This window comes from Armigeres subalbatus, chromosome 3 (genome assembly GCF_024139115.2).
Source record: "Armigeres subalbatus isolate Guangzhou_Male chromosome 3, GZ_Asu_2, whole genome shotgun sequence".
Classification (NCBI taxonomy): Eukaryota; Metazoa; Arthropoda; class Insecta; order Diptera; family Culicidae; genus Armigeres; species Armigeres subalbatus.
In genome coordinates this window covers 126,607,601-126,751,779 of record NC_085141.1, presented here as the reverse complement: position 1 = coordinate 126,751,779, position 144,179 = coordinate 126,607,601, and positions in this window count along the sequence as shown.

Genomic DNA, 144,179 nt, shown 5'->3' with positions numbered 1-144,179 from the left:
GTGCCAGTTGGGCAGCTATTGCAGATGCGCTCCTGCGTCTTGGAATTCCTGAGTACCTGTATAAGATTCTCGGACGCTTCTTCTTCTTCTTCTTATTGGCCTTACATCCCCACACTGGGACAGAGCCGCCTCGCAGCTTAGTGTTCATTAAGCACTTCCACAGTTAGTAACAGCGAGGTTCCTAAGCCAAGTTACCATTTTTGCATTCGTATATCATGAGGCTAGCACGGTAATACTTTTCTGACCAGGGAAATCGAGACAATTTCCAATCCGAAAATTACCTAGACCGGCACCGGGAATCGAACCCAGCCACCCTCAGCATGTTCTTGCTTTGTAGCCGCGCGTCTTACCGCACGGCTACGGAGGGCCCCGGGAATCATGTCATATTATTGCATAATACCAACCGAATTACAATATATAATACTCATTATGATACACAGAAAAACCAAAAATTATTTAACGATTGAAAAATTGAATAAAATGTGGCGTATATAGCCAATATGTGACAAATAGTGCAAAAAACAGTTTTATTTTTCAAAAATTGCTCTGTCGGAACCTCTAAACTATTTTTTTAAGAATTTTGGGTTGTTCTACAGAAATGCTCGAGATCCGAAAATCATTCATATAAGGCTTGAGTCTCATGACTGTTCGAACATAGTGTTTTTTTTTGGGACACCCTACTTAGGATACACGAACCGCACTTTAAGCTGTTTCCAGAATTAAGGTGAAGGTTGATTGAGTACCAAAACAAAGCTTTGAAAGTATTGGTACAATAAAAACTATCATATACTGTAGTAGTATTGGTGTCATATTTATAAAAATCAAAGAATATTAGTAGGGTGGTTCAAAACGACCCAGCACCACCACGCTCCCTCGATTCCGCCCCACGCCCCGAGTGCCCTACAAAATCGATTTGAACAAAAACTGATTGAGCGCAAGCCGGTTCAAGTTTATATAAAAACTAGTATGGGAAACTGAACCTTTTATTACGCTGGCTAAAGTGCCTTCCCTTCAAACGCTGGCGAAACGAGAACTTGCATAGCTGAAAGCAAAATTCCAGAGACTTCACTTAACGAAAACCGCATCGCAGGAAAGATCCATTGATTTCGTAACGCAAAAATAGCATTTTATACCCCACTCACCCCCATGTCAAACTTTTTGTTTAAAGCATCTGCCCCTGGTGCGATAGATATCACAGACAAATTCTGGGTACATATTTTGTTGAATTGCACGTTTCACTGATGCCTCCTGAGAAGCCTAATTATCATGCCAAATATTCGCTCGATTAAAATCGACTCCCAACTATTGGAACGACCATTCGAAATGGATTGTCTATGGAGTTAAAGCTCTTGAATATTTCATCCAGTCATATGGTATCCCCACTCGCTAGCGCCCAATGACGGAGTGCCAGAATCAGAATAATGTTAAATTCAACCTCGCCATATCAACTGTCATACAAACCTGAAACGACTCGTGCACGGTAAGCCTCTATTCAAACCAGCCCAAACCATCGGATGACACCCAAATTATAAATCATAATCGAATGAGCGTGGCGGAGCAAAATTATTTTTTGAACCACCCTAGTTATTAGTTTGCTGCTGCCGGTGCCGTTGTTGACATTCGCTCCGCGATCAGGTTTTAATCGTTTTTTCGGGCAAAATAGCAGTTTATATTAAGTTTTCGGTTTGAACAAGTGACTGATTTCGAAAAGTGATGTTTAATTTGCATTCCATCAGCATTTCGGGCTGCTCATGTGCGGAGAAGTGAGTAAAAACTTGATTTTTTTAGTGCCCTTTGAGAAGAAGTGAAGTGCAGTGATAAACCCACCAAATCGCGAACGGCTAATAAATTGGCACGAAACTGCTGATTTATGATATTTTTCGAGCCGAAATGCATAGAACTCTTTGGATAAACATGTTCATTATCACGGGACGTGAATAATTATGCTGTGAACAGGTTAGTAAATTGAATATTAAACTTTTGTTCGATGCTGTTCGATGCATTCGAATATTGGTGGGAGAGGAGTGCGGGAGATGTAGGGTTGACCCGTAGAAGGTCCGGTGCCATATTGACTGCCATCGTGGTACTCTTCCAACTATGTCCTCAAAGAGAAAAAAATGAAGTCATTCATTGTACACACACACACTTTCAATATTCTGCAGCACACTTGAGTTCTATTTCAGGTGTTTTTTACACGAATAGGAACTCACCCGGTTATGATTTATGCGGTACACATTACCCGCGTTAAAATTGGCTTAATTTTACCGAATGTTGTACTAAAATGTGTCAGAAATAGAAAATCTATCGCTGAAAAACAGCGCACATTTTTAGACGGGAATTGATTTGTTGACCGGACTATTCAGCTATTGATAGTTCGGTAAAATTGACCAATACATGAATACATTTATTGAATAATTATTAAATAATCTGAAAACTTTTTTGGAACTGATCTATGATTGATGTTAGTAACTTTAGCTAAATAATTTTATATCATAGATTTAATGATTCAATCAAAATTTAGTTGTCTCACCTGTTTATTACATGGCTCGTTGATAATTGGGAATACACTTTGAGTTGAATAATGTCTTTTTGCTTTTTACTTATACTTCGCCAAACTAAAACTTTGGATATTCCAATTAGTACTATTCGTGCCGCACATGAACATTCTTCAAACACTCTTATCACAATTCCACCAGATTCTTTAAGAAAACCTAGACTTGCATCTAGCAGCAGGAAGTACCATTTCTGATTAGCACAAACGTTGTCAGCTGCAGCACAATCTGGACAGTTGCATGTGCCTCGAATTCACGATGCTTTATCAGGAACACACCCCACACCCAATTTCCCATCGCAACAAGGGTTTTCCCGAACGCACCTCCACACGGGTTTTGATTGGATTATTCACACGATTTACACCGTACAGTCGCCGCGCGTATCCCATAGTGACATCCCCTGGAACAATTTGACGATCATGTCCAAATAGAACAGAACAAAAACGCCACTATTTCACTATACCAACGACGACGCGTCGCGATGGAAGCACCATTCCGCCTCACAAAGTTGCAGACGAATACGATAACGAATGTATGAACGTATCGGAACGATATCACGCCGGGGCGTAGTAAAATTGTCGTTACTCTTACCGCTTTGCATCTAGAGCCGAATTCCGTCGGAGTGTAGTTAGAAGAAGATAGAGGGAAAAGCCGTCGTTTGATGCCGGCACGTTGGCACGTTTCTTCCCGCCCGGACTGAGACGAATAAAAGTATGAGAAACTTACACCGCGACGCGGGAATCTGATTCTGTTTTTTTTTCGAACCGTCACCAGTTGTTGGCAACCTTTCGTATAGGGGTATGCGGCTTGATAGGATATTGCGAAGAATAATGCGTTAACATAACATGTGTTTAAATTTGAATCAAATCACCATGAATACACATACCCAATATGGATCAAAATTATATGAGTAGGTTTCATGATTGTGCAAATGATGTGTCGGAAAACAAACTAATTGAACAAGCGATCATGACCATCGTATCCCAAGATTCGCACAGACGGAATGGCAAAATCTTTTAAAACCATTTCAGCAAACAAGTGACAAGAATAAATAAAGCTGATTACATACATGTTATCAAATGAAAACTGGTTGAGATTCTGTAGCCAATATTTGAATAGTCGCAGTCGGTGTTTGGTAAACTTGTTTTAAAAATCGACGTCAAGGATCTTTTGGTTCTGCTGGGTCGTCTATTGAATCCCACTACTACCACTACTACTACTACTACTACTGCTTAAAAAATACTATTGTATAACAGCTGATCCCAACTATTTTATTCTCATACCGTATACCCTTACTTTTACAATCTCGAATACTCACTTGTGCTAATACCGAGCGTCGTGGCGCGCGCACTCTTCCCCACTCACTGCGGCTGGTGCGCGTGAACGAGCTGCGATGGTGCGGGGGCTTCCGAAGAACACCCCCACAATTAGGACTGCGTTTGTTGGCGCGCGCCAAGCTGGAAACGATCGCGCGTTGGTGGGTTATCATTGCAGTGACCTGCCCCGGCAGGGTGTTGTTCCGTGAGGTTGTTTCGGCTGGGCGATTAACGCAAGATGATTGTTTACAGTGTTTGACAATTTTCTGGATTAAGGGACCGCCCTTGTCGCGAACTGAACACCCACACTAGGTGGCTAGGGCACTGTTTGGAAGCATTTGATTGGTTTCCAATGGAGCTACGAACATTCATTTCGATAGGGAGCAATGACCTGTTGCAATGAACCCGACGAACGGTAGCCATCACTGATTGTTTTTCTAGATAACTCTACTATGTATTTAAATTTCAAATTTTCTACTTTTTCCAAAACTCTAACTTCCATCTGGAACTTAGCTTGCCTTGAAGTTATTTTATTAAAACGCAATATATGTACATAAAAAGCTACATCATCTCCCAAATTGTACGCTACCGCACACAAAAAAAAGCGTTTATGAATTTGTGAACTAACAAGATCACGACTTAGGTAACAAAAGCCACGTTTCCGCAACAGTTTGGGAATAATTAGTGTTCCCGAATCCATGACTTAAATAACGCTGTATTTTGCTTGGCGGGAACATGTATTACAGTACGTTTTTGGCGCTACTAGCCGCTACTTCTACTGCTTGGCGTCAAAAACGTACTTTACTTCAAGTTCTTGGATCCGGATAAATTTCATTTTTTTTTAAATCTTTATTAAGGTGTTTTTTTAATCTACAGACTAAGTTCAACACCGGTAAATTTCATATTCCGCAGCCCCAACCGAGCACTAGAGCAGACAATTGATCATAAAGTTGCGACAAAACTTTCAATCCAGCTTTCCACGCTAACCATAATGGAGGGTGCTATAAAAATTGACATTAACTGCATCCCGACACTGAACTGAAATTTTATTCAAAGCAAACATAGATGTTTTTCGTGTTGTTTATTTTCTATCAACAAGGACATTAATAAATATGGGATTTTACAACTTTTAACAATCATTATTTCACATTGGTAAACTCTACTTTCTTTCAGGAATTAGAATAAGTACTATTGTAACTCTGCAACATCTATAAGCCAGTATTCATATAATAGACCTACAATCAATTACCAGAGTCGATTCTTATTCTGAGGAAAATCGCTGCGAAAGTATCGTTGCAAATCACAGAGAAATTGATAACAAACGTTTTCTTAAAAATTGAAAAAAAAATGGTTATGAATAGGTGTTTTCGTGTGTTCGTTGCATTGCATCTTAACTATGTCAGTCCATTGATCAAATACTAAACATATTGTGGACGTCAGTGATTAAGATATTCAGGTCTGAAGAATGGCAAAAGCTATGTTTTAAACAATAAACCGTATTTTTACGATGAACCTTGACAGGGTCCTTGAATGGTCACTATTTTCGGTTCTCTGGAAATTGCTCATGCTCAACCAGAATGATACCCCAGGATATTGTAGATAAAGATGTAATAGCTTATCCTTTTTATGAACTATTGTTGGCTTAGCAATTAATTACCCCGCCTCTTTCTGCTGAAAGCTTGTTTTTTCAACTCCGTTCAAGATCCTGTTTCTGAGCCATCATGAGGAATAATCAGGAAAAATATTGAACGTTACCAGACAAGTATTCTAGATTGTAGTGTTCCTGAAGAGCAGTACCTTTTGTAGTTTTTGAGAGCATTTGAAATATCAGCTAACATGTGAAAACATAACGAATGTATGGGTTCGCCATATTTAAACATTAAAAAATAAATAATAATATGAGTGCACGTGAAGTTGAACGATGTACAATGATATGGAAATGCTTATATCATCTTCCAAACTTAGACGTATATGTATATGTTTTAATAGAATTAAAGGCGAAAGTATAGATTTGATAGTTTCGTTAGGACACAGCAGGCATGATAGAAGTCGATTTGAAAGCGACCGGAGGACAATATTTGTGATGCTATAAATCTCACGGGCACGGCAAATGCTGGGTAAATAGGCCTCAATTCGCGGTCCTTAGCCTCCTACCCTGCAAATCCTATCCCTACCTCCTCTTGGCGCTGGCCGGGATACGAGCAGCTTTAGGGGAGATCGGGTAATCAACCCCGGTGGGAACTATGGTCGTATGCTGACAGGGAAGGGGTGATTTGCTCCTCTCCGGAGGTGCAAATGTGATCGAGCCTCTGTCCTCCATGTTAGGAGCGGCTCACAACAGTGTCTATTCTCCATGTTAACCATGGTCATCGTCCGAGTGCCAGTGAGGGACTCTAAACTAAACTGTGCACATCATGCTGCATCGTGTCAGCATCGAGAAGGCAGCCCCTTCAATGCGATGTAGGTAGCGCAACCCTGGTAAGGTAGCCTACCGTAGATTCTACAGCTAGGTACCAAGAAAGGCAAAAGTAAAGCAAATGGATTGATTCAACGGCAACAGACCCGGAAACGAATAAAGGACAACGATTGGAAAGTCGGATCTTGGAACGTAAGAACTTTGAATGAACCCGCACGTGTTGGGCTCATGGCTCGTGAGCTGCAGAAGGTCGGTGTGAGTGTGGCAGCCATCCAGGAAATACCGTAGCCCAGAACTGGAGAACGTGAATTCCGAACGGTGTTCCCATAGCGAATATTTCATTCAAGTACCACATCTACTATTGCGCCGGTGACAGATCAGAACGAGGAGTTGGCTTCATGGTGATCGGGAAGCAGATGAAGCGTGTTATCCGGTGGAAGCTGATAAGCGACCGCATTTGCGTGTTGAAAATGAAGAGCAAATTCTTCAACTATTGCTTGATCAACATATATGTCCCAACGAACGATAAGCCTGATGAAGTGATCCTTAATAAGGATGAGTTCTATAAGAGCCTTGATAAGGTCTACGGAGAGTGCCCAACACATGATGTAAAGATTGTCATCGGGGATGCAAATGCGCAGATCGGAAGAGAAAGTTTCTTTCGCCCTCTCATTGGTTCGGAAAGCCTTCATTCCGCTACCAACGTTAATGGTCTGCGACTTGTAACCTTATCCGCAAACACACCTGGCAACATCCGAGTGGAGACACTTGCTCACAGATAGACCACGTGCTGGTCGACGGATGACATTTCTCGGATGTTATAGATGTAAGGTCCTTCAGAGGTCCGAACATGAACTCGGATCACTAACTTGTAGTTGCAAAAAATCGGGCGCGACTCTCCTGCGTCACGAATTCACGAAACAACAGAACTACAGAACGATGCGTTTCAATATCCAACGCTTGTCAGTTGAAGGAGTTGCTGAACAGTACCACCAGAAGCTGGACGAGCGGATAGGAGATGCCACCGGATCTGGCAACGTCAACAGATTATGGGAAAATATCCACGAAGCTGTGTCTACAGCAGCTTGATGTTGATGGTTTGATGAGGAGTGCCAACGAGTGACGGACGACACAGTGCTAGGAGTCGAATGCTAGTGGCTCGTACCCGTTCCAACAGAGAGCGGCTGTGCCTGTGCCCGCCATGTGCAATGACCGAAAGGGGAATTTGCTGACAGACAAGACTATGGTGACAGCCAGGTGGAAGGAGCACTTCGAAAATTTATTGAACGGTGAAAATGAAGATGTCTTAAGGAGCAGGATGGACATAGTAGGCGACGGTCAAGCTGTGGAACCAACAACGCTGGACGAGGTTAAGAAGGCTATAAACGAGCTGAAAAACAGTAAAGCTGCTGGGAAGGACGACATCCCGGTCGAGCTTCTCAAACAAGGAAGTGCATCAATCAATCCACCATATTATCCAGAAAATATGGGAGGATGAAGCACTTCCTGCCGGATTGGATGGCCTTATATGCTCAATCTATAAGAAAGGGTACAGACTAGAGTGTGTCAATTACAGAGGGGTCACCCTTCTGAACTCGGCGAACAAAATCCTGTCGCGTATCGTGTTTAATAGACTGAGACCGCTAGAGGAGTCCTTCGTCAGTGAATACCAGGCAGGTTTTCGTGAGGGCCGATCAACGACGGATCAGATGTTTAGTCTACGGATGATCCTTGATACATTCCGGGAGCATAACTTGCAGATTCACCATCTGTTCATTGATTTCTAAGCAGCGTACGATTCAGTGAAAAGAAATGAGCTGTGGCAGATAATGTCCGAATATTGGTTGAACGCTGGATGGCTCGAAATCAAGTATTCGGATTGAAGACGAAGGGTCAACCTCGCTTGTGACCTTAGACGGATTGAAGGTGGGTGATGCACTTTCGAATTTATTGTTCAACATTGCACTCGAAGGCTCTATTAGGAGATCTGGCGTGCAGAGGAACGGCACTATCATCACACGGTCGCATATGCTCCTGGGCTTTGCGGACGACATCGGCCTTATTGGAATCGATCGCTGAGCAGTAGTGGAGGCTTTTGTCCCACTGAAGAGGGAGACGGCGAGGATAGGCTTAACCTTTAACCAAGACAAAGTACATGGTGACAGGTAGCGATAGAGGAAGACCTAGTGACGGAAACGAAATTTGCTCTATACAAAACTCTGATTCTACCAGTGGCCCTTTATGGACATGAAGCATGTACTTTCAAAGAGGCGTACCGGAGAGCTTTCGGGGTTTTCGAGCGGAAAGTGCTGCGTACAATACTCGGAGGGAAACTAGAAAATGGTGTGTGGCGAAGACGCATAAAGTATACAAAAAAAATATTGTGAATCGTATAAAATACGGCAGACTTCAGTGGGCTGGTCACTTAGAGCGATTGCCGGCTATTTCGTGGAAGGCCACGAACACGCTGACTGCACGCTGTGGAATCGGACCTGGGGACCCTGAACGTTCATGGAAACTGGAGGAACATCGCCCAACACAGACGATTATGGAGCTCTACAATACGCCAGGCATAGGTGTATCGACGCTGTAGCTAACCAGGTATCCAGGTAGGTAAATCTCACGACCTTACTTCTGCCGTATAAAGAGCAAGGAAAGAGTATCAGTTTGGAAGCTGATATCTCTCCACTTTATCATACTTTTTTGTGGTTGAACCCCACAATCAATAATTCAAGATTAAAAAAAAATTTCAAGCTTACACTAAAAATAAAATTGAAACAGAGATTGATTTGTTCCTCAAATCAGTCAGCATACGGCAACGCAGAGTATTAGTTAAAGGTTTGAACATTCTGAGCGATTTCGTTGACATAGGGTTTCTAACCCCATTCCCGGCCTAACATGCATTCGACTGCATTATTTAATTGATATTTATGACAGGAAGCAACTTTTCCTGAATTTTGTGGGCCGTGCAATACTGCAATGGGGTTCACTTCTGCTTAAAAATAGCTATTCTTGCTAAACATCTCTTGAAAAAGCTTTTATATGATTTAAATTAACGAGGTCTTCTGCTTCTTATTGGCATTACATCCCCCCACTGGGACAGAGCCGCCTCGAAGCTTAGTGTTCATTAAGCACTTCCACAGTTATTAACTGCGAGGTTTCTAAGCCAAGTTACCATTTTGCATTCGTATATCATAAGGCGAACACGATGATACTTTTATGCCCAGGAAAGTCGAGACAATTTCCAATCCGAAAATTGCCTAGACCGGCACCGGGAATCGAACCCAGCCACCCTCAGCATGGTCTTGCTTTGTAGCCGCGCGTCTTACCGCACGGCTAAGGAGGGCCCAAATTAACGAGGTGCAGCACGCATTTCAGTCATAGCGATTGTATTTCCAGCACACTTCAAACCAGTTCCCGGCCCAAGCAAAATTTTACTCAATCTCTCAACATCTTACTCTCATTCTCTCTCGGGACGGCAGAAAATGCGAAGCAAGCAAAAATATGCACGTTCTACGACAACATGGTGCCAGATAGTTTTACATATTCATAGTCATTTTTTTTGGTTGAAAAGATATATTGTTACCATTCTGGTGCGTTCACCCTATTTCTCTAGTCCAGAGCAAGAAAGCGCAGAGAGCAGAAGAGCATACTGCTGTTCAGAATAAACTCAAAGAGAGTAAACCGCTGTAATAAATATTTAAATTAGCCACTCCCAATAAACCAACCATCAAATCAATTTGTGTAAGCATTAGGTTAAGCACACTTTACACATTGAACATATGACACAATAATTAACGGAATGACAAAAGATTGGGTATGCATTGGAATAACGGGAAGTATACAGGAGAAGGGAAGGGACCGAGATTGCATGAGGAAAGGAGGGGTCTTGGGGGTTTTAGCTACTCGGCAAGATGATCATTCTTTCCCACTCCAACTGTCATAGTGAGCAGATCAAAGTTACAAAAAGTTGAGGAAAGTTATAAAAATCAGTTTGATAAAGTTAAAATCTGTGAATACGCAGCTTAGTCTTTGCTGCCTTTACAGTGCTGGATACCAAGCCCAGTAGCTCAACCCATTCCCTAAATGACCTGTCCAACCTTCTATTAGGATCCATCAGTGCTTAGCGTAGAAGTGTGATCCTTCCGCTAGCGCCGGATTTGGTTCCCGTACGGCCAATCACTCGCTTTTGCGCAGCCTTTTCCAAATCGGAAAACGCACCACGTCGTGGTGTGCAGTCATGCAGTGCATGCAGAGTACCCCGCCCGCCCAAACCATTCTACCTCGAGCATCCCGTCAATTTTTTTTGAAAATCTGAACCATTAAAAATTACAAAAAAATACCAAAGTCAAAAGGCAGTCTTGGGCGTAAGAAAGTTACTAGCTGACTTCAAAATAAAACGCAAAAGTTCACAAATCCCGAAACGCAAATTTGGGCAATTCCATACCCCTGACTACACTACATCGTATCGTAACAATTTCTGATAATAAAAATAAATTTATTATATTCGCTTATCTAAGATAAATAAAAATGAATTCAAATTCCCCTCCTGAAGATTTATCTCGAGAACGGGTTGACCGATTTGCAAAATTTCTTGGGATACGTGAGGTTTGTACATACAAAAGCTGGAAAAGGTAGAAAATCCGCGGAATATAACTTTGGGTTAGTGGTTGAGGGAAAATAATCAATAGCACGGAAGTTGATCTAGAGTGCGGTGCTGCAAATAGTTCAGTACTTAAATGACATTTGCAACACAAACACCCGGGCAAGCTGGGAATTTTTCGCCAATAGCTACCTAAAAACAAATTTTGTAAACAAAAATGTATAATCGTTTGAGTACAATAAAATATAATTGTGTATTTTAAGAGTGTATTCTTATTTGAGTGCGCGGAATTGTTTGTGTAGTTTGTATACGGGGATGTCTTTTGTGGAAATATGTATAACTGTGTGATAATATCAGGAAAACATAGATCAATAACGAACTGGTCAGAATAGCTCTGGAAGAGAGTAGTGCTTCATTTATCCGGAATCGGGTCAATTTGGTGAGATTGTTCCAATATGTTTTATATGTTTCCAAAACTATATACGCACTGGATTTAAAAATCCGGAAGTTTGTGTATGGATCTATTATCCAATTGATAATGGTAGCATAAACAGGCGGAGCTTATTGCAAGTGAAAGTGATCTCGGACTGGACGTGAGTAACCAGGCAGTCTGAAATGGGTCACTAGAGCTGCAGTAGAGCTAACACCTTTTAACTCCCGGGCTAAACCTGACTTTATTACAGACAGCTTTCTTCCATAATTCCAAAGCCGGACAGTGGGGGTTAGATTGAAGATACACAAACACACAATATATGTAAGTAACCGAAACGTCAGATGAAAAAGTAAAACCAGTAAAAGCATAAGCAGACTGAAAGCCATACCCTCAAATATACTTACAAATATAATTAACTTAAATTAATTTAAATTGTTCGTTATAAATTTAAATTGTTCGTTATAAATATTGTTTTTATTAAATCATTATTGCTTCATTATATTTATTGTATTACTAGCAGACCCGACAAACTTCGTTTCGCCTTAAGTTCGTTTATTTTCTGATTAGTTCTCGACAGAGGCGCATTTACGTTCCGAGACGTGGGTAGGACAAATAGGAAATGTCGATTTGGGTCGATTTCTAGTATTATCATTAGCTTAAATCTATTCACATTAATCCGTGAGTGTGGCCTGGACTTTGGTGCCACCGTTTTTTTTGACATACAGACATACATATTTGGGAAGGAATGAACTTGCGGTCGAACCCACGACCTCTTGCTTATAGGCTTACAGCGGTAGCAACTAGATCACTGAGTTTGTCTCCGAAATCGATGCAAATTTTGCCAATATTTCTATATCAATATGAGACAGATATGCTTGCAGCAGCAACTTATTCTGTTCTAAACATAATAAGGATTTGAAAAGATCTTTACGTACAGAATAATTACATAATTTGAGAAATTTCTATGATTTTCAGGACAAAAATTGTTTTTTTTCAAGATTGTTTAACAGTTCAACCCTTTATAACGAATCTAAACAAAAAACTGACAAGAATAACAATAAGACACATTGTTTACATGGTATTAACCTCAAATGTATATTTGTTATACATTAAACAGTTCAGAAACATTGAAAAATTTGTGGCGATATATTTGCCACTGCCTTGCAAGCGGGAAAACAGGCAACAACAAAAAAAGATTTTGAAAAATAAGGTTTTACGTAAAACAAATCGAAACAAGGCACGTTACATTTTTAGTGAAGAGTCCTAGTCGAAAAACGCGTTATAAGTGAAAATTTTGTTTTGCACTTCTGTTCCCAAGGTAAATAAACGCAATGTCGTCAAAAATCCAATAGCCAAATATACAAGAAAGGCAAGACATTTTTCACGCTAATCACGTCATAATCTAACACAGGAGATTCAAAATAATTGATACCAATGGGAAAAATATATCTTTGTCGTTTTCGTCGTTTTGCCTGTTCGTAAAAAAAAACTGTTGGGAAATTGACATTTCATTTTTTTTATGGCTCAAATTCATCTGGGATGTTACTAGATAGCAAATATAGCCACTACATGGGAAATAATATGTAGAGCTCTTGTTAATAAACAGATAAACATATAATTTCTTGGTGGCAATATACTTGACACTGCCTTATAAAGGATTAAGGATTGCTAAGAAGCATGACATACATCTTTGGATTCTTGCGATTATCGAACTTTCTTACAAGCTTCCGGTAGAAGTCATGGATCACAGAAATTTGAATAAATATTCAATGGGTTCAACCAATTTATCAGAAATGGTTATGGAACTACCGATTCAAAGCGAACATCCAAGAAATCGTATGTTTGTCTAAGAATCTTTATAGAAGCTCAGAATTCATTACGGAGCATATCTGTTTGTGGTTTTTCAGTTTTCAAAACTTGTTTCCGAGGGCTTCAGATAATCCAATTTTAACGCACTTTATTCATCATAGCTTTCAAATTGGTTCAATTAATCGCATTTGCTGATTTCAACAACTATTTTTTTTACCTTCTTCTTCATTGGCATTACATCCCCCACTGTGACATTGCCACCTCGCAGCTTAGTGTTCATTAAGCATTTTCACAGTTATTAACTGCAAGGTTTCCAAGTCAAGTTACCATTTCTGCATTTGTATAATCATGAGCTAACACGATGATACTTTTATGCCCAGGGAAGTCGAGACAATTTCCAATCCGAAAATTGTCTAGACTGGCACCGGGAATCGAACCCAGCCACCCTCAGCACGGTCTTGCTTTGTAGCCGCGCATCTTACCGCACGGCTAAGGAGGGCCCCATTTTTTTTTACCTCTGGAAAACTTTTAGATCAAAGTTATTTTCGATCATTTAGTAATCTGGTTTCGATCATTTAGGTTCATCATTTAGTCATTTCATCATCATGTCAATAACTCATTCCAGAGGCTGAATTCCAATATGTGTTCGTTGTTTACACTAGTTGCAGCAACTAAAACTAAATTATTGATATTTTGTTATTATCTATTATAAGTTACTGCAACTAGCGTTTCAACTTCGTTGGAAGTCGAATCCATAGCATGACAAAGCCTTCTAAAAGTCCAGCGTACGCCACATTTTTAAAATTAGCCTATGGAATGAGCTATTGACAAACTAAAAAAAATATCGAGCCCCGATTACTAAATAATCGAAAACATTCTTGCTTTAGACATCTTGAGCACTATCGGGATTATCAAGTGCCTAAAGTCCTAAAGAACAATTAGTACTCTATTCTTTCAGAATCCCAAAACGTACATGATTTTTAGAATGACTCTAATTAACTTTAAAATAACTATTTGAGGGGGTTAGCAGCAGAGGGGTGTAAGTGACATTTTTGTCCAAATTGAATTGACTATAGCAAAAAATACTTTGGTTCTACGCGTAGGACATGTCCTACCTGTACCACCCACTCCCGGTGCCACTGGTTCTCGAGTTATGCAGAAACTAATGCTTCATTTGTATGGAATTCAGAAGGTGGAGGGGTTTCGAACCACCAGAGAAACATATCTTCCCTTCCAAAACCTCCACATGCCAGATCTATTTGCTTGATTAATTTTCGAGTTATGAAAAAGTTGTTGTTACATTTGTATGGGAGCCCCTTTTTACAAAAGAGGGAAGGGTCTTGAATCATCTTACGAACCTTCCCCGGCTCCAAAAACCTCTGCCTACAAATTTTCATGCCGATCGGTTTAGTAGTTTCCGAGTCTATAAGGGTCAGACAGACAGAAGTTCATTTTTATGTATAAGAAATAGATATAGATATATATTCTTAGTCATTTGATTTTATTAGGTACCATCGAATCAACAGCCTAGAGCACAATGTGTTTTTGCTTATACTTTCCATTGAAATATGTTTGAAATACTGGGCTGCACCTTAGAAGTTTGTTTTTTTTATATAATGTAAGCTTTCATATAATTTAGCATTTAAAAGTTACGAGCGAAATGTACTTTATGTTTGGCAAATTTTCCTAAGCTTAGTTCTAGTGGTAGATGCTTTATCAGCCCATGAAAGGATCTATTCACTATAAATCGTTTATAAGCGCCGTAAGACAGGCAATTATAATGCGCTGCTTCTAATGAAAATCGAAATATGCTGGATAGGTACATCGGCACTGGAAGCAGTGATAAATATCTCTCCACCAAACGATGTAATCACTGAATTATTGATGCATTTTCGTGATGAGTCAACGTTACATCCAAAGCTAGTATAACCTCCCGTATCCTGCATGAATGATTTATACATTATTCGCAAATTCATGTAGCGGATATATTGCGAACTGCAACATCTGTTTGTTAAGGCTTTTTTTGCATCTTATTTATACATATTTTCAAAATCCTTGGATGTTAGTCCGCGAAATTCCGAAATAGCAGTACAAACATTGCCATTCACAAAAGTGTGACTTTTCCCCATTGTGTAATTTTGTGTAGTACCTAGTAACAATTGAATAAATGGTCATCTACATATCTCTGTTTCTGTAGAGTAAGCTCTTTGGTTTCTTTAGCAAACCGGATTCTAACTGGGCGACAAAATCTTGTAGATGATGAGCATATGTTCTGCCAGATTATTTTAGACGGACAAGGTGCAGACAAGCTTTAACACGCATTTGTATGGGAACTAAAGATGTGATGAATAGAGAGCTGCCATCAAAGTGCTTATCTTCAGTGCATTGCTTGTGGCTCGACTGGCCATAGGATCCAACGAAACTCCATCTCGAAACATCTATTGGTTTACCGTTAGAGATAGTTACTTACACTTCATCTTGAAGAACTACGAGCTGCTTAGCCGTATGCTCGAGGAGGGCTTGTTGTTCCACGTTGGCTGTTGTTTCTAAAACAGAAATGTATTGTTTGTTTGGGATACACTTTTCGCGAGTTTTCATGAGCACTGGATACGTGGGGTTTGCAGAAATCGCTCTCAATAGAAAACGATCAACGATGAAAGAAAGGCAAAAATTGTTCCGAATCATAACAAGGCATGATAACAAATTTATCAAACTTGTATACAAGCGCGAAAAAAAGAATCGGACAGGCAGCCCCTACACAGAAGTGATGATTTTAGTTTTGTTTTCGCTCATTTTGTGTTGGGGCCGCACAGATGTGTGGAACAAGTTGAAATGCATAATCAGAACCAATGCTCTCGCGTTTGGAGCTTTAAAAAATAAATTTATCATGAGGTATTGTCTCCCGAATATCTTTATCATGACAGCTTGCAAAAAAAGTCGAAAAATGACCTTTCCGCGAAAGAGCGAAGCCTTCGTGTCATTTGTAGTAGATTGCAAAAAAGTTTGGATAATTTTTCCACTCTCCAATCCGACCAAGAAGCTATTAGGGCACTGGTTCTAAATTAGGTTATTAAATTCCTGTTGTAATAGTAGTTAGTCTATCAAATTGAAAATATGCCTCAATAGTCAATGCCTCCTCAAGGATAAACTGTTTTGTAGCATGTGTTTGCCCGAAATAATGATGAAAAGAAAACGATTTCCTATGCATGGTGCCTTCTTTGGAAAAACTTGTTTACAGCACAGCTAATATTGACATGGTATTTTCTTTCGAAGTCCGTGTTTCCCGGAAGTTCTATAACAAACACCAGAATTAACTTTCTCCTTACACATTTAATTTTCTTGCAACGATCTCTGCAGTACCTACCTAGAAGTATCGCCAATTTTTATTTTTATTTGCAGCCACACACGGCTGAAGATTACAACAAAAGATGAACGTGTATCACCACTGTCCAGGGGTCTCAAGTAGCCTTGCGAACAAAGGCGTAGGATTGCCAATCCGGAGATGGCGGGCTCGATTTTCGGTCCGGTCTAGGATATTTTCGGGTTGAAAACTTTCTCGACGCCCTGGGCATAGTTTATCCATTGCAGAATACTAAGTTGAAAAGCAGGCAAAGTTCCAGTTCGAATGAAGAGCCATTGAAGAAGAAAAAAATGTATCATCACTTGGCACATTCCTTTTACCGAAAATAAAAATGTTTTAATAATCTTCTTCTTCTTCAATGGCTACATTCCATCTGGAACTTGGTCTACTATTCAACTTAGTGTTCTTATAACATTGCCTCAGTTATTATTTGATAGCTTTTCTATGACCGTCAACTGCATGATATTTCGTGTAGTCGTATGGCAAGTACAATGGATACACTTTGACTAGGGAGCCGATAATATTTCCTACCTGAAAACGTCCTAGGCCGGACCGAGAATCAAACCCGAACAATTTTGTATTATATTACTACAGCAAGTAATTGTATAAAAAGCTTACATTTGTTGTACTAAAACCTTGCAGAATTGTACATGCTAAGATTTTATACAATTTGTTTTTTTTTTATGTAAATTTTCGAATTCCCACAAAAAAATATAATACTAGATCCACACACTTAACTCATTTCACCGTATTCGGTAAATTTTACCGAAATCTCAGCAGAACTGTTCGGTAATTTATTTTACAGATTTTTTGTAACTTTTTCCATTGTTCAACTGTCAAAATCACCGAAAATCAGTAAAATTATTTACCGAACAGTTCTGCTGTTGAGATTTCGGTAAAATTTTACCGAATTTGACGATTTATTTTAAGTGTGACAATCCTCAATTCCAGATCCAGACACCGCGAAGACGAACAATCAACACACACTTTTCAATATTTTTAAAATGTTTGAACATTTCAATGGATCGAAGTGGAAAAAAATACAATCGCGGTAAAAATTATTCAAAGTTGCACATAAGCTTTCGAGATGAGAAAGTGATATAAAAACCCACTCTTCCCAGTTAAAGTCTGGTGATACAGTTGATATAGGGGGCCGTCCAGAAACCACGTGGTCATATATGGGGGGAGGGGGGGTTTGGAAAATGACCACGATAAGCCACATGGGGGGAGGGGGGGTGTTGCTCTCGAACCACGTGGTTTTTTTTACACGAAAAACTTTTGGTGAATAACAATAGCGGTGTAAAAAATACAAATCATTAAAATTTAATGATTTAATCATTAAACGCAAAGTGCATCTTTGGGCCGATGCCACGTAGCGTCTTTTCAACTCAGCATTTAAAAGACGTAGGTGTGCATCGAGAAAAACCGGTAACGCAGCGTCGGTCGCAACGCCGATGCATATCTGCGTTATTTGACCATCTTAGCCGTAGATCCTATTTCCATAAAAAATAAACGAAAAATAGGTTGCGATTCAGTCTCAATTTCCACAAAAAAAAAATTTGCCGCAGATGGTTTTTGGCATCACGCCGCCGACACTTTTGCATCAGCGGACTGCAGCTACAATTTTGAAAAATGTTCTTGTTTTTACAATAATCCAAGAAAAAATTTAAGAAAAAAACTTCAAAAGAATTTCTTGTGGATATTCAGGAAAAATCCAGTAAAGAAATTTTCCTGTAAAAACTTTTACATTACTTCATACAATCCTGATAAAGTGCTGGCATTCAGAATGAACAATTCTCTCTGAAAAATTTTGCTACAAATTGTTAATGAAAAAAAAAACAAAACATCTCCAGTGTAAGTTCCGAAAAATTTTCCTTACAACTCCGATAAAAATTCCATGAGAATTCTGTCTGAAAATTCAAAAACAGTGCAACGGCTGGCATATTAAAGCATTCAATTTATAACTGAGGAAATGCTAATAGAATATACTAAGTTGAAAAGTAGACCAACTTCCAGTTGGAATGTGGAGCCATAGAAGAAGAAGAAGAAGACTTCTACATTTTTCAAGAAAAAATCTTCTGAATTTCCAAGGGATATTAAACAGCCAATGCCACATGAAACACTTTGATATTTCCGTTAATTTTTAGTTTTTGGATATTTTTTTTCAAATTTCCATATTTTTTTTCGAAAAAAAAAATTTCCGGAATACTTTTTTATGCTCTTTGTGAATTCTATCACATTTTTTTTAATTTTCCAAGTATTTTTTTTTTCGAGGCATTATTTGAAATTTCCACAGAAGAGTCTATGGATTATCTCCAAAAGAATCTTTGGGTTTTCAAAAAATAAATCTTGCCCAAGATTTTGAATTTTTTTTTAGAGATTCTGTAAAAAAAAGTAAGCTGGAATTTTCTAATTTATACTGGAAATTCTTCGGAATTTGATGTTTATTGGAATTTTCATCGTAAATATGCATTTCGGATCCTTCTACGGATTCTTCTAGTTCTTCAAAATTTCTATCGACATTTTTCGGAACTCTTCCACAGAATTTTGGAAAAAATGTCGAAGAGATTCTCGTCAATATTCCGAAGGGTTTCCCTTGCAACTTCAGAATAATTATTATTGAAAATTCAGAAGATATTGGAATTTAAAACTAATCCAAGTAGTAAATGTAGGCAAATATTTAGGCTTAAGAAGCCTAGTTTTTTATGATATTGAACAATTGGGATAACTGATCGAAATATTTAATAATGCACCTAAATTTTCTAAATGCACAAAATTCTAGTAGTGCGTATGAAAAAGGTTATGACATAGAGAAGCTTGCATTTAAAAAATCAACATGAAATTCTTAATAAAATGCTTTTTAAATTCATAAAAGGGTCTTAGAACTAAGGAGATTCCTGCGATATGAAAAAAGTTCCAGAAAAAAAAACACTCTAATTCCTAAAACAATGTAGGTTAAAAAATAGTGTTAAATTGAATTCCAAAACAAATCTCAACCCTTCCAGGACGGATGGGTCATATATGCCCAGCGTTTTAGATTGTCTATAAAATCCCAAAAGAGAGCTAGGCCACCATTTTCTTCAGCAAAATTGTTCATCTAGATATTTGCTTTACAGAAAAAATATGGGAGCTCAAATTTGACTGACCCTGAAAACTCAGATATCTGAAACCTTGGGAAGATTTCGATTCTAAGAGCATGCAAATGAAGTTGAAATGTTTGATTCATTCTGAGCACTGAGATAAGATGGGTCATCCTGAACGTTAAGCCAGTGATGAATATTCAGGCATACGAGATGCTCAAGGTACTCCAAAACGTTCTCAAGCCCAGGATATCTACCAAATCAATCAAGACATTTGCAATGTCCTCATCATCGGTATATACCCAATCCGATGCAATAAGCATACGATCCTAGTTTCCATTAACATGAGATCCAAGAGACAAGGTACCCAAAATTATTTTGAGCCGACATCAAGTTGCACAATGACAATGAGGTTTGTTCGCTTGAATGATTAAGTAGTTTTACGACTTCCTGGACGTTTTGTATAACCTAAAGTGTCTGTAGTAGTTTCTATAAATAATAATTGAAGTCATATCAACCCAATGGACCTTCTGGGATATTATATCATACATCATTCATAAGTTGGTTAATTGGATAAATCGAATGATCCGAACTCCAAAATAATAATTGGTCTATAATACATTCATTCCTCTATGAGTCGCTTATGAAAGGACCATTGACTGAAGCATATTCGAGATTGGAAATTTATTCGAAAGAACCATCAGAGTGACCGATAAAATATTTTTAGTATGCCATCATTGGCTTCCACGAGTCGATATCAAAATAAAATTTCAATGAAGAATTACAAGTTTTGAGAGATGAGCCAGCTCTGGACTGAAAATCTCTTTAATAAAGAAAAAAATAGAAATTTTCCATAATAAAATAGGAAATTGCCAATATGAAATCAAGGTATGAGTATTAAATAAATATAAAATTCCATAAATAGTTGAAAAATTTCCACAAAACAATAATAAATTAGCACTTGTAAAAGCAAAAATTGCAATTATGGAATAAGAATTTTCCATAAAGAAATCAAAATGTTCTACAATTTCAAAAATTTTCACAAAATAAATATTTTTTTCAACAAAAAAATGATTTTTTTTCCACAAAAATCTCTATATAATAAAAATTAGATTTCCTTCCTTACGATTTAACTCGCGAACGGGTTGACCGATTTGTAAGATTTTCCAGTAATCGATCCGTTTTGGGATCCGCAAGGTTTGTATATACAAAACGTTGGTGAATTTAACGGGGAAATGTAAAAAAGTAAAAAGTAAACAATTTTGGGTCAGCTGTTGAGGAAAGCAAAACAAACGCACGGAAATTGATCTAGAGTGCGGTGCTGCAAATAGTTCAATGTGACAATTGCAACACTTGAGCAATGCTGGGTTTCTTTCACATCAATAAAGAGCAATAAAAAATAAGAAAAAAAAAAATAAAAAAGGAATTAAATTTATAAAATTCTCCATGAACTTCAAACGCTTTTAAAGAAGGGGTAATCTATGGAAAATGCTCAATTTTATTGCTTTTTTATATTCTTTAATGGAAAATTTCCTTTTGTTGAGTTGACTTAGTTGAGTCGAGTCAAGTACAAGATACTGAAGACGGCCTTACTGTTGAGGTCGAAATACGTATCTGTCAAGATTCAATTAAGTGGTGGAATTCAATGGGATTGTATAAACTCGTCTTATTTGTAATATTGATTTATTTATGGAATGTTTGTATTTTTTCCGTGAAACATTTTGATTTCTTTATGGAAAATTATTCTTTTATCTATTCTTTTATCCATGTAAAAAATCTTCATGAAAGGGTTAAATACCAAAATATAACAATAAATTCTAGAATACCAAAAGGAATCCAAAGATATTAAAGACTGTAGATCTAAAATGAAAACTTGCATTTTAAGCCAAAACTGTATAATTCAGGCAAAGGAATATAAAGGATATTGTGTTACGGTTCTGATTAGAATCATAGAATCTTGGCATAATGAAGAGAGTTTTGAGATTCTGAATAAAACTTGTATAACATTAGAAAAACCTATTAGTATTGGAAGGTAAACTAATTTGATGATTCTGAAAACAATACTGGAATTTCTTCAGGAATGCTACTCAAAAGAAACAACAGTAGGAGGTTTTATTTGCATCTCTAAGATTACATAATAACTTTGTGATTCTCTGATAAACTTTTTGTTGTAAGAGTTCAGTTCAGATTTATAGATATCCGAGTTATAGATATCCTAATACCTGATACACATTACAACATGATATCATCATCAAAATGTTCGAATTCATGAAAATTTATAATTTCTATGCTGGGTTTAGTTTGATTTTGAATCAGTTGAAATCGTCTATCTTAAAAATTGATCGGATTAACCTTATGTTTTAGTTAATTGAGTTTTTTTTTTTAATTTTTTGTACTTGAAAAAAACCACGTGGTCACAGGGGGGGGGGGGGGTGGGGGGGTCTGCCAAATGACCACGATAGACCACATGGGGGGGGGGGGGGGTTGAAAATCTTAAAAAATATGACCACGTGGTTTCTGGATGGCCCCTTAGACACAGAATATCACATAATTGCAGAACATTTTTCAAATCACGTGCCCCTCAGCATTTCTATCCAGTAGGAAGTTGATCAGGTACCAAACGAATGTGCCACGCGGTTGTCCATTTTTTGTCCCTATTTTTATCATGGAGGAATAGATTTAGCGCGTAGGACCGTGCTGTTGCATGTGGTTTATTCCGATAGTGTTGTATTGGGAAAAGACGTCATCGTTTTGTGGCATCGCAAGATGTTCGGAAATTGTCTTTTCGGTACTGGATGCGATAGGCAACGTGATACCACCAAGTGGTGCTATTACCGTTGATGGCATCATTTAGCGTAATTGTCTTCAATTAAGGTGCTCGTGGAAGAGAAAATAGTATTTTCCAAAGCCAAAAATAAATTTCTAAAAGGGGAAAAATGTGATTATTTGTTTCGTAAAAAATGGTCGCATGATGACATACATGCGTTTCAATTCAGCCAACCTTTGTTGAAACGTCTTCTTCTTCTTCTTATTGGCATTACATCCCCACACTGGGACAGAGCCACCTCGCAGCTTCTTACAGCACGGCTAAGGAGGGCACACGAAACGTCAGCATTATTAAATCTGTATTTTGTCCATCCAACAGCTAAATCAATTCTTTTAGATAAGGCATCGACCATTATTAAATACTCATTACCCAATTTGGTAACCTACGGCATCGCTGCGTCAACGGAGTCAATCTTTCTCAATAACTCAATAACAGTTGTTTGGCCAACATCCAATCAATCTGCTTGAATACAGTTCGTTGACAAATTGGTTTGCCCATTCATAAATCTCACTGGGGCCGATTTTCATTCATAAAGTAAGAACCAATACACGCACAGTATCAGCATGGCACACGATTGACTACAGTCAGTGCCGGAACTTGAAAGCCTTGTTGGCCCATATGTACGTGGACGCCCCCTCAAGCTTTCCAAATAAGCAAGCTTGTTTTCAGGTTGAAACTGCTGCCGCGGTTGTTTTAAGTGAGCTCAGCGAATATAAATAGGGTGATCAAGAAACGAAGATGGAAAGTATCAGTTAGATGTCTTGTTTTTCTCTCTTAGGAAGAAGCTAAAGAAACATCTTCTGTTGGGAATTATTATTGTTTATCAAATTCGCATGTTAGCAATGACATTGTGTTTGCTAACCCTATGATCCTTACTTTTTGGATGTATGTAATGTGATTGTGTACTTGCTTTTTGAACTTTTTTTTTAATATTGCTATGAAAAAAGTCATTTCTGTGAGAAAAAATGTTCCTCGGCGAGCCCATAAAGTTGCTTAAATATATTATTACATGAACCCTACAAGTAATTAAGCAATAAAACAGATAATTCTTGGTGCAGACGTCAACGTTTTGCACCTTTCTTGTATTTTTTTTTCACAATAGCCCCCTGAAATGAAATTCGAATTTCAATTTTTTTTTTAGTGAAAATAAAACGCTAGCCAAGCTTATCATACTAAATTGTTTTTTTTAATTCAAGAATCGAAAAAAAAGTCTAATGTTAAATAAGAATGAAAAAAAATCTCCGAAGTTTAAGTAAAGAAAATTCTTCCAACCAACAGGGCACATTGTTCGAGTGGGTGCGATATGGTTACGGTTCTCGAGTACAATCCATTTATTTTCCCCATCTGCCATTCGCAATCATAAATCTTTTTCTTACCTAATACCCATATATGCTAGACTTAGTTAACACGAAATGAAAATACTCAATCAAGTTGAAAACCGAAAAGGTCGACTAACAAAGGTGGATTATTTCACGATTCGTTCGTTAAACCTAACCTCACAAGAAGTGCACTGTATTTAACTTACGGATTGTGTGGAAAATCCAACTTCGCTAGTCTGCCGTTTCAGTTTTCAGCTTTACTAAGTACGAGATTGAGTATATGTACGTTGGAAGTGTGGAAAACATTGTAACTCAACCATAGATCATTATTTAACGGCTACGTAGTGTCATGCTATTAAAATAAGTTGTTTATTCCTCCGATTTTTCGACACGGGATTAGTGTCTATTCTTTCCCTGAAGAAGACAATAATCCCGTGTCGAAACGTCGGACGAATACAAAACTCGTTTTGATGGTATGAGACTGCATTGCCGTCAATTAATGATCTATGGTTAATCTCACAATCGGCACGACCATTGGCGTAAATAAGGAGGGGCGGGTGGGGGGATGGAGTTGGTCCTCCCCAGACCAATTTGTGGTATTTTAACCTTCCGGGACTCACATCGTTGTAAAAAGTACAACACCCTCTGTAACAGCTCGCTTGTTCTTCACAACAGAGGCGGGACTGAGTGAGTGCTCCAGGACGAAGCGAGTCCCGGAAGGTTCAAATAGAATTCCAAAATACTACATTTCCATATACCTACCACAAAAAATTTCCCCGTTCCTCATTGCATCGCATGTCTTCTTTGATCAATTTTTCGGCAAAGTTTCGAACTTGTCGTTGCAAAATGTCAAGTAATATACCATAATAGTCCAAGTACATTCTTTCAGATTTTTATTGCCAATCACTTTCATTGCCATCAATTAATTAAGTGCTACCAACATTCTGGTTTGATAATTAAACAGAGTTGAAAAACAAGATTGTTTGAGAAAATATACAATCCTATTCTGACATACAACTACGGTTAGATTTGAATGAACCTGGAACATTTTTTGACCACAATAACCAATATGTAGTCATGAATGTTTACACATATTATTGGCCCCCATACTTGTATGTTCCTAAATCCAGCCTGTTGGAGTAGTTTTGTTCAGATGTGAGAAACGTGTGGCGAGTTCTTCACAGTCAGTCATCTGTTGCGGTAGACCAAGATTATCGACGGTATACACCTCGGATAATTGGTACCGTTTGATTCCACTGACCTCGGATATCATCATCGTAACGACTCCTGTTCCAGTGATCCTCTTGTTGATACCTCCGGTCCATTCAATGTGCAAGGTCTCTACTTGTCCGCTGGCACCAAGAGCTTTGGCAATCGATGAGTGTCACCGAAGATCCGTCGTCGAGGAATGCGTAAGTCAAGACAAAATTTTCAAAACGACTTATCTGCTTTTGTAAACAATTATTCAAACGACGATTTGACGAATCTGATAGCTCTCCCACGCAAACCAACACCATCAACAGGTAGCGGAAACCTTAACCTAGCTATTGGTGGTGTTGGTTTGCGTGGGAGAGCTATCAGATTCGTCAAATCGTCGTTTGAATAATTTTCGCCGAAAATCAGCAATTTTTTGCTGAATTTAGCCGAGCTGATAGTTCAGCAATCATTTCAGCGAAATTTATTTACCGAAACATTCAGTAAACTGATCTGCTGTCATATCTGACTGGTGTTAGCTGAGTCATCAGCATTTTTCCAAAAATTGCTGAAAAATCCGCTAATTGGGCTGTCTTATAATTTGACAGCACTTTGCTGAATTAAATCAGCAAAATGCACAAATCTACTGAAATACCAGCTAATTACGTTTGTTTGTATTAGTATTTTTCTCTCATATATTAAGAAACATGGATATTTAATTTAAATTAAAAGCAGTTATTGAAGAAGGAATAACATTTTGTTGTAAATGTTTATCTCAGGTTTAATGAAAGTACAAAGTATAACCATAACTGGAAGATGCTATTCATTTGAGTAAGTGGGAAAAAAGCAAACAAAACGTCACACTCCTTATGAAACACACGCTCCCTCTACAAATGGCGATATCTTGATTATGAGGCATGACTGACTGTCTAATCTTTAAATATCCAGACAATCAGTTGTACGATGCCATCTTGGCTGAAATATGAAAATCAATATTTATAAAGTAAATCTTTACAATAGTTAGCATAGTAATCATACATTGATTCATTTGATAATATAAACTTAAAGGTTCTGATATCCTTTATTTGAGCGTTTGGTTCCACGTATCCAATTTTTTTCCATGTTGTTACTAGCACCAAATGTATGTATTCAATCGCTCTTAATTGCATGCATAGAATAAAAGAAAAACCTTCAAGCCAGTCTGCAAAGTATTTTGTTTTTCCGGATCCATCAAAAACGTCTCTCACAGCACAATAAACACACTTTTTCAAATTTTGTAAAAGGAAATTGAAGTTTCGGACGAACTTAAACCGCTGGACGCTTATTTCATCAATCCAGTGACAGAAGAAGAAGAAGAAGAAGAAATGACAGACAGTTGCGGATAAATATGCTGAATGATTAGCAATCTAACACGGTTTGCTGAATTTCAGTTAATTCCGAATCATCTGCTGATTTTCAGCAAAGACCAAAATTGCTGATTACTTTTCAGCAAAATGATTTGCTGAAATATTTTCTTCGAATTTGGTGTGTAGGCGCGGGTTGTAGCCCTAGAGCAACTACTCATCGAAGAGAAGGAGCAGCGGCGTGCTTTGGAAGCAGATTTGCGTGACCAATTCAGGCGACGGAACAAGGATTGTGAAACGCTTCAATTGCAACTGGCAGAACTTGAGAATGAAATTCAGTGTCTGCGAGGGATGGAAGAGCAGTTACAAACCCACGATGGAACTATGCCAAACCCACGATGGATACGATGGAACTCGTCTGCGGAATGAAGCGGTGTCTAATTATTGGGATTTGCACGACGAAGTGCAACAAATAATCAACCGTAATGGAAACCGGCCAGCAGATGGTGAGTGTTCTCCTCCGTTACTCCCTCTGCCGGCATCTTGGTTAGAACTAAACTTTCCTCCTCCACTTCCCCCTTCGATAGATCCTTGTTTTGTGGAAGGAGAGCGAGAAATTGTTGCTCCATTCGGAGTACAGCGGGAGGAACAACAAATCTGCCTATTCCGCATCCCTCGCTTCGAATGCGTCTCCTTACATGTCAAGAATCTATCCGCAGTTGGGTTTCCAGGCTCCAGAGAGAACTTCCGTCTTTCTGCGGGGATCCGATCGATTGGCCCTTATTTTTAAGTAATTATCAGCATTCGACGGCAACTTGCGGGTACACCGTTTCGGAGAATCTTCTACGTCTGCATCGAAGTCTCAAAGACAGCGCGAAGGATTCCAGAAACAGCTTCTTACTCCACCCGTCTACCGTACCACAAGTGTTGTCTACTCTGCAGCAACCCTATGGCAGTCCGGAGCAGATAGTCAACAACATGTTTACGAAGGTTCGGGCCTCCGAAGCCTGATCGATTGGAGACCAGTCAGATATGACAGCAGATCAGTTTACTGAATGTTTCGGTAAATAAATTTCGCTGAAATGATTGATGAACTATCAGCTCGGCTAAATTCAGCAAAAAATTGCTGATTTTCGGCGAAAAAAATTGGTGTGTACAGTTTTACTCGTTCACACTCTTGTTGCTTCAATTGAGCTCTTAAACCTGTTTCCGGTTCCCGAACTAGCTCTAGCTCGGCACTTTGTCCTTATCAGCTTCCACCACATCTTCACATTCTTCTCCGATCGTGATGCTTCCCAAGGTTTGAGGGATCGATTCCGCCTCTAGTTCTGTATCGACTTGGTCGGCACTAGCGGGTGGAGGAGCCACAATACCAACAGTGTTCAGCGGTGTAGACGATGGATGTACGCCCTGCGGGTTCCCTGGACTTGCTTCTTCCGGTTGAGTGACAGGTAGCGTTCGCGAAGGCAGGTTAGCATCCGCCTGCTGAGCCCTCGTCCGCGATCGGGTTTGGCGAATATTCCCCGAGTAGCACAGCTCACACTGATTTGGCTGCAGCAACTCAAATGTGACCAAATTTGGTTCACCTTAGCTTTCAAATTAATACAATATATGAAAAATTCCAAAATGTAATCCAATTCAATCCGTATTTATCACCATCTCTATTTTGCTCTAATTCATCTCATCAATCGCACGTCATCTCGTTTGACACCTTGTCGTTGTCATGCGATGCGATTTCTTCAGTGATGCCAGCGGTGATTAAATTAAGGGGTGTTCACTATAAAAGCTGTTGCGGCGAACACAGCCAATGATAGTTCAAACGATAATTATTTTGTAAACCTTTCCAAAATATAAAATTGAGCTAAGAATCCATTGGATATTGTTGAAGAATGATGCAAAACGGAGAAGGGTTTGAATTTGGCCGAAAGGGTCATTTGAGCGAAAGGGTCATTAGGCCGAAAGAATCATTAGGCCGAAAGGTTCATTTGACCGAAAGGGTCGTTTGGCCGAATAGGTCATTTGAAAAGTTAGAAATTATGAGTAAGAAGAGAGAGGTCTCAATTCTCATTGCTCATATCTCACTTCTCACTGTAAAGAAATTGAGAAGCGCAAAGTGAGTAGTGAGATGTCTCACTACTCACTTCCCGCTTCTCACTTTTTACAGCGAGAAGTGCTAAATGAGGAGTGAGAAATAAGACTCACTTCTTACTCCTCATTCATCACTTCTCGCTGTAAAAATTGAGAAGCGCAAAGTGATTAGTAAGACGTCTTGCTACTCACTTTGCGCTCCTCTTTTTTAACAGTGAGAAGTAAGACGTCTTTCTTCTTACTTCTAATTTCTCACTTTTCAAATGACCTTTTCGGCCAAATGACCCTTTCGGCTAAATGACCATTTCGGTCAAACGACCCTTTCGACCAAATGCCCCTTCGGCCTAATTACCCTTTCGGCCTAATGACCCTTTCGGTCAAATGACAACGGGGTGCTAAAGCTGAAGTTGGCCAAAGGCGTGAAGATCTTCAGATTCGCAGATGATGTCATCCTAACGATAATCGCTGGAAGAGGTAGAAATGCTGGTGGCGGAGACGACCGACGCAGTTAAAAACTGGATAAATGGAGTCAAGCTGCAGCTTGCTCACCACAAAACAGAATCGATGCAACCATGTCGACTATTCCTGTGAGGAGGCGGCTGAGATGATCACTGCGCTTGCAAGGATCATGCCGAACGTCGGCTGTCCGGAACGGCAGCAGTAGGCGTCTTCTGGTGACTGTATCATCTTCGATACTAAGGTACGGAGTTCCAGCCTGGGGAGCTGTGCTCAAGACGAAATGTAACCGGAGTAAGTTGAATAGCGTGTTTCGTCTAATGACCATCTGACTAACAAGTACTAGTTATCAACGAGTACTAATTATTCAGCTTCAAGATCCCGAGAACTAATAAAAATCATACAATGATCGGTCTGGCTGCTATATATTCACCGTTAATTTGTTAGTTCTTTAAAATGAAATAAAGAAAGAAAAATCTCTGGGAAATGTAATAAGCTATATGTTTCTTTAGAAATAATTTTTTAAACTTGTCATATATTTAAGTCTTTTTCATGTGTACAGATTAGAGATTTTTAAATTTTGGGCTTCCGACCTTTTATACATTCGACCTTTTGTCCCATAGACCTTTTGTCCCGTCGACCTTTCGTCTATTCGTCATTTTGTCCGTAAACCTTTTGTCCTTCAACCTTTTGTCTTTCGACATTGTGTCCCAAAGCCCTCTGAGCGGTGTGCATGCGAGATTTGATATAAAACGCTTAATGCAAAGAATGTCACAACTTTTTATTTTGGGTGAACAATTGAAAAACGAGCTTAGTGATGGCTGTCTTTCAGTTCTGTTCTGACAAATAGGGTAAAATGCCCAATAGTGGACCCCCTTGTAGCGAAATTTTGCTCTTCCTGTCATACGGCTTAGAAGTTTTCAAAATATTAACTCTGCTTGATATCTAACAACAAGCTCTGCATCCCCTCTTCACGATACATTCATAAAACACCCAAATACACGACGTTATTCGTTGAAATTAACATTTTAAAGTCTAACTGAATTCACCCTATAGTAGACCCCCTGGGGGTCCATAATAGGAAATTGCTTCCCTATAGTCGACACTTCATTTGATTTTCATGTCCCGTTTCGGGACGTTCTTCTTCCCTATTATGGACCCCCCAAAATATTCCTATAATGAGCACTCTCGTGTTTATTTTTTATAGAATTGTGAAAAATCATCTAATTTGACTTTCCATAGCATTTCCAACGCATGTAATCAAATCATAGGACTGTAAGGTAGGTTCTTCCGATAGAGTTTCATAGCGAAATGTTGACATTGTGCAGTAATAATGCAAAATGGCTGGAGGGTCCACTATTGGTTGAGGGTCCACTATTGGTCACTTTACCTTACATAATTATTCCATGTGCAATGTTCTACTATCCTCCTGTTGGCGATAATCATAGACTAGTAGTTATTTTCTGTTTTCGAGAGGCTCGAGGACAAATATCGACTCCTATCCCGTATCAGTACTAGCCAGGCGCATGACGTTATCATTTATTTAGAAACAAGTCTATATTACTCGATAGCCGCCTATACCAATCGCCTTCCCAGCATTTCTGTAAGCATTTTTCCCCGATAACACCACGCACTTTGGTTCACATCACTTTGCGGCACTTCCTATTCCTTCAGGCGTATCCCTCACGGGGACGCGTTCTTTCCAGGATGGAAATTAATCTCTTTGGAAAACAGTCGTGCATCCAGCATATAGTAGAGCAGACGGCTTGGCACTGTGCGGTGGAAGGAAGGAATTGAAATAAAACAAAATTGATCTACCCTAATGTAAATTCGAATTTCAAACGTTTCGTGGTATATGCGCGAATAGCTAATACGCTTTCAGGTAAAGCAGGGCACAAACAAATTGTAGGATCTAAGGAACACCGGGGCAAGGCGAAAAGTAAACGATGGCAGGGAGTATTTTTACCAGTTACAATCTTCTGGGAATGACAGTCAGAAGGTGCGTTTAGGGGAGTAGTTTGTTAAAATAAATCATTCGTCATTCGGTCATTTCGGATTCAAATTAAAGCTTCCGTTTTAAATTTTACCCCGGTGTACTTTATATGTGAATAAACCGACAGCACTCGTAGCAACGGAATATACATCTATCGAGGTATTTTCCTGTTTCTGAGGAAACTTTCCCGGTACCGGCACGACCTCGTTGCCCATCCGTTACTGTTGTTATTGTCGTAGCCATCCATCCAGCATTGAAGCCAGCCACCCACGAATTCAAATTAAGCCCACGAGTCGCGCGAACTCGGCTCTCCACTGTTGCAGTGGTTGGTGCAGTGAAGTGCGCTCTTGTTGTGCCTCCCTCACCTACATATGTTTGTACAAATGAACGAACATAGTTCGAGTCTAATCTAATGGGAAAATTGATTCACTGTGCGGGTGTGGGTAAACACGATTGTTGTTGCAGCATTTTCCCTTGTGTGTGGGAATGGTCGATTGATTTCTGCTAATTCAAATTGACCAATTAGTGAGCGGTGTTCTAGGGGTATGATCGAGGGATTTTGAAAGGACCAGAAAATGTACTTATGATATGCATATTTTTACTTATCTCTCAATATCTTAGAATAGGAATTTTATGAAGCTTGAATAGTTTTAATTCCAAGGGATAAAATCATATGACATTATCAAAACTTATTTTGTGTAGAAATAAGTGGGCCAAATATAGAAGCGGAAAACCTGATCATATTATAATTTTGCCATTTTTATGTGAAAACTGACTATTTTTTTATTGATTCCTCAATAACTTTAACATGTGTTAAGATAGATCGAAGTAATCTTCTAGACAAATAATGCACAACTTTCTAGAATAAACCATAATGCTAAAACTAACTCGTTACCAAACCGTTATTCGAATATCTTGTCTTCAGAAAAGATATTCCAATTCACATTCTCTATAACATTGCAGAGGACAACCACTGGTTTTGTTCATCTGTATATTTGTTTTATTCCATACACCCAACCGGCGGTTGATAGATTTTCTAACAATTTTGTATAAAAATCTACCAACACCTGTATAAGAATTGGGCATATGCGAAATTGTTAGATTCTTATACAAAAAATGTAAGAAAAGCTTACAATATTGTTAGATTCTTATACAATATTTGTATAAGAATCTAGCAATTTCGCATATGCCCAGTTCTTATACAGGTTTTGGTAGATTCTTATACATAATTGTTAGAAAATCTAACAACCGCCGGTTGGGTGTACCATTCTTCAAGGTGGATAGATCATTAATGAACTATTATCAAAAGGAAGCCCAAGAATTATCCTTCAACTCTTCTGAAGACACCATATCTCTAAAATGTAGTCTTCATGTTGAATACTAAAAAACACTAAGGGTATGCGATAACACACTTTTTCCTAACGAAACGAAACGAAACGAAATTTAAAATGTCTATTTTGATTCGGATCGAAACGAAACGAAATAAAGATTTCTTTCAATATTTCGAAACGATACGAAATTAAGGTTCATTTAATTCGAAATTTTTCGAAACGAAACGAAATTTTATTTTTTTTCCGCGGAATTTTTATTAAATTGTTTTTACATTATGAACGCAATTCTGATTTCACTTTTTCGAAGTCGAATAACTGTTTTGCGACCAAAAGAGTCACAATAACAGAAAAGGAAATCTGTGATAAATCGCCTCATTCTCGCTGCATACACCATTGGCGATAAGACAATACCCCAGCATTTGTGCCGCTTTCAAAGAAATTCATTGTGGAACGTGTGTTCCCGAATTTGATCAATTTTATATCAGTTTTAAATCAGTAAGTATATAAAAATGAAGAAATTATGGGATTTTTCATATACGGATTCAAATTCTGTTAAAAAACCTTATTCCACTTAAGAATTATGCAATTATGCTGAAGCATTCTTCATATTGTTTTGTCAGCATAGACTAAGTACTGACTTAGTCAAAATTAGAAAATGAATGCTTAGATTTATTTTTTTATTTAATGGGATAATCAATTATGTATCCACATCTGCCAGGCGTATATAGAGAATTGATAATACTAGAATAACATTTGAAAGAGTGTATCAGCCAAAATGTATTCCTTCTTATTCTTCGTCTACATATATAGCATACATTTGCTCACTAGAAGAATCCTGTGCACCTTTCTAAAATGTTTGAAGATATGTATTTCCGAATGAATTTAACAGACCCATAGTCTTATATACAATCAGCTCGACAAACTGAGCTATAAGCAAAAGACAAATTTATTTAGTTTAGGGTTGGTACAATGGTAGAGATATGCTTTATGACAAGTAAGAGATATGTGGAATAATCTAGAGCAAGCCAAAAATATTGCCTTTTTTCCACATCAACATGTTATATGGATTTGTTTTAGTTTTGACTGCTAATCCGATTTCTCAAGGACTTCCGAAACCGGTTACAAGAGGTCAGTAGAAAAAAGAGAAAAACAAAAATATAATATTTAACAAGTTATTTGACAATCATGGATTTTGATTATCAACATTGTGTGAATCGGATTATTTAAAATTTTAGCTATTACATATTAGGGCCACCGAGGGATTTCCGGAGCCATAATGTTTGATAGCAGTGACTATTCGCGAAATGTAGAACTTATTGAAGCAGTGCAGCATACATTTAAGCGTTTTTGTATAGAAAATTCTATTACCCTTATGAACCATATCAGAGAAGAATAAGTCGCATGCAGATCACATCATTAACTCGGCGCGTCCTTGATGTGTCTACGCTTCATCGACTTGTACATGGATCTATTCACTGGAGGATTTTTATGGAGCTTTCGCAATTCAAAGAATTATCCGAAACTAGCAGCTTTGCTAAGCTTTAAAACTTTATTGTATTGTGGTCCGATTATTGGGTAACCTTGTAGAACACTATACGATATATGAGATAAATAAATAACTTAATTAACTAAAAAAAAGGACAATTCACACTCAAATTCATTGGTTTGAATTTATTCAGCTTTTTTAAGTGGACATCTTTGAAAGGTTACATTCATAATAAACCGATTGACAAAATTTAGAAGTGCCTTTTGTTCTTATATCCGGAAGTAGTGGTATGGATTTTTGTGTAATTTATAGTTCAGGTAAATTTCCTGGTTTTTGTTTTTTTTTTTCATTTCTTCTTATTGTAATCAAATGTATATTGGTCCTGAGGTGGACGGCAATTCCAACAATTGAACAACCCACTGCATAGTTCAATTTTATCAACACAAATATGTACAGGAAGTGACTTCAAACTATCGACAGACACAGTCCTGAGTTAAATTTTTAAATTAAACTATCGACAGACACAGTCTTAAGTTAAATTTTAATTCATTTATTTCAAATTGTCAAATTGTTGTTAAATTTTCCCATTTTTATAATCAGAAGAGGGGCTCCAAATCATGGTTTCGCCAAGGGCGCTAGCAGTCCACGCTACGGCTCTGCTTACATATTGTGCAAATAGTCAAAGAAGAGCTTCCCGAGCAAAGTCTGAAAACATGAGACACATTTTTATTATGACATCAAATTGAAATCATCATTTGTTTTCAAATATGAATCATCATAATTGATTACATATTTTGATCTCATTTTGCTGTTGATTTCTAAATTGTATGATCTGACATCAAACTGTGTATTTATTTTGTTATCAGAACCAATATTAAATTTAGTTTTCGATATGCTCTCATTGATAGCAGGAATAGTTTTCGATTTGATGTCACAGTACGATTTTTCTGTTATACATTTTGTTATTTTATACGTTAAAACGACCAAAAAGATATCAAATTAAGTAATCATATTCGGCGATTTCACAACCCAAGTAACATTTTAAGTTTTATTCCACTCTTGGAATGGTTTTCAAGATCAAATAATAAGAACTAACAATAAAACTCATAACTACACGACAACCTTCTGATGACCACTATAAGAGTAAAATATGGCCAAGTGGCCCTCTCTAGATAACCACTATAAACCTCTTATAAGAGTATTTGAAAAACCCTTTTTGAACCACCCGCAAAAAAGGGAATTTGGCTGCGGCAGCTGTCAAAAATTTTGCTTTAAAAAGGGAAAAAAATATTGCGGGAAATAATAACAAAATGGACTGATGATGAAATTCATGATGAGGATGTCAACAAAATAATATTTATCAGGTTTGTTTTTCAATATACTTTCTTTGAAATAAGCTGCACTTTCTATTTTAAGGTTAAAGCTTGGTTAAAATAAGACTGTATACCACCCGCCGTCAAAATAATGTAGTTTAGCGCTTTAAATTGAAAATAACTAAAACATCAACATCGTAAATATACATCTAATCTGTTAATGTTTCACCTAATTCCAATTATTTAGCAAGAAAAGTGTTCTACGCGATGAAAATATCATTTATTTATGGATTTCAGCGATAAATTTCACTGACCTGAAAATACTTCTCCTTCTCCAATATGGCCATCATGCATTCCGAGCAGAAAAATGTTGCTCTTATTTTACACCGTTATAAACTCTTTGCAATGCAAATATTCTTATTGGGGTTATTCATTTGACCACATTACGACTAAAAATTGTGGCTTTGATCGAGCTTTGAAAATATGGCTTAATAAGCTCTTCAGCACAACCGTAGAGTTGCTCATAAGATCAATCGGAATTTGACGTTTGAAGCTTTTCCAGCTGATTTATGAGTGGTTTATTGATAGCAATAAGAGCGCCAATAAAACTGAAAAGTAGTCATGGTGGTTGCTGTCATAAAACCACTATAAGAATTAAATAAATCCAACAAGCATAGAAATTGTTACTTGGGAACATCAAAACGAGTTATCGTTTTGCTCTCAAGCTTTGCTCGGGTTATTGGCTTGATTAACTGTACAGTGTACACATCGTAGTTGCTAATCATGATTGGCCGAGAAACAGCAAATATGCACAGCTCACCAATTAAATAATATTCTTGGGATACAAAAAAGTTATTCTTATTGTATACTTGCTTCGGTGTTTCCAATTCATGACTAATAATGATGCTGGTCACGTGCTTATAGTCAATTTAGGATTAGGAGAGGGAAATTAGTTTAACACTCATTGTTATAAGAGACCAAGGAATGCTCTGCATCTCCGTGAGCGCTACGGGAAAGGAATCGTTGGTTAGTTGAGAAGATATTATTATTATTTATTCAGACTAAGGCCGAAGTGGCCTGTGCGGTATATAACAGTCTTCTCCATTCGGCTCGGTCCATGGCTACACGTCACCAACCACGCAGTCTACGGAGGGTCCGCAAGTCATCTTCCACCTGATCGATCCACCTTGCCCGCTGCGCACCTCGCCTTCTTGTGCCCGTCGGATCGAGAACCATTTTCACCGGGTTACTGTCCGCCATTCTGGCTACGTGGCCGGCCCACCGCAGTCGTCCGATTTTCGCGGTGTGAACGATGGTTCTCCCTGCAACTCGTGGTTCATTCGCCTCCTCTACGTACCGTCCACCATCTGCACCCCACCATAGATGGTACGCAGCACTTTCCTTTCGAAAACTTTCTTGTGAAACCCCTTGATGAGCGACAAAACATGTATTACGAAATTATGTTGAAAACAAAAAGACGAAAACTGTTGCAAATCAACTCAACGCAAGATTAATGTGTTTCGTTTAATAATCTTCTACAACACGATCGATCTCGCACTACATAATTTTGTGCTCTTCGATGCAGACATTAGTTTTATCACTTTACGTTCTTCCACACTAGTTGGCGTGATCAGCACCAACACGATCGATTGCACACTGGTTAAACAAATTTCTGCTACGCGAGGTAGATTTTTTTAACTTCGCGTTCTCCCGGACTAGCTGCCGTCCCATGACCAGTATCCACATGATTGTTTCCGCATTCATATAGAAGAAAACTACATACGAGTTTGTCGACTAAGAATGAGGTTAAGTAGTAAGCGTTAATAGGAATATTGTGTAACCTACAGTTTTGAAAACATCTTTACGATTATGTTCAGCGGCGCAGCCAAAATTTTTGATAATATAAAGTATGGTTTAAGTTTAAATTTGTTTCGAAATTCCGCGGAATTCCGTTAAATTTCGTTAGAAGCTACTTTTTTCTAGCGAATTTTTTGTAATTTTACGAAATGAAACGAAATCAAGAAATCAGATTTCGCCATGCTCAAATTCCGCGAAATTACGCGGAATTTCGTTTCGAACCACCTGAAACGAAATTTTTCGAAATACCGCATATGCTTAAAAAACACACGTTTTGAGGGCTTTTGAACCAACGGTCTACCTTCTATGTTCCATAACGGTCTATATCGAGGCAAATAAGATATTCAAGGATGTCCGAAATAGAAGTATGCGCCGGTCCGAAAACTCCAGAAATCTGTTGACCGACCGAGCAGCGGTGGCTACTAGGTGGAAGGATCACTTTGAGTTATTGTTGAATGGACAATCGTACAGAGAGGGCACAAACACAATCAGGATTGAGGATGATGGAGAAGCAGTGGCGCCACCAATGCTAGACAAAGAGAGAAAGGATGTTCGAGAGCTAAAGAACGAAAAAAATTACCAATTGATTGAAATGATTTGGGAGGGGGAAGAAATGCCTTTGAGCTGACTTGATGGTCTCATATGTCCTATCTACAAGAAAGAACACAGAGTTCATTGTGCTGTTTATTGCGGCATAACACTCCTCAATACCGCCTACAAGGTTATCTCCCGAATTCGGTTCTCGTTAAGACCGTCCACTTCGGACCAGATGTTTACTCTGCGACAAATTCTTGACAAATTCCGGAATTACAACTTACGGACTTATCATCCGTTTGTAGATTTTAATGCAGCGTACGACTAAGTGAAACGGAACGAACTGTGGCATATAATGCCAGAACATGGCTTTCCGGTAAAATTTATTAGGCTAATTCGTGCGATGCTGGATGGATCCAAATGGTCCGTCAGAATATCTGGTGAGGCGTTGGATTCGTTCGTCACGTTCGATGGATTAAAGCAGGGCGATGCGCTCTCTAATCTGCTGTTCAACATTGCTCTGAAAGGTGCAATACGAAGATCTGATGTGCAATACGAAGATCTGATGGGCAAAGAATCGGAACCATCATCAACCATCAAGTTTTACACGCTCCTTGGTTTAGCGGATGACATCGACATCATTGGTGTAGATCGCAGAACAGTGGAAGAGGCTTTTGTGCCTTTTAAACTGTAACGGAGAGGTTTAGGGATTTTTAAACCGTTCTTGGTTTTCCGGTCGACTGACTCCACTTAAGCGCCAAGCAAGGCGACCTAGATCCCTTGCTTGTGAAGCAGCAAGTTAAGTTACCCGGTGAGACTCAGGGCGAGTCCTTCAAAAATAACCCTGAAAACATCAAGAACGGACCGATCAAATCACCCGCAACTTCTTATACTTAATAAGATGAAATTCTGTAAATTAATTAATATCCAATCAATCACTCTTCTCTCTGTTGTAAGACAATTCAGATTCAGTATTCGTTTGAAAATTATATTTCGCCTTCTCCTAGCTTCATACTTGCATGCAAGTTCTGTTTGCCTCTTTTCCAAAGGTAAGACTGGGTTCTCCGCAGCCCCTGACTCAGTCGGCATATAGCAAAAACAACGGCCTGACTGTTTTTTTCTAACTTCGGTTCTATTAACAAGTATGCGTATCTTATACACTAGATCTGACCTTGTTTACGTGGTTTCGGCTCGAGCTCAGGTGCGATGTTCAGCGACGGTGGTAGTGGTGTAAGATGTTGACGACGACGGTGGTTGTGATGATTGACTCGGTGTTGACGACGTTTGGGTATTCGTGTGGCACTACACGACTATCTTCGGTGACGATGCTGTCAGTGGTGCCGGTCTTGGCTACGACGGTGCTGTCCCACGCTATTCGAGCAGTTGTAGCTTTGCACGAATAGGTGACTTCCTCAAGGCCAACAAGATGGAAAGGTGACTGGCAATTGGCTTCCAGTGACGATTTCCGGGAGTTGTGAATCTTCTTCCTGGCTCGTAGGTGCGTTGGTAGTTCACTGGCCGAACGACGAGACATACGCGTACAAGCCGCCAAGCTGCGGGATCCACCCCGAGGAGCCGATGCATTCGGATCCTCTAGCGACCTATACTCCGGTTCTTGGGACAGGCAGGAACCCCTTCGCGTGAAGTCAGTGTCAGTTCCTGAGCCTCGAGCAGCCACGTCTCAAACTTGCGGATTTACAAAAATAGTTTCTCTCGCAAACGATTTGGAAATACTTGTTTCCATGCACTTGGGCCTTAATACTTTCTATTTCACAATCTTAATTTTCCGATATAGAGTAATGTTGAACGCCTGCCTGCACTTAATTTGAAATACTTCCACTTCAAAGAACTACGCCCTCTTCATTTGCCGTTCAACTCGGAATAGAGCTATTGATTGGATTTGCTATTCTTTACTGTTTTTACAAATCTTAATATAAAAGATTTGATCCAAAATGTCTTGTCATCCCAACCGCCTTTTTATTCAACGGCGAGTGACTTAAAAGTTGCTCGTGATAAGATATGCATCTACTTATATACATTGACAACTAGAGGCGCTACCGATACGAAAGAGATATTCAAAACTTATTGCTTCCGTTTTGCAAGACGATGTGAATCGACTTTTCATGACGAAAAGTGAGTCAATCTACCTGTATTTAATAAGATACGGTTTAACTCTTGTAACCATGTTACAAAACGTTTGACTGAAAGAATATGACTGATCATAAACTCTGTCAAAACTAAGTACCTGGTGGCTGGCAGAGAACGGGGCGGTCTCGTTGGTCCCGAGGTGGAAATGGGTGGGATGTGATTAGAGGTTGTCGACGAATTCATATATCTTGGAACACTTGTTACATGCGATAATGGTGTTAACCGCGAGTGGAAAGATGTGTTGCGGCTGCAAGTAGGACTTTTAACGGTTTGGAAGAGGACGCCAGCGCTGGGGTTGACCCCGCACTGTGTGCAATCGAGGAAGATGCGCCTGCAGCCACAGTGGTGGGCCCCTATACAAATGCCGGACAAAACCTAATATGTTGCTCGAATCTTTCACCAAAGAGTAATATTGGGATCTTAAATTCATGTTGAGGTTAGAATTGTTAGAATTGTCAAATTTCCTTTTTCCATACACATATGTTCGGGAGACGCTTTACAGCATTAACTTCAACTAGCCACCAAAAATTTAATTTACAAGCTACGATCATCAAATTTGGAAACAGTTCTTGCTTAACTTTTCAAAAGGACCTAAGTAACATTTTTATCATTAATTAATTTGAGTACTGCAATCAAAAGTTTTTCAACACGGAGTGTATGACCATCATATGTATAGCTAAGTTGGTGCCCTATGAAATCCTTTGGAATCTGCTTTAGATTTGTTTTTAATTTGATTCAATTTATTTTTTTCTGGAATTTCCTTGGGAATTTCCAACAAAATTATTCAAAATTTAAATTTCACGAAAAACTGTTCGTAATTTCAACGGAATTTTTTTTCAACATTTTAATGAAATTTTTTAATGGAAATTATTTCCATTGGTCATAAGAACTACTCCGGAAATTTCGAGGTAAATAGTCCAAAAAGGGGCAGGGTCATTTGGCTGAAAGCCATTCGAGGGAAATCCATTTGGCTGAATATTACGTTAAGCCATAGCCGAAATAATTGTTTGGCAGAAAAGGTTATTATATGGTAAACGGTTTGGCCCAATCTATCTATCTATATATATAAAACTCAATGTTTGTATGTTTGTATGTATGTTTGTATGTATGTTTGTATGTATGTTCCAGCATAACTTCTGAACCCATTGACCGATTTCAACCAAATTTGGAACACACATTCTTTATCTTAAGGAGACGACGATAGGGTGGCTAGGCATGCTCTTTGGAAAAGGGGGAGGGTGTGAGGGGCGGGGTTTTGCTTAGTTTGTCGATCAACTCAATGTAACTTCTGAACCCCTTGCCCGATTTCAACCAAATTTGGAACACACATTCTTTATCTTAACGCGACGACGGTAGGGGGTTACGCATGCTCTTTGGAAAAAGGGGAGGGTGTGGGGGGAGGGTTTATTGCTTAGTCATCGATCAACTCAATGTAACTTCTGAACCCCTTGGCCGATTTCAACAAAATTTGGAACACACATCCTTTATCTTAAGGAGACGACGATAGAGGAGTTAGGGATAACCTTTGGAAAAGGGGGAGGTTGTGGGGAAAGGGGTATTGCTTAGTTATCGACCAACTCAGTGTAACTTCTGAACCCCTTGGCCGATTTCTACCAAATTTGGAACACACATTCTTTATGTTAAGGAGACGACGATAGAGGTGTTAGGGCTAACCTTTTAAAAGGGGGAGGGTGTGGGGGAGGGGTATTGTTCAGTTATCAATCAGCTCAGTGTAACTTCTGAACCCCTTGGCCGATTTCAACCAAATTTGGAACGCAAATTCGTTATCTTAAGGAGACGACTATATGAGGATAAGGGATGCTCTTTGGAAAAAAAGGAAGAGTGTGGGGGGAGGGGTATTGCTGAGTTATCGATCAACTCAGTGTAAGTTTTCAATCCCTTGCCCGATTTCAACCAAATTTGGAGCACACATTCTTTATCTTAAGGAGACGACGATAGAGGTGTTAGGGATAATCCTTGGAAAAGGGGGAGGGTGTGGGGGAGGGGTATTGCTTTATTAGCTATCAACTTAGTGTAACTTCTGAAACTCTTGGCCGATTTCAACCAAATTTGGAACACAAATTCGTTACCTTAAGAAGACGACGACTGGTTAGGGATGCTCTTTGGAAAAGGGAGAGGGTGTGGGGGAGGGGTATTGCTTAGTTATCGATCTATTCAGTGTAAGTCTTGAACCCTACGACCGATTTGAACCAAATTTGTATCAAATATTTTCTGTCCTAAGGAAGCGATTTTAGTGGACGTGGGTAGATCATCTCTCGGCTCTCCTTAGCCGTGCGGTAATATGCGGAAATTGTCTCGACTTCCTTGGGCATAAAAGTATCATCGTGTTAGCCTCATGATATACGAATGCAAAAATGGTAACTTGGCTTAGAAACCTCGCAGTTAATAACTGTGGAAGTGCTTAATGAACACTAAGCTGCGAGGCGGCTCTGTCACAGTGTGGGGATGTAATGCCAATAAGAAGAAGAAGGGTAGACCATTTTAAAAGAGGGAGGGTGTGCGAGAGGGGTATTGTTTAGTTATCGTCTAATTCATCATAACATCTGAACCCATATTCTCTGTCTAAAGAAGACTATAATACTTCCCGATATACATATCCCAGAATATGAGATTTCGCTGAAAATGACATATCCTTGAATGAAGCAGGTCATTAATATAACACTCTTCGGCCAAAGGTCATTCGACATGAAGGGCATTTGGGATAATTATGAACAGCATCAGAAAAATCATGCATAGAAATTATATTATTGTTATTGTTACCCTTCATCGGAATAATGGTTTGCCCAGTGAAAAGCAATGATTAATGTGTTTTCTTCTGGATAGTAGATGTAAATGCTTCTTCAAAAGTAGGAATTTGCCCGGGATAATGCAATGGAGGGTGTGATCCCTTCTTTAAAAATATGCTTTCGCCCGGAATAAGGCATCGGTGGATGTTTTTCCTTCTTTAGGAATAAACGTTAACCTGAAATAAGGCTATGCAAACTCACGATCCCTTCTTCAAAATCAGTCAATGTTTCCAAAAGCCTTCTTTTAATCAAATGATGAAGTATCAATAAGTAAACACAATTACCCTGTTGACCAATTGATTTTATCATTTTCCGATTGTAAAAAAAAATCTGCGAACCAAACTGGCAATTCCGAGCGCCGGGTACATAAAGCTAGTATGTTATATAGCCAAAAATCCCGTTGGGCAAATGTTGTAGAAAATGCCCTTTCTGAGAAAACGAGTATAATGGCGAAAGGACCAGTTTGGTCATATGTTTATTTTGGGAAAATTACATTTTCAGTCAAATGGCCCATTCTGCCAGAGAACTATTCTGGCCAAACGACATTTTTGGTCAAATGACGCGTTCGAAGTTCGAGTTCGAGGATATCGAGTTTCGAGATGTGTATTAAGCGTATTATTTTCGTATTAAGCCGCAAAAAAGGCGCGAGATCCGTGTTTGTACATTGTGTGGTCGGTGAGTAAATAAAAGTGAATGAAATAAGTGCGCAATCGTACATTTTACAGGTAGCAAGCAGAATATTTGCGGAATCCGAGTTTGTGGTTGTGTGTGTTTTCGAGATGTATGCAGAACGATCCCGCGATCATCCAAAATTTGTTTTGCGTTGTGCGGCCGGTAAATTAATAAATCAGTACTTGTGTCTGTGTGCTTTTGAAAAGTACACTGACAGTAATTGAACAGCTCGAATAAATTGTTGTCAAACTTGAAAATAAAATTCCTGTTTCACTTGAAACTAAAGTGGGTTTCCACACTATTCAAAGTGTTTGCCCCATCGCATCCAAATGTTTCAACATTTAGAAATGCTATACACAATCGTATTTGGATTGAATTTTGTTATACTTTCATTTAAAGTGAACTATACATCAATTTGCCCTACTGGTTTGTTACAGTGGGTTTGAAGAGGTGATAAACAATAGAGAAAGATTGCCGCGGTCGTTACTGTCGAATCATTTTTTACTGGCGACGATAGCTCAATGTCAAACGAAGGAAAAATCAGTACGTTTTGACAGTTGTGTACCAACATGTTTTGAAACGAGAACAAAGAGGGCCGCAGTGACAATCTTTCTCTATGGTCTATTACATCTATTGTTTGAAGTGAGAAACACTTTTAATTGAGTTGTTAAAAGTTTCGACAGTAAAACGTTGAGAAAAGATTTATAAAAGCAAAATAGCGAATGATACAATTTTGAACTGCGCAAGTTGCAGCGAGGAAAACTCTTTTGTAAAGTACGAATTTCTTGTTTATATTTTTACATTGCCTAACTGTAAGTACAAATTGAAGTTTTCCCTTTGTTTTAGAGTCTCGTGTTGAGCCAAACCACACATCCGAAATCATCGGAATCCTAACGATCCACAACTTAGCCACAGTAAAGCAGCAGGAGGACAACACAACTACACTTTTTCCAAAGGTATTTTACATGTCGATGAAAAAAAGTGTTGTTAATAATAAATCATTCACATTTGTAGCCATTCGAAGAGTTGACCTCGTTGATCCAAGCGCAAATTCTTGGAAACGAAAAGGCGGCAACAACTTCGCTGAACTCTGAGGGTGGAAATAGGTAACAGGTAAATTATTTTCGCACTTCCATATAAAGGTAAAGTACATTTTTTGATATCAATCAATAAAATTGCTGCTTGGTCACATTTTATTTCATTGTCGTTTTTTCTTTTCAAAATCAAACCATCTGAAGTTCGAATTGTTTAATATGTGAACAAACAATTTTCTAATTCGATTTTTACGCAATGCATTTCATCATAATTGTAGTATGCAGTACAGAATTTTGTTCCAATTCCCGAATTAAACTTCAAAGTTACCACAATCCGGGGGAACATTGATCATTTTTTATTGTTTTGTAAGTCCGTAAGTGAAATCATTGCTTTTTTTCATATTTTTTTTTTAAAAGGAGTGCTGCTATATGTAGAATGAATAAAGCTGTAGTTCTTGATTATTTGATAATTATAAACTTGTCTTCGTCGAGATTTTTGATTTTCAATTCGTGGTAACTTTGATCATTAAACGATTCAGCATTTATCTATAAAACAAGCGTCTGTAAACGTTTTAAGGTAGGCAATTATTGTCGGTATTCTTTACACTGAGGTGCATCCATTGTTTCGAGAAAGGCCGCTAGTGGAAACGATCTGGGTTTGCAACAATAAAAATCAAAATTTTAAACAAAAAAATTGGATCAACAAAGAAATTAAGATTACTTATCACACAATTTCAACAATATTGGCCAAATGGCATTTTCGACTAAATGACCTATTCGGTCAAACAAACTTTTTCGTAAAAATTACTAGTTAGGTCAAAGAAAAATGTCATTTTCAGCTAAACAAAATTTTCCGCCGATTAATATGACTATTTTTGTTGTTCGTTCAACGAAAATTATTATTTTCATACTATTTTCTTTAGAGCAATTTACGTCATTTCATATGACATTAATTTTTCTTCACAAATTATACATACATATTTAATTGCATCCCCAGACTGATCCAATTCTTCGCGCATATGGTCATTCCGAAGTACTGCAATTGCAATGGTAACAACCGCAGCGGGTTCACATTATTCATTTTTTCGCCTTCGCAAACGGCTAGCCAAGAGGACACGACCTTGGCTACGTTATTTGTTTCGCTCCTCATTCGGCTAACAACCGACACAACAGCGAAACGATTAGCGCACTCCCAAGAAGGACTTGTGTAAGTACTCCGGTGCGAGCGGAAAATCGCTTTGCAGCCGAGACCTAAGAAAGCCAACCAACCAGAAGAAATCTCACTCTTTCCAATAAATTAATCATTGATTAATAAATCATTTAGATTTATGACTCTGGGGCACACTCGCGTACGTTTTTCGCCTCTCAATATTTTTATTTCAATAAAAATCGAAATGACAGGTAAATTTATAAATAATTACATAGTTCCAGCACACGCGTGCGGATTTTGTTCACTGCTGCTGCTGCGGTTGTGTCCGGGCTTGATGCCAGAGTATGGAACCCGAAGAAATGTGAACCCACTTCGGGTTCGATGGTTGGCTGATGCAACTGGTATGTACATAGGTAACTGGCGATGCAACTTGGGATGATAGATGCGCTCTGACAGGCTGGACATATAGGAGGAATTCCGCATATCCAAGCTCATAGCCAAAATAGTTTTGACAGATTAAAAACTTACTAAGCTTACTAATTTCCACTCCGGGGGCTTATACCCGGAATATAGGCAATTAATTATATATTATTTGATTATTTGATGTCCAGATGTTTCATTCGTTGGTGTGATCTGGGTTTCTCCGCGATACTATTACATGGAACATTATCTTCCATAATAAGGAATGGAATGCTACCCACATCCAATTCTTTCAAGAATTTCACAAGCCATATTCTGTTACAGCTGTGCAAAGTGCTAAAGGTTCTGCTTCTGATGTTGACAAACTGACCTCTTCGTTGACCATGAAACTAAGCTTCTAAATTTTTCAAAAGCGTATCCTGAAACCGACTTTCGATCATGTCGCTCTCGGCACCAGGTGGGCATATTCGACTTCCACGGGACTCCTCAACAGCGTATGCACCAGACGAATCTAATTCAGATGGTGCTCAATCCACCTATTCCAGGCAGGAAAATTCGCCGCGTTTCGTCGAATACACACGAACGGTCTCCACGATAGAGCCCAGGCCCAGGAAACAAAAGGTTATAGAATTCTACGGAGCACCTCCCAAGATTGTGCCTTGCGTGAGCTGATTTGAAGTTTGTATGGTGGTTTCAGCCTCCCTATTTGTTTCGTCCAGATAATTAAATAAACTTTTATAAAATTTTCGGCTGATTTATATATTGGGAGTTTAGTACATTTAGGAATTCATTGATTACCATGAAAATCATACGCATGCTATCAAAGTCAGTGGTGTAGTAATAATCGCGTCGCAATTGTTCGGTCACGTTTCTTTGGAGGAAGCAAATCGGTAATGATCCGCACAAAAAATAACCGTTTACAGGTCGTTGCAATCTCTACACTGAATGAATAGTTCCGCCAGTTATAGAATGATTTTTGCCTCATCCAAGCCCCATAACTAAAATCAGACGATTTCCAGAAAACCACCATTCGGTTAATCATATACCAAATCGAAAAAAGTTATATGATTGTCATCCACAAAAAAATGTATAATCATTCAGATGATAATCAAAACAAATGAATAAGTGGCTGAATTTCACCCAAAAATTAAACGGCTACCATCCGCTAGACGAATTGAAATCGATTAGAATGAGGAAGAAGTTTGGTATAGCTAATGAGAGTGTTTTCAATCGAAAAATCAAGAAAAAAAACTATCAAATCCCATGTTTATGTATATAAACTTTATTTTTGTGCCTTAGAGTATCGAATATCGAAGGATTGTATTATTATCAGGACGTTTTATAAAATAAAACATTCTGGAGCTCGGAACTCGGAACTTTGGAATAACACTATTTAAAGAACAAAGTGCCTGGGGCTAAAAGGCACCACTGCTAATAGAAAAATACATACTAAAACCACCATTCCTTTTAGCTCTCCCAGTGAGCGATATTTTGAAATGGAATCCATACAACCGTGGTTTGCAATTATCGGGCCACTTCCATTGATTGCCAGAAACTTCGCCAGCCTTTTGTAGGGCCGTTTAATTGGAAGATCGTTGTTGATGGTATCATCTAGGAATAGAAAATAACATTTAGTTTCCCTGGTACTTTGTTTCACTAGTCATAGCCTCATTGCAAAATAAATAAACGCACAGATCTAATCTAAATCGACAACAAGCAGGTTGGTATTATATGTACATTATACGCCGAACCGCAATTGTGAACCGCCGGAAAAGAAATCCAACAGAAAATTTACGTTGGTGACCCAATGATGCGAGCAAGCATTTTTGCAACGGTTATCTGCAATGGAAAATGTTTGCCTGTAAATATTTAGCTGTAGATAATCTTCAATAATATCGGCACAATTTAAAAAGAAACAACCAATCATTTGATGTTTTTGATGGCGTTTTCTTAAATATTTATGAAAGAAAAAAAACTAACTTGCGAAAGCTTTTTCTGATTGCTCAGCCTTTTGGCTTTCACGAATCTGAATTCTCAAATGGATGATTTTCGTATAATAAGGATCCATCGAATTATCATACTGTCCACGACTGAAATTAGCTATAGAGAGCTACTATTTGTCATATTTGCATTCAACGCCTTAATGATTGTATATCAGGTTCGAGCAGTAAATCATACAAATGGGTATATCATTCAATATGAGTAAGTATCGACATTACTGATCGCTGAATGATGTTTTATACATTAATTGGCGGGTGATTCTGTTCAGTGTACTTGGTGACAGTCGTGTTTCTGTTTGCTGCTGAAGATTTTTCCGTTGAAAATCATAAGAACTCCCGTGTAGCTTCAAAAATATTTACGGTGGAAGCTCAAAAGAAACTTCAGCTGAAATTGAGAAGAAATTTATAAAGAAAAATATAAGAAATTCAGACGAATTTCTGAAGAGGAAATAAGAGGAATTTTCCCTGAAAATTGGAAGGATCTTTCCAAGATATTCAGATAAACTTTTCCTAAATGTTAAAAATGTAAAGAAAATTGGGGAGATTTCCTCTGGTAGCTGGAAGGGGTCGCCGTGGTCATAACCAACAGCTTGGTTTTGCTGATGTTGTTAACTAAACCTAAACTCTGCTTACCTAAATGGAACGTCCATAAATTACATAAGTGTGACAATCTATACACAATTTTAAGATAATTGATATAAAAAATGTGACAGGTGAGGCGGGGCATGGGAGTTGAAAATGGTCGATCTTTGCGTTACGAACTTAATGGATTATACCTTAATCCGATCGTCAAAGCATATCAAAATTTTAACTCAATTATATTAATGGTTATTCTTCAAAACAACGTGTGTTAAATATAATCAGATAGTTCGATGAACGCTCGACAACGGACCAGATCTTTACTGTACGGCAAATCCTCCAAAAATGTCGTGAATACCAGGTCCCAACGCACCATCTGTTCGTTGATTTCAAGGCGGCATACGACAGTATAGACCGCGTAGAGCTATGGAAAATTATGGACGAGAACAGCTTCCCTGGGAAGCTTACCAGACTGATCAAAGCAACGGTGGATGGTGTGCAAAACTGTGTGAAGATTTCGGGCGAACACTCCAGTTCGTTCGAATCGCGCCGGGGACTAAGACAAGGTGATGGACTTTCGTGCCTGTTGTTCAACATTGCGCTAGAAGGTGTTATGCGGAGGGCCGGGGTACGATTTTCAACAGATCCAGTCAATTTATTTGTTTCGCGGATGACATGGACATTGTCGGCCGAACATTTGCAAAGGTGGCAGAACTGTACACCCGCCTGAAACGTGAAGCAACAAAAGTTGGACTGGTGGTGAATGCGTCAAAGACAAAGTACATGCTTGTGGGCGGAACCGAGCGCGACAGGGCCCGCCTGGGAAGCAGTGTTACGATAGACGGGGATACCTTCGAGGTGGTCGAGGAATTCGTCTACCTCGGATCCTTGCTAACGGCTGATAATAATGTTAGTCGTGAAATACGAAGGCGCATCATCTGTGGAAGTCGGGCCTACTACGGGCTCCAGAAGAAACTGCGGTCAAAAAAGATTCGCCACCGCACCAAATGTGTCATGTACAAGACGCTAATAAGACCGGTTGTCCTCTACGGACATGAAACATGGACAATGCTCGAGGAGGACTTGCAAGCACTCGGAGTATTCGAGAGACGGGTGCTTAGGACCATCTTTAGCGGTGTGCAAGAAGACGGTGTGTGGCGGCGAAGAATGAACCATGAGCTCGCCCAACTCTACGGCGAACCCAGTATCCAGAAGGTAGCTAAAGCCGGAAGGGTACGATGGGCAGGACATGTTGCAAGAATGCCGGACAGCAACCCTGCAAAGATGGTGTTCGCTTCCGATCCGGCAGGTACGCGACGGCGTGGAGCGCAGCGAACGAGATGGACAGACCAGGTGCAGAACGACTTGGCGAGCGTGGGGCGTATCCGAGGATGGAGAGATGCGGCCTCGAACCGTGCATTGTGGCGTCAAATTGTTGATTCAGTGTTATCTGTTTAGATGTTAACTAAATAAATGAAGTTCGATGAAAATGTGTCTTAGGCCAGTTTAATTTCGTATCAAAATTATAACAACATTAGTTATGTTTATTTTTTTCTGAAATTGCTTACATTTTTTTGTACACACACGGAAGAAAAAAAGTACCCTGCGTTGAGTTTTTTTTAAACTTATTTTTGAGTTATTTCTTCTCTTTCATCCACTCTTTCTTCCACTCTTTCTTCTGTTGTCAAAAACAAAAGAGCGAAACAATCCAACGACGCCTGTTCAATACGGGAACCCAATTTTGAGTTTTATTACCTGAGGTCTAAATTGAGTGAAATAAACCTCCATTTGGGTGAATAAATTTTCCGTTGGATACTTTTTAAACATGAGAGTAAAGGCAAACTACTTCGACCCTATTTACTCAATTTTGGCTTCCCGTACGGATGTTCGAGGTTTGGTTAATTGAACTCACTATTGGGTAGATTATTTCTTCTGTGCAGGTATATATTAGAAAAAAATCGTAGACAGCCACCTTCAGTATAACGAACCACTTTTAATATTACAAAGCTGTGACAAAAATAGATACTTATACATCTATATACATAAAAATAAACTTCTGTCTGTCTGACCTTTATGGACTCGGAAACTACTGAATCGATCGGCGAGAAAATTTGTTTGCAGAGATTTTAGGGGCAGGGGAAGATTCATAAGATGGTTCGAGACCCCTCCCACCTTTTGAAAGAAGGGTTCCCATACAAATGAAACACCAATTTCTTCATAACTCGAGAATTAGTCAAGCAAATGGAACAAAATCTGGCATGCGGAGATTTTGGAAGGTAAGATATGATACTGTTGTGGTTCGAAAACCTTCTCTTTTTTGGAAAGGGGGGCCTCATAAATGAAACAGAAATTACTACATAACTCAAGAACTAATCACAGAATAAATCAATTTTAGGTGAAACGAAGGTCGTCGGGTCTGCTAGTAATGAGTAAGAATCCGTCGTTTGTAGCGTTACGGATTTTTATCCAAAACTAGCGAAACAAACCCATCTTTGCCTTTGACAAGGAGTAACCAACTCTAAACTTTCGACAGTATTCAGAAATACCAACAAATACTAGCGAAAAACTACGTTGTATCTATGGCAAACTGATCGAAGAGCCCTGGTTGGGAAAGCATGAAACACAACGCCACCAAGTCCACCCCGTTTTAGGCAACACATAATTTCTGTCTCCTTCACATTCTAAAAAATCACTGAACAATTATTTCTATTACTAATACTTTTTGGACAATCTCTGGACATCCGTCGACTATCTGAATTATCATGGGCCGTGTACTCACAAGTATGTTGACAGAACGAGTAGCTCTAGTGATACATAGACGATGTACCCAATATTCGGATTATTATCGTCTCGTTCTTTGTTTCGTTCTGTCAATCAAGTTCATATTCTTGTGCTAATGGGCGCCTACTATTCGAACGCCGATTGCTTCGATTTAAAAATTCAAATCTCATTCAAATAACTCATGCTTTCATTTCGTATCTCCGATTATTATTTCAACACAATCCGCTACTACCACAATCCCGCTTACCTCTACTCTTTTCCATGATTCTATTTGGTGAAAAAAATCGTTAAAGAACAAAGTGTTGAATTTTCAATTCTCTGTCATGTTCCAGTCCCAAGAACATCGATCAAAAATCAGAATCAGAATCAGAAAATCTTCAACCATCGTTCTTTTTCATTGCTTTTCATATTATTTGTGTGGCTCTACGTCTATCTCAGCCAAAGGCCAACTGTTTCCTTTCTTTCTTCTTTATTTATTTATTTATTTATTTTTTTGGGTCTTGTAGTCTGTCCATCACTACCAAAGTTCAAAATTGTAATTTCTTTTTTTCAGATCATCTTGTACTTTTGCTTCTCCGTCTTTTTCCACCGGAGAGCAATCTACAATTCCTTTCATCGTTTTTTTTTCTGTTTTTTGCTTTTTCTTTCTTTTTCATATTATCTTGTATCTTTGCTTCTCCGTCTATTTCCACCGGAGAGCATTTCTTATCTCTTTTTTTTTACTACTCCTACTTTCTCTCTTTTACACAAAAAAATACCCCGAATCATGGCCAGCTACCAACCGCGCCATGTCGGGGCCGAGCGAATATCCTTAGGACATCCGTCGAATATATGAATTATCATGGGCTGTGTAGACGATGTACCCAATATTCGGATTAGTATCGTCTCGTTCTTTGTTTCGTTCTGTCAATCGAGTTCATATATTCGTGTGCTAATAGGCGCCTACTATTCGAACGCCGATTGCATCGATTTAGAAACTCAAGTGTCATTCAAATAATTCATGCTTTCATTTCGTATATCTCCGATTATTATTTCAACACAATCCGCTACTACCACACTCTGGGGCTCCTGTTTTGGTTTGAAAATATAAGGAGTATAAAATGCAGTTTGAAAGTTGTCTAGAATCAGCAGATGTAGATGTTTACAAAACGGGGGAGCACTGTGTTTCAACAACTAACTGGCAAACGCCATAACAACCAAGCTATCAACCGTAACTTTGTTTGAAGGAAATCATGGATACTAGAAATATCACGAAATACTATTGCCGGACAATGAGTAATACTATCGCAAAGTTTAGAGTTAGTTGCCCCTTGGCCTTTGAACTATTTGCAGCACCGCACTCTAGATCAATTTCGATGCGTTTGTTTTGTTTTACGCAACAGTCGACCAACATTGTATTCTAATGATTTTTTTACATTTCCCCGTTAAATTTACCAACTTCTTATAAATACAAACCGTTCGGATCCCAAAACGAATCGATTAGGGAAAAAATCTTGCAAATCGGTCGTTCGCGAGTTAAATCGTCAGGAAGGAAAACTCAACTTTTTTGATTATATAGAAGATAAAGGCAATTACCTTTGCAGTAGATTTTTGTACCGACTAATTATACCAATGTTTGTTATAATTCTGATATATCAGTTTATGTAATAATGATGTTACGGCTAGAGGGATATGAGGTTACGATTTCATCTGTCGAATGAGCGACTTCATCAGTTTTGGAACCACATTGGATTGATATGAATGGCAAATCTAAAAATTTGGTCTCAAATGCAACAGCCTAATTGAAAATTGATGAAGTAGTTGCATGGGCTGTAAAATGGTGGGTTGACTTCAAGGAAGGAGCGCCCCACAAGTTCCTATCTCACGCTTCCACGGGTCGTCCGATGACAAAAGACCGTCAGCTAAGGGTTTTGTACTTAGCTGGTAGTGCAGCCCGGGCACTGTTGTCCTTCTGACATCAGCTAGAGTGAGAAGGTACGCCTCGAGCGTCTTTTCACCAATAGGTACCCAGCGGCTGATTAACGAATTGCTGTATCGCGTCAACTATACCTAAGGTGGCAGCCCCACCAGCACGATGTAGGTAACGCGACCCCGGTAAAGTAGCTTACTGAAGCCTCTCAAACACCAGGAAAAATGGAGATAGAAGAAAAAGAGAACGTTATTTTTGGCAATCGACCCAGCAACGAAATAAGGACTATGATTGGAAACTCGGTACCTGGAATGTCAGGATCCTAAATGAACCTGGACGAGTGAGCCTTTATGTATAACATCTATCACAGCGGCGGCAGAAAAGCAGAGCATGAAGTTGGTTTCGTAGTGATGGGCAAGCAGATGAAGCGAATGATGCGGTGGAAGCCCATTAGCGAACGAATCTGTGTGTTGAGGATACGGGGCATATTCTTCAATAACAGCCTAATCATCGTTTACGCACCGACAAACGATAAATCCGACGACGTGATGGACACGTTTTATGAATGTCTTGATAAAGCGATGGAGAGTGCCTAAAGCATGACGTGAAAATTGTTATCGGAGACGCTAACGCTCAGGTCGATAGAGAGGACTTTTTCCGTCCCATAATTGGTAGGGAGAGCCTTCACTCCGCTACCAATGACAACGGCCTACGGCTAGAAAATTTCGCTGCTGCCAGAGGGATGGCCATCAGTAGCACCTACTTTGCACGAAAGAATATCCGAATATCCGAAACATACACCTGGAGACACCCAAATGGTGAAACTTGCAACCAGATAGACCATGTTCTGGTGGATGGGCGCCATTTCTCGGATGTTATCGATGTGCGAACATTCAGAGGTCCGAACATTGACTCTGATCACTACCTCGTTGTCAGTAAAATTCGATCACGGTTGTCAACTGTATCGAACGATGCGTTACAATATCCAGCGATTATCGGCGGAAGAAGTATCAGCTGGGTACCGCCAGAAGCTCGACGAACGGATAAGTACAATCAACGTTAGCGACAACATCAATGATCTATGGAAGTCGATCCATGGAGCGGTGAGCACAACAGCACGAGAAGTGGTAGGCACTGCACAGAGGCGACCCAGGACGGGTTGGTTCGATGTGGAGTGTCAGAGAGTGACAGACGAGAAGAACGTTACCAGAAGCCGGATGTTGGTGTCGGAATAGAGATCGGTACAAGGAAGCAAGATCAGCCGAAAAACGAACCCACCTTAGGAAGAAGAAATAATATGAAGAACAAGTGTCTAACGAGGCGCAGGAAAAAATAGAGTAGAACGATATGCGGAGGTTTTATGAGTCTGTCAATGGCGCGCGGAGAAAGTCAGCGCCATCTCCCGTCATGTGCAACGACCAACAAGGGAATTTGCTGACAGATAAAACCGTAGTGGCTGCCAGGTAGAAGCAACACTTCGAGACTTTGTTGAATAGTGAAAGTGACGGTGCATCGGTGAACAGAATAAATATTAGCGACGATGGACAAGCTGTGGAGTCGCCTACACTAGCTGTTAAAGAGCTGAAAAACAATAAGGCTGCGGGGAAGGACCAGCTCCCGGCTGAACTTCTCAAACATGGCAGAGAGCAGCTTTATGAAGTTCTGCACCATATTATGTCGAAAATATGGGAAGATGAGGAAATGCCTGCTAGCTGGTTGGACGGCCTCATTTTCCCTCTCTTTAAGAAAGGGCATAGACTGGAGTGCGCCAATTACCGAGGAATAACCCTCCTTAATTCGACGTACAAATTTTAGTCCCGTATTCTGTTCAACAGATTGAGACCGCTTGAAAAGTCCTTCGTCGGCGAATACCAAGCAGGTTTTCGTGAGGGCCGATTAACGACGAATTAAATGTTGATGTATCTTTTTGTCTTGTGCTTAAAAATGAATTCAATTGTATTTGCTTTCGAATAGCTTGAAAACTGCTGAATGGGTTTTGTTAATCCTTCAACAATAATACAATATAGTTTTCAATTGGAAAGTCAAGAGTAAAATTATGAAAATCATGAAAAACTATATTAAGGATTTGCAGTGTTGAGAAACTCACTCATATGAGTAAAAATTACTCACTCATTTCTCATTTTTTCCGTGAGTACTCACGCGTAAGTTACTTACGACCTGTGAGTACTCACAAGTGAGCAAACGTGGTTTTGCTCACTCACGAGTGAGAAATTTTTGCTCATATGAGTAATCCAATAAGATTAGTTTTTGTTTTTCTCACAATGTAGATGTCAAAGTTTTGGCAAATTCTGGTAGTTGTCAAGAAGTACGTAAAAATTTGTGGCATGAATTTAGGAAAAAAACTAAAGAATTTGTCAAATTATACGAAATTGATAATATATTGGGAATTTATCATTATGTTAATTAATTGCATAATAATAAATTTCGGTAGTATGAAGTGCGGGATTGTTACGACTCCGCGGATTTTGCGCATATGGCGCGGTTTTAGTTTCGGTGAAAAATAAATAAATAAAATTATGGATCTAAAGTAATTGAGAATAAATGTGTTGAAGTTAATGTTGAGATATAATTTACGTTTAAAATCAATGTTTATACATGTTTGCCTTTTTCGTACATGCGATATATTCACTTCAAAGACGATTTTTTAATAGAAGGCCCCGAGACTCATTCTGGTTAATACCAATTGACGAATAGAGATGATGGTTGTGTGTGCGTGTGTGTTTTTGTGCATGTGCGCGTGTGCTTGAGTGTGCGTGTGTTCGTGTGTGCGTAGGTTTGAGTTTGCGTGTGTTTGAGTGTGCGTGCGTGTGTGTGTTAATGTGTGCGCGTGTTTGGGTAAGTTTGTGTGTGTCGCGTGTGTGTTTGTTTGTGCGCGTATGTGTATTGTGCGTATTGTTTAAACTCTATGCAAGTTGGCTTAGGCATTAAATTTTAACTAAAAAATTTAATAATAATAATATAAAGAACATGCAAAACAGTTACCATATATTCAAAGGGAAGGGTTGTCATACTAATGGCGATTTGTTCAGATTCATTCCACTTCATTTTGGTACAAGTGTGCATAGAGCGGCAAATTAGAAATTAAGAAACTAAATTACCAATATAATCCATTATGGCGCTACGGTGTCACAAAATGTTAGCAACGTAGTAAAGAGACATTCCGAGGGGTGTCTCAACGTATGATGTAATATGAAATAGACCATGTCGAAAAAAGGTAGTTGTTCCATTATTAATAACATGCTCTTATATCAATAACATTTGCAAATCGAACAATTTTTGGTTAATTTGTGTCGTTTTAAGCACTGCTGAAAAAATCTCAAACATTCTTTGTTATTAATTTGGGTACAAGGAACGAATTCAAGGAGTAGTTATCCTAATATGTTAGAAATCGTGTTTTGATTTCTGAGTTTGAAATAAAGTTTTGAAAAATGTAATTCAAAATGTTAACAACTGTTAAATTTGTGTAATTTTTCAATTATTGCACCCCTTGACTATCGCTTTTGGGCCTTTTGAGACGCAAGATGCTGTCCGTTGCCTAATGTGGTGAGATTCACGAAGTGAACTATATTGTTAATCTACTACAGTCCCTTCCCGATTTTGGCAACACGACCGGATTTTAATGTTGCCAAAATGGGGATGTTGCCAAAAACGGGAAAAAAAAAATCATACAAAAATTTCTTTTTTTTTGTTTGCATGATTGAAGCTAAATACTTAGAATATGTACTACAAAGTATGCGGAGAGTGTTTAAGTGATGCACGTCCATCATAATTGTCATTTTTGCGATATTATTCATAACTTGAAGATTGTAGCTCAAACAAAATTGAAACAAACTCAAGAATACTAATCAAACGATAATGTAACTAATTAGCCAATTTCATAATAAAAATTTAATAATAAATAATATTTGAAATTAACAATAGCGTCGGCCATGTCCTTACAAAAAATTGTAGTGATGAAAAAACGTTTATATAGTAGTCCATTGAAGTGCTGACTTCAATCTGACATCTCATATAAATTTTAGTCCACCGAAAATGCTTGTTTTTATCATAATTCTCTATATAAATCAAATAGCCATCCGACGGATACAAGATGACTAAAAGTGCTACAAATTTCGGATTCTTATATAATGGATTTTGATAGAGGCAAACTTTCTTGTTGTCGTTGTGATTGAGAGTAAAGTTCTGTGCACAATTTTTTGGAACATTATGACATTATGGAAAAAAGAACGCAAGGCATAAGACGTTCCATTGTTTTAGAAAATGGTAACGGAAATCTTCATTCTGCACATTGGTCAAGCGTAGTGCGAGTATGGGTTACCTACACCTGACTCACTAAAACCAAATCCCTTTGCACTAGTCGGTCTCCTAGAACTCAACTCAGGAATCTTTGTTTATTGTCGTCAATCATGTTTGTAGACCGTTTGATACAGATTTAATCTGGAATCGAGTGGTGGTACATTAATTCAGTGGAAGTACCCACTATTCGTACAGAGCCCATAATACGCATATAAACCCTAATGACATTCACTTTTGGTTTTGTTTATCCTATTAGATATTAATAAAAAGGTTTTATCTCTAAAAAGTAATAAAAAAAATATTTTCGAGGTTATTGCCAAAATTGGGAAGAAAATGTTGCCAAAAACGGGTGTTGCCAAAATCGGGGGTAGACAAAAACGGGTGTTGCCAAAATCGGGATGGGACTGTATACATATCTGGTGGTATTAAAAAAAGTGTTTTATATAACGCACTTCAAGTGAAAATATTCAAAATTTTAGTGATAAAAAAATTACATCTCACGTGTATTTGACACTAATTTAGTTCTGGGTCGTGCGGATTTAAGGTCAGGCCGCATAAATGACGCGGATCTGGTTTTGGCCGGCGTGGAAAATATTTCAAGGTCCCCTTAACAATCCTGAATGAATACATAAAAAAAAATATTATACAGGGTTACCGCTCCATGAATTCATAAAATGTTTTTGATATAGGAGCATGGTATAAAGAATGAAACGATTACTAAATAAATGTAGTTATTTGTTGTTTACAACAATTTTATTCATTAAATAAGGTGGTTTGAAGTACTGAAGTATTTACTTTTAGCCATAACTGTAAAAATAATAAATTAACGATTTTCTTCTATTCGAAAAACACTGTAGAAATGATCAATTAAGAGTCGAGATACATATACATATCCTTAGTTCTCATGCTGCACTGCACAAACAGGTATAAAATAATAATATGCTTATGGAATGATACGATCATTTAGTTCGAATTTGACTCATTTATAATGAATATTTATTTAATAAAATACTTGATATACAACATTTGAGAGTAAAAACAATTGGCTATACAATCACATTTTAAAACTCGACTGAAAAAATGAGTACAACTTCGTTGTTCAAACACTAACGACATCTGTTGACTAACTAGCTGGGCTAATCACGAACTAGGTGGCGGTAGTGAGCAAACGTCAAAATTCGATGCACGCGCCACGATTGATCGATTTGCCAACTATGATTATTTGAATTGACCAGTAAATCAGTGAACGATGGAAATTTGTCGAGTGTTATGTCTGTTTGTTTGTGCTTGAACTAAATTATCGAACCACGTCTGGTGGTACGGAAATTTATTGAAAGTTTTAAATAATATTGTATGCTTCGACTAAAACGCATGTCCCTTCTAGCTATTTTTATATTCGTAGTCTACGCACCCCAAACACAAACACACACCAAAATACAAACACGCAACTAAACACAAACATGCACCCAAAACATAAACACACAACTAAACACAAACACGCACCTAAATACAAACACGCGCTTAATACAAACATGAGCCTAAATACAAACACCCACCTTAGCACAAACACGCACCCAAAACATAAACACGCAACTAAACACAAACACGCACCTAAATACAAACACGTGCCTAAATACACACACGCACCTAAATACAAACACGCAACTAAACACAAACACGCACCTAAATACAAACAAGCAACTAAACACAAACACGCACCCAAAACACGAACACGCATATAAACACAAACACGCATCTAAATACAAACACGCGCCTGAATAGAAACACGCACCTAAACACAAACACGCACCCAAAACATAAACACACAACTAAACACAAACACGCACCTGAATACAAACACGCAACTAAACACAAACACGCACCCAAAACACGAACATGCATATAAACACAAACACGCACCTAAATACAAACACGCGCCTAAATACAAGCACGTAACTAAACACAAACACGCACTCAAAACATGAACACATATATAAACATCTTAATACAAACACGCGCCTAAATACAAACACGCACCTAAAACACAAACACGCACCTAAAACACAAACACGCACCTAAACACAAACACGCACCTAAACACAAACACGCACCTAAACACAACACGCACCCAAAACATAAACACGTAAATAAATACAAACACGCATCTAAATACAAACACGCACCAAAACACAAACACTCACCAAAATACAAACACGCACCTAAACACAAACACGAACCCAAAACATAAGCACATAACTAAACACAACCACGCACCTGAATACAAACACACGCCTAAATATAACACGCACCCAAAACACAAATACGCACCTAAATACAAACATGTACACGTAAATTTCATGATCTTCAATTGACTTAAGAAATTCGCATTTTCAATTATTGCTAACCTTACAGTATATATATTTTTAATACACCTATTTCCTCACTTACTCACAAAAAAAATCGAATGAGTGGTTTTACTCACTCAGGCGTGAGTTTCCTCACGCGTGAGTGCTCACCATACCTGTGAGTACTCACGCGTGAGTAGAACTGGTTCAACTCATATGAGTGAGTGAGTGAGGATGGAACGAACCATGCTCACTCATTTCCCAACACTGAGGATTTGTATTGTTGGGCAGTTCGCAACGCGCATTTTCTCCTATTATTCAGGACAGGACATCGTCTGCCAAATGGGATCCAGCAGCATTTTCTTCCTCTAATTGAATATATGGAATATATGCACCCAAACATACAAATCTAACAATTATTATATAAAATCTTGGCATATGCAATTTTTCAAGCTTTTTTACAAATATTGTATTAAAATAATACAAATCTGTAAGATTTCAATACAACCGATTGTATTAAAATCTTCCGAAATTGTATATGCCTAATTATCATATAGTTTATGTAAGGTTCTTATGCAGAAATTTAGTAAAATCTGCCATCCGCTGGTTGGGTGATAATATTCAGTTTGTTAAAAAGAAGAACAAGAATAAGAGTTTGTTAAAAAACAGGTTGTTCAATAAGTTCGAATACACTTTCAAAAATGTTTAAAAAATGAGATTCAATTAATTATTTTCTCGGTTCCATTTCATTGAAAGTATTGCTTATCAAGAACGTTTGTAACATTTCTCTTGGAATGTCCTCTGTTGTGTACTTCTTTACGAGCTTCAAACGTTTCTAAAAACCATCGCAAGTGGCACGCACGGTCTGCATGGGCATTCCGATACAGATTTTGTGAATTATCATCTTGAAATGGTCCAAGTTGCTGGCCTTGTATTCGTCCAGCTTCGACATAATATAGGACCAAACAAGAAAATTAAGAGGGATCAAATCCGGGAACCTGGTCCGTTTTGTCCAAAAAGTCGATGAAATTGTCCCCATAAAAGGCATAAATCGCCTTTTCCATGTATAAAGGGGTATCGTCCTATTTGAAAACGTAGGGCTCATCTCCGTATTAGCACCAGGCCACTTGGGGCATCAACCGTCCCCAAATCCTCAGTTTTGTAGAACGCCGCAATGATTTTGACCTTTTGACCTTTGGGCATAGACAAATAATTTTGGAAAACACGTTGAAGATGCATACGGCTTATGATATATTTACGCATAATTGATGATAAAGGGGAACTGTCCCGATCTCCATCTTACTGAACTTATATTCATCTCATCGTGAAACAAAGAAATACAGCACCAATATTGTCGCTTCTTTTTGTCAACATGCGTGCTCACTGCTGAAAAAAATCACAGGAATAAAAAACAAATCAAATTGCTTTCCATTGCTTTGTTTTTGATGGGATGAATATCGGAGCCATAAGATGAATTCCAGGAGCAGTTTCCCTATCCCCAACTAGAATCCCGAAACTGGTTCTAGGGTGCCTAAATCAAGCCATTAAGTTTCGTTCAGAAACATGTTAGTTTTCTTCACGATTTTCTCATAAAAATAAAGCTTGTGCGTAATTGTGTTAATCTGAATCTGTTAATCTGACATAATCCACCAATAAACACTTGTGGTCTCTTCTCGTTTGGAGATAATTTTTGGAATCTGACTATAAAAAAAAATCTTGAAAAATTTGTAGGATACATTAGCTTAACTTTTACAGCAGGGACCGTTAGCTCGGATAAAAACGATAATTGACATGACAAATAGGAGAATGATCACAGGTATATGTAAGGTACAAAGTATTTCGCCCAAAATTCATTCTCTTTTAAGTTTTTTTTTAAATACATATAACTATTTTTTGGGAAGTGGTTCATTTAAATCTTATTGTATCAACATCATTATGTAAACCATTGAACACTTGATAGTTTCTTGTTTCTGACTATGCAGTCCTTACTCCGGCGGCCAACATCCTACCGAGGCAAATATCTCGCCGATCAACAATTACAAGCAATTAATTTCTTCGAAATCGAACTTAAATCTACATGCAACCGCACTGCTAAAATGTATGGCTTCCCAGCCTTTTGCGGGAGCTACCGATCGGTAGCTGCCAACATGCATAACCTGAACCTAAACAGCGCAGACTACATGGCAGGCGGCTACACGAGCGAGACAACGACGACGACGACGACGGGACAAGACAGCTCCAGCGAGCAAACAGCACGAGTTCGCTCCCATATTCCACCAGCAACGGAGTGGTCAATATTTGCGTACGAACCAACCTTGCAGTTGGGGCTGGCAATTTATAAGTTATTAGACTCCAAATCAGATAACGTTCCCGAAGAGAAAAGAAATCTATAATAATTTGCATAATGTGGCTTCGAGCATTAAATCAATATTCCAGAGAAAGATGGGAGGACATAGACGAACGGGAGCCGGGAGGTGCGTGCATGCCAGTCACTCAGAGACAGAGAACCAGAAATCTCGGCCGTTGACTAGCGCTGACGGGGGGAAATGCGATTAGGTACTATCCCGTTGCAATCCACCGGGGTCCATTCGTTCCGAGGTCGAGCAATATGTATTAAAAAACGAATTAACATACGTTACAAGCAAGTACAACATATATTTATGTGCATACTTAAAATGATTTCCATACGGCACACGCTTGCCGGGGCCTGATCCAAACGGGAACAAGACCATGTGTGATTGTCTTGCTCCGGCTCGAAGGGAAAGGCCATGTACAGACAAATAGACTTGGGAGAAAACGGAGCGCCAGCAGCGTTCCCTGTTTTCAAGTTTAGGAACCCACTTGTGAAGATCATTTGTGCTTTCTAGGGTGACCGAAAATCAGCTCCACCGCGTTAAGAAGGCAAAACTGATATTTATGTCATTTATGTCAGACGAATCTTAATTTGAATAAAAACTTCAGAGCCTTTGTGAGACGTTGAGGTTCAAAACATTATCAACACCAGGGTCACTCTAACTGCTTCCCAAGTCGGCTTTCCTAGGGATGTGGCCCTGTGACGGTCTGCCGAATGAGCCGTACGCCTGTGAAATAATGAATGGAGCTCATATGTGTCCTCAACCTTTTCACAGCGACGGCGGACGACCGAAGGAAATTTACGTTATGGTTGCCCCAATCCTTTGCTCATATCTCCACCGAACCAGCTGGGCTATCTTCGAACATGGTCCGGGCAGTCAACCGAAGGCCCGATAATCTGGTGTAATCGCACAAATAATTTAATGTCTTTTATTGGCTGCTAAGATTTTATCACGAATCGTTATTTCAAAACACACACACACTCTCTTTCTCATGCGCACATGTTGTGGCGCTCTTCCTCGGTGCATGCGGATGAAGATTTCCAAAGGCGCTCTGCGGTTGCCGGTCCGTTGTCGCCCCGAACAGAGTGAGAACAAATTATGTTGACCCCAGGTTGGCGCAATTGTGCACCCAGAGGTGCATAAATTAAGATGCCAGACGAGAAGATGCGTGCGATAAGGAGCGTGATGGTTGATTTGGGAATGTTCGGAGTAAGGCGACGTCGACTTCCGGCAGGGTTCAGATGGAGGTTGTTGAACTTGGAACATTCGGACTCGATGAGATGGGTTTGGAATGTTTGTGCATTTTTTTAGCGTCCTAAACTTCATTATGGTGAATATACAGATAATAGCTCATAAGAAATCACCGTGAAGGTATTTTGTGGTCCAGATGATCCTAGTTACATTCCGCCGGACGTAGAGAATCTTAAAATTGCCCTCAGCAAAATTGATCACCATAATCGAGAAGTTAAACTACTTTCTGAAATATGATTAATCCAGAGTTCTCTGGATTATAATCACAATAAAAAAAAAACAATATTGAATACATATGAATGGAAAAATTATGAGCTTCGCTATATGATAGGTTTCTTAATCAACTGAAATTGGTCATCTCTCCTAAGAAAACCGAACCATTAATGCATCGAAATATGAATATGACTTCTACTGGAGACTTATAGACTATGTCCTTGAATTTACTATTAGTATTCAAATCAAATGAATTTGATTTGTGGTATTGATCAATAATTCGCTTTGAATTTATAGATTCAAAGGGATAGTTGTGATTATAAAGTAACTTTTAATTAGTAGCAAACATGTTGATACTGGTTTTCTGGTACGGATACTCTTAGCCCTCGAGGAATCGTCTTTGAGTCCCAGATGGGAATCGGTAAAACCCTTAGACTGCTGGTCTGACCAACAACGGCAATCAGCAGGGTGGGCCCAAAGGCCTATTTGGTCTTTGAGTTTTGGACCTTGTTAATTATGGGTTAGGGGGTTAATTTTAGACACACTTGCAGGATTTTACAGAAGCTCTTATCGAGTGGTCGCAGTCACAACTGCGTAGATGTAAGCGGCCCCGCGTTTATGAGAGGGTTCGGCTTTTCAGTCTGGAGAATGTTGGTATGAAGTTCATGTGATTTGTTTCATAAATTAAGATTTACCTTACATAAAATAGATTTGTTTTGCACTGTAAATGTAAATGGAGTTACTTCTAGCTAATGTATAAATATTTTTGAAACGTCACAAATAGTTGACTTCTTAATCTAGTAAATATCAATTATAAATATGTAGTCGATTTCTTAATCTTGTAAATATCAATTATAAATAGTTTTAAATTTTAGGGTAGCTATTTAAAAAAATTTAGTTCTTCATCAATTTATGTATTGGCATTTTCACTTTTAAAGCATGCTAGTCTTCAATATCTCCTACTTGACCTTATAAATCGAGTAACAATCTAAAATAGTTTTAACAAACAAACTGAAAGTTCACGTAACAAATAATAACAAGCAGAACCAATAAAGCATTTCTAATATACTATCGGAAAACCCGGAACAACCCGGAGCTCAGACCAATTTATAATTCAGGATGAGGACAGAAAACCAGTGGCGCAGCCGAAATTTGTTTTTCATGCATAAGGGTTTTTCGAAAATACAATTCTGAGAAATTTTGCTCTGACTTCTGAAACACGCCACTGGCTGTTGACAATGAAAAACAGGTCAACGTCGTTGGGAAAACTTGTAGGGACGAGGCGTGAGCTGGAAAGATGAAGGTCTTCTTATACGAATGGTGTATAGTTATTTGGTAGAATGTTAAGTGAGGAACTAGTTAAAAATAATATTCACTTTAACAAAGTTTAAAAGATGGCTGAATGCCGCTTGGTCGAGCACTATTTGGCAGAATACCATTTAACCGAGTAGCTGATATTTGATTTTATATTAAGTGTGTGAAGTGATTAATCAGAGGTGCGAAATGAGAAGCAGACAGAGGGAAGAAGAAAGAAGGATAAAGAAAGAAAAAAGAAAGAATAAGGAAGAAGGAAAGACGGAAGAAAGAAGAAGGAGAAAGGAAGGGGCTGGAAGGAAGAAGGATAAGGGAAAGAACAGGAAAGAAAGGAAATGATGATACAAAGAGGAAGGAAGAAGAGAATGGTAGAAGAAAGAAAGAATGAAAAATGAAGAAGGCACAAGCAATATACCAGAAGGCAGCAGACAGGAAGGACAGGAAGAAAGGAGACGGAAGAAGAAAAAAAAAAGAAAGGAAAGACCAAAAGAGGAAGTAAAAAGAAAGAGGGAAGCAGAAGGATGGAAGAATGAAGATGCCAAATATAATAAATCAGAAGAAAGCAGGCAGACGTAAGAAGGAAGAAGAAAGAAGGGAGATGGAAGAAGGAAAATGGTATAAGGAAGAAGAAAGAAGGAAGGAGGAAGAAGAAAGAAGAAAGATGAAAGAATGAAAAAAAGTAGAAGAGAGTAAAGAAGAAAAATGAAGAAGAGAGCAGAACGAAAAATGGGAAAGAAAGAATAAGGAAGAAGTAAAAAGGAAAAAGAAGTAATGATGATGGAAAAGGGAAAAATGAAGAAAGAAGAAACAAGAAAAAAGTAGGAAGAATGCAGAAGGATGAAGGATGAGGGAAGTAGTCTTCTTCTTCTTCTATGGCTCTACATTCCAACTGGAACTTGGCATGCTTTTCAACAGTATTCTGTTAGCATTTCCTCAGTTATTAATTGAAAGCTTTTCTATACCCGCCATTGCATGTTTATGTATCTTGTGTGGCAAGTACAATTAATACACTATGCCCAGGAGTGTCGAGAAAGTTTCCAGCCCGAAAACACCCTAGACCAGACCGATAATCGAACTCGCCATCTCCTGATTGGCAATCCTATGTCTTTGATCGCAAGGCTCCTGGAGACACCGGAGGGGAAGGGGAAGTAGTAAGGGTCCTGAAACGGAAAAAAAAGGAAGTGTTCAGTCCGCAAGACGGGCTGAAGTACGGTGATTGCTCAGATACAATCAATCAACCAAGTAGTCATCTCGATTCAACTATAAAACAGCGCGCTGTTCTGCAATCGTCACTCAGTTGTTCAAACGCCACGGACGAAGCAAGCCGAAGCAGCAGACCCGAAAAGGAATCCAGCAACAAGCGAGAACGAGACCGACCCGACACCCGCAGCCGTGCGGCGATCAGCAGCTGTGCGTCAAGCAACAGCCATAGGTGTGCGAGGGATGGTGCAGCTGATTCTTGCTGATACATCGTCACCGACGTCGCGCAGCGCAGTATACAGTCCACCTAGCCTTCAACAGGAGAAAAAGAAAGGTAAAGAAGGTAGAATAAAAAAGGAAGCAGACAGAAGAAAGAAGGAATATAGGGAAAGGAGAAACAAGAAATAATGAAGAAGGATAAAAGAAGAATGTGGGAGTAAGAAAGAAAATGGAGAAAGGAGAAGGCAGAAAGAAGAAGAAGGAAAAGGTAGAAAGTTATATTTCAGTCACGACCGCCATTTGTACGTCGGATTAGGTGCGAATCTAAGGCTGCTGTGACCGGTATCGAATTCATCTTTGCGAGTGTCATCAGTGTCAACTGTTGTCATCAGGCACACCACTTTTAACTTTCTCTTGTACCCCTAGCGGCACAATCCAGAGAGATTAGGTTGCAGCAACTCAAATATGACTAAACTCGGTTGCATATTTGATCACATAAATTCTCGTGCTACACGTGCGTTGCTCGGGACCTATTTATTGGCGGTTGAAACAAGGATCGATTAATTTCCAATAATGCGCTTTTCCAATGACTAAAACCAGCAAGACCAAAATCGGAATCTTGTGGAATAATTGCACTTTACTGCTACTGATGCCAACGCCAGAAACTTGATGACTTGGCGTTGAAATTTAACGCCATGGACGCCATCAAGGCGAAACCCTATATCGCAGCGCATGTGATTTTGCTACCGATGGCAATTTTCTGCCGTAGCCATGCGATTATGTTTTGCAGTTTCAAAAGTATTTGTCTCGACTAAACCTTTCCTTGTGTAGAATGATGGTTCTGAAAAGAACCGATTTGTTTTTAATAATACGCCTTTCCAATCATAAACAGCAACAAATTCGAAATCAGAATCTACAGGAAAATTTCACTTGATGGCTACTGACGGACGTCATCCATGTTTTCCCCCGACAAACGCTTGCGCTGCTACCGACGCCAGGCGATCATGATTTGTATTTAGAAGAAAATGCCTTGACCCTGATTTACACAGCGGTAATGACATCAAACGAACGAAAGGCGGAGCCAGCGAGCCGAGGAACATCATCAAGGGCGACAAGCAACCGAACCGGAAACCACGGAAAAAGGAATGACGGATGGCAACACTTATCTACATTTACAAGGTGTTCAAGCAGGTCCACTGGAGGGTACTGGAGTCTCGTCAAAGATGGTGAGCATCTCGAACAGCTTCATAAACGACATCTTCGAGCGTATCGCGGCTGAGAACTCCCGTCTGGCGTACTATAACAAACGCTCAACGATCACCACCCGCGAGATTCAGACCGCCGCCCGCCTGCTGGGCAAACCTGCTGCTGGGCACACCTGTGGTCGTTGGGGTTACTCGACAACTAATAAGCTGCCCCGGGATGATTGTGAAAGATTGATCGGTCAAAGGAAAAACAAAAAAACTGTTTTAGAACTTCCTTCTTGGGCGTTACCAGAGTTCGACTGATATTGATGTGCAGCTAGAGAACCATTTGTGTACACTACTGAAATCCTGTGTAAATGAAAAGATTGTTCGACAGAGTGGGGTGAGTAAACCAGTTAAGGGGAAAGCAAATGCTCCCATCCTCTGATCTAGTTAACTTATAGTTGGTGGGTACGGCTGCTGGACTTTGTTCATCGGGTTGCGGAGTCCTGGTTGCACGGCCATTGAAGAAGAGATGGAGGGGCAAGAACTCTGGATAATATCAGGAATGGTCTGTTCATCCAAGGGTGGGACTTACAGCCCGGTTTGGGGATATAAGGATGCCCATGATTACAGGAGACAATCCAAATATGGAATAGAGTCCTTCACCTTAGAGGTGTGCGCCGGTCCAATATTCGTCAGCGGCGGCGTTTGTCAGAATTTTGGTCGGCGGCGGCGGCGTTTTTGGCGTCACGCCGATAGCCATTTTAGCCGGCGGCGGCGGCGGCGTGCATCGGCGTGGCGTTTTTTTTTATCACGTCCCTTAATTTTTTTGCCTTTTTCCTAAATATTTATTTGGAAATTATTTAGGACAAATCAAGCATCCGAAAGATATTCAATTTGCAAAAAAACTAACCGCGATGGAGGTTTGTACTCTGATGGCTTTTCCGCAAATGTGACCTTTAAGTGGTCTTGTTGTGTAGGGGTTATCACGCCTATCTAGAGAGTAGGAGGTTGAGAGTCCCAGTCCCTCCAAGACACGTGGATTCTTTTCGCAAATTTCATATCAATTTGTCCATTTTGAAACATGTGCTGTGCATATGCACAGCCAAGATATTCAACAAAAAAAGGTTTTCGAGTTGCCGAATAATATGCAGTTAATTGTAATTTTCCTCGGGAACTACTCTGAAGTTTAGACAAATCTATGGAATTACCAAGAGAAGCTTTCAGCAAAAAATTCGTCATGAGAAACTCGTCAGAATTTTCACGAGAAATTGTTCTAAATTTCTACAGGAAAATACTCGGAATATACACGGAAAGTTCTTGTCGAGTTTCTGTTGAGTATTCTTCGAAATATACTTCATAATTGTAGGAAAGTGCGACTGATAGAATGGGTGTTTTAACGTTGGCTTGCTCAGACTAAAATAATTAGTCTCCGGAATTTGACGGGAACTTTAATAGAATTTCCGCGAATGATTGTACAAAATGTAGATTTTAATAATGAAAAATCTTTGCATTTAAACGGAAAATTGTTCAAAATTTTTAAGGAATTTTAGGAAATTCTTTGTACAATAGATGTTTGACAACTGAAACTTATTCAACTGCAATGCTTTCTAACTGCAATTTAATAGTTACATCAGTTTTGTAGTTATCGGACCGCTAAACTTCGAAACGATTTTAAATTCGATGATAGCTGCATTGCGCTGAACAATCAAATGTACTTATATTGCATCTGAAGTTGTCGGACGTGACAATAGTTGGACGTTTAGAACGTTTAGAACTGCATTCGCTAACTAAAACGAAAACATGTTGCAGTTATCGAACGACTAGTGTATTGTCCATAAGACATTCTTGGGAAATTCAGTTGGCCGAAAGCGTCAAGCGGCCGAACTGATAATTTGGCCGAAAAAATCGTTTACCCTAACAGGTCGTTTGGCCGAATAGGTCATCTAATCAAATCCTATTAAGCTGAACTTAACGTTTATCCGCAACTATTATCAGGTCGAAAATGGTTTGACAAAACATGTAGTTTGTACGAAAGCGACATACAGCCAAAAGGAACATTCGGCCGAACTGGTAATTAGGCCGAAAAAATCATTTAACCAAATAAATCATTAGACCGAAAATGCCGTGTGGTAGGAATGGTCATTTGACACGAACATATCCTTTCTGCAAAATACCCTTCCGGCCAAATGGCAATTTCTGTCAAATGACCTATTCGGCCGAACTTGATTTTTTATTCAATTCCGTCACACGACACTTTTTGAAGAAGGTTGTCTTGCAGACAGGACATTTTTGGGCCAAATGCCTCTTTTTCCCAAATGACAATCAACCGGCATTTTTTGTAATAAACATTGTGAGCTGATAGAGCACTTATTCAACCAAAAATGGTCTTCTACAATAAAAACTAGCTTATTCAGCCCTAATTGTTTGTTGGGTATTCAGTCAAACGACTTTTTCAGCCTGTTAGGACAAACTGTTACGGTCAAAATCCGGCCAAATGTTCCTGTACGTCGCTTACGACTCAACTACATTTTCTGTCAAACCTGTTTCGACCAGATAACAGTTACCGTTAAACGCTTAGTTCTGCTAATGGTACTCAGCTAGATTACTTTTGGCCTAAAAGCCAGTATCGACTTAAAAGTAGAGAGGCTACGAAATTTTGTTCAATGGTCAAATGACATTTTCCGCTGAATGGCCCATTCTGTCAAAAACCTTTTCGGCCAAACAGCATTTTCGGCCAACGATGCTTTCGGCCAGACGACCTGTTAGGACAAACGGCTTTCTGTGCCAAATTACCCGTCTGTCGCCTTCCGTCAATGGAATTTCCCAAGAATTTCTTATCGAAAATAGAAAGAATGTTTTGAAGTAATCCAAAACATTTCTTGAAAATTCCGAGCAATTTTCCAAAGAATTTTTCGTTGAAATCTACATTTTGAACCATCTTCTGCAGAAACTTTGAAGAATTGGAAATGCCGGAGTTTTTCTCGTGAAAATTCTACAGTCTCCCGCGGATATTGCAAAAAAAATCTGTTTTAAAGTTGGCTTTGCCAATCTAGCCGTCTAGTGATGAACTTCTCCTTGCGAAGAAAAGCAATCTAATAAAGAATAAAAAAAACTAACCATCTTAAATGATCTAGATTGAGGAAGTGTAAATTTCGAAAAATTCTCAACAGAACTTTCCGTGCATATTCTGAATATTTTCCTAAGGAAATTTTGAACAACTTCCCGTGAAAACTCTGAAAATAATTTCCAAATGAATATTCTTGAAAAACTTGAAGAATTTTCTGACGAAATTCAAAAGATTCTCCCGTTAATGTGTTGAAAATATCCAAAATGACCGATTCAGCCGAACTTTCGATCGAATGTTCATTTCGGTCAAATGGCCCTTTCGACCAAATGACTATTTCGGCCTATTAAGCTATTCATCTAACCATAGCAACCTAGCAACCCTAGCAAAGTCTGAAAATGTAATGAGTGCATATATAAAACATATTTTGATTTTGACTTAAAATTGATTCATAATTTGTTTTCAAATATGAATAATCATGATTGATTACATATTTTGATCTAATTTTGCTGTAGATTACTAAACTGCATAATATGACATCAAACTGTGTACTTGTTTTGTTATCGGAAACCAATATCAAAATTAGTTTTCTATTTGCTCTCAATGACAGCAGGAATAGCTTTCGATTTGATGTCACAGTAAGACTTTTCTGCTATACGTTTTGTTACTCAACCGTTAAAACGACCAAAAAGATATCAAATTAAGTAATCATAATCCGTTATTTCACAACATTAAAACAAGTTATCGATTTGCTCTCAAGCTTTGCTCGGGTTGACTTCTACCAAATAGTCTTTTCGGTTAAACGACATATTCGGCCAAACAACTTTCAACCTTATGGTCTTCTGCCAAATGGCTTTCTGTCGAACGCCTCTTTTCCATTCAAAAATTAATTTCAATGGTAAATTCTTTGGATTTCAAAAAGAAATCCTTCGCAATTTACACACAAAGTTTTTCTTAGTTTTTACGGAGTGATTTTCAAAAATTCAAGTAGAAATTGTATGGGATTTACATGGAAATCATTGGTATCTTCACGGAAAAATCTCTGGTGTTTCAACGTGATGGATCAGGAAATTATACAGGAAATCCATTGAATGTTCAGAATTTCCACTTCCACTTCCAAAATTCTGCGGACATCTTCAAATTTGTATCGGCGTGGAAAATTATAGATAAGCGGCGTGACAATTTTTAAACGGCGGCGCGCCGATGCAAAAATGTCGGCGGCGGCGGCGTGCCAAAAACTGCCGGCGGCGGCGGCGTGGCGCGGCGGCGCACACCTCTACTTCACCTTATTCCAGCTTACGAAGCAGGAAAGTTCTGGTCCATTCTGTTTTTTTAATCTTTATTAATGTGTTTTTTTAATTATTAATTAAGTTCAACACAGGTCCATTCTGTTGTTAATTATCACCAGCCCGATCCGTAGTCGTAGACCTCTGTTATTGGTTTTCAAACTATTTTCTATTTTTAGTTTTTTTTTCAAACTATTTTCGAACTCGCCCGTGCAACTATACCACAAGCTAGTTGGTGGTCGGTCACAAATCATAGAAGACACGGCGATCCTGTGAAAACCACAAGAAAGGCTATCAGGGCATCCCCAGGGCATCCGTCCAAGGTAAGTAGGTTCAAGTTATTCAGGATTATCCCACTACTAGGAGTGAGATGAACTTTTCGACTAGGGCAACTCGTTGCAATCTGCAGCGGAATTGTATCGCCGATTAGTGATACTGCCTTTCTCGCCTTTAGCCAAGCACCAACCGTTTCCTTCAAAGTTGTCGTTGAAGCAGGTTTTCGTCATTCTGCTTTGATGAATTCAAACTGACCACCAGGAGTTCGTTGTAGCGAGTTCAGGAATCAACATCATAACCCTTGGAGACCTTCTACTTGAAAAAATCAACAATAAATTTAAGAGCCTTTTTGTTTGTTATGCTTTAGTTGGATCTTGGCCATGTTTCGTTAGAGTGGCCCAAGCTTATATGGAAAAAGTGAAAAGTCTGGAATTTCAAACCTTGCACCCTTAAATGACAGTTTGGGGGTCCCAGAAGCTCCTCTGAAAATTTCAGCTCATTCGGTCTAGTGGTTGGCGTGCGCAAATGGCTCAAAGTTTGTATGAGAAAAGTGATCCAAATGTATGGGGAAACGCAACCGTTTCAGTTTTTTGCTTCTAGGTGGCGCTGTAGTCGACGGATTCCTGTTGTGGACAAAATGTAGAACCTTTTTATATAAGGAAGCGACTGGTGAAGACCGGATGTAAATCCCTTTGAAATTGGCCAAGTTATAAGCATCCAAAGTCGAGGGTGTCGAGCGTGTCCCCCAGGGGTGTTTAAAATGAGAGCAACGTACCACCGACCATTGCGGCGGCGATGCAGGCGTATTCGGTGCCGTGCGAAATTAAATGCATGATTATCACGCAATCTCGCGAATTTTTATCCGATTGGTAAATACTTTCCGTGCTCTGTACAGTAGTGTAGCTAGAGAGGGATGGGGTGACTTACCACTGAAGCCAACGAGCTGAAGTTTTTAACGGAAGACAATACTCATGAAATATTTGTAACGAGTTGTTTTCGGACAGAGGGACAGAAGGACAGAAAGACAGAGAGACCTGGGATATTATATAAGTTATATATTTTTCAAACAACAGTTTTAATGTTTATAGCATAATTTATTAACTGTATAAAACTACAAAGTTATCAACAAACAACACTTTACCTATATTAATTATTTATTTCAACTGCTGGGCCTTCCTTTATAACAGAGCGAGTGCAACCTGGAAAATTTTGCCTATGCTGTTGAACAACTTTGAGAAGATATTGAAGCTGTTCTGATAATAAAGTTGATAAAGATTTTGTTTTAGTTACAAGATACTATCAATATAATAAAATTAAACTCAAGGAGAAAGAACAATACAATAAAAATACTGTTAAGGAGAACTTACCTAAGTTATTCCAGCAGCAAACCGCAGGAATAACATACATTGCATTTCGGTCGCTTAGTCCAATACGGTCTAGGGTGGCAGCTAGTATAGGAGTCATTATTTTTGATTTACTTCGCTCGGATAACGCTCTACTAGTGGATGCATTAATTCATTTCGTCGAGCAATGTCAAACAATCGATCCAAATTATTAATGAAACTAGACTCTTGCTCTTTCTGTTTATCTCCCGCGTGAGAAGATTTTTTGATAATTGCTCGCATTTTGTTAAATAATTTAAGGAGCTTAACAACAGCATTGTAGTGTTGCATTAGAGGAATTCTATATTTCTCCCAAAAAATTTGAAGTTCAGTTACTACAGTTTTAGCAGCTGTTTTTATACTCAAGTGTTGATTTTTCATTAGAAAAAGGCATCCGACCAAGCACATTACCGTTTGAAGGCAACTTGACACCTTTAAAATTTTCAATTGGGACAACAAGTTTCATATTTAATTCTTTCTTAGATTTTGAATCCATTTTATGTATTCCACTTGCACGATCAAATATCACTTCACAAAAGCAAGAAGCACATGTTTTTTGCAGGACCAGTGGTTTTGGAGATACAACGATTTTAAGAGCGAAAAATTAGTTACGTTATATCGAGGTATACCTGTAAAAATAAAGAGCTTTTATTTGATTTGTTAATACAACAAATAGGCCTAATGATTTGAGAGTTACAATTTTATGAAAAATTAAAATTTCTGAAATGATCGATTTTTCTGAATACCCTATATTGAAATTGGTCACCATAAAGGGGAAATAATAAAATGGGTCCAATATTGTTCTATAAGGAACGATCCTACCAAATAGAAGGTAATTTTGAGGGATCATATCAATAATGTTGGAACTGGATGGCTGTATATTTTTATTTGAGGCTAACAAAATAAATGGAAGAAATACTTAATTTATTTCGTGTATTAACATTCACGCTTCGAAAATTGAACTCTAAAGTATAGCATAAACCAAACTTGACCAAATTTTGAGTTCTTCAATTTATGTCAATTTTGAGTAATTTTTTTTAGCGTGTTAGCTCGAAGATAAAACGACGCCAGAAAATTGCGAGATTAAACATTTCTACAAAAAAAAAGATATATCAATACGAATATATCAATAAATAAATAAAACTCTTTAAAGTTTTGAAGTACCATTTTCTTCATAACTTATAAACGCAACGGCCGATGGTTTCAATAGTAATCACCTTGTATTTGCCATCTGTCGAATGCAACTTGTTGTGAGAAAATCGGTCAAGTATTACTGTTTGAAAAGTACACGCACACACATAAACATACACAGGGACTTACAGACATTTGCTCAATGCATCGTGCTGAGTCGATTAGTTCTATACCAACACTTGAAAAGGGCGTAACAGCCAAAATTTATTCCTTCTGATTCTTCGTCTACATATAAAGCTTTATATGCGGATTAAGAATCAGAAGGAATACATTTTGGCTGTTACGCCCTTTTCAAATGTTGGTCTAGAGTTTTAACACTACGGGTCTTCCAAGCTTCTATAAAAAGTTCGTTTTTGGAGTTAAATGATAGCCTTTCGGTACAATTTTGTTGTACGAGAAAGGCAAAACCGTCTTTTTCCGTCGTAGGGGAAAACTGCGTCGCTAGTTTTAGTAAGTTGGTGTTTCGCTGTCTTTCGAAATTCCAACTCCGGCCCAAATGAGGTAGGTTACTCTATATTAAAACATCGACCACCGTCAGCACGCTCACGAACTTGGTTAACCAGGAATGGTGCGTTTCGGAGGATTGGCAAATGAGTTTCACTTGTCATAAGACTCGACTTAGTCGAGTCAAGTACGAGACACTAAAGACGGCCTTACTGTTGAAGTCGAAATGCGTATCTGTCAAAGGTACACTCAAGTGGTGGAATTGAATGGGATAGTACGAACTCTTCTTATGATAAGTGAAGACATTCCACTAAAAGCTCAACATAATTTTCTTATCAAGATAAGTTTCGTCATATCAATCCCGGAAGCACGGCATCCCTGCCCAGGGCCCTTCCAGTTTCCGGCCAATATCTCAGATCTCATACTTGTTGAGATACTTTGCCGGCTTCATGGGAAACTGGAGAAAAGCAGAAAACTGCCAGCGTGCTTTTCATCCTAGGTATGGAATCAGCTCCTATTTCGCCTGGCAAGGGGATGTTCTCTAGGGCGCTTTAGAGCTGAGAAAGTATTGGATCTTATCACCATTTATATATCTAAGGTATTCAATCGTTCTTTGAACCCCTAGTACTGAAGCACCTCGCCTTACCTATCAAATCCTGATGAAAATGCTGTATCCGACATTCAACAATACGGGCGGATAGCTTCTGTGTCATCTCTCCTTCACAAATACAGAGATTATCTGCTCCGAAGCAGGTAATCTGCCTTCTCGCCACTTTGTGCATACAAAAGCTATCGTAACTCTCTTGCCGGACGCTTTAGGAGGTAGCCTCTCCTTAGGACTTTAGCTGAGACGCCGGGGAAACTATACGCTGGGAATTAACTTGGGGGCTCGGGAAACAATTTGACACTTTCCGATAGCAGTGTTGTCTTTCCTCTGCGGTGACTGCAGCTGTTTTGATGTAGGACTACGTCTGTGTCTTCTATATTGGGGTACACTTTACGATAGCGAAAATCGGGGACCGTCACGAAAATATGATAGACTTTAAACTTTAATATCTAAGCCGTTTCTCGATGGATTTTCAATTTTTTAGGACCATTCGATCAAAGATGAGTCAATGACTTTGTATTTATTTGTAGTCTTTGTATTTATTTGAAATTACTGATTTTTAACTATTCATTATCAATAATTCATAAACAGTTTAGAAATAGGTAAACTAACCAATCACGTACATGCTTCACTAGCACAGACATCAAAAATCAATCACTTGCTGGTTTGGATCTAATCTTCAGTTTGAACAAGATTTTACGCAGAGCAGACGCATCAAAGCGATCGCAGCAGAGCGAACACAGCATCACGGAGGCGCTAATAACATTTTCAAAGAAAATCCATCGCATTGGTGGTGTTGCTGCAGATCATTCAACCTCAACGAACCGGAATTTCATATGAAGAAAAGGTTGACCATAAAAATAGCCCTGTGGCGATCCCGCACCGCCAGTATCGATGTTGAAAATTCATTACAAATTGTGGTGTCAGTTAGTTGAAAAGGAACATTGGGAAAAGAAAATTGGTTCTTCTCAGGGCCAACCAAAAGAAAGAGTTAATTGCGAAAATGGACTATTTCGGTGGCATCCGGTTTGGCGTGGTAGTTTGGTTGCTGTTAGTGATTCCATCCATTAAAATTCACTACATCATCTCCCTCCGACGCGCTATCAAATTCGCTATTTACGATTGAGTTTTGCACTTTGAAGAAAGTTTATTTCGGATAGTCGGATCAACCTTCTTTTGTACAAAATCAATGAAGACGCCACCTCAGTGGAAACTATCTACAGCAACCACCCATCGCTGAACGTCGCTCGGACAGACAGATGCCGAAAGATAATGTTTTGTGATATGAAGAAACTTCGCCTTCAGTCAAATTTCTGTTGTCATTCCTCGCAACAATACGCATCTTAGATAAACAACATCTCATAACCAAATTCAGACTCTTGCGAGAAAGTTTCATTGGATTCTTAGAATTTGTCAATCTCCGAACGGTCCGTTGTCTGTGGAATCCCGATCAAAATGGCTCGCGCGCGCCGAAAAGCAGCTTTCTTATATCTAATGAAGTAATTCCATTAGCCCCGCCCCTTCATTAATCGTTATGAGTGCACATTCTATTTATACCCATATCAGCTCACAAAGGGGCGAGGCTTACGGGATGAATTTATTAAACACAGGAAAGCTACTGTTCAGCCATTTTGATCGGGATTCCATAGAGAGTGGTTCGACATTTCATGCAGCGGAGCGGACACAGCAGCATAATTTACTTAAATTTACTGCATTATCTCCCTCCGACGCGTTATCAAATTCGCTATTTACGATTGATTTTTGTACTTTGAAGAAAGATTATTTCGGATAGCCGGATCAACCTTCTTTTGTATGAAGACCTTTTTGGAGGCCAACATCCTCAAAAATGGCCGAAATAAAAGAGAAATAAGCAGAATCAGAAGTGGCGTGAAACCAAACGCAAATATATTTATTTGCATTGTTTGGTTTTCGCCCGCGATGTAAGCGTACGTGGCAAAGTAAGGATTGTGATGTCCCCGACTGAAAGCCAGTCGAGTGACTTCAGCGGCCGATGAGTCATGTTAATTCCACGGTTAGAGACTCAAATTTCATCCAACTGGGAACAACTATTCGACTTCTTGATTCAGTTGGCCTCCGAGCAGTTTGCTCAATGTTAATAAAACGACACACATTATTATGGCTAATACCATCAATTTCGAATAGCTGCGTAGTCCTACGTCACCTTTGCGTACAACCCGATTGGGCTGCACCTTTGAATTTTTTTTATCACTGGGACTTATACTTCATATGAACTCACCCTGACCGAATCCGTGAGTGTCATCGTGGCTCTCTAAAGTGAGCACCAAATAGATTTCTGGATCCAGAGCATCCTTCCCAATGTCAGTCGACAACTTTTGTCTAGATCCCAAGACACAGCGGGGTGCCGGGAACGAGACTGGGGATTGTTGACTAGAGTTTGCCACCTAAGAAAGCGCTTTTCCCCCTCGGTTACTCTGGCTGACATCAAAGTTTGAATCAAGAAGATCGTTAGCCAGGACTGAGAAAATCAGTGAAGGGTAAGCATATGCGGTATTTCGAAAAATTTCGTTTCAGGTGGTTCGAAACGAAATTCCGCGGAATTTTAGCATGGCGAAATCGCATTTCTTGATTTCGTTTCGTTTCGTAAAATTAGAAAAATTTCGCTAGAAAAAATTAGCTTCTAACGAAATTTAACGGAATTTCGCGGAATTTCGAAACAAATTTAAACTCAAACCATTCTTTATATTATCAAAAATTTTGGCTGCGCCGCTGAACAAAATCGTTAAGTTGTTTTCAAAACTTTAGGTTATATATTTTTTCTACTAACGCTAACTACATAACCCTATTCTTAGTCGACAAATACGTATGTAGTTTTCTTCTATAAAACGTCTGCAGTGTTTCCAAATTTCAAATTTATATTTTGTGATATGTTTACTATTTGTACAATATGAATGCGGAATCTATCGTGTTGCTGCTGGTAATGGGACGGCAGCTGGTCCGGGAGAACGCGAAGTGAAAAAAATCTACCTCGCGTAGCAGAAATTTGTTTAACCAGTGTACAATCGATCTTGTAGATGCTGATCACGCCAGTTAGTGTGGGAGAACGCGAAGTAATAAAACTAATGTCTGCATCGAAGAGCACAGAATTATTTAGTGCGGAATCGATCGTATTGTAGAAGCTTATTAAACGAAGCACATTGAATTGTGTTGGATTGATTTCAAACACAGTTTTCGTCTTCTTGTTTTCAAAAAAACTTCGTTTACAATAAGGGGTCGTACACTTACTACGTAAGCAATTTTTCTGGGTTTTGCGACCACCCCTCCCCCCATGTAAGATTTTTTTTCATACAAATGAATTTTTATTTATATGGAGCGTAAAATATTGACCGACCCCTGCCCCTAAATATTTAGTCACTTACCAAGGGGCTTCACATGAATTATCTTCTCTACTAACCAACGATTCTTTTCACATAGCGCTCACGGAGATGCAGAGCATTTCTCGGTCTTTTATAACAGCGGTTCTCAACCTGGGGTACGTGTACCACGGGGGTACTTTCGCCAGGCCCAGGAGGTACCTCGGACGAAATGCTTAATGGCGGATGAATCACAGTTTTAATCCAAACTTATTGATAAAGTTTTGTATTTTTTTTATTTCTAAACTTTATCTTGTACATAATAGGGTAAAGGATATATTTTGGATCACCCTTACGGGGCTCTTATTTTGGACCACCAAGAGGAATTTGCTCTCAGTGGTTCAAAACATGAGGCGTCGAACTGGTGGTCCAAAATGCCTCCCTTACCCTATGCATGGCGATCAGTGAATCATGGCATTTTGAATATTGTCCTCCACAACCAGTACAATGGATGAAGAGGTGTGGGACAAAAGACCAAAAGGGCAAAACCTCGACTGAACAAATTTAAAAATCTCCTATGCAATCTTCCGGGTTAAAACATAATGTTGAATAATATGTTAAGAATATGATTTTTAACTAAAATCTAGAGTCTACAGATTCGAAAGCCTCCATTTGAAAGACATGAAGACTTTTTCCCGAAAAGCTCAGTTGCTTTGTTGCAAGAGAATTGGAAGCATCCTTCTACGCTTCTCGAAAGCCTTCTTCCAAGCAGCTCGGAAGCCTCCTTTCAAGTGACCCGGAAGCATCATTTCAGAGGTTCGAAAACTGTCTTGGCCCGGAAGCCAAGCTGTTTTTCTAGAAATTACTTTTTTCTGCTTCTTTTAAAAGCCTCGGATCTTTTTAAGGGCTCAGAAGGATTTTTGAACAGGCTCGACAGCCTCATTTTAAAAGGCTCGGAAGCCTACTCTAAAGAGGGTTGGAATCCTCCTTTCTAGAGGCCCGGAAATCTTCTTTTAAGTTTTCTTCTTTAAACTTTTTTTCTCTTTTCTCCTTCTTTTAAAATGCTCGGAAAGCTCTTTTCAATAGGCTCGGAAGACCTCTTTCAAGAGCCTCGAAGCCCTCTCGAAGCCTCGAAGCCTCAGAAGCCTCCTTTCAAAAGGCTCGGAAGCCTCCTTTCAAGAGGCTCGGAAGCCTCCTTTCAAGAGGAAAGGAACATTGAAGATTTGTGGGCATTTCTAGATCTTCGCATGAAATTTGCAAAAAAAAAATCCAAAACGGGTTGAAAGATCATTGAAATTGCTGAAAGTTCTTTACTCATGATTGCTTTCAGCTCATACTGACCATAACAGCTGTTCTCATATGCCAAGGACACACAGAGAATAGCTCAGTTCGTCGAGCTGATTGTATATAAGACTATGCTGCCGCTGACCGCAAGTCGAGCACAACTGTATATGGTAAAACAGTTATTTGACTTTGAAAAAGTGAAATCCGAATTGCGTAAGTAATGTAAAACCAATTTAATCAAAATTCCGCGGAAAAAATAAAATTTCGTTTCGTTTCGAAAAATTTCGAATCAAATGAACCTTGATTCCGTTTCGTTTCGAAGTTTCGAAAGTAAATCCATATTTCGTTTCGTTTCTATCCGAATTAACATAGACATTTAAAATTTCGTTTCGTTTCGTTTCGTTAGGAAAAAGTGTGTTATCGCATACCCTTAGTGAAGGGACTGTAATTCCACCCAGATCTACGGCCACATAGACAAGCAAATCGTTTATAGACTACGTACGGACGGATCGGTTCATCGGATCAACGGATTTGTCACGATTTCATCTTCTGGCCAGATTAGCCCTCTTGTTGGGTCCAGAATACACGTCCCCGACATGATTGTCTCATCCATATAAGTGTTTGACCGAATGCAGTTTGGCCAAATAATGGAAAAAATGCCTTAGATTGCGAGTAAAGTGAGTAGTGAGAATTACTTGAAGCATACAACGGAAAGTGAAGAATGACACAATTTTCACATACCATTAGAATTAAGACGTGAAAGCAGGAAGTAAATTGAGAATCGAGAAGTAATAAGCGAAAAGTGAGAAGCGAAGAATGAAAAGTAAGCTTAGGTAAGCTCAATAACTGAAGTGAGAATTAAAAGTGAGAAGTGAGAACCAAGAAGTGAGAACCAAGAAGTGAGAACCAAGAAGCGAGAACCAAGAATTGAGAATTAAGAATTGATAAGTTTAAAGTGATAAGATAAATTGAGAAATGGGAAGCAAACAGTTAGAAGTGTAAAGTTATAGATAAAAAGTAAGAAGTAACAAGTGACAAGTTATAAATAAGAAACAAGAAATGAGAAGTGAGAAGTGTAAAGTTTAAAGTAAAAAGTGAGAAAAGAGAAGTGAAAAGTGTAATTTGAAAATTAAGAAGTGCGAAGTGAGAAGCGAAAATTTGCCTGAAGTGATAAATAAGAAAAAAGTTGGGAAAAGAGAAGTGAAAAGTAATAAGCCAAAGAGAGGAAAAAGTGAGAAAGCGAGAATTTAAAAGTGGAAATTGAAAGTGAAATGTTTGAAAGAAGTAAGAAGTGAGATATGAGAAGTGAAAAATGAGAATTGAGAGGTATCAAGTGAGAAGCAATAAGTGCGAAGCAAGAAGTGAGAATGGAAAAGAAATGAGTGAAAAGTGAGAAACGAGAGTGTGAAGGGAGAAGTGAGGAGTGGTAAGTGAAATATTCCAACTTTCATCTACTCACTTTTTTTACTTCCCTTCCATTTACCTTGCTACTTTCTTGTCCTTTCTTGCTTCTTCTTTTTCTTTTTTCGTACTTGCTTGTTCTTCTTCCTTCTTTTTTCTTTCATCAGCCTTCTTCCTTTACCATTTCCTTAGTTCTTCTTCCTTCTACCTTCTTCATCCTTCATTATTTCCTCTGCCTTCATCCTTCTTCCTTATTCCTTATTCCATCTTCTTTTTCCCTGGTCTCCTTTTCATTCTTCCTTCTTCCTTCGTCCATCTTCCACCTTGCTTCATTCATTTCATTTATTTAGTCTACATCTAAACAGATAACACTGAATCAACAAAAATCCACCTTGCTTCTCTTTTTTATTTCTTCATCCTTAATATTTTCTTTCCTTCTTCGGCCAAATGACCTTTTCGGTCAAATGGCATTCTGCCAAACGCCATTCGGCCGAATTATCCTACACGCTCACCATCGTAGCTCATCAGACCGGTAATCCACTACGGCCCTACTACAAGTCCTGACCAAATGCTCGTACACGAAGTTGTTAAATAAAAGAGCTCTGTTGTATCCCTAGTTAGGCGCACAGGTAAGGGAATACATAAAAAAGACAAATGAACCATGAGTTGCATCAGCTGTTGGAGAATCATCCATTGTGCATACTGAAACAACTCGGATGACAGAGATAGAATGTCAAACATTATTCCGATGAAAATGGTTATCGACAGTAATTCTATGGGTACAAGAAGACGTCGTTCAGGTGTAAAATTATTTGCTGACTCTCCTTATTGCGTGCATTGGGACGTGTAGCCAAATGGAGAATGCCGACAGCCTTTATGTAGTGCACAGGACACTAAGCCATAGCTTGAAAATACATATTTGAAAAAAGCCAAAAAGAGTAAATAGACTGAACTATGTAATAAAATAAATGCTGTGATTAACGTAATGGTTGAAAATATTATCGAATTAGTTTAAATGTATTTAAATGTCTCTAAAATTTGAATTACTTTTTTCATGTGAAGACAAACCTATGAATTCTGTTATCGGTCATAAAAACCAAGATTTGTGTTTCAAGCCTGATGACTTTAAAATAGTCATCTACGTAAAGAATCTTCAGCCAGATTATTCATAAAGACACATTTTACAATTTGATTAGTATTGTTCATTATCAGCTGTCATGAATATCGACATGTGTAAAATGTTGGAAGTTTTTGCATACAAATTCTCGTAATTAAGGTATCATGTTTTGTATTTTGGTCCACTCTGCAACGCGCATCAGCATAACTGATGCGCGCGAGAATGTAACTCACTCTCGAATAGGTAAACTGCAGCCTCTAATTGTATCTGATATACACACCCAGTTGATCTCTCTGAATGCTCAGAGATTAGAGAATCCATTATATCGTAATAGATAGCTTAGCAGGTAGATTTCGTCAGTTCAATTTGAGTGCGCGATCAAGTGGGACATAATATACGTCGTCTCCGTAATAAACGCAGTATTTCATTACAATTTCAGTCTCCACTTGTGTAATGGAAGAATTTCTAAGTTGTACGGGATAAGTCTACCGTCGAGTGAAACAAAATCACCAACTGCGTGATTTCGAACCGGGACAGAAACGAACGAGAAAACGTGTTGTGACTATCATTGTGACCAGTGACCTAGTATCGAAGAAGAATTTACATTGGTCCTTCAAACGAACCGAATTGTCGAAGTGGACTATCAGTACTATAAAAGTGCATTGCTATAGAGTAAATACAATACGGCGTTCTACGGCCATTGCGGGTTTTGAAAGGCGACAATTGTTCTTGGAGCTGGCTGTGTTGGAGTTGTTGCTGCGGTACTCTACGAACAATCGCATCGATACGGAAATGGCATTCGATCTCCAAGGTGGTTCCAGTTAAAACAATCAACGACTCCCAGAATCAAGATAAGTACACGGAGATTGTCGATGGTGGCGCATAGAGTGCATGATCTATCGCAAACTAGATTGCATGTGGCGAAAATATTATTCAATAAAAAATCAATTTTGCATGATAAAGCGTTTTATTAGGTCTGGGGGAGGAATTGGTTTGTTGAGTGTATTCCAATTTGAGGTTGTTTGCTGATTACAGCATTAATATTGATCGATCAATCTTTTGTGGGTTCTGTCAAGCGCAATTACGTTCAATTACGCGGTCGCGGTCGGTTCGGTCAATTTAATATTCCTGTGAAGCGTGAGGTGCACAAGTGATCAAGATGGTGAACAACGATCTGAGAAAATTGACAAAAAGGGAACGGCAACTACGAGACATGGTGGAATCCATTGATGAATTTGTGCACAACTATGAGGAGGCTCGAGACAAGGGATCGGTGTCGGCAAGGCTCAAAAAGCTGGATGAAATATACGATTCGTTCTGCGAGGTGCGTGCTGACATAGAATTGATACTCGAACAGTGTGACACAAAAGAGGATGAATCGGAGGACGTTGCAGGCGCAGTACGAGAGCCTAAAACAGCGACTAAGGGAGAACAACGAGATGAACAGAATTCTAGCATCCTGAAAGCCTTCATCAATCAGTATTTCGGGTTGAAACAATCATTAGAGGGGTTCATACTTGCATCCGATCGGACCGCTCAACTAGTTCCAACACCACTTGCCGGCGGACATGCATCTGCGACATCAACACGCGTTAAGCTACCAGAATTAAAGATTCCGACGTTTCGGGGATGCTTGATGGAGTGGGTCACTTTCAGGGACACATTCAAAAACCTGATTGTTGACAATCAGCACTTGTCTGACATCGATCGGTTTACATACCTTCGTACATCGTTAGCGGGAGAAGCTTTGCAGCAAATTGCTTCCATTGACATCACTGCCGATAACTTCTCCGTGGCGTGGCGGTCATTGGAATCGCGTTATGAAAATAAGAAGCTTCTTGTAAAATCCCACCTAGATGCTCTGTTTGCTGTTAGCCCGATGAAAAAGGAATCGTTTGAAGCGTTGAACCATGTCAGCTCATCAAAGATTGGAGCACACTTTTGGCTCATATGCTCGCCAGCAAACTAGATTCCGCAACGTTGCGCTTGTGGGAAACGGAACATCGTTCTAAGGATGTACCCAAATTCGAGGACATGATGCAGTTACTGTCAAGCCATTGTACAGTTTTGCGATCGATTGCGGGTGCAATTCACGTACCGGTGGAGGTGAAGAAACATCTGAAGGTTAGCAGCAGTTACCAGGTTCAGCAGCAGTCGTGTTCTATTTGCAACGACGGGCAACATTGGCCATATCAATGCAAGCGATTCAAAGAAATGCGAGTCGACGAAAGGAGGAATGCTGTGAAAAACAGTAATTTGTGTTTCAATTGTCTCTCTCGTGGTCACACCGCCAAGTTTTGTTCGCGAGGTACGTGTCGAGTTTGTGGTCAGCGACATCATTCGTTGTTGCACCTCATCGCCAGTGAGCAGCATGCGCCGCAATCGAACAAGCGCTCGCAGCAAAATGTGCAGAACCCACTGTCAAATCAGATCATTTCAACCTCACAGCAGAGAAAGTCAACACAATCCAATCCTCAGCAATCCTCCAACCATTCTTTCAAACCCCCCATTCCTATTGCCAATCCAAGCATGCATTATCAATCGCCACCCACACCAGACACTCCCAATATTGTACTATCCGCTCAAGATTCCAAGGCGCCACGATCAGTTCTTCTCGCAACTGCGATCGTGATCCTTGAAGATCAGTTTGGAAACACCATGCAAGCTAGAGCACTACTTGACAGTGGCTCTCAGCTCTGCTTTATATCGGAACGAGCATCACAGTGTCTGAAATTCAAGCGATCTCGTGAGGCACTTTCAGTTAGTGGTATCGGCCAAGCCGCTAAGAAATGTAAGCAGTCAATCTTCGCTCGGGTTCGCTCTCGTCTTTCGTCGTTCACTGGGGAGGAGAATTTCTACGTTCTACCTCAAGTTACACTGAATCTTCCCATCCGGAGGATTGATTCCACCAAATTACAGCTTCCGGTAGATATCGCCCTCGCTGATCCGATGTTTACGGAGCCTGGCTGCGTGGATGTGATCATCGGAGCAAGCCTGTTCTTCGACCTGCTTCACAAGGAGAAGATCAGATTAGGAGATGACGGGCCTATCGTACAAAATACATCACTCGGCTGGATTGTATGCGGTAACCTTCCTGTCGAGACAGACGTGTGCAGACCGCACATTGTCAACACGTGTACGGAGAAGCTCGACGATCTACTTACACGATTCTGGGAGCTGGAGTCGTGTAAAACGAACAGTGTGCTATCGCTGGAGGAATACGCCTGTGAGAAGCTGTTCGATCGCACAACAGTGCGTGATGCAAGTGGCCGTTTCATTGTCACGCTCCCAAAGAAGGAGTACCTAATCCGTCAGCTCGGAGATTCACGATCTACGGCGATGCGACGATTCCTCTCCCTGGAGCGTCGTCTGGATACAAACCCGCAGCTGAAGCTGCAATACAGTGAATTTATTCACGAATACCTCTACATGGGTCACATGGAGGAGGTAATTGGGGATGAAGAAGATGCTGCTTTACCACAGTACTTTATCCCACATCATTGCGTCATCAAACCCGATAGTACGACTACGAAACTTAGGGTGGTGTTTGACGCATCGTGTGCTACGTCGACTGGAGTCTCCCTCAACAACGCCTTGATGGTGGGACCGACGGTTCAGGACGACATCATTTCAATCGTCCTTCGCTTCCGATTCCATCGGATTGCCATCGTAGCGGATGCCGAAAAAATGTACCGCATGGTACTGCAGCAGTGGGCGGACCGAAAGTTGCACAAAATATTCTGGCGTGACGATCGGGACGAAAGTATACGGATCTTCCAGCTGAATACCGTCACATACGGCACAGCTTCAGCGCCATACCTCGCGACGAAATCTCGCTTAACTTTTCAAAAGGACTTAAGTAACATTTTTTTCATGAATTAATTTGAATAGCGCAATCAACATAACAACATGAAAGCTATTGATTGCGCTATTCAAATTAATTCATGAAAAAAATGTTACTTAGGTCCTTTTGAAAAGTTAAGCGAGAAATGTCTCAAGCGGCTCGTAGAACTGGATGGACACAAGTATCCCAGAGCAGCAAGAATTCGCAGCACGGACTTCTATGTGGACGACATGATGACAGGCGTAGACAGCGAAAAAGAAGGCGTCCAACTATGCAGTGATATGCAGCAATTACTAAAAGGTGAAGGATTTAATTTGAGAAAGTGGAGCAGCAATTGTCCAGCCGTTCTAGAAAAGATACCAGCTGAACTCCAAGATGTACGCACGTCGTTTGAACTTGATGACTCGAGTGCTACCATTAAAACCCTTGGGCTGACCTGGGAGCCTAGGGTAGATGTTTTTCGCTTCAAGGTGCCAGATTGGAATTCATCGGTCGTCTGCAAACGATCAGTTATCTCCGATTTAGCTCGAATTTTTGATCCTCTCGGGTTAATTGGAGTCGTAACCGTTTCCGCCAAAATATTTGTTCAATCTCTCTGGAAGAAGAAGGTGTCTTGGGACGAACCGCTGTAAGACGACCTTCAAGATCAATGGGTGGAGTTTCGAATAAGCCTCTCTTGGCTTGAATTTCTGGAAATTCCGAGATGGATCGCATTCCGGAAAAATTGTCTTTCGGTGGAGCTTCACGGTTTTTGCGATGCTTCGACGAAGGCCTACGGAGCGTGCATATATGTTCGGTGTACGCATTCGGATGCGACAATCACCACTAATCTGCTGGTAGCAAAGTCGCGAGTGTCCCCGCTAGCAGAGCTGGGAAAGAAAAGGAAGCAGCTCACAATTCCTCGGCTAGAGTTGTCCTCCGCTGTGCTATTAGCTCATCTCTACGAGAAAACAGTTGCAAGCATTCCGGTTTCCGCCCAGTCATATTTCCACACCGACTCCATGATTGTGCGTTACTGGATCTCATCAAATCCGTCGCGGTACCAAATGTTCGTGGCGAACAGGATCTCGGAAGTGCAACACCTGACGAAAAATGGTACGTGGAGACACGTAGCAGGAACGGAAAATCCAGCGGATGTACTTTCGCGCGGCATTACACCCGGAGATCTACAAAATAATTCGCTGTGGTGGGAAGGGCTACCCTGGCTGAAACAAGAAAAGGAATACTGGCCAGAAACCCAAGAAATCGTATTGGAAGAACTGGATCGATCGCACCTCGAGGAAAGTTCTGCTGTAGTATCCGTTGCTACAAACTCACCACCAAGTGACATCTTCAGTCTACGTTCCACGTTGCACCGACTGGAAAAACTTGTTGCACTACTGCTGCGTTTTAAATACAACACTCTCCATGCACGCGGGTCAATCTCCAAAAGGCTCGGTGCGGTGACACTTTCGGAGCGGAAAAACGCGCTACTGAAACTAGCGAAATTGTCACAGCATGTTTCTCCCAAAAAATCGTCGACCTTAAAAGAAAGGACGAAGTTCGCCCAACGTCTCGAATCAGGACATTACACCCACGCTTGATTGAAGGCATACTCCGAGTCGGCGGCCGGCTGGAAAATGCCCCAATCTCCATAAATCGGAAGCATCCCATACTGTTGGACAAAAATCATCCTCTGACATTCATGATCATGCGTCGTTTCCACTTTGAACATCTTCACGCTGGACCTCAACTGTTGGTAGCCAGTGTACGCGAACAATATTGGCCTCTCAGCGCTCGAAGTCTTGCTCGTACGATTGTGCACAGATGTCTCACCTGTTTCCGTAATAAGCCAGTCGTGCAGGATCAATTGATGGCCGATCTCCCAGTGGAACGAGTCACTCCAGCTCCACCTTTTCTCCGGGTTGGCGTTGATTATTGCGGTCCTTTCCTGATATGCTACCCCAACAGAAGGCGAACTACAGTGAAGCATTACGCTGCAATTTTTGTATGCCTGGTCACCAAAGCGGTTCACATTGAGATGGTTGCAGATTTAACGACTTCAGGATTCCTGGCCGCTCTGAAGAGGTTCGTGGCCAGGAGGGGGAAACCGGTCCTAATAATGTGCGACAACGGGTCCAACTTTGTTGGAGCAAGGCGGCAGCTAGACGAATTAGCTGCACTTTTCAAGGATCAGCAGTCCTAGTGTTCAATCGCAGCTGGCGCTGCGGACATAGGGATTGAATTTAAATTCATTCCAGCCAAATCCCGAAACATCGGTGGTTTGTGGGAGGCGGCAGTCAAGTCAATGAAGCATCATTTGAAGAAGACGATTGGCCTAAGGACGGTTACTCCGGTGAGCTCAACACGGTCTTGACACAAATCGAAGCGTGTCGGAACTCCAGGCCGCTCACGCTAACGATTCTAGCAACTTGAGCATACTGACACCCGGATATTTTCTTGTGCAGCGACCACTGACTGCGGTGGCAGGGCCGTGGCTGAAGGATATTCCGGAGAGTCAACTCTCCAGGTGGCAGCAGGCGGAAAGCTTTGTCCAGCGAGTGTGGTCCAGATGGTCCATGCAATACTTGTCTGACCTGCATAACAGGACCAAGTGGTCTCGGCAGAAGAATAATTTATTTGTTGGCACTATGGTGTTGATCAAGGAGGACAACCTCCCTCCTCTTAAATGGCTTCTAGGCAGAGTGATTCAGGTTCATCCCGGAGCCGATGGAAACATCAGGGTCGTCACGGTGCGGACCAAGGATGGGAACATCGTTCGTGCTATCTCAAAGGGGAGAACTAGGCCTCCCCCAACGAAGGCGCAAGGGCGCCTGCGGGAGCCACCCGGCTCCCGCATACCAGTTAAGTCTTTGTGTTTTATAGATTTTCAAAAAGCTTAAGGAATATTTTGTTTGCATAGCCACCACTGCCGCGGCCGGCGGCAGATCAGCGATACCATCCACGAGAAACAACTCCTACGAATACTTATCTGACGACGTCTGTGATTGCCGAGATGATCGGATTGCCAGTGTAGTCTAGCTGTTTTCCCGGACCGATTTCGCGATGAATGCACCCCCAGTCACGGAATCAGGCACGCCCCCGTGTCTATGTTCGCTCGTCAAGCTTCTACCTGTGCCTCCATCAGTTTGCGGTCAATCTGGGAACTCCGTCGTACAACTTGCTCATCGTGGTCAACTCGAGATCGTCGTTTGGCAGCCGCAAGTATCATCCCATCATCCACTACACCAGAACTCTCTGGTTAGATCAAACTCGTTCAATCTGGCGAACGCAACATCATCGGCGCAGGAGCGTCCGCGGAGGCGCGCAAGCCTCCGCGACAGGGAAGTCGTTTTTAGATTGTTTTTGACTTTTAAAAAATCGCCTCTCATCTGTTTCAGTCGATCATCTCGTAGACGGCACTGTGCTGAAGCGCACAGCCGTTCGAAACATCTACAATACGGAGCTCGGTGGGATTTCTACGTGATCGAGAGAGAGGACGAAGATTCGAATTCGACGAATGTCAGGACCGATAATAAGGAAGAATTACTCCCACGCCGGTGGTGCGATACCATCGATACCCGATATTTGAAAGTGGAAATTGATAAATTGTAAAATAGTCATAAAATAACAGTCAATGCTGAATTCATAGATATACCATTCTAGCACAGGGCCTATTCATTAACTTGAAATACCGCGTATTCCAGGCCGGCCGGTATGTAAAATGTTGGAAGTTTTTGCATACAAATTCTCGTAATTAAGGTATCATGTTTTGTATTTTGGTCCACTCTGCAACGCGCATCAGCATAACTGATGCGCGCGAGAATGTAACTCACTCTCGAATAGGTAAACTGCAGCCTCTAATTGTATCTGATATACACACCCAGTTGATCTCTCTGAATGCTCAGAGATTAGAGAATCCATTATATCGTAATAGATAGCTTAGCAGGTAGATTTCGTCAGTTCAATTTGAGTGCGCGATCAAGTGGGACATAATATACGTCGTCTCCGTAATAAACGCAGTATTTCATTACAATTTCAGTCTCCACTTGTGTAATGGAAGAATTTCTAAGTTGTACGGGATAAGTCTACCGTCGAGTGAAACAAAATCACCAACTGCGTGATTTCGAACCGGGACAGAAACGAACGAGAAAACGTGTTGTGACTATCATTGTGACCAGTGACCTAGTATCGAAAAAGAATTTAACGGTGAATAACGTATTGGTTGAAAATATTATCGAATTAGTTTAAATGTATTTAAATGTCTCTTAAATTTGAATTACTTTTTTCATGTGAAGACAAACCTATGAATTCTGTTGGTTATAGAAAGCAAGATTTGTGTTTCAAGCCTGATGACTTTAAAATAGTCATCTACGTAAAGAATCTTCAGCCACATTATTCATAAAGACACATTTTACAATTTGATTAGTATTGTTCATTATCAGCTGTCATGAATATCGACATGTTCATTAGAATCCCGACATACATGCAACGATTTTTATGAGTGCAGTTTTTGTTCATAAGGAAGTTAATATTGTGGCAATGACGGGCTTGGTGGTCATATGGCTACCACTTCTGCCTCATAAGCAGGAGGTCGTGGGTTCAATCCCAGGCCCGTTCCATTCTTCCTACTTTGTATCTTTTCATATATTTCTCATGTTCTAGCAATCGCTAGAACTGGAAATGGGCTTTTCATACCGTTTCCATCTTCTATTCCTATACCTACAACTTGATTAGTTCTAGCAGGTAACTGTTAGAATTCGAAATGAGCGAAAAAGTTCGTTTCGACATCGAATTATAGAAATACTACACCACCCTTTCATTACTATCACATTGGGAACCCGTTAACCAAGACGAACCTCTGCCATAAAATCTAACCTCCAGATTCCAATAAAATTCCGCAGGAACTCGTGGCGAGTGCAGAGGTGTTCTCGGCTTGCAGTGGGCGAGTGACTGCATCATCAATTCCTTCCCATCCCCGATGACCGTGAGGACGTGGCCAGCGCCGTTATCGACTATCCAAAATACTAGAGCTCTCGGACTGTGCACATTGAGGTTGGAGAGCAAATCCCATGCTTCCATCCATTGGTTCCCTGTGCAATTGCGATTGTTCTGGTCGATCACGGAGTAGCAACTACGAAATGCACGGTCATCATGCTCAAAAAAAAATAAGGAAGTTAACATTGTGGCAATAATCAATTAGATACTATCACATTTTATCTATATCGCTTTTACAGATAATACAATTAATGATTATATTCAACCCAGATTCTTTGCAAACTGTAGTGACAGTTCCAATAGTTCAGCATCAAATAAGCCCATTTCCAGATATCTGCTTCTGCTTCATCAAATCCACTTCAAACAAACAAACAGCACTATTGTTTGCTTGTCATCTCCAGCAAAACGTCTGATATTTCCATTTATGGCAGGGAGCTCATCCTCTCCAGCTGACTCAAACGAGATCGTAAAATAGTATCGAAATGCCACTTCGCAGGAGGTAGTTGTGTGGCGCCGACGCTGGCTGGCCATTGTAAGCGTAATACCCTTCATTTTGTGACAGTTTCAGAAGCTTCATCCCCGCGGTCCGATCGACAGCGGCCAGCCGTACCTTCAGCTCTGGGGATGATGGGATCAATAAATAATGATCTCCGTCCGATTTCGGTGACGATCACCGGATCGGTTTATGGTCAAAGAGTGTCGTGTAATTTGCAAAATGTGACACGTTATGAACGTAAAAGGAGCCGTCAATATTTATGACACAGGCTCAATTGGGATTGATCTAATGACCGATATGTAAGCTCTGACGAATATGGACTTTTATATGGTATTGGAAATGTTTGATTTGCATGCATAAAATACCAGGCCTCTAGTTCCAGTTAGGGATAAATCAAGCACACATCGTAGCATTTTGGTAGGATTGCTTTTTCAAAGGGTTGTTTTCTTCAAAGGAACCGAATAAATCTCCAAGCGAGCAGTGTTTTATAGCGTAGAACAGTAGAGCGGCCATTCAAGTTAAATCAAGGTGGATAAAACAACGCAACTGCTGCGCACGATGACTGCAAAAACCACAAAAGACCCGCCACTGAATAAAGAAAGATAGCCACGATATAGAGACAAAATAGAGCACAGCAGCGTTGAATAGCGTTGTTAACTTGGCGGCACGCGCATTTGGTTATTATTTAACTGGCGCGAGCAGTCGTTGGTTTCCATTGATGGACTAAACGAACGACCGCCGGGACAAAAAACGACGGACGACCGTACCAGACGCAAAGGTCTTGGCGCGGATCATGACCCGGTGGGGTTCTTCGGTGCCGGGTGATTCCAGTAGCAATTGCTGTGTGCGCACCAACTGATAAATGGAGTCACCGAAGTCCCGACAGTGATTGCGCGCAGCACCGCAGCAGAACCGGCGGCGAGGACAGTCTGAATAGAGCATGAAATTAAATTAAATAGCGCTATTAGCGTTAACAAGAGGTAAGGGTTCATGTGGAATATGAAGGGGAAAAGAAGCGCATGCAATCATTTTCATTAAGCGGAGAGGAATAAGAATTTAAAAGAAAAAAAAAACAAAATTCAAAAACTAGAATCAACTTGAAATTGTTTTTTTTATGAAATATTTATCATTAACCGATGAACAGGTGCTATTTATTTGAAACCTGGAAAATTTCCATGGTAAATGATATTATGAACATCTTCTTTCCGCTACATAAAAATAAAAAAATAAAAAATAACTTCTGTAATTCAAATTTTAGCATTGTACGATGTTCTAGAAAAATGATCTTTGTTTAATTTTGAAGCACTTTGCAGAAAAAACCATTGTTGTATGTTAAATATCTAAATGATAATTTTGATAATTTCATATTTTAATTTTATAATAATACTAGCTGACCCGGCGAACTTTGTCTCGCCCAAAACTGATCAATTTGTTGATATATTTTTTTACGTACACAATTTATCTAAAAAACAAACCGGTTTTCAAAATAATTTTTCCTTTTATAGACATTATTTTATCATGACACTTTTCGAATTAATTTAGTAGCCAAACCAAAATTAACTAAAATCGATCTTTCCGTTATCTGATGACTTAGATGACTTAGATGAACTTAGATGACATAATTTGAAATTATCATACAAAATGCACGACAAACCATTTCATCGGAGAGATTTTATTTCGATTGTCATTTTTTTTCAAAAAGAAAGGGATATAAATTAGCAAAAATTGAGCTGTCTATTCTTGAGTCATGCGCGGTCGTACAAATGCCAACTTTGTTTTATATATATAGAAGAGATAGAAGAAGAAGATGCTGCATTTAGTTGGGTAGTTCGCCGCATAGAGCGTGATTGTGCCGACAGAAGTAGTAACTTTGATACCGATGGCCACTGAGCTGGAAACTTGGCATCGGGCGGCAGTTGACGTTGCAGTGGAGTGTGATGGCCACTATACGATTCATATTTTGACTTTTGTGCTTCCCTATGTTCAAATGACTTCATTTTCCATTTTGATAGCCCTGCTAAATTTTTAGCTGATTAGAATGTAATTTGATTGTGCACGTGGCATTTGAATGGAAATTACTATAAAACTTTCCTCTTATATTTTTATTTATTACTAGTTGACCCGGCAGACGTTGTCCTGCATAGTAGGCGAGAATGTGCGTTCCAAACTGCCCATATGCAAAGTTCGCATTGGAATCACAATTTTAGTTTTTTTACGATTTGCTCAACTTTACTCGTAATTTTCGCATCAGGAAATATCATATAAACCCGTCGGAAACTAAACGAATGTTTCTGCTGAAGAAATGAAAAAAATCCATCCAGCCGTTTTTAAGTTATGCGGATACGAACACAGACCATTTCATTTTTATATATAAGAAGATATCTATCAGCTCATGCGTCCCTTTGGGCACAACGCTAGCAAATCACTTGTGACAACTGTACCCCTACATTGTACATAGTCGATTTTTTTCTAATCAGATTTTTATTTGTTTGTTCCTATTGGTATTTGTAACTTGCGCTTCTACATACTTTATCGATGTAGCAGCGTTGAGCAAATGAAGATGAGTTGTTTGTTGTTATAGTGTGAATATTTGTGTAGTTCATCCAATTCAGTCCGTGTTTACTGCTGTGATCGATTGTCATTAAACCGGGTGTCGGTTAGAGGTGTGTCTCAGAGAAATACATTGTCATCCACGATGATCACGACGAACGAGCGTTCCACTGGTATTATGAAGTGTTGACCAATTAAGACCATCCGGTTATAACCTTATATGGCGAACGTGAAACCAACTACGGCACGGCACCCCCCGATTCGCCCCTTATGTGAAAGATCTTACCTTGAAATAGCCTATAATCTAATGTTACCAGACGTCCCGGATTATGCGGTACAGTCCCGGATTCAACCTACTTGTCCCGCATTTCCAGGCGTCCCGGGAAATCGCCCCGCATTCCATGATGAATGATGAATAATGATGTAAAGTCTGGGAAATCTATGAAACCAGTAGGAAAGGATAAAGGGTCTAGAAAATTGGCAAAAGATCCGAATAATCAGAAGAAAAATGTAGACTTGGGCAGTATATTGAACTATAAAAATGAAGGTGTTCGCGCAAATGCTTTCTTATTTCTTTTGATACCCTTCTTCCTAGTCCACTTAACTCGTGCAACCGCGATAGTATCGGCTTCCAAATCCAAATTTGCGCCAATCCTTTCCCCATATACCACATCATATGTTCGTGTTTGAAAAAACTCATGGAATCGACAGCACAAATCAACAGTCCAGTCAACAACGATTACTTTGAAGCCACGCCCAGCCAGCTCCCATCGCCAAAATCGCCAGTTTATAAGAAGAGTTCAAGAGTTTTGATTCGTCAAAGTCCAATTGTCACTGGACAAGCGACACGTTCGGAAGTGTTTTGCGCTCTCGGTTCGTTTTGTATAGTTCGTTCGCAAGAAGTTTTTCGAGTTGTCTCGTACTCCATCCAACGTCGCGCCGACGGCGAAGACGAAGAAAATGCAAGCAAACGCGTACTGAAAAGCAATTGTTTCGCGGTGCTCGCGACGGACAGCGTGGAAAAGAAGGAGCGGCTCCCGCTCTTCTATACGAAAGGTTTTCCGGAGAAGATGTATTCGGACATTGAATTCTACATCAAGCAAGGCCTGTAGGTTACTCCCCGCCGGTGCACGGGTGGCTACAAACTAACCATCCCCAACGGCGGAAGAAATCGATGGCGTGCTTCGCTTCTCACCGATGGCGTCACCGAGGCGTAGCCATCGCCATAAAAAGAGGTCTGGAGTACAGGATGCTCCCGGATTTCTCATCAACCGGCACGGGATCCACCCTCGACATCGTGCGGACTAACGTGGCGGACAATTGCTCTGTCATGCGAACCCTGACCGACCTGTCCTCCGACCACCTTGCGGTGGTGTTCGGCCTAGATTAGGAAGTCAACCTGCGCCAACAACACCAGCGGCGTGATTACCATCGTGTGAACTGGCCACGGTTGCAGCGTTTCATCAAGGACGGTATTCCCGAAGACTCTCCGCTGACAACGGCGGAAGAAATCGATGGCGTGCTTCGCTTCTCACCGATGGCGTCACGGAGGCGGAACAGTGGTTCATTCCAACATCCCCAGTCACATGTAAGTTTACCAAGCTTGACGTAGAAACGAAAAGAATAATTTCACTCCGTAATGCCAACCGGCCCCAGTTCCAAAGAACTCAAAACCTAGGTAGGTCTACTGTCATCGATCAGCAAACTTTTTGAGAAGCTCATCTACTCCAGACTTCTGTCCCATACCGAGTCGAACAACATCCTTCCGGATGAACAGTTTGGCTTCCTTCGTGGTCACTCGACGGTGCACCAGCTCCAGAGGGTGACAAACTCCATCAAGCAAGCGAAGGCGATCTCGAAGACGACCGTCATGGCCCTGCTAGATGTTGAAAAGGCTTTCGACAATGTCTGGCATGACGGTCTGATTCAGTACTCTGCCAGTACAACTTCCCAGTGTACTTGGTGAAAACCATCTCCGACTACCTCGACGGTCGATCTTCTCAAGTTTCCATTGGCTCCGCACTCCGGTTACCGCCGGTGTCTCCCAGGGAAGCATACTTGGACCCTTGCTGTACAACTTATACACCTCCGATATTCCTCCTCTTCCGGGTGGAGGAACTCTATCACTCTTCGCCGATTATTCAGCTATCACCTACGCAGGACGTAACATGCGGACGCTTGTATCACAACTGCAATGCGGTCTTGATACGTACAACAAGAACCCAACGGAATGGAAGATACGGGTCAATGGAGCCAAAACACAGACGATAGTGTTCCCTCATCGCAACTCCGATCGTTTGAAACCGTCCTCCAAAATCAGGTTGCAGAACGTGGAAATCGAATGGGCCGACGAGGTCCGCTACATTGGACTAATGCTTGACAGAAAACTTCTCTTTCGGGCGCACGTTGACGACCGAGTAATGAAAGCAACAGCGATGCTGAAATAAAACTAATCCTAAAATAAAATGGTATCAATAGGTAACAAACGTAGGGGAATTATGGGTAAAACCGACACTGCGGGTAAAACCGACACCGCTACAAATCTCTGATTTCAGGTGATTATCGGACAGAATTTCAACACACTTTGAATAAACGTTTGATTTCTTGTATTTCAAGTCATTTTGTAACTGGCGAAGACGTGTAAGACTCATAATAGACAGACAATTAGCACTGATCACCATTGAGGAGAGAAGTTATGTAAAATTTTGGCATCGGGGTATAAACTTTTCCGACAATAATTTGTCGATTTTCAATATTTAAACCATCTCTGATCCATAATTGAACATCATTTTGTGTATGTTGTGGAATAATAGTTAAATTTATAATTATAAACATCCACATGTATCTCATCATTATTATGCTATCAGTTGGGGTAAATTCGACACCTGCCATCGAATCACGAAATACCTCTGTTTTATTAGACTCATCATTCCCATTATATAATTCAAGTATTGGAAAACGAAGCGCCGGGGAATATAATTTAATCTTAGACTGATTACATACCATATCATCTTTGGGCGTGACAATAGGTCTGAGGGGTAATGTTGAGTCATCAAGGAAAACCTGCAGGTCGGATAACAATAGCACTCAAAGAAGAACCGTATTTTCAGGCTTATTTTGCTTTTAGATACATTCAATCCGTTATCTAGTGTTGTTCTTTTGTGATCCATTGTCACCCCTGTAAACATGTAGCTTGTCACCTACGGAACTAGTCATTTTCATTTCTTGTCATAACTGCACCATACGCATTTATTTCAAATCGTCGTTATAAACAACTTTTTAAAATAAGTGAAATTTACATGTAGGCCAATATATAATTTTTTACTAACATTCTTATACTCTATATATTTTTCACCCGGCCCACTAAAGAAACTAAATAAAATATGATATGTGGTGATGATTTTGAATATATAAAATTTTGTTCAACCATCGTTTATGAGTGACCCCTACACTATGTTGTGACCCCTCAATTATGTTGTAACATCATGTAGGATTGTTCTGCTGTTCAAATCCATAACGACTTGATGTGTCGGTTTTACCCTCATGAGGTGTCGATCTTACCCGCACCCCAGCTGTTTTGGCTGGAAAATGGACTGTTCACGTTTTGATCATAAATCAAATTCTATCAAGAAATATTGTCCTTAGACCTCGTGGACTGATGCATGAAGAGCCAAAGCAGAGATGCATCTGAACACGAGAACGCGTGTTCATGTTCAAAACGTTCTGAACACTGCACACTGTTCAAGAGCACTGACCTAACTTAGCAACTCGTATCCTAGGAAAACAAATTCAAGCGACGGCATGCTAGACATTTTTCGGCTAGTAATGGAACACGTGGGCATCTAATGGATAGAAATCAAGCATGCTCGTATGTTTTTGCATAGTTCCAAATCTAAGGAATCTTAGTTACCATGATCGTTTTGCTTGCGTACCAACCCAGTGCACACTGAACTGTGTTCAGAGTTCAAAACTAACAACACCAAGGCATGCTCTTGGCTCATGTTCTTTTCAGGATGCATCTCTGAGCCAAAGTATGCTTGTATGAGATTTCTAGACCGGAAAATTGCTTCATAGATTGGGGAACTGTAAAGTTGCTTAAGGTGTCAGTTTTACCCACTTTCCCCTAATATGTTGAGATGATAAAGCAACTCGCCTTTCAAACCACCAGGAAGACAGCAAACAACCTTCCTTTCAGCCTTCTTCGTTTGGAAGTGGGGTATCATAATCCGCACACTTAGACACCCAAGTAGAGTTTCCATCCCGGGACGAAAAATCCTGGGATTTGGGAAAATTCGGGATTTCCCGATTCCCGAGATATTATCTTTTCCCGGGACAAAAAATCTTTTTTTTAACTCAGGCTTACTCAGTGGCGTCGGGAGTGGGTGGGAGATGAAGGACATGTCCTACGCATGGAAATACCTGGGTAGGACAGTCGAAGCATTGTCCCACCCATGGTTATGGTAAGAACATACCATATGGATAGCTAAAAGATCTAATGCTATCAATACTGTTTTAATTTATAAATAGATTATTATCAGCAAAACGTTTCAAAGTGCATCAGAGGTTTGAAGCTTATCAGAAATTAAACTGACAATCGAGGAGGTTTCCGGGACTCAAGTTTTCTTTACTTTATGACTGATACTTCCGCCAGCAACTGCAGCTCTCTTATATTGAAACAACAAGTATCAACAATATATCGCTAGAGCTAACAATATTCCTTGATATTACAAAAGAGCAGATGCATCTAACTGGTGTATAGTTCCTGCTTATCTTCTAAATATCTACAACTATGAGTCGCACACTATCCGATACATATTTCAGCATTTCTCTACACAGCCTGAAATATTTTGTAAATTTACATTCTTTTTGATGCACATATTTGGAGCATAAAAAAGGATGCAAAAATAAAAGTTTTAATTTCAAAACTAAATTGATTCAATTCATTGATTGATGTGAGAAAAGTTTTAATAAATCAAATAAAGTTTATATTTGCTTTTCTATTTTATTTTGCGATTCTATTTTACGCGTAATTTAATTATCATTTGTGCACGCCTCGTTAATCTTTTCGGCTCTCCTAACACCGAGCTAGTCATCCTGAGCTCTTCGTCCCCTATACTTATGTTTTGGTCCGAGTTCCTTCAGGACTTCTTCTGACCAGCTTCTGAATGTTTTGGATTAAAGCTCTTCTTAGACTTTTGTTGACCTGCCCCGATAAATTCGGTATGACGCTATCCATGATAAACGCTGTCAATTTATGATCCCATGGCGCCACGTAACTTAGACAACCGATTCATAGATACCGTACTGCGATTACGTCAAAGATTAGTTACTTAATTAGTTGGTCTTTGATAAAGTCTTTGGGACTAGTTTATCGACACTAAGTTCACTTAACATAAGACGAGTTTGTACAATCCCATTGAATTCCACCACTTAATTGTATGTGTATAAATACACTGAATACGGCCTTACTGTTGAGGTCGAAATACGTATCTGTCAAGATACAATTAAGTGGTGGAATTCAATGGGATTGTACAAACTCGTCTTATGACAAGTGAGACATTCCACTAAAAACCTCAAAACAATTTTCTTGACACTAAGTTGTAGATCTGGAACCATAACCTGTTAATGAATAGGGGGAGCTGTGACTGCTGGTAGAAGTATCAGTCTGTAACCTGCAATGGAGTATGGGGAACTCTACTAATTTTCATCCCGGGATTCGGGACAGCAAAAATGGCCGGGAAATGGATACTCAACACCCAAGAATATGCAAAATTTTCTACAAAATTGGAATCGAATGCAAATCAAACATTTTTCATTGATACAGATTCTCGAAGGCCTCTACTTTTAAAGTGTTCAACATTTAAGCATTTAAAATATTGAATTAAATCAACAACTCCTGAATCGAAATCCATCCACCGTGGTCAGATTTTGAATCAATGGATCAAAATTCGTACAGCCATTTTTTAACTAAAAATTTGAATTAAAACAGACTGGTTGACTAAACTACCACTGTAAATAGCACCTTGAGAAGCGATCCAGTAGATTTGTATACCGCTTATCTTACTTTATGATTCGCAGGTTGCAATTAAAACACAGTTACTTTTGGTGGTATTGAGCTCTACACGAAAACAAATGACGGCAGAAACTTCGCGTTTGGTGGGTGGCGATTTGTTTTTGATTAATGTTGTTTAAATTTCAAAGTTCATCTCATTGACTTGAAAACTTACTGTCAAGTATATGAACAGGATTAGATAAATTATTCATAAATTAATTATCCTAAACTCTTTTCAATTGAATAATATCTCATGAAGTGTACGGACTTCGGTGCTGTACGGATTTCGGTCCCCCACGGTATCTACCCAACCCAGTTCGAAATTTCTATCTGTTTTACGTACGGAGAATCAAGATTACAAACGAACTTAATATTCTGTGGGCAAAAGTACACGAATAAAGTTGAAAACGCTATTAAAAAACGAGAGTTGGGAATTGAGTCTAAACGGTATACAATGCTTAAGGTGTCCCGGATTGACACAAGAAAAATCTGGTCACTTTACTATAAACTCTTTGAATATAATCAACACATCGACTTCCTAAGCTGAAAGTCAGTTGTTGTTGCGAGGCGGTCTGACTTTTGTAAGCAATATTATAAAAAACGCATTAATGTTCATTAGAGTAATTGAAATTTTGACTTTTTTGCTCCTCTATGCTTAAACGATGACATTTGCTTATTTATTAATCCTCCTAAATTTTTAGCTTATTTGGATGTAAATAGACTGAGCACGCGTAGTTTGAAGTTTGTATAGAAATTACTATAGAAATCGCCACTTGAGTAAAAGACTTTCAAATGTAATCGACGCGTTGACTTCATAGAATACTTCCTAAGCTAGAGGACAGTTGTTGTTGCGAAGCAATCTGACTTTTGTAAGCAATATTATAAAGAAAACAAAAATGCTCATTATTGATATTGATGTTATTCTTTTACGTGCTAAATGAAATTTCCCACGATTAAGTATTTCCTTAATAACTTTTCTTGCAAGTATCAAATCATTTCGCAACAAAGACGACCTATTTCCTTGTTAAATTGTCTATGTTGCCAATGTACTCATACATTTTAAGAGCCAATTGAGAAGCGCTGGGAAACGCTATTTTTTAAGCAGTTCTTGAATGACCTACAAATTTGTAAATGATTATAAACCACCAGCGTGTTTCTATGGACCAGAATGGGGTTGCTCCACTGGAAGTTTCATATCAAAAAACCATCGTTACACTTAGTTGGTCCATAGATCTATACTCCAAGGAGTACATGGATAATCTACAAACCTTAAAAATGATTTAAAACCACCCAGAGTGCTACCATAGACCATAATGGGGCAACTCCGCTAGAAGCCACATATGAAAAGTTTGTCGTTACACTGGTTGATCCGTAGGTGTATTCTACGAGAAGTTCTTGGACCACCTAAACTGGTTATAAGGCTGAGCTGGTCCCTATATACACAAACTCATGCAGATATTGAGACATTGTGCTTGAAATGAAATTATAATTATTGTAGTGCCAAATAATTCGACATTTTACATTTTAACATACAAATAATTTAATGAAAATCGTCAAAAACCTCGTTTTTGCCCCAGAGCCCCAGAGCCGGACACATAAGCCAATTAACGAAAAACTCTCTAATTATCCGGATTATGTTCACCTGTATACCATATACACAAAATATGATCATTTGAACACGTTTTTGGACGATGTATTTTGATGATGAATTTTAGGGTGGGGATTCTCATCGATTTGTTTTCGGCGAAAAATGACAAAACAAAACTTTGCCAGACTGTCCGGACATTTCGGTCGATTTACTGGCCTTCGACCATCTTCTGCGGGCAAATCTTCCAGTCACTTATTTTCTAACAGACAGCCATTACTACTAACTCTAGTTGTGCCGGGGCCCTCTAATTCCTTTTATTTTCAGTGGCATCTTCAATTTTTTTTCTGCTTATTTTTGACATTTCGGGAGCGCTTTGCGATTTGGGCGTAACTTATTTTGTAAACAAACATTGTTTCATGGATTCAGCAGAATGCAAGCGATTTTCCCCAAAACTAGTTCCCCTATCTGATAGAGGAAAGCCTACTCTGTCGAATACATACCGTGGCTTTCTCGGGAAATGCCTCCTGGAGGAGGAATTTGCCTTTCAATGTTTGTTTACAAAATAAGTTACGCCCAAATCGCAAAGCGGTTCCGATTTGTGTTTAAATTCAAATTTTGTACAAAGTCTACAACATAGGGATCTGATGTTCCATTCAGGTAAAGAATTTTTCAATAGCTTTTTTTGTACTACATAAGATGATGGAGGGATTTCTGCAAGTGCCGTTTTTAGAAGTGTCCGGTATTGGGAGGTGTCCGGCGCAGAGGGTTCTCCCCCTACTAAGTATACGTAAAGGCTATAGGATCACTCCAAAACCTAACTTTTGATAGAAGGTTCAGAGACCCATAGTGTTATATACCAATCGACTCAGTTCGACGATTTTTTTTCAAAAACTGCTGCAATGCATTCAAATTAACGCAAATAAGTGCGAATTGATGGAAATACTTTAATCTATCTCCTTCAAGTGCAATTTTGACCTCCCTTATGTGCTTTTCTTATTACTTTTACATATTTTCTACACAGTTAAAAATTCTGAAAATTACACGCCATGGAAATACTAAAATGCTTATTTTTGTGTTTAAAATCCTGTAATTTTACATCCAACTTTTTCTTGTACACAATATTGAATGCAAGCTCAATAGTAACGGCGACCTGTAATTTTAAAAAGTGATGGAAAAATGAGTCGAATCGAACGGAGCCTTTTTGTTACATCATATATGCTGTAACATTTTTATACTGTGTAGTTTTATAATAGACGAAAAAGGCTCCATTACCGCTAGGTGGATAATTCTGGGTTTTTGTTTATGTATGTGTGCCGGGGCCCTCCTTAGCCGTGCGTGCGGTAAGATACGAGGCTATAAAGCAAGATCATGCTGAGGGTGACTGGGTTCGATTCCCGGTGCCGGTCTAGACAATTTTCGCACACAACCTCACTTGATCAGTACAATTGCTGATGAAAAACATGTGTAGCCGCCAGACATTCTAAATAGGGGAGATATGTATGAAATGCGCCACCACCTTTCCTTGGTTTATATCCCAATTTTTTTCTTAAAATCGTATGCATTTGAAGCCAAAACACATTTGCATGCCATCAAACAAAAAAACTCAGTCACTTTACGATCCAATCATATTCAGAAATAGGTGGTTGAAATTCAAAAGATTCCCAAAAACTTATTAGAGTATCCATAATATATAAAAGTTCAAAACAACTCGAAACATTTCGGACCCAAGAATTCTTCTTGAAATCATTCTAGAATCATTCGAAAACCCTTCTCATGTAATTGTAATTCCTACTTATCAAGAAACCCCTCATTAAATTTTCTTTAGGAAATTCATGAGGAAATTGCTTGAAGATTTCTCCTAGGTAAGAAATAGGAAATTCTTCTAGGTATTCCTTCCGGGAATTCCTTCAGGTACTTCTCCAAAAATTCGTTCAGGAATTCCTGCGGGAATTTTTCCGCGGAATTGTCCTAGAATTCTTTCCGGACTTCACACGGAATTTAGTCCAGGATTTCATTCGGAAATTAATTTTAGAGTTCCTACAGTTCCAAAAGTTCTTCTAGGAATTTCTTCAGAACAAATCTGCGGGAATTCTTCCGGTAATTTCATCAGCATTTCATCTGGGAATACTTTCAGGACATCATCTGGTAATTTCTGCATTAATTTTCCTGGTATTTTTCCAAGAATTCCTTCAGACATTTCTCCGGAAATTCCTTCAGGAACTTCTCCTAGAATTATTTCAGGACTTCCTTGTGGGAATGTTTAGCAGGAATTTCACTGGAAATAGGATTTCGGAAGTTCCTCTACAAATTCAACTCTGGGTTTTCCACCGGCTGTTCCTCTGAAAGTTTCTCCGGGAGTTCCACCAGTAGTTCCTCCAGGAATTCATTCAGGCTTTCTATCAGGAATTCGTTTAGGCTTTCTTTAGGAATTTATCTACAAATTCCTCCAGAAGTTTTTTGGAGAATTTCTCTGGGAGTTTCTTCGGGAGGTCCTTTAAGAATTCTTTAGGAATTCTTACGGAAGTTCATTTGGAAGTTCACCCAGGAGTTCTTACGAGAGTTCCTCCAGGATTTCCTCTGGAAATTTTTCCTGTAGTTCTTAAAGGATTCCTCCAGAAGTTCCACCGGCAATTCCTCCGCGAATTTCTCTGATAATTTCTCCGGCTATTCCTCTAGAAATTCCTTAGGGAGCTCCTCCGGAAATTACTCTGGGAGAAGAATACCCGGAGGAAACTGCCGGTGAAACTCCCGGAGGAATTCTCGTAGAAACTGCCTGTGGATCTCACGGAGGAATTCCCGAAGGAACTGCAGGAAGAGCTCTCTTAAGAACTCCCTTAAGAACCCTCCCGGAGGAATTTCAGGTGGAGCTCCTAGAAGAATTCCTACAGGATCTCTTGGAGGAACTCCCAGAGAAACTATCGGAAGAACTTCGGGAGGAATTTCCAGTTAAATTTCTGAAGAAAGCCTAAATGATTTCCTGAAAAAAGCCTGAATGATTTCCTAGAAGAGCTACGGGTGGAGTATCCGGAGGAATTCCTGGAGAAACTTCATAATGTTATGATGTGGTAAAAACTGTAAAGTATGTACAATTTCAATTTTTCGAGTCGCTTTTTACACTTACCCCCTTTTTCCACCACCACCCAGTGTACCTTAACATATTGTTCTGTTTTCGTCATTTGTCCAGCATTTTACGTGCGGTAATAGCCACCACAATATTTATAATACCCAAGCAACCAAAAGTTCGGATAAGAGGGGATGTTTTGGCGTAATCAGTTCGCATTTTTAAGTAATTTTTTGAATGGTGAGAGCGCAAAAGTAAACTTTGAAGTTCAATTAAGGTGCTTGGAACTCAATGTGAACCAAAAGTGAACCAATTGGTTCGTTTAGGAACAAATTTAAGTAAAATCTGAAATTTTGGTTGCTTGGGTAATCATCAAAATCAGCCTAAATTATCACCGAAGGAAGCCAATAAATTAATTTCGATAGCCGCAATTTAACATGTTCTGGTAAGGTGCAATCTATTTGACGTTTGTCTTGTGTCGTTTGTCATCGTAGCGATTATCATCATCCTCATAAATTTATCCTTATTGGTGAATAAAGGTTGCATGAAGAAGAAGAAGTCGAAGAATAATATATGAAAAAAAAATTCACGGGGAAACATACGGAAGTTTTTTAAAACTCTTCTCAAAAATTTTAGGAGCAATTTAATTGAAAACGGTTTGCAGTACGGTGCTTCTACTGCAAAATAAACGCAATTTTTAGATTTCAAATTTTATTTTGTGATATCACACTTGATACTGCTTTTGTACTGCTTTCCGTTTTTAATCAAATTACTTCTAGAGATTTCACTAAGGCTGTTAACCATTCCACCGATTCGTTTAACTTTTAGTTAAAATTTGACAGTTCGATGGTTATTTTTCTTTGATTAAAAATAACCATCGAAATGTAGAATTTCAACTAAAAGTTAAACGAATCGGTGTGATGGTTCACAGCCCTAAAATTAAGTTTGATTGAGGCGGTCATTAGCGCTCGTAAAATTCTGTACATGACCAAATTAACTGGATTAGGCAAATTTTGAGAGAAATTAAATAGGGTCGGTGTACCAATTGTCGCCATACATAAGAACAACTATTTAAAAAAAAATAAGTAAAAGGCGTGTGGGTGGACTTTATATATCAAGCGAAAAGTTTTACTTCCTGCTACTTAGAACAGTTGTGGAAACCACAATAAAATTTGTTATTATCCTCAAAATTAATTAATCCATAATAGGAACGCATGCACCAGATGTGGCACTATTCTTAATTTTGGTTCCTTGTTTGGCAAACCCCTTTTTTTTATGGGACTGGCCAAATTGGGACCACTAGTGCGACAACTGGTGCAAAGGACGTTAAAAATTAAGCAAAATCAATTTTCACAATTAAGTATGCTTTGCTTGTTTTGGAGGAAATCAAAAAAGGTGTTATCGTGTCATATGAATATGCTTTATCGATATGAACTTAGTTTGCGGTGATTTGATTGGTCATTTGGCATATAAAGCACTAGTGCGTCAACTGGTGCTATAGCCACAACTGGTACACCTAGCCTATATTGTAACTCTGTCAATTGTCATCCGATTTTGACAATTTAGGGATGCCTGAACTGGAAATTTAATATTGTTTCACAGTATGTTTACAGGGCCGGATAAGGTCCTTCGAGAAACAAGTTTATCAGAATCCGAATAAGAACACACATTAAGGTTCGTCTCATTTACCGAATAAATAAACTTGAAAGTGCCAGTTCGAAGATTTAAAAAATACCCAGTCTTAAGAAAGGCTGGTGCACCCCCAAAACCATTAAAATGTAAATCTATTCGACAATTATTGAACCGCCACTATGAGATATGAGACAGCACACCTACTTTTCAGTTGACGAAATCAATTAATCTATTTGATTTTGACGCATAAACTCTTTGGCTACACACTTGAGCTCACTATATAATGTAGGCGTCGAAACTAAGATAAATTAATCTACTTAATCATTGTACGTGTCATGGACAGGTGTCTTATGAAACACTACTGATCCAACTGGAAGTGGATGTCCCATTGTGGATAAAATTTTGCTTTAAAGGACCATTTGTGTGTTGACAGAATAATACTTTTTTGAAGCATAATGGACTTAGCGTAAAAGTCAGAAGATTAAAAATAATAACATGCCCCGGAAAAAAGTTCTTTTAGCTGACGAGAAACCTAACTATGTATACTACCCATGTCGCAAATGTGTTACATTTGAATTTTTGTCGACTATGAGTTAATCCTAAGAATCCTAAGTAACCTAAGAATTAAATCAGATTAGTAGTGATTCCAATTGTTCTGCTGCATTTAATTTTAATGTGATTCTGAAACATGCATTCTCCCAGCAGCTGCCCTAGATTAATTTAAGTTCAGATTCAAAAGCTCAAAACTGTTGCACAGCTATGTTTTTTTCTGCAGATTGAATCACGAATTCCAAATTTTACGTTCGGAATTCGAATAGGGGGAAAGACGGCTTTGGCAGGTTTTGTTCTATTATTGGCAGGGGGTTTTGTCGACCAAATTTTATGAAATTTGGCCACAATATTCTATGATATGCAATGAATGCTTAGGCCAAATTTGAGCCTAGTCAGTCATAAAAAACCCCTGCCAATAATAGAACAAAACCTGCCAAAGCCGTCATTCCCCCTAAATGCACTTTGCAATTACGCTTACGGAGCAATGCACTTTGCAATTACGCGGCATTTCTGAGCAGCAAGATAAATAATTATTTTATTTATTTAAACAAAATTTCAACACGCCAGTGTTTTTGTATTACATATATTTTGCTTCAGATTCCAACGAGAATAGTGTTCTAAATTTTTGAGGAAAAATAAATCGCTGCTGATCAATCAGTTAATTGGTTTGCAGTCTTATTTTTTATACTTGCGAAAATTAAGTTTTCAAACAGAAAGATGCATTACGAATTAAAGGCCCACTCTTTATCACAATGCCAAATATTGTTCAACTTTCTTCAGACATCTATCAAATTATCGACATGGGTATCAGGCAGACTTGACAAATTTATTATTATTATTATTAATTTGGTATTTGTTATTGTGACAAAGATGGTGCGATCTAGATGGTGCGCTTTTTCTTTTAACAACAGCCTAAAATAGAGCCTAAAATAAAATAAAAATGCTGTTTATGTATTTTTTATCCGAATTAAATCTGTCCTTGAGCGATATTGTCGCATGCGTCACTGTGTTCCGTGCTTAAAGCCACAGCTTGACAGCTAGCACCAAGTTTAGCACCAAGTTTTCGGCTTCAATAATATTGTATGCAGATGACAGCCGTTTCAGGAGGCTGGTAGAGGGCCATTTCAGTGAATAATAGCGTAAACTTCCGCATGACAAGTTTTACGCGCTGTTTACTTTTCATTATTTTTGCCTTTCTCGTATACTAAGTATACGTAAAGGCTATAATTTCACTCCAAAACCAAACTTTTGATAGAAGGCTCGGAGACCCATAGTGTTATATACCAATCGACTCAGCTCGACGAATTGAGGTGATGTCTGTTTGTGTGTATGTATGTATGTGTGTGTGTGTATGTGTGTATGTGTACAAATTTTGTAGACACACTTTTTGGAACTGAGCATTACCCGATTTGCCCGCAACAAGTTGCATTCGACGGGGAATGCGGTTCCATTGTTTGCTCTTGAAAATTGGCCTGATTAGACATTGCATTTCGGAATTATTGAAAATCATTGTTTTTTCCCAAGGGTCCCCTTGGAAAAAATTTCAAAATCGAAAAAAAATTTTTTCAAGAGTGGTGGGAATGCATAGTAATTAATGCAAAAACATGCAAAATGATAGAAAATATGCGATCTATCCCCCTAAAGTGCTTTTTTGACCTTTCCTATGTGATTTTTCAGTACATTTTACGATGCACGAGAAAGGCATCATCGCCGCTAGGTGGATTAATCTGGGTTTTTCTGTGTAAAACTGATCATATTACGGGGCATACGCTTCACGATAAATTTATTTGAAACCACTTCCATAACCTGCTTCTTCTGTTACTAAAACTCTATTTTTTCCAATACAGTTAGGCCAATACAAATATTTAAAAACAATTATCTACCCCCTGGGATTTTTTGCCCAAAAGTAATATTTTGAGGGGACAACAAAAAATAGGGTAATTTTTAGGATTATCAAAACATTCTTCAACGAATCCAAAGAGTTTTTTTTTATTTTTATTTTTTTTTTTCATTATCCGCCGCTCCTCCCACCCACCCTCGAGCTTCCGGGGACCAGTAGGACATAATTTGAATTAAATATTTGTAACGGCCTTATTTGACTTCCAAAAACTTAATTTAATTGCAATTTAACAAAAAATTCGCGGAAAAGATTTAAAATCTCGTTTTGTTTCGAATTAAATAGACCTTGATCGTTCGTTTTGTGGTTTGTAGATTTATTGATACATGAACTAACGGTAAGTACTGTTCTTACTGGGTTAGCCTGGAATTATTAATTTAGTATTTTTTGCTAGTAATCTTCATCCGATAAACATTCAAACTTATCCTTCCTGTTACAAGATTAGCTCAATTGGTCACGTTTAAAACAGCTGTAAGATTTAGATAGTTTATAATTTGGAAATTTCGTATCTCCTTCCAGTCTGGTATAGAGTTCCATCCTATGCATAAAATAGAATTACATTTTTTAACAGCTCGTAAAACTACCCGTGCCTTGCGGATGACATCAAACACTACAGCTCCCATCATCATTAAAATACTTTTGATTCATATCCCTCGAAAAAAATCCATATCGTCGTCTATTATTGACCATAATAAACACTTTTTATTACAACAACACGATGACAGGCCCCGGTTATCCGCGATATACACACGTGTCTGTCAGTTCAGATGCCACCACGCGCTACCCAGAAGCCGTCGTAGTAATGACGATCCCTCGCCATCCGAAACGGTATACCGGGCCGGTATCGTTCCACGGTATCAACGGCACCGGCAAAGGTGAGAAGTTCACGATGATACACGTACCTACCACCATACCGTGTGGAATTCGGAATCCGTTGATGTTGCCGCGGATTGCAGCCCACAAAAGAAGCCCTACCGACCGACTGTTCGAAGCACGCGCCCCCGTTACGGTAGCGTTCCGAGCTGAGTGCGGTAGCCTCCACCAGAGGAGGATGACGTTGATGACTCAAGATTTATTTCGGCCCTCCGTCGTCGGTGCACTTTGGGTGATGAGTGTTGCACGTTAGACTGATTCGTTTAGAAGAGTTGCACATTTTTGTTTCACCAAATTTCATTCACTTTACACTTCCCAGCACAAGTCGATGCTCAGTTAATAACACTTGCTACTGAGCCGAAGTAAGAAGCAAATCTTCTGACGCAGTCTAATATTCATTCTCGCTATTGCAGCTTCTAGTGAGCCGTCGCTCTTGTTCAGTTTGTAGGAATCCAGTTAGAAGATTTAACAACTTCTTGCATGCCTTAATCACGGTTCTCCCGAAAAAGGTGTTAAATGGCGAATCATTTTCCGATTTTGATGATGGATGATCCCCAGAGGTTTCGCTTTCTCACCTTTCGTACACGTACCGATGGATAGAGCGCGTGGATAATGGCATTGTGGGAGATAATAATATAGAGGCCGTGGAATCTGATGGAAGACGGTGGTTGGGGTCCTGAAGCAATCGGTAGGTACCGTGCAGGCGGCACGAAAACGTTTGACGATGAAAGCGAAAGAAATTTTCAACAGTTCTTTTCTTTTCCATTTATACACATCAAATGTGAACCATAAACATAAAAACTTTAACTTTTTACAAGCAACGAATGGGATCCTGCTGGTTTTGGTGAGATATTTTCTCACTATCCATTTAAAAAGATTAAAGAGCGATTACTATTTGGTAAAGCCCCATCTCTTCAAGCTGGCTCGCTGAATGGCGGAATGTTTTGACACGTTGTGATGCATGATGCATATTTTTAAAGGTGAGAAAGGTTTGATAAAAGACACAATATACCGATGGTTTGGCCTGGATCGAGGCTATTATTCGAGAGCAAAAATGTTTTTTTGTTGTTGAAAAAAGTTGGTTACTAACGCTACGTTTCTTTATTCATAAATAGAAGGGTTTAGATTTCTGCGGCATTATTCAATAATGGATTTGTTAGACATAAATAATGTCACGAAAATAAAAAAAAAAAACGTTCCCAACTTATCTAATGTAGCTTTGCATCACAGCAAAAATTATTTTTAAATAAACATTGGCTATAATAAAATAGCATACATTATAAAAGTCAATCATAACACTTTAAAATGAAACCTTCACTTCACAGTGACCGATATTGTCCATTTAGAATGATTGTAAAAAAAGTCCAAATATCCGGTACACGTGACTTGTTGCAAACGAATCATTTTATGCCAAGTTAAAAAAATAGATCAGACATTTTTGTACACACACAAGTGTCATCTCGATTCGGTAATACCTTTAGCTTTGTGGATGTCCAGGCTTTCTATGAAAATTTTTAGTTTAGTGTGATTCTATAGCCTTTAAGTGCACTTACGTATGAGACAAAAGTAAGAATATAATTCTCAATACCAGTCAAATAAATTCGTGGGCCGGGTCGCGTACTCAAAAAAGCTATTACCATGTAGGTTATCAGCTGTGTCCGGAGTGATTTATTAAAAAAATAACGTTAATTTGCAGCTAATGCACACTGCCCACCAACCGTCCGACTAACGTTCGAATCGTCACCACCGCCGGTGTTTCTCTGTCGTCGGCAGTAGGGAAAAGTGGCGGACCTCTGTTTTGCGCAATTATTCACTATAATGTTGCTTTGAAGAAGTGGATTCGGTACTAGAAAACGTTTGTTCATTAGTGAGAAGTTGTCCACCAGCTGTACGGTGCATGGGCTGTGCAACTATCAACTTTGTCTCAAAATAACCCGTCGCGTCTGCTTTGCAGCCGAAACGGTGGCGATGATGGCGCCAACACTTCAAGTTAAGTCGAACTGCTTCGAATTTGTCCAAGAAGTCAGCTGTGGCGCCTCGTTTGGATTGTATTTCCGTGGGACGAAGCAAGTATTTGTTTTTTAAGTTTTTGCTTATTGGCTAATGAAGCAAGGGTATGCGATAATGGATATCATTTTATTTTTCTCTTGAATTGCTCTTCATTCCGAGCTACAATTTTTTTTAATAAAGTTTAAAAAAAACTGAGCTGCATAGTTGAATCTTGTGTAGATGTGCGTGCACAACTGTATAGGGGTTGCCCACAAATTAAAAAAAGAAAAAAAAACTGAGTTTTTGACCTGGCCCTTCTCAGCACATGATTAAAAACCAAAAGTAAAAATATTATTCAATTCCATTCCAAACACACATAGCAATTCAGCTAATTGAAACATGATAGGTTTAATTCCGTTTCAAAGTACGTAAGCCGAAAATCCTGTCAGGAATACATGTCGGTTTCTAATGGGTGACGGAATCCAATGTTGCTTTCAAATCCTGAAAGCTGCACCAGAGATTTTTCGCTGGTTTTCAGCTCCCATGTATTAGAAATGCGAAATTTTCATTTCAATTCCTTACATTCAAAGTTAATTATGCCGGGTATTAAGCCACCCGGAGTGGACATTAATTACTATGTCTGAAACTCGATTATGCATATGCACAACATGTGATTTTTTCATTTATTTAGTCTACATCTAAACAGATAACACTGAATCAACAATTTGACGCCACAATACACGGTTCGAGGCCGCATCTCTCCATCCTCGAATACGCCCCACGCTCGCCAAGTCGTTTTGCACCTGGTCTGCCCATCTCGCTCGCTGCGCTCCACGTCGTCTCGTCCCTGCTGGATCGGAAGCGAACACCATCTTTGCAGGGTTTCTGTCCGGCATTCTTGCAACATGGGGCAGGACATCGTACCCTTCCGGCTTTAGCTACCTCCTCGATACTAGGTTCGCCGTAGATCTGAGCGAGCTCATGGTTCATTCTTCGCCGCCACACACCGTCTTCTTGCACACCGCCAAAGATGGTCCTAAGCACCCGTCTCTCGAATACTCCGAGTGCTTGCAAGTCCTCCTCGAGCATTGTTCATGTTTCATGTCCGTAGAGGACAACCGGTCTTATAAGCGTCTTGTACATGACACATTTGGTGCGGTGGCGAATCTTTTTCGACCGCAGTTTCTTCTGGAGCCCGTAGTAGGCCCGACTTCCACAGATGATGCGCCTTCGTATTTCACGACTGACATTGTTATCAGCCGTTAGCAAGGATCCGACCACCTCGAAGGTATCCCCGTCTATCGTAACACTGCTTCCCAGGCGGGCCCTGTCGCGCTCGCTTCCGCCAACAAGCATGTACTTTGTCTTTGACGCATTCACCAACAGTCCAACTTTTGTTGCTTCACGTTTCAGGCGGGTGTACAGTTCTGCCACCTTTGCAAATGTTCGGCCGACAAATAAATTGACTGGATCTGTTAAAAATCGTACCCCGGCTGTTACACCCGGCTCTCCGCATGACACCTTCTAGCGCAATGTTGAACAACTGGCACGAAAGTCCATCACCTTGTCTTAGTCCCCGGCGCGATTCGAACGAACTGGAGTGTTCGCCCGAAATCTTCTCACAGTTTTGCACACCATTCACCGTTGCTTCGATCAGTCTGGTAAGCTTCCCAGGGAAGCTGTTCTCGTCCATAATTTTCCATAGCTCTACGCGGTCTATACTGTCGTATGCCGCCTTGAAATCAACTAACAGATGGTGCATTGGGACCTGGTAAACACGGCATTTTTGAAGGATTTGCCGTACAGTAAAGATCTGGTCCGTTGTCGAGCGGCCGTCAACGAAGCCGGCTTGATAACTTCCCACGAACTCGTTCACTAATGGTGACAGACGACGGAAGATGATCTGGGATATCACTTTGTAGGCGGCAGTAAGGATCGCTCGAAAGTTCTCACACTCCAGCTTGTCGCCTTTCTTGTAGATGAGGCATATAACCCCTTCCTTCCACTCCTCCGGTAGCTGTTCAGTTTCCCAGATTCTGACTATCAATTTGTGCAGGCAAGTGGCTAGCTTTTCCGGGCCCATCTTGATGAGCTTAGCTCCGATACCATCCTTACCAGCTGATTTATTGGTCTTTAGCTGTTGGATGGTATCCTTAACTTCCCTCAAGGTGGGGGCTGGTTGGCTTCCATCGTCCGCTGAACTGACGTAGTCATCTCCTCCGCTGCCTTGACTTTCACTGCCTGTACTCTCAGCGCCATTCAAATGTTCCTCGTAGTGCTGCTTCCACCTTTCGATCACCACACGTTCGTCCGTCAAGATGCTCCCATCCTTATCCCGGCACATTTCGGCTCGCGGCACGAAGCCTTTGCGAGATGCGTTGAGCTTCTGGTAGAACTTGCGTGTTTCTTGAGAACGGCACAGCTGTTCCATCTCCTCGCACTCCGCTTCTTCCAGGCGGCGTTTCTTCTCCTGAAAAAGGCGAGTCTGCTGTCTCCGCTTCCGTCTATAACGTTCCACGTTCTGTCGGGTACCTTGACGCAGCGCGACCGCCCGCGCTGCGTCCTTCTCCTCCAGAAACTGTCTGCACTCTTCCCGACGTTGTTCTCCGCTGCGTCGTTAATGGCGGCTTTGACTGTATTCCAGCAGTCCTCAAGAGGGGCCCCTTCAAGAGTGACCTCTTCCGGCAACGCTGCCTCGAGATGCTGCGCGTATGCAGTGGCGACATCAGGTTGCTTCAGTCGCTCTAGGTCGTACCGCGGCGGTCGTCGGTACCGAACATTGTTGATGACGGATAGTTTTGCGCGCAGTTTAACCATCACCAGATAGTGGTCAGAGTCGATGTTAGCGCCACGATATGTCCTGACGTCGATAATGTCGGAGAAGTGCCGTCCATCAATCAGAACGTGGTCGATTTGTGATTCTGGCTGCATTGGTGATCTCCAGGTGTACCGATACGGAAGGCTGTGTTGGAAGTAGCGGCTGCGAATGGCCATATTCTTGGAGTCGGCGAAATCAATTGGTCGTAGGCCGTTTTCGTTCGTCAGCAGGTGAGCGCTGAACTTTCCAATAGTCGGTCTAAGCTCCTCCTCTTGGCCAACCTGAGCGTTCAAATCTCCTATGATGATTTTGACGTCGTGGCTTGGGCAGCTGTCGTACTCACGTTCCAGCTGCGCGTAGAATGCGTCCTTATCATCATCAGTGCTTCCGGAGTGTGGGCTATGGACGTTGATTATGCTGAAGTTGAAGAACCGGCCTTTGATCCTCAACCTGCACATTCTTTCATTGATCGGCCACCACCCGATCACGCGCCTTTGCATATCACCCATCACTATGAAAGCTGTTCCCAGCTCGTGTGTGTTGCCGCAGCTCTGGTAGATGGTATGATTACCTCTAAACGTTCGCACCATTGATCCCTTCCAACAAACCTCCTGCAGCGCTACGATGCCGAATCCACGGTCCTTGAGCACATCGGCGAGTATGCGTGTGCTCCCGATGAAGAGATTTGCAGTTCCATGAACCGAGTTTCCAATCGCTAGTCCCTTTTCGTCGCAGTGGTCTTCGCCGATGGTTCCGGTCCGTACTCTCTTGTTGATTGTTCGTTGCGTGAGTTTTTTATTTGGTTGGCTTGCAGCGCCTGACACCAAACCCCCTAAATTTCCGGAGGACCATTCCTCCTTATTTCCGGTGGACCATGGTGCACAGTTTCACTTAGAGTCCCTCGCTGGCACTCGGACGATGATCAGCCGCCCCTAACATGGAGAACAGACGCTGTTGTGAGCCGATTCTGACATGGAGAACAGACGCTCAATAAGATTTGCACCTCCGGAGAGGAGCAAACCCCCCCTTCCCTGTCAGCATACGACCATAGTTCCCACCGGAATTGGTTACCCGATCTTCCCTAAGGTTGCTCGTATCCCTGCCAGCACCGCGGGGAGGTAGGGATAGGAGTTGCTGGGTAAGAGGCTAAGGACCGCGAGATGGGGTCTATTTTATTCCTTCAGGTACGCGAAGTACCAATGGTACGCTTTACCCAGCATTTGCCGTGCCGTGCCGTGCACAACATGTGATAGATTTAGTAAAAAAAATCTTTCTTATCGAAATTTTCATTAGTTTTGCGGGACGGGAGAACGTCAAGCGAAGATAATGTTTAGTAGAGAACCCGGAAGATGCCGCAGTCTTTGTGGAAAGCCGCGTACACGATGGCTTTTTGCAGTTGAAGAGGACCTGAGGGCGCTCATTGTTCAGGGCGACTGGAAGCGATTGGCCCAGGACCGAGTCAAGTGGAGAAGGATACCCCATTCGGCGTAGGTTCATCGAATAGCTGTAGCCCATCAACAACAACTCTGTTTCAGCCTTTGCTTCTAATTCCTGCTTATTTACCTGCCACATCGCCTCCCTAATTTCTTTATGTAACTCTAGTTTCATAATTTCCACCTCTTTCTTCCTCTCTATCAAAGCAGCAAGACGCTCTCGCTCACGAGCCATTCTTTTCTGCTACCAGCAAATAGTTTTCCTCGGATCCAGCGCAGTCGTTGCAAATTCAATAGTTGTCTTCGTGTTAGGCTGACCAGATCATTTCGATCAAAGTGTTAGTTATAGAGAAATAAATTCTAAGCATTTTTGCTCAATAATCATTTATTTTATGTCATATAGGTAATGTTTTATGACAAAATTACTAAATTTCGATAGGGTGGCTCGGGCTTAGAAGTTATGGCCAAAATACCATTTTTTTAAACCAAAAACCCACAAAAAAGCCTCGCCCTTTTTTGGGCACTTATCCTCAACCGATTTGCTTGCAACAAGTTGCATTCGACGGGGAATCATGTCCCATTGTTTCCTATTGAAAATTGGCTAGATCGGACTATGGGCTTAGAAGTTACCATTTTTGCCTTTCTTGTATACTAAGTATACGTAAAGGCAATACGTTCGCTCCAAAAACAAACTTTTTATAGGAGGCCGGAGACCCATAGTGTTATATAATGATCGACTCAGCTCGACGAATTGAGGTGATGTCTGTATGTGTATGTGTGTATGTGCGCAAAAGCTCTCAAAAAGTCTTGCTCATTCTTGAAGCACTTATCCTTAACCGATTTGCTCGCAACATTCGGTGGGGAGTCTTGTCCCATTGTTTCCTATTGAAAATCGGCCTGATTGAACTATGGGCTCAAGAGTTACGGCCAAAATACATTTTCTTTCGACAAATATGAGTTGAAAAGTTTTTAAGCACTTCTTCGGACACTCAACACGTACACGAAGAACGGCAAACAGCTTTTCTCGTGAAAAAGACCCAATAAATGGGCCGAAATGTCGGGCAATGCAAATATAAACCCGTTTGAGTATATCAGACTGAAAAAGCCAAAATATATCATTAAACACCCCAGTCAGACTGTAATCAGTTTTTAAGTACACATTCTTAAACCGATTGGCTCGCAAAAAGTAGCGTTCGACGCAGAATATCGTCTCATTGCTCTCTATTGAGCAGGAAAAGCAGTTCTATTCTGCTGTCAGTTTTATTTCCCATGAATATTAAAATATGTGATTTCGTAGCTAGTCTCAACAAAACAGAAATATTTCCATAAAGGAAAGGCGGAGCAATTTCAATGTTCATAGAAATGAGCGTTTTCCAATTGCGTTTATTTATCTTAAATCTTTCGATTAATATTTTTCATAACTCATGTTCAATTTGAATTCCGTGGATATAATTAAAACCTTGAAATCCAAAAATCGCTAGCTCGGATATTATGGAATTTTCAAAGCCTTTGTAGGATTAATTACACATACATCGGAGTAAGCTACTCAATTGGTGTGTTAGTTACGAGATGACAAATTCTTTAATCAGAGCAATTCAAAATATCAATCCGCCCAGTTGGTTTCCGGCGCAACCCACTTTTATCTACCACAAGCTTTAGGCTTCCGATTGATTATTTGTTAACAATTTAACTTCAAATAAAAATATTTTCAATTCTTTGCATTGAAACTAGAGATGGTCGGGTTTCAAGTTTTCAAACCCGAAACCCGACTCGATTCCGACGGGTTTGGAAAATTAGAACAATGTCGGGGTCGAGACGGGTACGAGTTTGAGAGATGATAAAATGTCGGGTCTTGGTCGGGTACTAGTTTAAGATATAAAGTATTGAATATTTTTTTATTCACTTCTGGTAATTTTTAGGTTTGTTCGTTGTATCCTTTTGAGTGTAATGAGAAATTAAAAATATCTAGTTTGAGTTTTCCGCCAAAACATTTTGTCGGGTCCAGCTCGGGTTTAAAACTGCAAAAATTGTCGGGTACGGGTCGGGTTCGGGTTTGATAAGATTTTCCATTCCGGGTTCGGGTCGGGTCCGGGTTTGAAAGGAATTTCTAAATCGGGTTCGGGTTTACAAAATGTGAAACCCGACCATCTCTAATGGAACGTACACACGGTCAAGCAGTTTGACCAACATTGACTCCACCTCTCGTTTATTCAAACACCCATCAAGTTTTATCAACAGCGACACGAACAATCAATTTATTCGACCAACAATATCACACACGAACGACCGAAGCGCCAACTTGAGCACCAACCATCAAAAAATATATGGGGGTTTGTGCAACTTCACTACAAATGCTCAAACATGTTCGGCGAACCTTGACTCCACCCCGACAACTCAAACCAAAATCAAACCGTTTTAATTTTTTCCAACCGAGCCGCCAACTGTCAAATTGTTGTTCGAACAACTTCACACGTTCAAACAAAGCAGCAACCGAAGCGTTTTCTTGGGGTGGAGTCAATGTTCGTCGAACTGCTTGACTGGTGTGTACGTTGCATAATTGAAACTGCCATAGCAGCATACCATAAACGAATATGTACAAGATACAGTAATGACTCGATTTTTAGCATGTTCAAATTTTCGCCCCTGATTTCGTATACACCTGATTCTATGACAGTTTTGATATGATTTCTTCACAATCAGTTGCCATATTTTTGGAAGTCTATATGAGAGTCAAAAACCATTAATTGCTTTATATTTGTTCTATTCGAGATCTCTGAAGATTTTTTCTCGACACATTTTATAATGAGCGAGAAAGGCATCATCACCGCTAGGTGGATTAAACGTGGTTGAAGTGGATAGATTGAGATGAAATAACGCTGAAAAGTTTGGCTTGGTTTAGAAGATCGATATTCTAATAAGTGTAGATCCATAAAATAATAGAAATGGTTATTATTCATCGCGAAACAAAAATGTACCAAAAATAACCAGTGGGTCAAACAGACATGATGTTGTTTGTTTCAGTATATTTGAGAATTTTTGAAAATTTACATTAAAATATACTGCTCTGAGATTAAAAGTCATAATCTATAATGACTAATATGAGACAATTATGTGTAGAAGGATAGTGAAGAGGTCAGGTGCATTCGAATTTATCGTCTTGATCATGGCATGTCAGCAATTGCTTTAACCAGTCACTCAAAACAATTAATAAATAAACTTTCAATTGTGTTACGCGTAACATTCAGTGGAACCCACCCCCCTCCTCCACCTTTTAGTGTAACAAAGTATAACGCAAGGTAGACCTGGCCATCCTCCCAAACGCATTACGTAATTTGTGTACAAACCCATACTATTTCTAGAGAATCGAGTCGAAAAGTAATGTTCGTTTGACCTCGAGGAACTACTGACGAATCGTGCGGGGCGATTGGGCGCCGACAGTGCGCACTACGGAATTGAAGTCGGAACGCTTTGCATAGACTAGAACCGTCCGTCTAGAACCGTTAACGGGAGACGATTTTTTTGACACAGGCGATCAGGCTGAACGCTGACGGGTTGTTGTATGCACGCAGCTGTATAACGGGGCTAGCCGACAAAACGTCGAGCTTCCCGTTGCTTCCCCACACGAGATGGCGGCGAACATTCGCCGGACGATAGACTTGCAAAAACTGTAACACTAGGGTAGTTCAAATGTTCAAAAAGTCAACTTCTTGTTGATTATTTATCAGTTTGGTGGTGATTCAATGGTGCCGCAAAGGCAATTTATGGAAATTGTACAACCCCAATCTCCACTTTTGGAATCTACATATATAGCGTAAAATGCCCAATAGTGGACCCTCTACTAGCGGAATTTTGCTCTTCCTGTCATAAGGAGTTGAAATTTTCAACATAATAATTCTGCTTGATATCTAATAACAAGTTCTGCATCTCCTCTTAACGATACATACATAAAACAATCAAATACACGACGTTATTCGTTGAAATAAACATTTTAAAGTCTGACGGAAGTTGCCCTATAGTAGACACCCAGACAGGAAATTGCTTCCCTATAGTTCATTTGATTTTTATGTGCCGTTTCGGGTCGTTCTTCTTCCCTATTATAGGCCCCTAAAATATTCCTATAATAGACACTCTCATGTTTATTTTTTATAAAATTGTAAAAAATTATCCAACTTAACTTCCCATAGTTTTTCTAATGCATGTTATCAAATCACAGGGCTGTAAGGTAGGTTCTCCCGATAGAATTTCATAGCAAAATAATTACATTGTGCTGTAATCATGCAAAAATAGCTGGAGGGTCCCCTATTGGGCACTTTACCTTAAATAAAACCTGTGGTTAACTCATTCGTTTTCAGTTGATTTTAACATTGCAATTGGCCTCAACTTAGCAGAGGCAAATGTACTCAAAATGAATGAGTTATCGCAGGTTTCGTTTATATAGACCCCAAAATGGAGGTTGAAGTTGTTCATTGGATTTCATAACGATTTGACATTTGTAGGATAATTTGAACAAATTTAGAGTTTTTTTTCATATAAATTCCCATATAAACATAAATTTCCTTTGCGGCAAATTGCCTGAAATTTTGCAAGGACTCTTTAATCATCAAATAGAAGCTGATAGACATATGGGAGTTGGAATTTTCGAAAAATGTTGAAATGTGAACCGCTCTACTATAACACGCCGGACGACCGAACAACAACAAGCTTGATCCGTAGATTACCCGCCAGCTTCCTACATCCGAGATGACTGACGATGGAATTCCGTATTCCGGTAGTCGGTCGGGGAAAATAAATCCTCCGGTGGATGAATTTTGGTAGCAGACGGGATGACAAATCACGGGTGCCATGGAAGGCGGAAAGAACGTGGACGAAAACGGATCGATCTGAAGGGTTCGCGCGAAAGACGAGTGAAAAGGGGTCTTCGATCATAGACTGTACTTCCGAGTGGATCGTAAAAAGTTTTCCTGTAAAATCGAGTGGTTGAGTCAAGCGAATAAGCTAACAGCCATACGATACTGGACCGATAACGTGGTGATGCCGAGATAGTGTGAGGAAGGCTCCGGCCCAAGTCTCCGGACCAAGTCGGCCACCGAAGCCGGAATGGCGTCGGTCAACGCCACCGTCATTACGTTTGTTCCCGTTCAGTCTTCGCTGTACCATATAGCCTTGCCAAATAGACTACTCTGTCTTCCACTCTCGAGTGCCAGCCCGAACCAACTACTCGTTTAGAAAGGCGACCTTCCGTAAGGTGCCATTGATTCTCGTCAACCAGTTTTGCCAATCAACCTCGCTTACCAGCTTAAAAGGAAAACGTCCTCCACGCAAGGCCCTTCATCGGTAAATGATTATCCCTCCATACAAGACGCGATTGATTGTCACTACGGCAACCTACCTGCCACCTATTCATCGTCGTTACTGTCGCAGTGACCCGCTTCCACCGGTCTATCGTATCGCGCCACCCCACGTCGCCGAAAACCTTCCCATTACCTCCATCGACCCTGGGACTCGAGGACTAAAAGAGGCCTTGCGTGCCCACTCCGTTGGTTACCGTTGGCTATAGACCAGTAGTCTGGGGTTTAGGACGATTCCTCTTCCAAGACCTGTCGACGGTTCCTCGAGGGCAACAGGCCATACCTGGAACGGGATACCGATATCCCTGTCGGTAGAAATTGGTTTTAGTCTCAATTATTGTAAATATCAGATTTTGGTTAAGGGTTCTGTAAAGCTTAAAGGAAAACTTTTCCCTCAGAATAATATATTGTTTTCATGATCACTCATGAGAAGATTTAATTGTTTATGCTTTTCCCGCGTAAACTGGAATTTTTGGATTTTTGGCTATATTTTATGGTATTTAAATCCCACTCTAAATAGCAAGTTTTTACTATTCAAAACATCGCAGATATGTTATCATTGGTCTTGTGGTCATTATATCTATTTATCTATTTATTCATTGGTTTCTGCATTCACATAAACACGGGAACAACCCGACCAACTTCCAAAGATTTTCAGTCGACCGGTCTTCCAGGCAGCATTTTTTTTATTTATTCCTCTCTCTTTTGTTTTCAAAAAGTGTGACAACGATCATGTGCATGTTATAAATCTCAATTGACGTCGATTAAGGCTCACTTTTACGTCCGATTCAGATTAAGCATAATCATCGCACGCGTGCGTACATGCATCTTGTTCATCGCAGACCGGAGAGCATACGTATGCTTTTTGGGGGAGAGCGTCATGACGATTCGTCAACATAACTATATACATGAGCTCGAGAACATGAACGCAAAGACACGAAAGTGTCAAGTGTCAAGAGTCGCTTAATTCCATTCTTCCGCTTGGCACTTTCCTGCACTCGTTCGATCGAACGCAGTGCTGTCTTCCAGAGATGACGTGTGCTGCGCGTGCCGCAAACCCTTCGAGGCTGATGCGAGGGGAATCCAGCCAGATTGATGAGTTATGAGTTTCACCGAGGATAAACACTGACTGGTCTTCCGTTGACCCCTCAGCGAATAGCGTCGTTCCCGAAGAGTACGCGTGCCGGACCGAGCCGGGCGGTTGCTCGTTCGTCAACCAAAGCCGATATAGGTGTTCCGGTAGCTCTCCCGGCTGATCATCGTCCGTCGTCGTTCGGTAGCCGGAGAAAATTGATATTTATGGCTTACTTTGTAGAGCAGCTTACGCATCCAGCCGGCTTCCGTGCAGTGCACTCGAGCGTCTGGTTAACGGGTTGCCGCTTAATTATCCCGCCTGGTCAGGCTCGGTGCGTGATTTCTTTCGTACGTGAAGGCGACCAACAACGATGAGATAATAATATCTCTCCGCTCGCGCGAATCTGGGCATAAATCATGGGTTCGCTCAGATTGGATCCGTTTTCTGCGCCTTGTTATCATCAGAACCAGCCGCGCCACCAGGTCTTCGGTCGTCGAACCGCAAACGGCGCATCCGATACCAGCCAGCTCAAATCGTGCCTCATGTGGTTTTGTGTTAATTTTCCGTTTAATATCTTGTTAATGAGATTATTATTTAAGATAAAACCCGATAATGGAAGAATTCCGAGACTTAAATGGATGCTGGCCACGGCCGGGTACAACACGGGCGCATTCCGATTCTGATTCGAACTCTACTAATTCCGTCGTTGGCTGGCACACGGGCGGAAAGCTCACCGCGACGCGAAGTTGTTGTTTCCTCTTTGGTTCCATGCCGCCGCAGAAAGAGCACTCATTACCCCCCTAACGCGAGGAAATTGATGTAGCCGCACTAACCAGCAAGTGGTTGCATTCCGTAGACTATCAACAGTTTATTAGCGGAATGAGATGTTTGCTGTATTCGACGAGGGAATTGTCAGCAAACGGTTGGATATTCAATTCAATTTAAGCCACATGAGCTCAAATCTTGGTTTAAATTAATCTAGGAGTGGAAACAGAAAAGCACAGAGATGGTTCAATTATGTTGGGTAGATAATGTCTCATCCAATCTAATCACTTTTCAAAATATTTGAAGTCTGATAAACGTTAGAACTATTTTGTAATTATTCTAATAGCAGTCATGTTGGAGCTGCAAAAATATGTGGACTAAATTAGGCAACAGTAGCTTTTCTTACGCAAGATATTGGGCTCTAAAAACTATGGTGTTATTGTGTCAAATATTGTTTAATCTCTGTCTCCATCTAATGATTAAACTTCGGTGACTCGCACTGTTGCAAAAAGCACAACACCTTTGAAAAAAAGAACAGGTTCACAGCAGGAGTTTGCCTACGGGAGTGATCCAAGACCATGAGAATCCCGAAAGTTTAAAACAATTGGGAAATTTATTTTGGTTGCAAAATGATTTGAGGCAAAGTAGTGTCTATTATTGATATGTACTCAAGTTACACAACAGTTGCCTTCTAGGAATTATGTACGTAACAAGTGAAGCAAACTTTTAAATGTTGTATTTCTAACAATAGCAAAATGGAAAAGATATGTCTCGAGCGTTTGTTCGCCAAGCATGTGCCGCTCAAACGCTGTCTGTTTTAGTATTCAGCGGCGGTGCAAATGCAGCGCATTTTTCTATCTCGGGCGACGAAATGAAAGTATGGTGGGTTTTTTGATCAATTTCGCCTGAAAAGCAGTCATGAAAGGATGTTGTGCTTTGTTTTAAAATTAAAATTTCTGAACTATTTTAATAGATATAAGCAAAGAATAATGACTAATCGATAAATTAATCATATTCTTTTCATCCACTGAGTGGAAAGTCCTGCCCTGTAAATGCCCTGTCACGGATTTTTTTAAAGATTTTTGAAGCATGCACACTTAATTTTTTTCGCCGAGATCTCAGCATTTTTTGTTTATTTTCCCGAGGTGGGCACCGCCGAGTTTCAGCAAACAAGATTTTTACCGAAATTTCAGTAAAAGTGACGTTTCGGTTGCTGAGATATGGTAAATATTTAACTGGAAATCAGTAATACACGAAATTTTCTGCCGAGATACAGTTTTTAAATTTACTGAGCTACAGCGGTGCCCGATTTTGCCGAGCTCGAAAAACAAAAACTTAGTGTGTGCCTAGTTTTTCGCTAGAATGAAAAGGGCAGATACGTAAACATAGCTGATATCTCACATTGAAAATGAGAAATTGCAGTACTAGACGTGAACAATAAGAAATTAGAAGTGAAAAGGTGATTTTTGAAAAGTGAGAAAAGAAAGTAGCTAGTGAGAGGTGAAACATGCGGAGCGAAGAGCAATCAGCTAGAAGCGAGAAGTAATAAGTTAGAAATGAGAAGTGAAAAGTGAGTGACGAGAAGTATAAAGTGGATATTGAGAAATAAGCGAGATTTTGGAAGGACAATCTGATGATTGGAAAGTGAAAAAAATGAGGTGCAAAGTTAAACTTCAAAAGTTAGAAGCGAGTAATAAGAAATGAGACTGATTGAAGCCAGAAAAAAACCAACAGTAGAAAAAGATGGTCATAGGAGGAAGAAGGCAGAAAGAAAAGGAAAAGAAAAGAATAAAAAATAAGGAGAAAGTGGAAGGACAAGAAAAATGGAAAAAAGAAGAAGACATGGAGGAGAAAGTTGAATGAAGAGGGTAGAAAACAAAGGTAGGACGGAAGAACGAAAGAAGGGAGAAGAAAAAAACATGAAAGAGAAGGAACAAGGAAGGAATACATAAAAAGCTTGAAAAGGAAGAAGGAAAAAGGAGGAAGAAAAAGGAAGTAGGTAGATTGAGAAAAAAAGAAGGATAATAGAAAAAGCAAGTAAAAGGAATGAGGAACGATAAATTATCACATATCACAAAAAAAGCAAAAAAAAAAGAAAAGGGAGAAGAAAGGAAGACAAAATTAGTAAGCCCGAAAAATGAAGAAAAAAACAATATTTAACCACCTAGCGGAAATGGTGCCTTTTTTCTTTATTAATCATGTTTTCAGCCTTTGGCTGGTTTACCTAAAAAAAACGTGCATTTAAAGTTTCTGTTCATCACTTTTGAACCCATTGTGCGATCTGGCACATTTTCAATCGTAAACAAAATAAGTGCCTACACTATGAGGGGGTTTTATTTTGTGCAAACACACACATATACACACACATGCAGACACGCATGGGTTGCAGAATGGTGTCTTGGCGTCTGGGAAGGAGCGACCTACACAGCTATGGTCCTCACAAGTTCCAATATCACGCTTCCACGGGTCTTTCGATGACAATTGACCCCCAGCTAAGGGTTTTGTACTTAGTTGGTAGTGCACTGTTGTCCTTCTGACATCAGCTAGAGTGAGAAGGTACGACCAAGGGGACCATAGTCCCTAACCCTTTATCCCAAGGCGTTAAGCGACCCGTGCCGAGGGGATGCATGGTCAGGGGGGTGAAATAATGAGCTAGGCCTTTAACGGAGCCTGTGGTGTACCTGGGCTACCTCCACAGTAATTATCCCTTACCGCGTCATGCTGGGCTCTGGCGTGGTGGACCTCTTTTCCCGAGCAACTCGTGGGACCAAAATGGAAAACCAAGACAATTCTTCAACTAGTTGTAGTAGGCGACAACCCCTTCGCAAGAGGTGGGTTGTTCAGGTCTCCACCTAGGTTTCTTTTTTAACTTTATTAATGTGGTCTCCACCTAGGAGGCCAGAGGCAATAGTCGGCAGCTCAGTGCGCAGCGCCAGCGTGGGTCACTTAACCTTATGAACGGCCCATGGCTTGTGGAGGCGATGAACCGCAAACGCGATGGGCTTTCGGCCTTCGAGGTGGCGACGGAACAGCTGGACGCCATCATCGACTTTGCGTCATCGAAGCATAATATCAGTAAGGACCTCAAAAGGAGCTTGTAGAAACTTCGAAAGTCGATGCTGGACGCCAAGCTGGAAAGGGCGGTCGGGACGGCCAAGTGTAAACCCGTGAAATCCGCAGAGTCGAGGTCTGCCCAGACTGAGGCCCAAGGATTCGCGGACTCGGGCAAGGTCGAATCGACCGAAGGCGTGCCAGCGAAGACGGTGGTACCAAAGTCTACCCAGACTGAGGCTCAAGTATTTGCGGGTACGTCGGGGGTGACACAAAAACGGGGGAGACAGTCTCCAGGGGATGAGCTCCCTGGGGGCCGCTCCAAAACGCGGAGGGTTACTACCCCGAACAAGGGTAGTGGGGCTGGGAAGCTGAACCCCGGCCAGGTACCTCCAAAACCGGAGGAGGAAGGACCTGGAAAGGTCCGTCCACCCAGGAAAGACGGTGGTAAGAGGTTACGGCAGGCTGAGAGCTCTCAGCCGCACCAGACCTGGGAAATAGAGGGGGATGACGCCTCCTGGACCCTGGTCAAGAACAAGAGGAAACCGAAGACGTCAAGGGCCGAAGAGAAGGCCCAGGCGAATGAGGGTAGCAAGAAGTCTAGGGTAGGCGCCAATCGCTCCAGGGGCGATGCCCTAGTCATTACGGCGGACGAGGCTAAGTACTCGGACGTCTTGAAGGCGATGAGGAGTGACGTCAAGCTCGGTGAACTCGGCGCCGACGTACGTCGAATAAGACGTACCCGGATGGGCGAGATGATCCTCGATCTGAAGCGGGGCGTCTCGCAAAAAAGCGCCGCCTATAAGAAGTTGGCGGAGGAAATCCTAGGCGAGACGGGCAAGGTGAGGGCACTCGCGACGGAGGTGAATCTAAGGGTTAAAGACCTGGACGAGATCACCGAAGTCGAAGAGCTCGTCACAGCACTGCGGCGACAGTGTGAAGTGGAGACGCCCACCGCAGCCGTTCGGCTACGGAAAGGTCCGGCAGGGACGCAGGTAGCATTGGTTCGGCTATCTGCAGCGGACTCCTCCAAGGTAGTCAAGTTAGAGAGCGTCAAGGTGGGTCGGTATGCCCTGTGGACATATACGAGCAACCCGAAGTTTGCTTCAAGTGCCTGGAACCGGGGCACAAGCAATGGGACTGCAAAGGCCCTGACAGAAGCAATCTCTGCCGACTTTTCAATTATCGTAAGACATATACGGGATATTCTGGGTCATCCTAATTGTCCTTAAGTTCGGTACTTGAGATCTACACATCTCCTTGTCCATTACATCTCCTGAAAGATCAACCCGAGCACAGGCGGATAACAGATATGATATCAAACTGATAACATGCTAAGTTATCCTTGTTATCATTATGATATTTAGTTATCATTCTAATGATTAGCTGATAATCGCATAATAACAAATTTAGTTATCAATATAATTTGCTAGTCATATAACATAACATAAAAGAACATTATTTTAAGCTTTTTAGTGGAATGTCTTCACTTGTCATAAGACGAAAAGAACATTATTCAAATTTAAAACATTTGAGTTCTATTTCTTTAAACATACTACTAATTAGTTAAATGCCTGGTTAAAATTCAGTATACAGTATTTCTTTTCTACTGATGACCACGACTGCAAATCAAAAATAATTAGGTCGTTTTAATGTCCTGCAAATTGTTCAGTTCTTCATTAGGATTTTGGATTATTTTTAGAAACGGTATATAGATAGAATATTAATATGATATTTCACTATTCATGATAAATTATAATCCTTTAAATAAGTCTGTTTCTGTTTTTAAATATTGGTTCCAGCTCCATCCACGAATGATAGAAATAGTTATGTATCCTTTTCCTTCCACAAGTAACATTATGATAGAAACCACTAGCTGCTGTCACTAATATGACGTAAAAAAACAGTTTCCAATGATTTATAGTTTTTTTGCAATTCCTGATCATAATACCTGGTTTACAGTTCGTTGGGTTGCATAAAATCCATTATGGTACTCATTTTGAGCGCTTCAACGAAAACTAACATCGTAACAGACTACATACTACATATTGCTGAATTAGCTTGGGAAGTGATCAAATAGTGCGTCGCGTAATAAATGAAATAGTTTGATAGACATAACATCAGAATTTTCCAAAGGCAATTTTATCATATTAAATCCCATTTTTCGTCATTGCAAAAAATTACGTGTGCAACTCGTTGCAAAACTTTTCAGCACTCGTAGTATTTATCCGTTAAACGTACTTTATAAACATACAACTCGTGCTGAAAAAATAATCTTTTTGCAATTAGTTGCACAAACTACTATTTTTTCAATATAATTCCAAACAACTCTTGAACATGTGTTAAAATATATATTTATCACCACCACATTCGAATTCTGTGCAGTTGAAAATTGCAAAAATAATAGAAGTACCTCATCTAAAAGCGATCTTGGACAGCAGAAGAAAAACTTAAAGTGAAATACATTCATTCAAAAGAATTACTATTTCGATATTCAATTCTATGCTTGCCTCATAACACAATATTTTTGATATATGTCACGCGAAATTGATATCAAAATGATCTAGTTACAACACAAACTGGATTTGAAAAAAAAGTATTTGTTTTTTCTACGCCACACACCATGTATTTTTCAAATAGTTCATTAAGAATGCTACTGAGTAATAAGCATTAAAGAGTAAATCTTTTCCTTATATCAACTTCATTAAAACTTTGAAGAATTTTGAATGTAACTTTACGAAAATTTATTTCCCGGTACATGTCCTGAATTCCCGGTTTTTTCCGCTTTTTCTCCCGATGACTTCAATTTCTCGTCTTTCCCGGTTTTCCCGGTTCAGTGGCCACCCTGAAACTACATTTTTTCAAATCACCTATATAAAAGTTGATAAAAACATACCTACATACTGTATTAATATATTTATTCATGAAAGGGATTATTGCGATAGGGTTGTTATCCTACAGCTTTTCGATCTTAACATTTCTTTGATATATTTATCAATATGCTTATATCGTAAATTGCATATGGATTAATGAATTGAATAAATTAATACATTGACCAAATGTTCTGAAAAAATTGAATTATTTTGTTCTAAAAATTGTCGACTAGCAAAATTAGGACTTTTTCCAATTCAACTTCAAAAGTGATGGTATGTATGATGGTATATATATAAATTCTACAATACAACAACAAAGAGACAAAAAATACAGCTTTGAATGTTATTCGTTGAATATAGGATTTAATTCGCAGGTGGCGAACTTATAATTTTATAACACCTTATTAAACATTCATAAAAAAAGAAGTCAATAGATTGATGCATATGTTTCTAAAGCTTAATGTTCGACACAAAAGAATGATAGGTCTAATTACAATACCTTTGAATTTAAAACAATCTATGTTTGCTTCAACCGTCTAAGACGAGTTAAGTAACTCCATTTAATTCCACCAATTATTTCGATATCTTTGCAGATACGTTTTTCGACCACAACTGTGTGGTCGTCTTCAGTATCTCGTACTTGACTCGACTTTCGAGACACTGAAGACGACCACACAGTTGTGGTCGAAATACGTATCTGCAAAGATATCGAAATAATTGGTTGAATTAAATGGAGTTACTTGACTCGTCTTAGACGGTTGAATACATTCCACTAAAAGAGTTTAAAATATTTTTTTCTGAATATTTTTGCTTGTTTTATGGTAGCTTTAAACTCAATTTCTGTATCATGATGGAGTTACTTTCTATTATATGGCATGATTAGTTGATTAAATAATGATCGTATTGATGGTATAAATTGGCTTGCAGGTCCATTTGTCAGTGATCTGTATTGAATTTCTCTTCGAAGTGCAAATAGGTCGAAATGTAGTGTTGATATCCGTCCTGAAGTTCAAATAGATTTCCATGACACATCTGCGCTAACATTTCCTTGCGCTTTTTGATTTCAAAGCCAGTGTTTATTCTTCGGAATTAATTAATTCTCTTATTCCGCAATATTATGACGTTCTTCATTTGTAGATCCTCCGTTCTCACTGCTTTGCATTGAGCGTCGCTGGGTTTTATTTCCATTTTGGTCGGCACAAATGCCAAACATATTGTGACCTGGATGGATTCAGATTTTTTAACATAAATACTTCGGCGGATTTCACAAGGATCTCATAAGTTATATCACTCACCTCCAAATGCAAAATGTAAAAGTTGCCTCTTGTTGCCAACCAATGAATAAAGAAGCAAGAACGAACAAGGAACCACAATCTTTACGCGAAGTTCACTACCAACTCTTCCGGAGGCAAACGCCTTACTGCACTCTCAGCTGACTGTTGTTTACATTTGATGACCATGATATTTCTGATCTGAATTACAGCACATTTTATTAAATGCTAAAATTGTCGAATGTATAGCAGTCTTCACCCAAGCATTTCAAGCAAGCTTAAATGGATGGGGGCCTAGTGATGGCGCCGTGCAATCGCTTGATACGAGTTCGAGTCCCGATGACGGCAATGATCCCTCGTGATGTTTTTTTTAAATACATAACAATGTCGGTAAAGTAGATTTGACTATTTTGGTCGGTAAAACAGTGATGACTGATAACTAAATGATAACAATATTTGTTATTTGGTTTCAAAATATGTATAACAAAATGTGCTATCAACTTGATATCAGTGATAATTAAATGAGTTTTCAATTAGTTATTCCAGGTGCAAAATTATGTTATCAGTTTTGTTATGTTGGCTGTTAATTCAACCAAAATGATAACAAGTTCAATTATCAAAATGTTTGATAACCGGATAACAGAATTTATTATCAATTAGCTATTCAATTTTGCTCGGGAAGAGCTATCGTAAGATAATTTCGGGATGTTCTGGGTCATCTAAACTATCCTTGATTTCAAGACTTGAAATCTACAGCTGCGAAAGCAGCTCTCTCGTCAAGTTTTCATTTGTATTGAACCATGAGTATTAAATCTCCTGGAAGGACAATGCCCAATTCAATTGTATAAGCATATCGGTCTCGATGCTACTCGTATAGAGGAAGGGAGCAGCGTGTATGCGAAAGCCGATGGGAAAGAACGGAATCTGAAAGTTATCGCTAGGCTGCGACAAGTGTTAAATAGTTTGAAAGGTGTTGAAGTATGCGAGGGCCATTTGAGAATAATTAAATTATCGCATACTTCAACACCTTTCCATACTTTATACCTTCTCGCATACTTTAACACCAAACCATTTTAGCACAGAATCTACGATCTTAAGCTTTTAAAGTAGCTTTTTTGTCACTCAATGTCTCGAAATATGTTCAAACCTGTTCATCACATCTATTGGAAAGTAAAAATTTCCGCTACACTCTAACGGGATAGTCTGAGCAATCCAAACTATTCTTGAATTCGTGACTTGCAATCAACAGTTGACAGTAGCGTGGTATGTAGATACACCCCTCCTTCTTCCCCCTTTCCTTGTCAGCGTACGACTTAAGTTCCCAAAGGGGTTGTTTACCCGTTTATCCTTAAGATAGCTCTCACCCCGGTCGACATAAAGGGGCGGTAGGGATAGAATCCTCGAAGCCAATCGCGTCAAGCGATGGAAGCAGAATTCACTTTGGTGCACATGCCAAGAAACGTTGGCTTCTTTTTTTCGAGTTGAAGAAATATATGGAAAACAGACTTCTTGGTGCGTGAAATCCATGATGCTATATGCAAGTAAAGCGTGAACCGACCCTTTGCACCACATGAGTTGTACAAAATAAATCTATCAGATAAGAAGATGGAACTCGACTATGCTTCCTGCTGCAACAAGCATACAAATCAATAATCAATCTCGACATTCTAAGTCTAACTCATTTTTTCTCAAAATCAATCAGCTTCAACTCAATAAAGCCCATCTACGGTCATCGCCATAGTTCGATGCACAAGGCTAGAGTGAAACATCAAACATGAAACTCGGATCTTCTGATCAAATATTTCTTCGCATCTTGTACCACTTTGCGGCCCCATCTCAAATGCAAGTCTTTATGCACAGCTTAGTTCCAGCCATTTCCTGAATCGCTTAATTAGCCGTTGCAATGCGTCCATTAAAAATGCTTATGCAGATTAGAATCACCGTAAAATCTGTCGCTGGTAGCTGCTACCGTAAGGCGATTTTGCACCACATTAATTTCGGCACGGGCCACCAGTGCCGAGTATCGGCATCCAACTATGTTTCATTTTGGTCACTAACGCTGGCGACACGCAGTTGGCATGAAGAAGAAACGAACGATTAGTGAGCAGCAAGCTCAGTCGGAATCGTTTTGTCGGGACCGGAGAAATCACTTAGAAGGTCTCCCCGACGTATAAAATAGCAGATTAAAACAATCAAACGCTTATCTCCGGTAGCTGCTGCATCGAGCGTGAATTTTGAGCTCTTTTCAAATTAAACACTTTTACGCTAACAACTTGCTCGGCCGACGAGTGAAAATAAAATCATTCATTAAATTAGTCATCGTCCATTGCGGCTTCAAAGCCATGGGATTCCAGCACTGTGTTAATGCTCAGCTGTTATCGGCGCTGTTGGGGATGATACTTACCTCCATTTCCTCTTGGCACCGCTTTACTTGGGCTTGGAGATAAGACATTTGGATGTCATTCTATATTCTTCGCAGCCAGTCGAGGCTATCAAGAGAAATATTAGACGCCTTAAACATGACGGCCTGTATTATATGTATACACTCGGAGCCGACGACTAGAAGTCAGACCGCTCAGCAGCGATCACTCGATTGTCTACCGAGATGAATAAATTAAACGATTTTTAATAATGCTTTTATTTATACCAAATTAATTAAAAGCTCCAGGGCAATCACTATAAAGGCTCAATTTCAGCCAGATCGTCGGAGCAGGGGCATGTTTGTTTGGAGTCACCTGGGGAGGAACCATTTCAAACCATAGCGATATGCAACCCGGCAGACGTGATGATGGCAGCAGTAAGCGGGATGACGCTGATGAACCGTACACGATGAGCCCTCCAGCATGCTGCGTATCTGAACTTCATCGGCCGCAATCGCGGTGGCAGCAAGCGAAAGAATTATTAAGGCCGATACATATCAACAAAGAGATTCCCACCTGGAAAGCGTAATGGCCATTGCAATGTGGATTGTCGGCACTGGGAGGCATATTTTTTGCCTCACAATTGAGAATTGTTGACGCAAGTGTAACCGCAAATATGGCGAATAAATGAGATTTGAGTTACGAACATCCTGTGCTATTTGTATTCAATGGGTTAAAGTGTAAACCGAACAGTTTCAGGGACTAAGGAACCGTCAAAAAATTAAAGGATTCAATTATATTTCTTAGTGAGAAGTGTTGCACTAATTGTGGTCAAACTTGAGTTGTCTATAGCGGAAATTGTTTTGATTTTAGAGCTTTGCGGCTATATGTTTATATAGTTTGTAAGCTATTTATAGTAAACTAGCTGACCCGGCAAACTTTGTCTGCCTAAAAATTGATCAATATTCTTATAAAATTTCATCAAAAAGAATGCTCTCTCGTCACTCGTATTTTGATTTTGAAATTATTTCAGTTTCGTCATTTTCCATAACAAAATTTTCCTCGTAATTAGAAGACGAAACCGCATGCATATAAATGAGCAAAACTGGACTATCTATTCTTGAGCGATGCGTGGTCGTACAAATGCCTACTTTGTTTTTATGTATAGATATGAAAATTCACAGAAGATTAGTAATAGTAATTTTTTTAACTTGAATGCAATTTGTATTAAACGAAATTATATTGAAAATTTTACAACTATTGTACTAAGTTGAAACAAACATAATTGAGTTTGTGGGGAGGACTGACAAACGATTTACAAAATCAACCAAAAGGCAAATGTTACAAATATGCGATCATGGGCAGTATATTGGCACGACAAATGCTGAGTAAAGCGTACAAATGGTACTTCGCGTACCTGAAGGAATAAAATAGACCCCTTTTCGCGGCTCTTAGCCTCTTACCCAGCAACTCTTATCCCTACTTCCCTACCACATTATGCTGCATCGAGAAGGCAGCCCCTTCAACGTGATGTAGGTAGCGCAACCCTGGTAAGGTAGCCTACCGATTCTACAGCTACCAAGAAAGGCAAAAGTAAAGCAAATGAATTGATTCAACGGCAACAGACCCGGCAACGAATAAAGGACAACGATTGGAAAGTTGGATCTTGGAATGTGGGAACTCTGAATGAACCCGCAAGGTGTTGGGCTCCTGGCTCGTGAGCTGCAGAAGGTCGACGTGAGTGTGGCAGCCATCCAGGAAATACGGTGGCCCAGAACTGGAGAACGTGAAATTCGGTCGGTCGATCCCATAGCGAACACTTCATGTAAGTACCACATCTACTATAGCGGCGGTGACAGAGCAGAACGAGGAGTTGGCTTCATGATGATCGGGAAGCAGACGAAGCGTGTTATCCGGTGGAAGCCGATAAGCGACCGCATTTGCGTGTTGAGAATGAAGAGCAAATTCTTCAACTATTGCTTGATCAACATATATGCCCCAACGAACGATAAGCCTGATGACGTGAAGGATGAGTTCTATAATAGCCTTGATAAGGTCTACGGAGAGTGCCCAACACATGATGTAAAGATTGTCATCGGGGATGCAAATGCGCAGATCGGACGAGAAAGTTTCTTTCGCCCTCTCATTGGTACGGAAAGCCTTCATTCCGCTACCAACGATAATGTTCTGCGACCTGTAACCTTTGCTGTTGCTAGAGGGATGGCAATCAGCAGTACCTACTTCGCACTTAAGAATATCCGCAAACACACCTGGCAACATCCAAGTGGAGACTTTTGCTCACAGATAGACCACGTGCTGGTGGAAGGACGACATTTCTCGGATGTTATAGATGTAAGGTCCTTCAGAGGTCCGATCATCGACTCGGATCACTACCTTGTAGTTGCAAAATTCGGGCGCGACTCTCCAGCGTCACGAATTCACGAAACAACAGAACGATGCGTTTCAATATCCAACGCTTGTCAGTTGAAGGGGTTGCTGAGCAGTACCACCAGAAGCTGGACGAGCGGATAGAAGATGCCACCGGATCTGGCGACATCAACAGATTGTAGGAAAGTATCCACGAAGCTGTGACTACAACAACGCAGGAACTGTTAGGTGCCCGCCATGGTAAACGCGACGTGCGATGCAACGCGACGCAACTCACGTAAAGGAATTACAATTGTTATCGATGAACTGTCAAATTGCACTGGCGCGTCGCATCGCGTGGTCGCGTCTACTCTGGCTTCGCCCTTAGGCCTTGCACAGTGACGCCAACGAAATGGTTGGTTTGACAAGGAGTGCCAGCGAGTGAAGGACGAGAAAAATGCTGCAAGAAGTTGAATGCTAGTGGCTCGTACCCGTTCCAACATAGAGCGGTACAGCGTAGCAAGGGCAGAAGAGGCACAAATCCACCGCAGAAAAAAAGGCAACACGAAGAGAATGTGATAACTGAAGCGCAGGAGAACATGGATAGAAACGATATGCGGAGGTTTCACGCAGCTGTCAATGGTGCGCGGCATAAGACTGCGCCAGTGCCCACCATGTGCAACGACCGAGAGGGGAATTTGCTGACAGACAAGACTATGGTGGCAGCCAGGTAGAAGGAGCACTTCGAAGATTTGATGAACGGTGAAAATGAAGGTGTATTAAGGAGCAAGATGGACATAGTCGGCAACGGTCAAGCTGTGGAACCACCACCAGTGGACGAGGTTAATAATGCTGTAAACGAATTGAAAAACAGCTAAGCTGCTGGGAAGGACGAGATCCCGGTTGAGCTTCTCAAACACGGAAGTGAGCAGCTGCATCAATCAATCCACGACATTATCCAGAAAATATGGGAGGATGAAGAACTGCCTGCCGGCTGGTTGGATGGTCGCATATGCCCAATAAATGAGGAAGGGAACAGATTAGAGTGTGCTAATTACAGAGGGATCACCTTTCTGAACTCGGCGTACAAAATCATGTCGCGTATCCTGTTTAACAGACAGAGATCGCTTGAGGAATCCTTCGTCGGCGAATACCAGGCAGGTTTTCATGAGGGCCAATGAACGATGGATCAGATGTTAAGCCTGCGTATGATCATTAAAAAAATCCTGGAGTACAACTTGCGGACCCACCATCTGTTCATTGATTTCAAAGCAGCGTACGATTCAGTGAAAAAAAATTAGCTGTGGCAGATAATGTCCGAACATAGTTTTCCGGCGAAACTAATTAGACCGATACGTGCAACGCTGGATGGCTCGAAATAATGTATTTGGGTTGAAGATGAAGTGTCAACCTCGTTTGTGACCTTAGACGGACTGAAGCAGCGTGATGCACTTTCGAATTTATTGTTCAACATTGCGAGGGCACTTTTAGGAAATTTGGCGTCTACTTTTCATTAAAATTGGCAAGATCGGACTATGGGATCAGAGTTAGCATAGCATAGCATATCTGACCGCACACTATCCTGGGTTGGCTGTCGATAGGGACGTTAGATGCGCCATAAAAACAGCCTGCGGCTTGGCATGTTTCTCATTCAACGATCCCTTTGTTCAACACCTGGCCAGGCCCTTACGATCAGTGGGGATTTGGGTGGGTAGTGTTGACCTTCATAGGTATCTGGAGTTAAAGTTTGGATGGGTTATTAAGGGGTGCTTTTCTTGGCGAAAAAGCGTAAATATTATAATTTTATTGGTATTGATATTGTAAAAAGTGATGTTTTGTTCTCTGGCGCACATCTGGAAATGGAGTGCATGAGCATGTAAATGAAGTGCAGTTCACACAAGGGACACAAATGTAATCCAAATAATGCTTAAACAAATACGGAATGAACCAACTTGGTGGTGCCACACTGGATGTCTAGATCTAATGATTGACGATGGTAGACCAGTCACCCTGTATACCTCGATCACTCAGCCTAGAATCATAGCCTCTGTTAGAACGAAAACAACAGACGATTCATTCAGCTTTCACACTCACGTTTCTAAAGCACACAAATTAGGTCTTCGCTAGCTGCTGTATTTATTGATACCGAGCATCCCACTCCCATTGCGAAAAGTAAAGTAACGCAACTTCAACACACATATCGTTAAAACACTACCCAAACAGTCGCTGTCCGAAATTATGAAGGGTCGCCATGTCTGCCACTCAGCCCTGAGATGCGTCTGATTGCTCGGATTAACTTTTGGGTCATGTCACTCATGTTAATTGGAATGGATTCAACCTTACCTTCTGTTTGCTGAGATCAACCATTCCAAACCTGTAAGTTTTGATCACAGCATACGGTTCAATGCCCAGTCGCTGTTACATTTGTTGGATTTCTCCATATCACCTATATTAGCCGCTTTGCCTCCAACATGATAGCTCATCTATACACCAATATTGTGACGCGGACTTCCAACACGTACCACAATGCAGTGATGTGAAAGCTTTTTGGTATTCACTCCCACTACAATAAAGAAAAGCTTTACTACATGCACTAGGCACCACGAAGGCTTTTTGATGTGCTTTGCCGTCAAACCAAGAAGCCTCATGCTTAGCAAAACAAACCATATGAATCACTGGACTACAACCCTTTTTTACACAAAAACTTCATAATCACTTGCTGGCGCACAATCTTCCTCTACCATAGACACTATTTACTACAAATTTAGTGCATTTTTCAGATATTTTTTATAAAAAAAAACTTTCTCCGCACACATAACCAAAGCTACCTTCTCGTGGCAGTGCTGCCAGTCCGATGATCATCTTTAATTATTGTCAAGTATTTGTCCATTAATTCTTTCGAATATACTCAAGAATTTGAATTATTTCCTCGGTGATTTCTTCTGCAATACCCTTAGAAATTTCCTCGTCTCCTTTCCCAGAACTTCCACCAGAAAAGCATTCAGAAATTCCCATGCAAACTCCTCCGGGCATTCTCTCCGAAGTTACTTCAGAAATTCCACTAAGACCTCTTCATTAGTTACTTCGAGGTCTTTCCAGAAATCCCCTTTGAATTTCTTCAGAAACTAACGTGGAAGCTTTCCAGCACCCTCATACTCACTTTCGAAAATTCCTCCAAGAACTCTTCCGGAAAAGTGATGAAATATTTATTCTTCGGGAATTATCCCGGAACTTCCTTAAGAAATTCGTCTGCAAATTCATCTAGCTAAGTGTCCCGATATTCTTCCAAAAATATCGTCAAAATTCTTTCGGAATTACCTCCAAAAATTCCACTTAAAATTCCTCTGGAAATTATTAAGGAAAATATCACGGAAGATCCTGCTGGAATTCTTAAAATTTCTGCGGGCACTTCCAGTAAAATTTCTACCAAAAATCATCCAAGCTCTTTAGGATTTCCCGAGTTTTTTTTTTCAGGAATTCGCAGCAATATTTTAGAACAATAACCCCGAAAATTCTTCTAGAATTTCTTTCACTTTATCTTCCAGAAATTCTTCCATGAATTCTCCCTATAATTCCGTCAAGAACTTCCCCGGGAATTACTTCAAGATTTCCTCCAGAAAATTGTTTCGGAATTTCCACATGAATTGCTCAAGCTTCTCTGCAGAATATTCCTCCAAAAACTGCTCCGGGAAGTTCCTTTTTCAGGAAGAATTTCGGCCGTCCCTCTCGCTCTTACGCACGCTCGTAATTCTTATACCGATGGACTATCTGCCGTCATCAAGCGATTATGATTTGTACTTCGATGAAAATTCATCTCGGTCTAACCTTCTCTTCCATAAAATTGTGGTTCTAGAAAGAACTAAATTATTTTCGATAAAGCGTCTTTCGATCAGGGATTGAACTTATTATTTCATTATCATTTAGTATTTGACCAATAACTCACTCCAGAGGCGGAGTTCCGAAAAGTGTTGTATAGCGGACTTCTAGCGCTGATTCCCCTCTACAACTTTGTCTAAGGGCACATTGCTCTATGTCTAATATTAACAGCGTGAAACGCTAGGATCACGCAATATACTAAATGATAATAAGTGTTATTATCATTTAGTATATCAAATGATACTAGCGTTTCCCGCTGTGAATATTAGACATAGAGCAATGTACCCTTAGACAAAGTTGTAGAGGGGAATCAGCGCTAGAAGTCCGCCATACAACACTTTTCGGAATTCCGCCTCTGGAATGAGTTATTGGCTGAATACTAAATGATAATGAAATGATAAGTTCAATCCCTGCTTTCGATACACAAACAGCATCCAAACTAAATCAGAATCTTGAGATAAAATTTCACATTACAGTACAGTTACTGATGTCATCCATGCAAATATATTTTGCGGCATTTCCCATCGTGCCCTTTAGTTCCCTTATACAGAATGTAGGTCCGAGAAGTACTGAATAATTTACAAAAATGCGCCTTCCGAATCACTAACAGCAACCATCCAATAGTCCGAAGCGCGCTTGTGATTATGCTGCCGAAGTCAAACTTCTGCTGTCGACAAGCGATTATGCTTTGCACTTGTTCCGGCTCAACCTTTTCTACTACAAAAATTAAGGTTCTGAAAAGAACCGATTTTGTTTCAATAATGTGCCTTCCCAATTAACTGCAACAACACCAGATCCATAACCATGCGAGAAAATTTCACGAGAGTGCCGCTGACGCCGGCGATAGCCACTCGATAGTTTGCCGCTGAACCGCTACAGATGCAGAAACCGCCGCCATCGATGCTGGGACCGCTGCTCCCGATGCCATCGTTTTTCCCGTACTCCGTGCATATGTGGCATATCTCGATAGTACGTATACCTGCGTTATTTTAGTGTACGTATTATCCAAGCAAAATAAATTTCGAACAATTAAAATTGCCTTTTGGCTCTGTACTCTATGGATATAAGTATTTGATATAGTACACAACGAACAGTTGCAAAACGACTTGGCGAGCGTGGGGCGTATCCGAGGATGGAGAGATGCGGCCTCGAACCGTGTATTGTGGCGTCAAATTGTTGATTTAGTGTTATCTGTTTAGATGTAAACTAAATAAATGAAAATGAACACAACGGACAGGATCCAGATTTTTTTGGATTTGGTGTTGGTTTGCGTGGGAGAGCTATCAGATTCATCAAATCATCGTTTGAATCTTTGTTTACAAAAGCAGATAAGTCGTTTTGAAAATGTTGTCTTGAAATGTGGCCTACATGTAGCATTGAGCAAAATTATCGTCTTTGTAAATATGAAGCTCTTATTTTTTAGAAATATTGTATTCTAATGCTTTGTAACATCCATAAATAACGTGACATTTGTAGGAGTCATGTTTTAAAGATATCCCGAGCACAAATAAATAACTAATTGATAACAAATTATGTTATCCGGTTATCGGACATATTGATAACTGAACTTGTTATCATTTTGGCTGACTTAACAGCCCACATAACAAAAATGATACCAGAATTTTATTCGTGAAATAACTACATGAAAACAAATTAAGTTATCACTGATACCAAATTAATAACACATTTTGTTATACATGTTATTTACTCAAATAACTAATTTAGTTATTATTTAGTTATCAGCTATCACTGTTTTATCGACCAAAATAGTTGAATCTTCTTTGCCGACTTCGTTACACATTGTAAAAAAGGTTGCTCGAATCGAGTGATTGCACGGCGTCGTCTCTAGGCACTCACCCAATTACGCTTTCTTGAGGAGCAGAAGAAAAGAGCAAAACGCTTTCTACAATCTTGCATTTATTGAAAACTATTTATAATCAAATCATGATGCCATATGACCATTTTATGTAAATAACAGTCAGCTGTACAGAGTTGAGAACAGAATAACTTATTAATAACAAACTTTATTATCCAGTTATATTGATAGCTAGAATTGTTATCATTTTGGTTGAATTACCAGTCAATATAACAAAAATGATAACCGAATTTAATTCAAAATAGCGAACCAGCAATCAATTAGAATAAATACGGTTTATCGTACTTTTATTGATTTTATTGATTTTTTCCAGTATAATAGGTTTATACATAATAGGCCCAATAATAAGCTTAGGATAGCGGGCTTGGTAGTCTTATGGCTACTGCTTCTGCCTCATACGCAGGAGGTCGTGGGATCAATCCCAGGTCCGTTCCATTCTCCTACTTTTTATCTTTCTCTTTATTTCTCATGTTCTAGCAATCGCTAGAACTGGAAATGGACTTCCATACCGTTTCCATTACTATTCCTATACCTTCAACTTGAGTATTCTTACAGTAATCTGTTAGAATTGGAAACGAACTATATAGCTCGTTTCCTACATCCAATAAGCCATTTTATGAGACAGATTTGAACAGCTGATCGAAATTTTGAGTGGACGGCTCGGTCTTTGTTTTGGTAAATTTGCATGTAAACCATCATCATTTCGTCATCATCATCATCATTTCATTTCATTTTCGCAAATGTTCCTTGTAAAATGTAAATATTAGTATTTGGTCTCCTGTCATTTGAGCTTTCTATAAAATGGCTTATTAGAAATTCCATCAGTTACCTTCTCCTATCTATCACATTGGCAGCTCGTTAACCAAGACGGACCTCTGCCTCTCCAACCTAACCCAGAAATTCCAACAAATTCCGCATGAACTCGTGGCAAGTGCAGAGGTATATTCGGCTTGCAGTGGGCGAGTGATTGCATCATCATTTCCTCCCCTTCCCTACATTGACTTGCATTCTGACGTGGCAGGCGCCAGTATGACCTAACAAATGAGATCACCAGTACTTGTACATTGAAGATGTGTGCTAGTCCCAAGCAAACATCTGTTGGTTCCCTGTGCAAGAACAGCTGATCTGGTCATAATGGAGTAGCAACTACGAGCAGTCAATCAAGCTCAAGCTCAAGCTCAAGCTCAATAGGCCCAATAATAAGCTTAGGTTATTTTTTCTCTCTAATTGTCAATCATTAGGTTACTAGCAGCGCCATGCTGTAGATCGATTTCGGTTCTAGTTTTATTCTAACTAAACCACAACCTTGTAATTCGCAGTTTCATGTTTTCATATGCATATATAAACAGCAACACTGCTGATCCCAGCAAGAATTAATCCGTGAAAAATTTTGCCATTTGGCGAATCCAGGGTCGGGGTCGACAGTTTTCGGGAGCCCCTAAATGTACGAAAAAGGTTGATTTTGGTTACGGTTATGTGAGGGCCCGGGGTCATGACTCAAAGCCCCCCTCCCCCCTCTTCCTCAATCCGGCCATGAGTGAATCCTTTTCTAGTCAAATCAACCTCAAGTAGTTTTTATTTATATAAAGTCAAATCTATCAGTTCAGTCAATGTTCTATGACTTAATTCCTTCTGCAGATATGTTTTTATCGTTTTCGGCGGGTTTATATGATATTTGCTCATGCGAAAATCACGAGTAAGGTTGAGTATTGTCGCGCTTATCTTTTTCTAGAATGCTGTGGCGGTCTTACACTCGCAGGCTCGACTGCGAAGGTAAACGTCAAGATAGCCGCCGTGTTAAAAGATAGGCAGAATTTTCCCGCTCAAAACAAAACCACGTGCTTTTCGCGAAATGACAGCAGTGTATTAGTGATAGGCAACCGGAGTCACTGAGTACATGGAGAGTGTTTATCATGGCAAGTGCATACGGTGCACCGCGGTGGGTGTAATTTTTATTGACTCTGTTGTGTTTAGTGACCGTTGCGATTACCTGAGAAGCAACCAGCAGGAAACCACAGTATTCTAATTTATCTCGAGATGCATAATAAATTGTGGAAAACTAAAATTAGGATTCGTATGGGTACCGAGTCCACAACGTGCATTTTAACCTACAATGTCTGCCAGGTTTGCCGGGTCGACTAGTTAAAACATATTTTTTGGGTTACTGTGACAAAACACCTTCCAAAGGATTTTATATTTCACATCTGAATATTCCAATGCGTCGACCGTCCTTTGAACATCGACTATTGAATGTTTGGCTGCAGATGATCTAGCTCTGGTTTGTCTTTTGCGTCCAAACCTAAGTTTAAACTGTCAATAGTTGAGCCCATTGCTAAATCGACTAAAGTGCGAGCATGATTGGTTTCTCCACAACAGACCAGATCGTTGCAATTTCTTGATTATCCGACATTTGCAGTTAAAATTTCCACTTCTCGCCATATATATATATATATATATATATATATATATATATATATATATATATATATATATATATATATATATATAAGCAGCAAGCACTGTGGATCCCAAGATGAATTATGTTGCGGTTAGTCAAGATTATTCACCGTTCCTGAATGAGCACATGCTTTTGGATCATATGTTCCGGGAGCTGCAAGGCCATTTTAAGTACTTAATAAACTACAACGCTTAATTGGTTCTCAGATACATATTTCATTATTCAACGACACCTGAAATGAAAGTAAAGTTAATAAGCATAGCATAAAACAAATAAGAAAATTTCAACTCTTGTGTAAATTCCTTTGTTGACAGAGAAATAAACAAATCAATAGATATCGAGGGTAACGGGGAAAATCACTCTCTGCTTAGACGAAAATTTCAGTTCAGTGTTTGGAAACAGTTCTTGTCACAATATTCATAGCATAGGCCGGCTACATTTAACAGAAGTAGTATGTTGGCAAGGGTAGAATGCTTAGCCCCATTTCTGAACGACGCGA